The sequence below is a fragment of the Astyanax mexicanus genome, chromosome 1 (assembly GCF_023375975.1).
Source record: "Astyanax mexicanus isolate ESR-SI-001 chromosome 1, AstMex3_surface, whole genome shotgun sequence".
NCBI lineage: Eukaryota > Metazoa > Chordata > Actinopteri > Characiformes > Acestrorhamphidae > Astyanax > Astyanax mexicanus.
The window spans coordinates 36,045,001-36,184,470 of record NC_064408.1 but is presented as its reverse complement, the minus strand read 5'-3'; the positions used below and the strand labels follow the sequence as shown (position 1 = coordinate 36,184,470).

At 37.8% G+C, this 139,470-nt stretch overlaps 2 protein-coding genes across 2 annotated transcripts; one reads left to right on the top strand and one right to left on the bottom strand.

Annotated features, from left to right (window-relative positions):
* Window positions 1–10,760: 10,760 nt before the first annotated feature.
* On the top strand, window positions 10,761–36,457 carry gpr83 (G protein-coupled receptor 83). Its single transcript, XM_022685060.2, has 4 exons — window positions 10,761–11,201; window positions 17,464–17,589; window positions 17,833–17,966; window positions 35,649–36,457. Exons 1-4 carry the CDS (start codon window positions 10,872–10,874, stop codon window positions 36,124–36,126), a joined length of 1,068 nt encoding a protein of 355 aa, XP_022540781.2. The 5' UTR covers window positions 10,761–10,871; the 3' UTR covers window positions 36,127–36,457.
* A 16,332-nt stretch (window positions 36,458–52,789) lies between these two features.
* Window positions 52,790–131,680, bottom strand: arhgap20b (Rho GTPase activating protein 20b). Its single transcript, XM_049466778.1, has 15 exons — window positions 131,240–131,680; window positions 122,682–122,761; window positions 113,235–113,372; window positions 111,611–111,757; window positions 109,595–109,636; window positions 108,742–108,817; window positions 101,808–101,885; window positions 100,719–100,785; window positions 98,287–98,460; window positions 84,215–84,384; window positions 80,675–80,836; window positions 78,166–78,275; window positions 75,129–75,318; window positions 63,905–64,019; window positions 52,790–59,968 (listed from the first exon to the last, which is right to left on the bottom strand). Exons 1-15 carry the CDS (start codon window positions 131,300–131,302, stop codon window positions 57,738–57,740), a joined length of 3,843 nt encoding a protein of 1,280 aa, XP_049322735.1. The 5' UTR covers window positions 131,303–131,680; the 3' UTR covers window positions 52,790–57,737.
* Between the last annotated feature and the right edge of the window lie 7,790 nt (window positions 131,681–139,470).

The window sequence follows — 139,470 nt, the reverse complement described above, 5'->3', positions numbered from 1 at the left end:
CATAAAGTTATCTATTGATTCTGTTTTTTATTGATACGGGTTTGTTTGTCTTATAATTTTGGATACTAATTTTAATTGCAGGTATTCTGTTTAAATAACACTGAAGTACAATCTTACACAACAATATTAGATGACTCTCTTCCAGTGCCACTGAGGTACTTGGAGAAAGGTTCACAAACAATTTAATTAAATAATGTTTTCCACCCATACATGCTACTGCATACATAGGCAGCCATCTGGCACTCAAACCAATCAACCTCTGTAGGTCTTCAAAAAAGCTGAGAGACAGATTGAGAGGAAAAACATCAGTGCAACCTTGAAAACAGAGCATTCTGGCACGCCTCAGAGTAAACAGTAAGCTCATAATGCAGTTTCAATTAAGAATTTCAGAGTTTTTAATTGGTTGGTAGGAGAATAAGCGAACTTCAAACATAAACATACATCATTCATCTCCATTCATCCCTTCACCTGTGAGTGCTTTGAGCTCCTCCACATCCATGCAAAATAGCCTTGCATGCAAAATAAAGTGCTTGTGCACGTATTTATGTATGAACATCATCATAGATCTGCAAATTCACCATCTGTTCAAATGACTTCAAATTTGAATTTTATTTTTGCACAATTAAAACTCTCAGATAGAATAAGATTAAGCAAATAGCAGAACATACAGCACGAGTAAAGGCACAAAACCTTATATATATATATATATATATATATATATATATATATATATATATATATATATACGTATATATATATATATATATATATATATATATATATATATATACGTATATATATATATATATATATATATATATATATATATATACGTATATATATATATATATATATATATATATATATATATATATATACGTATATATATATATATATATATATATATATATATATATATATATACGTATATATATATGCTTATATACAGCCTCTACCCTAATAATACAGAAATCGCTTAATATTATAACATAGCTTAAACAAATAATATAAAAAATAAATATAACACACAAAAACAGTGAATGTAAGTATATACAATTAAAACAGTGACAATATATGTATAAAATTATCTTCATGACACCTTTATAATGTTTTATAGACATTTTTTGCCAAATGGTTAAAATCATACCTCAATGTTGTGTCTTATTGAAAATTCACCTCTACAAGAGAGAAATTAAGGAAGATGAAAATCTAAAGACTGAACATTTGAATATTTAATAATCTCTGAATTTGTAATAAAGTCATTTATCAAACCCTCGGAGATATTTCCATTTTTTTAATACATTTTATAAATAAAAACACATTTGAAAAAAATATTAATATTATAGATAATGAGGATCAACAAATACACAACAAACAAATAGTTTGTTTATTTCACAATACGCCCAAAACACTCTACATGACTTAAGCCGTTTCAAGCTGTACAAGGCGTATTTTGTTTATCTTCATGATACCAAACACACACTAACCTGCCGTAAAAAAAAAATCTGTGTAAATCTGCCGGAAAAAAAATCTGAGTTAATCTGCTGTTAACAAAAAAAAGTTGGCGGCTCGCCTATAAATCGCTAAAATAGGTCCCTAAAGGACTTACCCCATAGTTGGTGTTAACTGTAACAGACTGAGTGGTAGGTTGCAACAGTGGACAAATAGTCTTTTAATTAATTCGCACACTAAAAATTCCATAGATATCTATGTTAGTTAAAACAGATTTTCAACCTAAACATATTCAATTTCTGCATCCAAATAAATCTGATAAAAATAGAACAGCAAATATCAGACCCAGCAAACTCATCTACATTTTATTTCCATCTCATTTTTGTTACAACCATGGATCTAGGCATAAATCAAATGTGTCCTCAACCTTTAGCCTATCAGAGAAGCCACTGCAGTGGAGCCCAGGGACTAGTGAAGGTTAAGGGCTTTGCTTAATGGCCCAACAACGGCAGCTTGACAAATCCTGGTCGCTCGTAGTTGGAGAGCGTTTGTGAACAGCAGCTTTCATGTCTTGCCACAGAAGCTCAATGGGATTTAGGTCAGGACTTTGACTGGGCCATCCTAACACATAAAAATTCTTTAATCTAAACCATTCCACTGTAGCTCTGGCTAAATGTTGGTAAATGTTTTGCGTCATTGTCTTGCTGGAAGGTGAATCTCCTTTCCAGTTTTAGGTATTTTTGTTTTCCAGGATTGCCCTGTATTTAGCTCCATCCATCCTCACATCATGTTTCACAGTGTGGGTGGTGTGTTCAGGGTGATGAGCAACTTTTTTTTTACTTTTCTTCCACACATAGCGCTTAACCAAAAGGTTCAACTTTGGTCTCATCTGACCACAGCACCTTCTTTCACACATTTGCTGTGTCCCCTACATGGACTGTGGTAAAGTGCAAATAGCACTTCTTATGTCTTTCTTTTAACAATGTTTTTCTTTTTGCCACTTTTTTATAAAGAGCAGATTTGTTGAGAACATGACTTAAAGTATTCCTGTGGATAGATTCTCTCATCTGAGCTGTGTTTTTCTGCAGCTCCTCCAGAGTGACCATGGGCCTCTCAGCAGCTTCTCTGACCAGTGCTTTTCCTTGCTCGATCTGTCAGTTTGGGTGGACGGTCATGTCTTGGTAGGTTTTCTGTTGTAGAATACTTTTTCCATTTTTGAATGATGGATTGTACAGTGTTCCTTGGGATGCTCAAAGCTTGGGATATGCTTTTGTAACCTAACCCTGCTTTAAACTTTAAACTCTACAACTTCATCTCTGAACTGTCTTGAGAGTTCCTTTACATACAGCTGGACTTTATTAACTAATTAAGTGACTTCTGAAGGTTTCAGTGTAAAGGGTGCTGAATACTTTTTCACGTCACACTTTTTATATGACTAAAATTTTGAAAAACATGTATCATTTTCGTTCCACTTCATGATGATGAGATACTTTACTTAAAATCTCAATATTAAAATATAAATACAAAATACATTTTGTGTTTATAAGGTGACAAAATGCAAGCCACTGTATAGAGTTTTTATAAAATCAGTAAACAACACAGTACAACACTGTCACGTCCTGGCCTTGTCTCATGTCTCTGTGTGTTTTCCCCACGTGACCTGTGCTCCTCTGTGTCTCCTGTCTCAATAGTTTTCCACCAGGTGTCTCATTTGTAGCTCCGCCCCTTCCCCAGGTGTTTTCATTTCTAGAGTGTTTCCTGTTTGGTTAAATAGATCCCCTGTGCCACTTGTCCCTCGTCAGTCTTCGCACTAACCCCTGTTGTTTGTCTCTTCGTGTCTCTTTGTATTACAGCCTTAGCCCTAGCTCTAGTTCCCTGTTTATATCTTCTTGTTTATTTCTTGTTTCCTATAGTTCCCTGTTTATTTTACTTTTTTCTCCCCTTTGCCCTGTTTAGTTTATTTATTCTAGTCTAGTTTAATTCTTCCTTCTCTAGTTTAGCTTCTTGTTGTTTTCCATATATTTATATATATATATATATATATATATATATATATATATATATATATATATATATATATATATATATATATATATCCCTGCCCAGTTTAGTTTTGTATTTATTCAGTCCCTCGTTTGTTTCTTTGTTTATTTACTCCCTGTTTGTTTATATCATTAGTACTTCTTGTTTGTTTAGTTTATGTTCTCTAGTTTCTCTCGTTTGTTTTGGTTTACTTTATTATTCCGTGTTCTTTGTTATTTGTTTATCTTTGTTATTTATTTATATATATATATATATATATTTATTCAATTTCCCCTTTACCTGCACTTGTGTCCGTCTCCTCGTCTCCCTGCCTGGGTCATTACTGACAAACACAGCATTAGCAAGCTCATTTCAAACTAATATAAATGGCTTACCCAAATCATAGTATGGACCAAAAACAGTATGATAGTACAGAAATAACAGGCCAAACAGGTCGAAACATTAAATGCAGATTAAGTGAAATAATAAATCAGAAAGCAGACTGAGGTCTACAATCTGTTTAATCATTTCATTAAAAAAAAAAACAATAAAAAGACTGAACACTGCAGTTGTACCAGAATGACAAGTTTATGGAAATAAAAACTTTTTTGTAAAATTTTCTGACCGAGACAGAAATGAAATGCAGGAGAGCAGAGCCATTTCCACTTGACAACAGACGAGACCATCCTATAAGTAGTGAGGAGAAAGGAGTGGGAAATGAAACATCACATCTGAAAGCACAGGAGAGAGTATAAATCATGTTGCTATAAAGGCAGGTGAAAGAACTTTCATGAAAGCTTTCATTCATAACATGCAAAATACAAGCCTGCAACATGCTAATCTGCACCTACCTTTAGAAGTCATTTCTTCTAGTTTTCTGTAATGAAAAGTCTGTAATGATGCCCAACAATCAACATTGGGGAAAGGCTATACTTTGGCTGTGGGCTCTTGTGGCTTTAAAAAGGGTCTCTTTAGACGTTGTGCACGTGATGTCGGGGTTGGCAGTCACTGTGGTCACTCCCACTGAGCGGCAAAATCAACAGCCTGAGCGGCAGTGTTGGCATTCATTGTGAATGCAGTGAAAATGCAAAATGGAAAAGAGCTGTTTTGCGATCAAGGGTTCACACAGGTTCAGAAAAAAATCTAAGCAATCTTTTTACAGAGCGCTGAAAGCAAAAGAAGGGAGAAGCGAATGGATTGCTTCAGTTCACAGAACCAACTAGAATCCGTCTGTCACACCTCTGTTTTGTGCTTTTCCCTTTTTTCTGGTACTTTCTGGTGTTGTCCTCTGTTCTCCTCTTTTGGTTTCCTCCCCATGTAGTACTCTACTAGCACATGACACTGTTCTGTTATTGTCCTGTCTCTGCCCTAGCCCCACCCTGTCATAAGTGTTTCTACCTCCTGTCTTGTTTGTTACCCCACTCCCTTGTTACCAGTCCTAGGTGTTCCTCACCCTCATCATGGATTTAAGCCCCATTTGTTTCAGTGTTTCTCGTCGAGTCTTCTGTTTGCCTTGTTTGCTCCACATCTGTATTGTGTGCCTTGTATCATTTTGTATCATTGTAGTACTTGAAATCCTTGTAACCTTTGTAGCTTGCTTGTTTTTTTTTTAGATCCTAGAGTTATTCTTGCTATTCTTTTTGTTGTTGTTGTTGTCTTTGTTCTGGTCTGTTGTATTTAGCTATCCTAGTTTCACATTTGTTTTCTGTTTATGCTTTTAGTTCTCTAGTTTCGTTTTGTTAAATATTTCCTGAAATTATGTCTGTTCATTCATCCTTCTGTCTGAGACATAACCCCGCCTCAACAGCGCCTCTGGAAAAACAGAGGACAGGAGCAGAAAGTAAAAAAAAGGAAAAATCCAAGGCAGGCATGGGCTAGGGTGTGAAATCAGCCACTGAGACGTGTGTGATTTCAGGCTGTGCTTTGTATAGTGTTATTTTTTTTTAGATATAATTTTATTTCTATTTTTTCCCATTTTCTCCCCAATTCACACGGTCAATTACCCAACCCACTCATTAGGACTCCCCTTATAACTACACTGAAAAAAATAGTGTGCTTGATCTACTTAAAAAAAATCATATCAACTTTTTGCATCAGATAATTATGTAGATCAAGCAAGAGTAGTCATTGTATTTACTACTTAATGTTCTTCAGTAGGGCTAACATACTTTTTCAAATAGTTACAACTCAATTTTCTCAAGTAGGGATAACATACTTTTTCAGGTAGTGTCAACTTAAATTTCCCATGTAGTGTCAATGGACTGGTTTAAGTATTGTCAACTTTATTTTTTCTTATACTCTGCTGACTTAAAAAGTTGAGTTATCTGTTAAGACAAATAAACTAACAATTCATCTTTATTTTAACACTTTCAAGTTAATAAAACTTTAGTAATATTCACATAACTTATCATTTTAAGTTAACCACGGGTATTCTCAACATATTTAGTACATTACTGACAGTATAATAAAGAGAGAACTCTGTAGCTCAAAGTCAGCATACTGTGATCACTAGAAACACAGAATAAAGTTAATGTGCTCTTACAGCTCTACAACACTGAAACCTGCCAATCAACATGTATATTATAGTTACTGCACCCCCAGGATAAGGTAGCTTTGGGCAACAGACAACACAAAGATGGTAAGTATAGGAGAGGCCACACCCAATATGCAAATATATGGTACCTGGAGCCTATAGGAAAGCTGCATAAACCAACACAGTAGAAAAAGCATTGACACAGGTAGTGACTAAAACCCCAGTAAATACAACAAGACTTTTGTTTGTTGTGCAGGTGTACCTAAAAGGATTTGTTGGGATTACATAAATAAACTATATTAAGGAAAAAATACACAATGTCTTGTATTTTGAACAAATGTGGAGTAATTAAAAACTAGGTATATTCATGTAAAGGTAGATTTATTTTTTTTTGTTAATAACACAAATTTAATTATGTTACATTTACTAACGCTCAGATTTATTTTTTTCAGTGTATGCCCCAACACATTAAACCATTTGTACAATTTAACAAGCCAAAAGACAGACAGGCGACCATTCATTTCTTATGGCAGGGACCAGTTTTCATAATGAAAAACTTGGACAAGTTTTAAACACGCGCGTTGAGCTTGACACGCCCACAAGCTACAAACGCTGGGCGACACAAGCAACTCGTCGCTTTCCAGTGTGAACTCAGGGTTACAGTGTAAAAGGAACCCAAGGGATCAGGACTAAACAGCTGTGTGGCCTTAAGAAAAACACTTATCAGTGAGTCTAACTGGCAAAACAGCTTCAGTTTGCTAGGGAGCATAAAGATTGGACTGGGATTGGAAGGAAGTCATCTGTTCAGATTTAAGTCCAAATTTACCTTTTTCCAGTGTGAGCAGGTAATTCTATTAATAGATTTTTTTCTTCCCTGAAGTCAGGGGCATAAGATGACAATGGCAGGATGTAACAGGCTCGCATTGTGAAAGATTGCAGGGTTCAGGAAGCATGAGATCATCATTTTCACACATGGATTGGCCACCACAAAGTACAGTCCTTAATGGGGTTAAGAGAAGACTGCTAATCTCCCATCATTAAAACATCAAGATCTTAAATAAAATTAATGTGACTCTGAACAAAAATAAATAATGAAACATTGCAGAAGCTTCTGGAAAATATGCCACAGCAAAAGCATACTGGAATCAAAGCTAAAGACAACCCAACCAAATATTAGAGAGTGTGACATCTAGTGTATAACTGAATATATAAAAGAAGGTAGTCTGGGAGGAAGAACTACACACTAATGGTGAATGGGTGGGAGAGGGAAAGGAAAGGAGTTTTATTTCATTACACAAAAAGACTGACTGTGTGTTGTCAATCCAGCTCAGATTTTTGCTCATGTTCAGGATTGTTTATCAGCTTTAGATGTCGATGCTTGTAGTGTGTTTAGGCCTTATCCTGCAATGATCCAATAATTCCTAAGGAGGAAATGAAAGTGCTGTTCATAGATCTCAAGGGGAATATCCCACCCACGCTGTTTAGTGTAGTGATTAGTTCAATTTCTTTCATAGTAAACTGGCAAGAAAAAACTCTACTGCCTGTTGTAGTTTAATTAAATCAAACCAATACTTCACATATCAGCATATATTGTTTTTTCTTTTCTGATGCATTATTGTATTATTAATGTGTGCTAAATGGTGGGTGGGTTGACACAAACAGAGGCCAGCCTGAGAAAAGCCATCATTGTAAAACTGTCATAGCAGTTAGTCAGCCCCATCTTGATCTCACTAAAATTTATATTTTTAATTAACAATCTTAAATATTGTAAAATGAGCTGTTAAAAGATTTATTCCATGTAATATTAATATTTTAATATATTATTCATATTTAAAAAATATTTAGTGTATTTTTCTCCTTTTTTTATTTTATTTAGAAAAACATTTTGCACTAGCTCCTCTTCTGGAGTGTGGGCGTTAAAGAAAGAATAGCCTATGAGTCAGTTCTGCCTTTTCAGCCATATGTCAATCTATTGGTAAATTAGTGCACAAGTGCAAGAACACATCAATAAACCGATAAATCCACACAGACCAATAAAAAAGAGAGAAAATAGAACATGAGCCAATAATAAACACCATAAATGACCAGCAAATGGACACCACTGTATGTGTTTTTGTTGTAGTAGTAGTGTGTTTTTAAATCAAGTCAGTTTAAATCAACCTATATTTATATAGACTTTTTACAACCGATGTTGGCAAAAAGCACCTTTACAGAATTTTCAGAAAGCAACAAAACAGAAAAACTCTGGTGAGCAAGTCACCTTAATAATAATACATAAGTCTACTGTTTTAATTGGGAACACCAAAATAATAATCTATTTATTCTAATATTAGCAGGAGAAATGGAAAACATTATTGACTGATGGTGGCTGATAGTATTGTTAACAACAGTAATAACAATGTCAGACTAGACAGGTGGGAAATCCTTAACTTCTGTTAATCTGAATAGATTGCTAGATGCTAGTACGGCTAGCAACTAGATCTGTCACAGCCTAACTAAAAGGAGAGAGTCAAAAGGTAACAAAGACATGAGATCATTCTGAAAGGTTGGCATCCATTTCCATTACAGACTTAAATAATTGCATGCAAGCTATATTGCTTGTTTTGCTTAATCTTATTTATTCTTAACTTTATTTTTTATTTTAGTTTTTTTTTTCCTTCCATATTTTATTTTTTAATAGTTTTGTACTATTTCTTTTCTTTTAATTACTATTATTTATTTTCCTATTTTGTGTAGTTCATTTATTTATTTGTATTTTTATTGCATTATGTAAAAGTTTTTGTTTGATTTTAACTGTTTTTTGTTGTATTAATCTTATCTTCTTTTCATCTTAATTTCTTATCAATTGAACCTAGTTTTGGTATATTATTAGTAATATTACTATAATTTTATTTATTCTAATTCTATTATTTTTTAATCTATTTTTATATTTTATTTACTGTTATTTTAATATATCCTTGTCATGTTAATCCCTGTATTTGTAAATGCTCGGCTACATTGAAAATGAGGGTTGCCTTCAATTTACTTCTGAGTCAAAATAAAGGTTGATTAATTGATTGATTGATTGATTGGTTGTGAGATTGATTCCTTAACATTATCTAGAAAATATGAAAATGATCTTCCCCCTGCTGAAGTGGGAGGATTTATTCTAAATATATATTAATTTACTTACTTCACATTTTATTGTTAGAAGGTTTCATCATTATGAAGTCTAGCCTAGCTATGTATACCAGTACTTATTATTGATTGAGTTAGCTAGCTAGCTAGTTGGCAAGCTAATTGAAACAATTAAAGCAGTTGCTGTGAAGTTCAGGTATGCTGTGAGCAGTCTGTGAAAATGTCAAAAATAATCATACTTGGTTTTCCAGGCTTTCATTCAAGCTTTGTGGGTGCCCACCGATCAGTTACCGAGCTAGCTACTCTGCTAGCTGGCTAACCACTGAGCTGGGTAGCTACCTTTTAAATATTGTCACATCCTTGCCCTGTTCCCTGTTGCTTTCCTTCTGTGCTCCTGTTTCTCTGTGTTTGTTTACCTTTCCTCCTCCATGCCTGTCATTCTTCACATGGTCTTTTTTTGCTCTTTCACCTGTGCTCATTTGTAGCCCCCTTCGTTATCTTTCTGCAGGTGTTCCTTTCCTTTACCACCTGTGTGTATTTGAGCCCCTGTGTCCTCAGTGTTAGTTTGTAGGTTATTGTACAATGTTTATCTTTGTTCTAGATACATTAACATTTCTATTTGTACTAGTGTTTCTGTTTTTGGTTTATTCTTTGTTTGTTTTCATTATAAATAGATATTACTTGTATTGGCTTCTGCTCTCTGTGTGCTTCTCTGTCGCAGCCGTGACAAATATACTTGGTAAATTTATTTTTCATTGCAATTATTTGAAAATAATTTGTTTGGATTTTGACAGTCTTTACTTTCATTATTGTGTTTTTGTCGCTTCATCATGTCTGAATTTCACAGTTTTTATTTTGCATGGACAGTTGATGTTACTTAAAAGCATGACTTGAAGTCAAAACGTGCCATAATTTTGCAAATGCTTCATTGCATAATTATTTGTTTAATTCCGTATATATAGATATGTATCAGTAATGGCAGAATAATCTAATTCAAATAATTAACACTTTTGTTTTATTATATTCAAAGATAAATTGTTGAACATAAAGCTCTTATGTCTTAATGTCTGTTTGGAAATAATTCACATGCGGAGGTAAAACATAAAAAAATGAAACCTTTCTAAAACCATTCTTCAAATGTTCTGTTTTACAGGAATTTCCAACTTATGTGGTGTTCAGACAGAATTATATATTATACATACATTTTCCTTTACCAAACTACATAACACATGTTCTGTTTTTAAATATTTTCCATAGATTTACTAATAAATTATACATTTTAAAGGGTAAGATAAATTGAAAATTAGTACAGTAACTTAAATTTCTAACATTAAAACAGACATTTTTCAGGTAATGAAACTTCCAGTACATTTTTTTATGGAAGATTTTCTACAGTGGACCAATAAATCTACAATGGTTCAACTAATCAACAGACCGAAAAAAAAAACTATTGATTAAACAATATAGAGAATAACGGGCCAAATCGTCAATACTCCAGTGGTCCGCTGCCTTTCTAATGGGTCATCATTGCGCTCGCGTGCGCAGGCCACCCCACGAGACATTCCTCCACGATGTTTTGTGTTCAGTTCACCGCACGCGACCAATCCGCGTTTAGGAACGGCTCTCTTCTCAGGGAGAGAGAGCGCGCGCAGGAGAGAGAGAGAGGGAGAGAGGAAAGTGTCTTGGCGCGCGCGGAGACGCGCTCTGAGCAGATGTAGTGGAGCGCCGGTTTCGCGCGGGGCTGTGGATGGGCATGTCGGGGGTAGTCGGGATGTCCGGGATGAGTAACAGCTCTTTGGCGGCGCTCTCGCGGCTGCACGCGCTGAACCTGAGCGCGCTCTGGAACTTGTCCGCCGAAGCCGAGCCGCGGTACCGCGCGGACTCCGAGCGACCCGCCGTGAAAGCGCTGCTCGCGGCTGCTTACTCGATCATCATCATCATCTCACTGATCGGAAACACAGCCGTGTGCCACGTGGTGATGAAGACCAAGCGCATGAGATCCGTCACCAGCATCTTCATAGTGAACCTGGCCGTGGCGGACATCCTCATCACCATCCTCAACACACCCTTCACCCTGGTGAGTAGTGAGGACATGACCCTTACTTACCCTGAGGAAGAGTGATGGGATAGAGAGAGAGAGAGAGAGAGAGTATGATGATAGTGATATAACAGTGGAGAAAGTAGAGACAGTGGTTATGATTATGCTGAGGTGGTAAAAATAATAATAATGAAGTGAGATAAAGTAGTTTTGAGGATGATGGTTGTGATTATGGTGATTATCTAAGTGATGGTAGAGATGATGATCATATCGTGGGCATGGTAATGATTACAATATTGTTATTAACAGTAATGGAAATAGTGTCAGGTGTTGGGTGATGCTTTTAGGGATGATGATAGTAGTGATACGGATGGTGGTGATGATTGTGGAGGTCATCACAGTAATATTAGTATTGATGAGCTGGTTGCGATTAAAATGATAGTAGTTTAGATTGTAGTGATGGTTATGGTTTTAAAGTGATGGTAGGTGATAATCATATGGTGGTCATGATAATGATGATGATATTCATATAACAGTGACAGCAATTGTGACAGTGCTTATGATTATTAGGCTGATGCTCTTAGAGATTTTGGTGATCTAAGTGATGGTAGTGAAGGCAATTTTATGGTGATAATGATGGTGATATTTATATAACAGTGATTCAAATTTTGGCACTTGTTATGATTACTGGTGATGATCTTTGGAATGATATGGTTGTGGTGAGGATGATGGTGATGATTATGGAGGTGATCTCAGTAAAGGTGGTGATTGAAGTGATAGTGGTTGTGATTATGGTAATTATCCAAACTATGGTAATGATGATAATTATATGATGGTCATCATAATTATAATTTTGATTATATTGATGTAACAGTGACGCAATGAGAGACAGTGGTTATGATTATGGTGACTGGTTGTTATTATCTAATTGATGGTAGTGATAATAATCATGTGGTGGTGATAATTAATGTAGTGATGATGTTGTGGTAATGATATAACAGTGATAAAATTAGTTACAGTGCTTATGATTGTGGTGATGATAAAGATGGGATGGTGATGCTAGTGATGATAGTAGTGCTGAGGATGGTGGTGATGATTTTGGAGGTTATCTCAGTAAAGGTAGTATTGATAATGAGGTGTTGTAACGATTGCAGTGATAGTGACTATGGTGATTATCTAAGTAATGGTTGTATTAAAATCTTGTGGTGAAGATGATTATGATATTTATGATTTAACATTAGCTGTGCAATTAATATTGTTGTGATTTTAGGGACTATTAGGATGTGGTGTTGAAGATGGGTACGATTGAAGTGATGATGAAGATAAGTAATCATAATGCTGATAGTAGTGATATCCATATGGGTGGTGATTATGTAGGCATGATAATCACTTGGTGATGATTACGATGCCATTGATTTTACCAATATTTATGGAACTAATCATGCTGGTGATAAAGCTGGTAGTGAAGATGATACAACAGTAATGGAAGTGACTTTGGTAATGACATAGATAAAAGATGGTGATATCACAGTGATGGTAGTTAGGATGTTAGTAATAATGATTATGATATTAATGGTTATGACTATAATAATGATCTTAAAGATGGTGAAAATGATAGTGACCATGGTAGTGGCAATAAAATAGTCATGTAAGTAACTTTGATGGTGATGAAAGGATGATGCTGCTGATTAAGCTACAAAAGTGATGGTTGTGATGATGAAAAAAATAATCATAGTGGTGATGATGGCAGTGATGAAGATGATGAGATAATATTGATGGTAGGGATGGTGGTGATGATGATAATGATATAACCGACCAATGATGGTGGTGGTGACAAAATAGTGATGCAGGTGATGGTTGAGGTGGGCTGAGGATGATATTTTAATAGTGATGATAGTGATGTTGGTATAATGGGAAAATGATGAGAAGATGATGGTGCTGATGATGCTGTTACAATAGCGATAATGGTGGTGGTGATGACAATGGAGGTCATAATGGTATTGATGGTGGTAATTGTAGTGACTATGATGGTATTAAATGTGATCAAGAATGCAAAGTTGATAAAATGATGATGATGATTATCGTTATGGTGTTTCTGGTGGAGGTTTCTTCAGTGGAGCCATTTCTGATTTCATGATCATCAGTTCAATAAAGAAAAAAATATGTTCAGATGGGAAAAGTTTCAATTCTTTTGCTACAGCAACTAGATGTGTTGGAGGACTAAAACCAGTACATTTAACCCCAAGAAAAGTGAACATTCTATTCAGCAAAATATGTAAAATAAGGAAAGTAGAATAATGTTGATGAAAGTATTCTTCAGCCTGATCTGAAAGTTTCACCAAGATAACCCTCAAACAGGACACTGACCCCAGGCATTTCAGAGAAGACTATGGAATGGATAAAGCAGGATAACATTGAGTCCTGACCTCCAACCTATTGATAATATCTGGATTATGTTTAAAGGTAAGATCCATATCAGAAAGTCAATCTTCAAATATTCAAATCAGACAGATATTCTGTCAGAAGCTTGTTGATAGTTACGGAAAGCACCTGGTTAAGGTGTAAATTACTAGGGAATTTTGAAAACATATCAGGTGTGTTGTATGCATATTACTGAACAAGTGTTGATTTCAGTAAACTCCAAAAAGTAAAACCTGTTCATCAAATTAAATTGTTATATGTCAGAGACATGTATTGCCTCAAAAAAGGACCATACAAATATATTAGGGGTGTAACGATACAGAAAATTCATGCTTCGGTTCACAACTCTGTATAAACCCCACGGTTCGGTATGTTTTCGGTACGTTTTCGGTGCGGTTGGTGGAAAAAATAAAAAGGGTGGCATTCTGTATAGCCTCACCTTTATTAACTTCATAATAACAATGAAGCTTTATTATAATTTATGACAATTATGTTTGGAATTGTGTAAGGCGCGTATGCGTGTGAGAGAGAGAGAGAGAGAGAGAGAGAGAGCGCACACAAGAGAAAGAGGGCGCGCACATGTGTGTGAGAGAAAGAGAGAGAGGGTGCATCCCATGTATTCTGTGTGCATTTGCGCGTACCCAACTCTGACCCCTGTAAAGAATACAGGTACCGTTACACCACTAAAATATATACATTAGAAACATTTTAAAGAGCAAAATCTCTCAGTGTATTTTGAATTAGTGCTGCATGGTAGTTGTATATTGGTAGTTTATATAATGTTAATAAATATGCAGTATGTTTATCTCTAAATCAATGACCTAACATATCATGATAATAAAAATTGCGAATAAAAATTGTTACATTGTGCAAATATTATCTGCCTATGAAAGATACATCATGAAAAATAAGTAGTGCAAAACATTTATTTTGTAGCAAAGGAGTAGCATGAAGTGATTTGATATAGGCTTTACCTAACATTGCACATACATCAATGGCACTAATGTGCATCCACAGATTGCAGTTAAGACTCTGAAATAATGGATTGATAACAATTACTATTATTTTTTTATTCAATCAGAGAAATTATAGAATTGTAAGTTTTAATATAGTGTAAATTTTATTCCTATTCATGTGACCATGGTTGTAGTGCTGCATAAAGCATCTATAAAGTTTTAGTTAATCTTGGATGCGTTATGTTTTTGCAGATTGACTGTAAGTGCGAGCTCATTCAAATCTTTGTCTGATGACAATCGATAATCAGAAAAATTATAAAAATGAAAATCTGTGACTTTTTAAACTTTTTTTATTCATGTGATCTATTGTAGTTTTAGTGCTTCCTAAAATATTAACTTCCCTGCCCCCCTTCCCAACGTGCAGATTTTTTTTTTTCTGAAGTAGTTCGCTGGTGGTGAGAACGTGTTCTGGTCTTGATCCAACTATCAAATATACTTCTTTTTAATTGAGCTCAACTGCTGATAAGGTACAGTTTAATCTGATATATTAGCTAGATAATGTACTGCTATTAAAAATTATGTAATTATTTACATGCACTTATTGTCACCCCTTCTCTGAAGGGTTAGAAGGGCCTCACTGCACACCACTGGTAAACAGCATGAATCATCATTTGTTTGTAAGCAATTGAGCTAATTGAATTGAAATAAATTGGAAAAATGCGGTACAGAGAGAAGGGGTTAAGTCTTGTCTGACATTTTAATTTGCTGGTCTACCTTGTTTGTACCTCCTTTGAATTCCACTATTGTCTGAAATATGTTATATACACAGGTCCACCATGACATTTTAATATAGCATAGGTCCCTTTCTTTCCACCAAATAAGCTCTGGTTTGCCATTGAGGCATGAACTCCACACAACCTCTGAGGGTGTTCTGTGGTATCTGAAAAAAAAAAAAAAAACAGTTTTATAGCAGATCGTTTAGGTTTCTAGATGGTGACTTCATGGATCAGTGAGCCTTGAGCAGGTTGATGCTTCACCACTTATCCTTTCTTGGAGCTCTTTTAGCAGATAATGGCCACTGCATTCCTGGAAACACCCCACTGGGTAGGAGATGTTCTGACCCAGTAATTTTGCTATAACAGTTTGGCCCTTGTGAAAGTGGCTCAGACTCTGTGGCTTACCACTTCTTTTTCCTGATTCTAACATTCAAACTCAGAGACCCCGCTGTTTAATTGCTGCCTGGTATGTAAATCCCATCTTTTGACTGGTGCAACTATAACAAAACAATCAATGTTATTTGACTTTATCTGTGTATATCACACCTTGTATATCACCTGCCTTGCCTTGAGGAGAAGTTTAAAGCAGGGTTAGGTTGTAAAAACATATCCCAAGCTTTGAGCATCTCAATGAGCACTGTTCAATCCATCATCCAAAACATGGAAAAAGAATTTTACAATTGCAAACCTAACAAGACATGGTCGTCCACCCAAAATGGCAGATTGAGCAAATAGAAAACTGGTCAGAGAAGCAGCCAAGAAGCCCATGGTCACTCTGGAGGAGCTGCAGAAATCCACAGCTCAGGTGGGAAAATCTGACAACAGGTCAGATAAAAGTACAAATCTGGCCTTTATGGAAGAGTGGCAAGAAGAAAACCATTGTTGAAAGAAAGACATCAGTGACAGAAGTGTTGATTGCAGTTTGCTAAAAGCCATGTAGGGGATAAAGCAAACTTGTGGAAGAAGATACTGTGGTCAGAATTGATGGGAAAATGGATGGAGCTAAATACAGGGCAATCCTGGAAGCAAACCGGTTGGGTCCTGCAAAAGACTTGAAGGAGATACTGGGAAGGAGATTCACCTTCCAGCAAGACAATGACCCTAAACATTTAGCCAGAGCTAGATTGGAAAAAAATATATATTTATATATATTTATATATTTATACATTAAATATTTATGTGTTACAATGGTGTAGAGCTTAGATTCTCTGCCCGAACCTGACCTGAACCGAGGTCGGGCCGAGATTTCCCACCACATTCCTCGGGCCAGGTCAGGTCGGGCTCCAGGAAAGAGTCCGAGATGTAGGCATCTGTTTTTTAATTGTATTTTTAATTTATATAAAGCTCTGGTGTGATAATCACAATGTTGCTAAGTAAATCTCTCTCTCTCTCTCTCTCTCTCTCTCTCTCTTTCTCTCATTTGTTTCTTAGATTGTTTTCTCTGATAAAAACTCTAAAAAAGAAATTAAAACTTGGAACTGTATGAGAAAAAACAAACAAATAAAATTAAACTCTAATGAAAAATGTTATAATGACTTTGGGCTCTGGGCGCACGTGAACTCCCACTTGTCCGCGTTTGACCTGCAGCACTGTGTGTAGCTGTTCTTAAAAATCATTTTAATTAAATAATAGTTCTATGCTTCTATGTTACAGTGTTAGTTAACGTAACTCTGATCATATTTCGCTCATTCAAACAGCCAGGTTATGGGGCAGAACATGCACGGGCTCGGGCTGGGTCCGATCTAAGCTCTACAATGGTCCATTGAGCTCCTGTGGAGAGCCATGTGAAAATTGCTGTGTAAAGGCGCTCTCCATCCAACCGCACTGAGCTTCAGCTGTTTTTGTGTGAAGTAGAAAAATTCTTAAATTCTAGATATGCAAAGCTGCTAGAGACATACCCCAAATGACTTGCAGCTGTAATGGCTGCAAACTGATTATTGATTAAGTATGACGGGGGTGAATTCTTTTGCACATCACACTTTTCAGATTTTTATTTTATTCTAATGTTTAAAAAAACATGGATAATTTTGGTTCCACTTCACAATAATGTGCTACTTTGTGTCGGTCTGTGAAGCTACTGTGTTTGTGTGTAACCACTGAATTACATAATGTTCACAACAATGTGTGTGTGTGTGTGTTTTTCCGCAGGTACGATTTGTGTACAGCACATGGGTGTTTGGCAAGGCAATGTGCCACGTGAGCCGCTTTGCCCAGTACTGCTCGGTGCACGTGTCTGTGCTCACACTCGTCGCTATTGCCATAGACAGACACCAGGTGAGAGCACTCATGGTTAGGTAGACCCACACCTGACCCACAAAGCAGTCAAACTGACATTTATATATATATATAAAAAAAAAAACATTCACTCATACCAACGTGACGCACAGGAGCTTCATCAGATGCTACAAATGTAAAGAATTCACAAATGAAGCACTGATTAAATGAGTCACTCTGCATGTATATGCTGATTACAGAGCCTCTTTTGCTTGGTGATTGGTATGTATTTTTTCTCATCAGGTAGTGATGCACCCGATGAAGCAGAGGATGTCGTGGCTGCAGGGCGTGGTGTGGGTCGCAGTGATCTGGGTGATGGCGTCGTGTTTCTCTCTACCGCACGCCATCTACCAAACACTACTACGCTTCGAGTTTGGGTGAGAGCAACAGCCATTCAAATGCTTTGAATTTAATGAGGACAAAATAGCACACAAAACATCAGAAATGTCAAAAACGCTTGGAGAAACGTTAAAAAGTGCAAACGTGTGACATAATAATGGCTTGTATCACAGCTTTATTAGAACGTTTTTCACATAATGTTCCCAGATAGACGAATACTAACATTATGGGAACATTAAGGGTGCTTTCAAACCTGAGGTTCATGTGTTTGCTACATTGTATATTTTTGGTCCGCTTATTTTTGTTTTCACACTGCAGTTTCATCATCACTTACGTATCGATCCGTTTTCCTTAACTTGGCGCTGATGGTTTTAGAAGGACATGCGTCTGACGTTGCCGTGTTGACAATTCAGAGGGTGGTTCATTCGGTGGAAAGCCTTTCCAGAATAAGGATAAAATAAATGAACAGATTCATTTTGTCTCCATAGTAGTTCTGCTATTGTGGTTTTTATACCAGCAGCAGCAACTTCAGCACAGTACCCTAGGTTAGTTCAAATTCGCCAAACGAACGTGCTTGTCCTGAAGCAGCTGTATCCACGGCTCATTTTTCCTGCATTTTTCCTGTTATTTTGAGAGGAAACTAACTGCAGCCTGCAGGAAGGTGGAGTTGGATGTCCAGTGCGTCCAGCTCCGCCCACTTTGTCAGCATCATGTCTTAGCTCCGCCTCTGAACGGAAGTAAACTATGTACAGGGCAGTTAGCGGACTTTAAATATAATGTGCCGCGTCGTCCGGCTTAAATACTGTTATACACTACAAGCTTGCGAGACTGACGAGGCGTGGCGTGGACATGTTGTTGTTTTATTACAGTTTTGTTTACCTAACTTAGCATAGCTTTACAGGTCTCGCCACCCAGCAGTGAGACCTGCTGAATTAGAAGGTAAACATGGCAGCACACCTGTTCCTTACTAGTGTCACATAAAAAAACACCATTTAATCTGGTGTGCCTTATGTATAAAAATAGACTAGAAAATATGTTTACTGATAGTGTGCCTTAATCCAGTGTGCCTTAAAGTGCGAAAAATATGGTAAAAATTCTAACTCAAATAAAAGTGATTTTTAGTGATGTTACCAGAGCATTTTTGTAAAATTGCAAAATTGACAGATTTAACATTCTAAAAGCGATAACTGAAACAACTGAAACAAAGTTTTACTAACCAAGATTGTTAGCAGGGATTTAGCTTGGATGGAGGTGTATTCAAAAATGCTTAATTTGAGCTTGTGTAGAAATAATAAAAACAGTACTACGCTTTGGGTGAGAGTTTGGGTGAGAGCAACAAACATTGAAATTGCTTAAATATAATAAGGACAAAATAACACACAATACATCAAAAAAGTCAAAAATGTCAAGGATTTGATGTGGTAAAAAAATCAGGAATGCAAAGCTTTCTCGCTTATCTGTTTTTTTTTTTGCCTAATGAACAGAAATCCATAAAAAGCCTGTGATATTTTCTAAATGTATCAAACACGCTTGAAGAGGCTCCTCGCCTCTGAAGTGAAGCTCATTGCATCTGGATGGCATGTGTGAGTGGGTGACTGAGACAGAAATTGGCTTTTGATTTAATTCTCCTACTCTAGAGGTCTCTCTGTCTCAATCCAATCAGACCCTTTATTCATGAAGCTGTTTGGAGAAATCCAGAATCTAATTCTATCTACTCCAGGATGATCATGATAAATAAGAGTGGTCAGCATTTCTACTCTTATTTCTAATTTTTACTGCTGATTTATGTCTGTGTTAAAATTGACACACATTTACACTCGTTTTGATGAAGTGAAGAGAGAAAAAAATAATTCAGAGCATGCGTTGCTCTGATCACCTTGGTCTGATTTAAGGTGTTTCAGAATGGATCTGCTGGTTAGTTGGAGTGGTCTTGGAGAGTGCAAGGGGTCCCTATTATATCTAGTATTTAATTGAGCTAATTATCAGTTTAATGCACCCTTGAAGCTTTATTATTTAAGTTAGAAAAACCCTGCTGTCACCAGCAGAAGTGACAGGCAGCTGCTAGACTGCTTACGGACATTTAGAAGAGAGACCATATCACGTAATTTTTTTAACAATTATACAAGCAAATACTTTTGGCAATGTAGTGTCCAAGTCCAAAATGAATAATGATAAATGGATATAACTGAAAATTTTAAAAAGACGGAAAAATAAGAGACAATTTGTCCACAGCCACAGCCTTCCGCATGGCCAAAATAAAACTTGAGAGGGCCACAATTTTTTTTTTTTAAGGTTAGGATAAGTTTATAAACATTTTAAGCAGGACTGGTATGTTTCATTACTGAAAGGAACACATTTCAGCTATTAATAAAAAAAATGTGGTTTAGGGTTAAGTTCCGCTTTAAAATCAGTGCCCTGTTTTGTTTTTGTCTTAACTCCGCCCTAGCCCCACCCTGTCATCAGTGTCACCTGTAGTTTGTTTGTAACCCTGCCCCCTCATTATCAGCCCCAGGTTTTTCATTTCACTGTTTCTTGTCTGGTCTTTTGTGTGCTTCATGTGCTTTTTCATGCTTATTGTTTAAAATCGGTTGTTTTTTTGTTTTCTAAATTTAATAAACCCCATCTAGTTGTCTTAGTCTATTTTTCTTAGTCTTGTCTATGTATTTAGTTTTCTTAGTCTTGTTTATTTGGTTTTGTGTTATCCTTCTCGTGTTTGCTTTCTGTTTTTTCTTTTTGTTTACTCGTTTGTTTAATAAATGTTTAATCACCTGCTTTTATGTCCGCCTTCTTTTCCTTCAACTAGAGGTGGGCGATGAATCGATTTCATCGATTAATTTGAATTTACAGTTAAGGACGATGTGTTTTTATGAAGATTCTCTGAGTTTTCATTTTCACCACCGACACTCCTCTGTGGGCTCCTGTACTTTAGAGTGAGCTTAGCCCCTCCTCCCTCCCGCACATTTGTCAAATAGGGCATTATTTTATTTCTTTCTATTTGTTTTTAAGGGTGTGTTTATTTATTTATTTATTTTTTTAAGTTTGAGGGTGCATTGTGTCAGTACCTAAACTGTGTTGGAGAAAGCTTTCTAAAAGTTACTAGATCTTCTCACTGTTTACAATTGTTTTTTTGCTTGTCTCTGGTTGCACTTTAACCACAAATGGGAAATTCATTTAGGTGAAAACTAAATAGATAAAATAAGAACTAGTTTTTAAACATTTCTTTAGCATGTTTAGTAGTGATTTTTAGTAGGGGAAAAATTGATTTAAATCGAGAATCGAATTAAAAATAAAAAATCAATTTTTTTTTTTTTGAACTGAAATGAACACAAGCTTATGGATAACGGGAGTTATAAGAGTGTGTTATTAACGACAGAGTGTTTTCCGTAAAAAAAAAAGGTATTTTTAATGGGTTATTTAGTAAAAGCCATTTTTTCATTTAGGTTGTACAGTGGTGTGGAAGTGTTTGCCCCTTCATAATTTTATTTGTTGCATTTTTATTAAGCAAAGTACACCAAAAGATACTCAAAAGCTAGCCATGCCAATACCTAAAGAAATTCAGGAACAAATAATAGATCTATCAGTCTGAAAAACGTTATAAATTTATTTCTAAAGTTTTGGGACTCCAGCGAACCACAAAAAGAGCCATTATCCACAAATGGCACAAACATTGAATCAGAGTGGCCGGCCGACCAAAATTACCCCAAGAGTGCAGAGATGAGTCATCCAAGAGGTCACAAAAAAAAACAAATAACAACATCCAAAGAACTGCAGGCCTCACTTGCCTCAGTTAAGGACAGTGTTCATGAGTCCACCATAAGAATGGGAGAGTGCCAAGATGAAAACACCTGCTTAGCAATAAGAATGTTAAGGAAAACATACTGATGATCCCCAAGACTTTTGGAAAAAAATACTTTGTAGACTGACAAGACAAATAATTATGAAATATATATTTTATATATATTAAAAATATAAAGTTTGTATACTCTATGTATTTGTGTTTATACCCCATTAACTTTTATCAATAGTGCTCACCCGAGCAGTTCCCTTGGTTCCCCATCCTTCCATCATAGGTTGCAGTATGAATTAAGCCCTGCTCTGAGGTATCAAGTAACAGTGTAAGAGTGTAAGAAATGTTGGTTATCTATACTTTATTGAAGTACTTCATTTTCAGACGATTTTTTTACTTCTACTACTTACATTTACACACAATTATCTGAACTTTCTACTCCTTACATTTTAAAAATAGTTTTATTACTCTCATTTCATTTCAGCTTGTTTTTATATGACCGTTTCACGTTGTTTAAATAATTAGATTTAGGGAACAAACTCTTTTTTACACAGGGCTATGTAGGTTTTTTTTTTCTCCCTTAATAATGAAAACTCATTTCTTTGGTTTAAATGACAAGCATGCAAATCATAAAATCATAAAAGGGGGCAAACATTTTTTAACACCATTGCACATATATCAAACACACAACCCTTTCATCAATAACCTGCTGCTTTAAACCACACTGAGTCACCAATGCCTTCTTAGGGCTGATTCACTGCAGTTATATAGCCGACTATACAGAACTGCTTTAGGTATCATGATGGTGATTTTCAAGAGAGCCTACCTAAATAACACTATATTTATTGGGTAGGTGTGGGGATAAGTGGCAATATACCATCTATTACTGTGTGAGTCTATAACAGAATCCCCAATGATGAGCATTCTGGGAATTCAGAGAAGACCTAGAAAAGGCACTAATGAGAAAATGAAAAATGTGTGTGTGTGTGTGTGTGTGTGTGTGTGTGTGTGTGTGCAGGTTTTTAATCAATATATCTCGACATTCTCTTTTTCATTACCGTTATAACACTCTATCACTTTGCTCTGTCTCACGCTGTTACGTTGATTTCTTTTTTTTCCTCTCTCTCTCTTACTTGCTCCCTCACAACCCACTTAAGTGTTTTTTCATCTCTCTCTCTCTCTCTCTCTCTCTCTCTCTCTGTCACTCTGCTGTTCACTTATTCTCTATCTCTGCCCTTCTCTTCTCTTCTTCTTTTTATTACCTTTGCTTTATATTTTCTTCTACTTCTACTTTTCTTTATTTTCTCACTCCTTTCTCCTCCCTCCCTTTCTCTCTTTCTCTCTGCCTGTCACTGGGGGTTTATGATGGATGATGTAAACAGTGTGCTGTTTCCATTTTACTTTTCTAAGGGTGTTTGGGCTTGTGTTGGATTATATACTGTATGTATTTGTGTTTATACCTCATTAACTTTTATCAATTTGTGGTCATCCGAGCAGTTCCCTTAGTTCCCCATCCTTCCATCATGGGTTGCAGTATGAATTAAGCCCTGCTCTGAGGTATCAAGTAACAAAGTACAAATATTTTATCTTACTTAATGTAAGAAATGTTGGTTATCTATACTTTATTGAAGTACTCCGTTTTCAGACGATTTTTTACTTCTACTACTTACATTTACACACAATTATCTGAACTTTCTACTCCTTACATTTAAAAAAAATAGCTTTATTACTCTCATTTCATTTCAGCTTGTTTTTTTATGACCGTTTCTCGTTGTTTAAAATAACCTCTATCCAGATAAATCTCTCCATCCAGATAGAGTGAGTTTGATTGTCTTTGGATAAGAAGTATAAACGTATGTCATTCTGACACCCTATTGGGTTATGCACGGTTTATCCATCGCACCTGCACATCTCACAGCATCACGTTTCACACTCCAGCAAGAACATAGCAGACGTATGTAGTTTACTGTGAAGATGATCACTGCAAAGACTCAAGAGAACTTAAACCAAATGTGCAAACAAAGCTTCTTTAATATATTTGCCTTGTACTAAAGTGCATTAACATTTTAATATAACATATATAGTCAATATGGCTTTTGGGAAAATGAGTTTTGGGGAGGGGGTAGTGCACTATAGGTTCTTGTGGAGCAGTCCAGGTTTTTTCCTTAATATAATTTATTTCCCCTTACCTTATTTGGTACCACTTTAAAATAAGACTACCTTTATAAAGGGTTTATAAATGGTTTACAATTTGTTTATTAATGGTTACTATTAATGGTTAAAAATCGTTAATAATCAGTTATAACACATACGTAGAAAAAGCAACAATGACCTTTTGTTTGTCAAATAGTGAACCCACAGTCTTCTATATTGTTGTCCTTTCTACGTATGTGTAATAACTGATTATTAATGATTTTTAAGGCATTTACAACCTATTTAGTAACCATTAATAAACTCATTGTAAACCATTTATAAACCCTTTGTAAAGGTAGTCTTATTTTAAAGTGGTACCCATTATTTTTACTTTTATACTTTAAAACCAGTACTTTTACACTTGAGCTTGAGTTGATACCCTAGTATCTACACTCACTGGCCACTTTATAAGGTACCCCTGTCCAACTGCACATTAACACAAAGGTCGAATCAGCCAATCGCATGGCAGCAACTCAAGACGATCTGCTGCAGCTCAAACCGAGCATCAGAATGGAGAAGAAAGGTGATTTAAGTGACTTTGAACGTGGCATGGTTATTTGTATCTCAGTATTTTAGAAACTGCTGATCTACTGGGATTTTTTCCACACAACCATCTCTAGGGTTTACAGAGAATGATCTGAAAAAGAGAAAATATCCAGTGAGCAGATACAGTTCTGTGGGCGCAAATGCCTTGTTGATACCAGAGGTCAGAGGAGAATGGCCAGACTGGTTCTAGCTGATAAAACAGCAGCAGTAACTCAAATAAACACTCGTTAAAACCAAGGTCTGCAGAAGAGCATCTCTGAACCACAACACGATGAACCTTGAGGCGGATGATGAGCTACAGCAGCAGAAGATCACACCGGGTGCTGCTCCTGTTAACTAAGAACAGGAAGCTGAGGCTACAATTTACACAGGCTCACCAAAACTGGACAATAGAAGATTGTGGAAAAACGTTACCTGGTCTGATGAGTCTCTGATGATTTCTGCTGCAACATTCGGATGGTAGGGTCAGAATTTGGCATCAGCAACATGAAAGCTATGATGGATCCATCCTGCCGTGTTTCAGCGGTTCAGGCTGGTGGTGGTATTGCAATGGTGTGGGGGATATTTTCCTGGCGCACTTTGGGCCCATTGTTACCAACTGAGCATCGTGTCACATCAACACCACAGCCTACCTGAGTATTGCTGCTGACCGTGTCCATTCCTTTATGACCACAGTGTACTCATCTTCTGATGCTACTTCCAGCAGGATAATGCACCATGTCATAAAGATTGAATCATCTCAGACTGGTTTCTTGAACATGACAGTGAGTTCTGTACTGTACTGGAACGGCCTCCACAGTCACCAGATCTCAGTCCAATAGAGCAGTTTTGGGATTTGGTGGAACGGGAGATTCACATCATGGATGCTCAGCCGAAAAATCTGTAGCAACTGCGTGATGCAATCATGTCAATATGGACCAGACTCTCTGAAGAATGTTTTCAGTACCTTGTTGAATCTAAGCCACGAAGGATTAAGGCAGTTCTGAAGGCAAAAGGGGGTCCAACCTGGTACTAGCAAGGTGTACCTAATAAAGTGACCGGGGAGTGTATACTTCTACCTGAGTAATGAATGGGAATCATTTTCACACCTTTGGCCCTGCTTTGGCAGGTTAATCTTCTGCTAGATGTACATGAGCTGAATGGATGCAAAAACACTGAGTCATCCTCAGTGATGAACAAGACAGTGGTTGTGTTTAGAAAGAAGGAGAGAGCCTTGGCCTACTGGCTTGTTGAACGTTGACCTATGGTAAGCGGTTGCACTGATAATAAGGACAGTGCTTTTTGCTGTAGCCCTCTTACGCCCACTGATGTTATACACAGGTCAAGCCTAACAACGTCTTGTTTATTTAGACATGATTCATTTTTCATCTCCACTGATCATATAGGAGCACTCAGTAGTTATATAATTACAGACTGAAGTTTCTCCGTTTGTTCCTCTGCATACTTTATTACCCTACTTTCACCCTGTTTTTTAATGGTCAGGACCCTGCAGAGCAGCTATAATTATTTGGGATGTCGGTCATTCTCAGTGCTGCAGTGATACTAAGGACATGGTGGTGGTGGTGTGAAGTGTTAGTGTGTGTTGTGCTGGTAGCAGTGGATCAGAAACAGCAGTGCTGCTGGAGGTTTTAAACACCTTAGAGTTACTAATGGACTGATTAAAATTACTAATAAAATGATGTTGTTAGACTAGACTTGTTTTTTACAGCCACACTGTTTTACTTGCTTACACACTGCAGCAGGGTGTCGTGGTACCAGCTGAGACTATCTTAACCCTCTGGCATCTGATCATTCTAGAGGTGGTGTGGCTAAAAAAAAAAAAATCATGAATGGAACAGATGTATATTTGACAAATGGAATTTTTCTTTTTTTATTTATAATTTTTTGCTATAAAAATTAAGTTTGTTCGGATGTGAGGGCACCTATAAGGCACCACATTACATTTAATGCACTGATGTGGCAACCATAAGGAAACTCCCCCTCATTCTCACACAAGTTGCTATAGCTTTTATGGCACCGAATCCCATTTACTCTACTGGAAAGGGCATTTTTTTTGGAAAACTGTCACAAAGAGGTGGAATAGAAGGCACTTCATAGTGGCACCTTTTTTATTTGAAGGGCAGAAGGGCACCCATACAGTAGATGGACTCTTATTAAGACACATTATCAAATATTCTTGCTCTACAGGAACACCAGGCACTCTGTCTCTTTTTCCCACTATACAGGGCACTGTAGAGCATAAAGGCACTTAGGCTTAGCTGGTTGCCCTTCTTCCGTCCTTGAGTCCGCTAGTTCTGAAAAAAAGAAAAAACTAGAAGATGATCAGATCAACACAGACTGTGGGGGGAGTGAACAAAGTGTTTAAAAACTTCAGCAGCACTGCTGTGACTGATCCACTCATGTCATACTCACCATGCAAATTATACACCTGTGGTGGTTACTGTGGAGTTCTGACCATTGAAGGACAGGGTGAAAGCAGGATACAAAATATGTAAAGAATCCAAAGAACAGAAAAAGGACTGTAGTCTGTAATTTTAGAACTATTACAAAGTGCTCTTATGTACTCAGTGGAGCTGATAACTGGATAATGGGTGTAGAAACAAGAGGAGAGTCATAAAGTCCAATTTCAGTCCAACAAAATTGCTCTTGTGGTTTGGATAATAAACCTTAAATAATCTTGTAAAAGCCATTTAAAGTCATTTAGAAATCATAAACGCTGAATGTGGTTCTATGAATATGGAGAGTTTGGCTCAGAGGCTGATCTGCCCACACAGAGCATAGTTGACTGAAGAAGCACAAGTGTAGGAAGGTGAGGGTCAGAGTGGGTAGCAGAAAACCGTGTTCTGCTGCAGAGGTTTATGCTGTTTAAAGTTGCAGGAGAAGAGGTTGGAGTAAACAGAGCAGGGATTGAAATGGACATACCTATAAAATCAATCAAAATTCAAGACAAAAGTTAAACTTGCATGTAGGGCATGACCTTTCATATATATTATATATATATATATTTCCCTCAGGCCACCTTCTCTTAGCTACTGAGGTATATTTTTTTATAATGCTCGACTGTTTGAGCCCAGTGTTGTGGACTCTAAGAGCAAGTAACAGTTGTTTAGTATTTACCGCATAACGCATTATAAGGCGCAGTGAATGGTCTCCGCGAGGTAAATAAGCCCTACAAGCCAAGACAATAAGACCTGTTTTTTAAAAGAATAATAATAATAAAAAAATTAATAATAACAGCAAAATAAGTATGAAATTGGAAAATGACCAATTAACATGAACCCAAAATACAAATAAAAATATAGTCTAACATGTTTCAAAAGATAAAAAACAGAAAATTCAACACAACAGTAGGAGCAGCCGGCAGCGTGACGGTTCTAGCGAAATAATTAAAATGTAAATACACAAAAGAGCCCTGTGTGCCACATAAAATCGGTTCAATGTCAGTAAACATATCCAGATTTCATACATACATGGATTAAAGGAATTTAAAGGATTATAAGTGCATCTGTAAGTGCTGAATTCAGGGCTAGGTGGCCTCCAGCCACCAGAGGGGAGGCAACGGGTAGGTGTAAAAAACTTTTTTAACATTTTTAATGTACTGTTTGTGCATTTTCTCTAATTCTCAGGTTGATGTTTGGAATGTCAGGCTTCTGAGGGTTCTCTCAGTGAAGTGTGGAGCTACTCTGAGCCTTGTTAGTAATTTCTTTGAATGGGCAACGCTATGCCCCTATCGCTAACACTGTAATCCTGTTTGAAGCACCATCACAAAGTGCTGTATTTCAGAATGCTGGGGACAAACAGCGTGAGAGCAAATAGTGGGGCAGTCGACAAAAGTTTGTGCTTGTGATTATGTTTCACTACAACCTAAGTCCTTTTCACACTGGATTTTCCTGTGGAGTACTGGAGGTTACAGACGTGCTGACAGCAGTAAGAGAACAGGTAGGATGTGAGGATTTAGTTTTAGCCTCTGGAACAAGGGTGATGCTGCAAATTAGCCTATTATGTGCACCCTCAACATGTGTTGCTGTTTTCTGTAATACTGAGAAAAGAGCTGGCCTAGCTTCTCACATTCGCTAGTGCCACAAAAAAGGATTTCCAAAGTCTCCACAATTAACCATGTCCTGTAATTTTACTCCCAGATTCTCACGTTTTTAAGCAATCATGACTGATCTTTAGGTGTTGGGTGCCAGTACAGGAATCGTCCACTGTTTTCATTGTGAAGATATCATTAATAAGCAGCCCTGCAGCGGCTGCATGACTGCATTTGCATTCACAGATAAACTGGGGGTGGTTCTCAAGAGTGACAGCAGGCAGAGCGTCGAGGTGAGGAGTTCGCTCAGGCCTCACAGACTAATACCAGGCATGCATGATGATTGATGCTAATGTGGAAGGGGCAGAAGTTGGCAATCATGAGAATACTAATGGTAATGTTAGAGCTGCTGGATGTATCAGTAATGACAGATGATGGGCCTTATTCTCCAACTGGCCCTAATGATACATTTCTTATGAAAACCTACAGTTGGAAAATCTGGAGACTAGATAGGACAGATGAGTCTTAGGGGGGAAAAAAAGGATCATTGATGTCTTTATTGAGAACAACCATAAAAAACAGGAGTGTGCTATTGTGTTATTGACCTTAAAATAGCTAATTAGAGTCAAGTGTTGGTCTACCTGCTCTGTTGCTTGTTTAGAGGTGTGGATTAGAGATAATGTGACTGAAAAAAAAAAAACAACACTAAACAAGATTTACATAAAACTGGAACAGCTAAGATATCAGCCAGACTGCCCCAATTAGCCTGTTATGGTGGATGGATCTTTTCTGGCATGTTTGCCTGAGATATTGCTAGTGTTTCTGCCTTAGTTTTTTCTTGCTTTTTTATTTTTACGTGTGTAAAGTGCTTAAGCAGCCCGTGCAGTACAAAAAAAGCTGAATGTGCAGTTTTTTTTAAGTAACTAATTAAGATGATTAAGTTGAATGAAAAATGTGGTGGAAAGGGTCCTTTAATTTATGGCTATAATGGTAGAACAGTGATAGCAGTCTTATTATAACTTGAACTGTCCTCGTTTCTAATGAAAATATAGGACAGGGGTGTCCAAACTACGGCCTCTGGGCCATTTGCGACCCGTTTTCTTTTTTGGAGCGGCCCGCGAGGTATTTTAGAAATAGAATGAAAGTTGGCCCGCTGTTAAGCAGCTTTTTATAATGTGAGATTCAAAGTTTGAACGCTAGGTGTCAGAAACGGGCCAAAGAGTCTAAAAGTGGCGAGAGGGAAGTTTTAGCGCAGAAAAACGGGCCAAAGAGTCTAAAAGCGGAGAGGGTGCGCATTTCTAGCGCAGAAAAAAGGCCAAAGAGTCTAAAAGCAGAGAGAGTGAAGTTTTAGCGCTGAAAAACGGGCCAAAGAGTGTAAAAGCGGAGAGAGTGCACATTTCTAGTGCAGAAAAACGGGCCAAAGAGTCTAAAAGTTGCCGTAATTAAGGAGTTTAATATTAAGAGACATCATGAAATGAAACATCAATTTGAAAAATCTTAGTTTACACAACACTGTAAAAGATAGTTAAAGATTGTAAGTCAAGTAAAATAGTGTGTAAATGAAAATAATCAGGAAAAAAGTATTATTTAAAGTGGTATATTTCATTATTTGTTTTATTACAGAGTCTGTGGCCCGTGACTTCAAATATATTTCTCCTTCTGGCCCCCAGCAAAAAAAGTTTGGACACCCCTGATATAGGACATTTAAAAAGGTCACATTTAAGTTAAATGTTTCAGATCATCATCATTCATAAATATTTATAAATAAAAATGATAAGTAACATGAATATTTAAATATTAGTCAAAGACAACACAAGTAAACATAAAATGCAGGTTTTAAATGAAGATGTTCATTATTAAGGGATAAAAAAAATCCAAAGCTAAACCTAATAACTGGTTGGTCCACCCTTAGCAGCAGCAACTGCAATCAATCATTAGCAAAAACTTGTAATGAGTCTTTAATAACACTGTGGAGGAATTTTGGTCCACTCATCTTTACAGAATTGTTGTTATTCCGCCACATTGGAGGGTTTTTCGAGCATGAACGTCCTTTTTAAGGTCATGCCGCAGCATCTCTATAGGATTCTTTACTTTGACAAGGCCACTCCAAAGTCTTCACTTTGTTTTTCATCAGCCATTCAGAGGTGGACTTGCTGGTGTGTTTTGGATCATTGTCCTGCTGCAGAACCCAAGTTCGTTTCAGCTTTAGGTCACAAACAGATGGCCGGATATTCTCCTTCAGGACTTTTTGGTAAACAGCGGAATTCATGATTCCATGTCACAGCGAGTCTTCCAGATCCTCAAGCAGTAAAACAGCCCCAGACCATCACACTACCACCATGTTTTAATGTAGGTATAATGTTCTTTTTCTGAAATGAGGTGTTACTTTTACGCCAGATGTAACGGGACACACACCTTTTAAAGAGTTCAACTTTTGTCTCGTCAGTCCACAGAGTATTTTTCCAAAAGTCTTGGCGAACGTTAAGATGTTTTCTGACAAAATTGAGACGAGCCTTAGTGTTCTTTTTGCTTTTTGCAGTGGTTTTCGTCTTGGAGTCTTGAATGCTGACCTTAAGTGATTTCTAGATTGAGAACAGGTGTGGCAGTAATCAGGACTGGGTGTGGCTAGAGAAAATTAACTCCTGTGTGATTAAAGTTAAGTTATGTTTTAACTGGGGTGGCAAAGGCTTTTTCACACGGGGTCATGTAGGTTTGGATTTTTTTTCTCCTTTAATAACAAAAGCCTTAATTTAAAAACTGCATTTTGTGTTTACTTGTGTTGTCTTTGACTATTTATAAAATTTGTTTGATGATCTGAAACGTGATCTGAGTGTCAACCATGCAAACACTTTTTCACACCACTGTAAATACCAGTTCAAGAGTTCTTCACCATGAAAAGGTATAGAGATGGGAATCTATTTTGGGACTCTTATGCAGAAAATATTGCTCAGGAAAATGCCATCTTTGTTCTGGGCAGCTCCTTAACTATATTGCCAAAATGATCTGCTCGCCTGCCTTTTGTTTGGTGATATAAGGCTTGGATGCAGCTGGCATGGAAACCTATTTCATGAAACTCTACGCTCGACTGTTCTTGAGCAAATATAAAGGCCGCATGAAGTTTGGAGGTCTGTAGCGACGGACTCTGCAGGCTATTCACTTTTCTTCCATTTTGTACAATACTACTGAAAGTTCACTGTGGAATATTAAGTAGTAAGGAAATCATTCTATCATGGTATCATGCAGAAAATTCACTGAGTATGTGTAGGGGGGGGGGGAGTGTCTCAGAGTTTGGTAGCAGCTTTGCTGGAAAGCTTGAAGCTAAAGCCCGCCCACAACAAGAAATAGGAATTGAGGGTTTATATAGGGTGGAGAGTGGGCGGAGTAAGGACGTGGATCAATATCCCAAAATTAAGTTATACTCATAACTCCACTAACTGTAATGAGTAAATAAAATACACTTTTTACTAGCTGTTTTAAAGATCCAGCTACTTACATCATTGAAACAATGACTTTACTTATAGCTGATTTGAGTTATAAAAAGAGACTATGAGCATGTAATGTGAGCATGCTCAGTAGCACTCTTCAGTCTCCCACTCTTGTCAAGGCCACTCTGTAAGAATCTCAGTGTCTCTGTTGTCGTGCCTCATGATATCAAATCAACAGTAAATCATATCTGTACATACAGTGGAAAGACTAAACGTTGGTGAACCCTTTGAAATGTCATGCTTTCGTGCATAAATAAAATATTAATAATATGTAATAAAATATTATTTTAATCCAAGTCACATTACATTACATTTGGCAGTCGCTTTTGTCCAAAGCGACTTACAATAGCGAAGCACATAAAGTAACAGGTGTTGATAATGTTCATAAAATAATAAGCCCACAACATTATGATTAATTTATGTCCTCATTAAGAACAACCATAAAAGCATTGTATGTGAGCCAAGCCGTGTCATCAGTCTACAGTAAAGGGTAAAACAAACAATCTACAGTAGGAGACAATTCGTGTGACAGACAAGGATTCAGTTTCATTCATTTTAGCGGAAGGAAACCTTAAAACAAGCAGGGTGTCTATGACAGAACACCATGAAGAAAACCCCTGCTTACTAAAAGACCATAGCTGCATGCCTCAAGCTTCCACAATGGTACTGGCAAAATTTATTATGATCAGATCAGCACTAAGATTAAACTACTGCTGTTCTACATCTGAATTAAAAAGGCACTGCACATCACCATTAAAACAGTATATAGTATTGAGTGAACATCATGATTTAGGTCTTTTTGTATCATTGGTTCGACACAATCATGTCATCATTTTGAGGAAGTTTAATAGATTTATTTATTTCTTGATTTGTCTGGGAGTTTTCTGGAGAGCACAGTCCCTCACAGTGCAAAGGCATTGCAGTGCATTACATTAAAACCCTGGTGGCTCCATTTGCCCAGTGACTGTACAAACGTTCTTTTAAACTTTGGCTGATTAGCTAATTGTGGCACACTGGATACCATGACACACTGAGATCGAAAATATTGTATTCAGGGTGGCTCAGCAATGGGAATCTATTTTTAATAAAGGACAATACCCATTGATTTATCTTGTTCTTGGAGGAGCACTCACAGTGTAAAGATTTAGCCCTGACCCGCATGAGTAAGAGAATGCCAGTAAGAACCTTTTGGTAAAGATAGTTTTGTAAGAGAGTTTTGTAGAGTACTCCAGTCTCTTGGCTTAGATTAAAAATGGTGGAGATTCCTGACAGGAATGAATTGCTTTCAGTGCTTTCAGAGTTAGAAATGTCAGGATGTTGGCTGAAGACCACCCCAACTTATCTTAATAGCAGTAGAAAAGCACAGACAGCAGTACGTTGTCTCTTAAATGTGAAGCCTAAACAGGTCTTCTGCTGGTTTGTTGCAATATTAAATGTAGCTCCATAATTATCCATCTTTTTTTCACCTCTAATCTAATCAGTGTATCTTTTGCCATTTTCTTTCCTTTAAGAGCCAGGTGCTCTAGACTTTGGCGCATTGCTATTTTAACAGTGCAGTATTTCTGTGCTTCTCTTCTCAGCAGAGTAAACTGACCTACTTGTTCACACTTTAAAGGTGTGTGAGCAGGTAATTTATGGGGACAGTAATGTTACTTTACTTATTTATTCTGTTTATTGTTAACGTAGAAGTATGTGAGTTGTCAGGGTTCAAATCAGTCAGTGGCGCAACAGTAAGGTTATTTTTCCTAAACACACCTCACTTCCAGCCACGCCCTTTGGTGTAGATATACAGCGCTGAAAAAAAATAAGAGACCACTCAAACACGATAAGTTTCTTTGAACGTACCAAATTAAAAACCTCTGGAATATAATCAAAAGGAAGATGGATGATCTCAAGCCATCAAACCAAACTGAACTGCTTGCATGTTTGCACCAGGAGTAAAGGCATAAAGTTATCCAAAAGCAGTGTGTAAGACTGGTGGAGGAGAACATGTCATGAACAATGAAAACTGTGATTAAAACCAGGGTTATTCTACCTAATATTGATTTCTGAACTCTTAAATCTGTATGAATCTAAACTTGTTTTCTTTGCATTATTTGAGGTCTGAAAGCTCTGCATCTTTTTTGTTATTTCAGCCATTTCTCATTTTCTGCAAATAAATGCTCTAAATGACAATAATTTTGTTTGGAATTTGGGAGAAATGTTGTCTGTAGTTTATAGAATAAAACAACAAAGTTCATTTTACTCAAACATTAACCTATGAATAGCAAAATCAGAGAAACTGATTCAGAAACTGAAGTGGTCTCTTAATTTTCTCTTAATTAATTTTCCAAAGCTGTATTCAGAAGTTCCGCTGCTTTTTAAACAATGTTGGTGCAATTTGTTATCGAAAGTGTTGACGGGATGCAATGCAACGTGCCTTGTGCCCATAGCGTGTGTTTCCTGTGTATTGACATATTAAAAACAATATGCACATTTCTCCTCTCAATTTATTTTCTCCTTTTCTCTCTCTCTCTCTCTGCTCTGTCTTGGTCTCTCTTCTTCTGTTCACATGTTTTCCATACCTCCACACCATCCTGTTTTTTTTCTTTCAGCCCATCCTCATCCCTCACTCACTCTCTCTCTCTTTCTTTTTCTCTAGTGGCCCGTGCCTCTGTGTATTGAGGCAGTGTGTGTGTGTGTGTGTATTGATCTGTATGATCTTGATGTCAAAAAGTGAAAAAACACCAAAGGAGGAAATACAATGACAATATCTAGCTTTGCCAGACAAACCCCAGTGGTCATCAGCAGCAGGGAGGAGCATGCTGCTGTGAATATTGATTGAGGGGCTGCACATTCAGCAGCATGATGCCTGGCATGAGAATGAGCAATAATGTAATGTAACGAAGAAGGATATTGTGATTTATGATGCCAAACCCTTTTTTTTTCTTTTATACACTTCAGTGTTTTAAAATGAAGACAAAATTAAGATTAAGGTGAATTATTCATTTTATATTACATTTATAACCTTAACTGATCATAAAAGCTAGAATCTGTCCTAGATAACATACGCCCCAACTCATAACAGTGTTCTGTTTTTTTGTGAAAAAAGTGAACATTCATACATGCCAACATATATCTCCTCTGATTGGCTAACAGCACTGCAGCAGAGAACACATACCTGCCTTTCCCCACAGTCAATTTTACAGCTCTAAAACTTTTGCTACTATGCTACTAAACTCGTACCTCAGACTTGGTGATTCAGTGCTTGGGCACTTTCATTATGTCGAAGCCCCAGAGGCTGCTCTATATCAGAAAATCCCACGCAAACAGTGCCTGCTTTGACCAGGGTTTTATAGTGCTTCTCCAGTGTATATTTAGGGCGAGGCCATGAACTCACTGCTTGACCTACACTCCAGAGACTTGATCACTCCTGATCAACTCGTTTTTCTGAGGCTTTCTTTTACTAACTACTAACTACTAACTAACTTTACTAACTACTGCAATTCCAGTCCAACACCAAGAGGTTGAATAATGCTACACCAGTGCAACCATCATAAGTAAATCCCATTTATCAATGGACTTTGTCATCAATTTACTCTATGTGGGGGGATATTTAAGGGGGACATATTGAGGATATAAAAAAAATCTAAAACACATTTCTTCTCTCTGCCTCTCTCTCTCTCTCTCTCTCTCTCAGTGACAGAAAGGTGAGAATGGTTTGCCTGCCCAATTTCCCCCACCCGTCTGATCTCTTCTGGAAGTACCTGGACCTCACCACCTTCATCCTGCTTTTCGTGTTGCCCCTGGCGACAATCTCTGTGGCCTACATTGTTGTGGCGAAGAAGGTGTGGATGCGCAATGCCATCGGAGACGTGACACTGGCCCAGAGCATGGCCCACCGGCGGAGGAAGAAGATGACCATGAAGATGCTGATGGCAGTGGTGGTGGTGTTTGCCGTCTGTTGGTTCCCACTCAACTGTTACGTTGTGCTGCTGTCCAGCAAAGTCATCGAGGCCAATAACGGCCTCTACTTCACATTCCACTGGCTGGCCATGAGCTCCACCTGCTACAACCCCTTTATCTACTGCTGGCTCAACCACAGCTTCAGGGCCGAGCTTAGGTCCCTACCGTTTATCGGACGCAGGGGCAAAGTCACGGCCAACCCGGCACCCTGAGAGAAGCGCTGCCTGATTTACTTTTAACTCGTTATCTCTAACTGTGTTGGATTTGTCCAGCTGCACACATCACTCTTTGAACACTCTTTGTGCTGCTGTTGGCAACACACTACCTGAACAGCTGTGGCATTAGCTAGGCTAACACTGCTAGCATGCTGTATAGCTAGTAAGCTACTAAGCAAATTAGCTGATAATTCATGTCCACAAGAAGCTCTGTTGCTTACTAGCTACTAGCTAATAACATGCTAACATGCTCTTTAAGTTCTTCGGGCACCTCTAGCTGTTAAGCTAGCTACTTAATTAAGCTAGTTCTAGCTTGAGAACCACAAGAAGAAAGAAATAATCTTGTAGATGTTCTTTACAGAACGAACATAAGATACTGGTATCAGAAATATTTTTAGAGATGTGATTGGAATTACTTCACTGTTCCCAATTTTCTTTTTTTTTTTTTTTTGTCAATAACTCATTTTCTGCCTGTTCAATTTACTTCTATATCTGTACTACAAATGTATTTTGGGGGCATTCTTTAAAAAAAAAACCTTCAGATCTATTCACTGCACCTGTTTTCAGTGCAGTTCTGAAGGACCATCACTTCACTTTTTTGCTCTGTAATCACAATCAAAGGTTTAGTCACCCCTGATCAAACTCTAAGTATAATTACAGCAAGTGTCAATAAGATAACGCACATAAACACGCATCTGCGTGTTTTTTTTACACCTGCTAACAGGAGATTTTATAAGAATGTTGTGCAATGTTTTGAAAAACTCGCTAAATTCAAGTGGATTATAAATTAAAAGAGAAAAATAGAGAAATAATATTACTTGTAAATAACGTTAACTTGACTAAAACTACAACTTGTTTTGGTTGAGCTGCAACATTTAAGGTGGAATTTAAGGTGGTGAGAAGTGAGAAATAAGTGAGAATTGCTCATGCTAACTTGTTCACAATAATAATATGTACCACGCTATTAAATTATTAAATAAATTGCCAACTATTTAACTAATCGATATTAATCAGCTGTAATTACAGAAATAATAATATTTCAGGAATGTTGTGAAAACGTTTGCTATAATAATGGTTTGTATCAGAACATTATTAGAACGTTTCTCGCACAGCATTCCCAGCTAGACAAACACTAACGTTATGGAGATGTTAAAGGTCACATTCCCAAAATAAAAAATGAAAAAAAAAAAAAACATTGACAAGTAATGTTGCAACAATGTTACCAGAACATTACAAATCATTAAATAAAAACGTTCTAACATCCAGAAAACTTGAAAGATTGAACATTGTAATAATGTTCAATGATGGGTTGTAATTCTAAATAAATTCTAGTACACATAAATTATAGTACACAATTTCTGGTAACTGGAAAACAGTAGGAGACTGAAAAAAAAAATTCAAACATCCTTTTCACTATTTTTCCATCTTTTTCTTTAATATGTCTCTATTTTAATTTTTCAATTCAAAGAACTCTAAACAGTCCAGACCAGATAACTTGTCTAATGTCTGAGATCACCTAGACTGTGAAATCATCTGAGCATCTGAGAGCTTCTGATCTGTTCTAATAGAGAATAAACAGCTTCTTCAGTTTACCTTCTCAGTTTCAACATCATGAAGCGCAAATGCTAATAACCAAATGAACAATTTACAGTGCTGCTCATAGATACGTGTATGAGCTTGTTTACCTTTTACACGATGCAGTAAATATAAATAAATAACATGCCACCTTAAAAAAGGTAAAAGCGGGATTGTGCAATGGGGAGCTACAGCAAGCCTCTTATGAGATTAGCTAAAAAGAAGGGATTTTATACGAACCGGAGGACCGGAGAAAAGGTCAAATTTACTTTGTTTAAGCCAGTGCTTTGCAGGCTGTGTGTACACTTCAATTCAAGGCTCCGCAGCGTATTATCAGTTGAACTTATAGAAATGCTACACACATCATATCAGCAAGACTTTATCCAGCCCATATCTAACCACAGCAGTGTTATCGACATGTCATCAAATATCAGCAAACACTCCGGCTCAATATAGGACCTAAAATCCTCTCATTTCCTGATGTGACATCTCAGTGTTTACTCTTGGGAATAGCCCTGCGGTGTGTTTGTCCTGCTCTGTGGTTCTGTCCTCACCTCTATTTCGCCTTAAACAGCCACCATATTCTTAATACAACTTATTATTTAGGCCATTACTATTGTGTGGAAACAGCCATGTCCTCTGTCTTTGTCTAAAAAAACTGTGAAAATCTAAATTATTTTCAAAATTTTAAACACCCTCAGCTCAAAATGCTTTACAAAAATGGTTGGAGTAGTTTGGGAGGGGCACTGGGTGATGTATGGGTTTAGGGGCGGGGCAGGAGGGAGAGCTGATTGGGCTGAGCAGTGTGCCTCTGATAGCAGTGAGACGCAAATGGTTGGATGGCACCAAGGGGGCGGTATTATTGCATAGTGTCAACAAAATTACAAAAACACCATCATTTTCTAATTATTTTTGAGCCTGTGAAATTAAATAAATAAATCAAGTTTGTGCAGTAAGTGCGATTACATAAGGGCAGTTCTATTTTAAATCCATTAAGGTGGTGGAGAGAGGTTGAATAACAACAACAAAATACAAAAAAGTTATTGTTTAAATATTTATTGAATGAGCGCATGTTATACAAACATAAAAAGGCCCTAGATAATAAATGACCCTACTACCTTACAAATTAAAATGTTCTGTTTTATTTAAATACATGAACATTGTAGAAATCACTGGCATGCTGTACATTCTCACTGAATTAGTTAAACATCATTTTGAAAGACGCTGGGTTTGTAAGTTGTTTGTTGTTTGTTTTGTTCATCAATGGCAAGAGAAAATATTTTTTAAATAAATGGCACGAATGTGCTTAAATGAAGAATTTTGAGTATCCTGCAATCTCTTAAAATGAGAACATAGCTGGCCTTGTTTTCTCTGGGTATTTAGATGGCATTGCTTCCTCACACTGCACTTAGAAAAGACGTCTGTTAGTTGATGTACTGGAGTATTATAATCTTCACCCTACTAGAGTTGAGGGCATTACAAGAGATTTTAGTTACTGGCCTTTCAAATCAAGTAGAAAATTTGAAGAAAAAAGGGCTGTTAAATGAAGACTGAAAAATGCTATTTTGGCAGAAGGAATAAAGTAAGAACAAGTTTTATGTAGAGGAATGAGTCAAGACAAATAGGAGCCTCTGTTCATGCTGAAATTACTGACAGGCGCAGGGAATAATAGTGAATATATGCTTATAATGGCATCTGTCATTAGTCGGCAAAAGTCAATCAATCAAGTCCATTTGTTTTTAAATAGTGACAACATTTAAAGATTTAAAAATAATTTCAGCTTTAATTCTAAGTCTTCTACATACTACATCTAGTATTGCATTCAACATTTTACCATCTCTCCATTTTACCATCTCTCCATCACAGACAAAAAAGTAATTGTTTATGGTCAAAAAGTAATCCTTTATGGTCAATGACTGACTGGATTCAGACCCCACAATTATTTGTGCTTCTTTCTGCATTCAGTTTGGTCTTTAATAGCTGAGGAAACTGCCTCATTGGGTTGAAGTCAAGTGACTGACTCAATCCATTAAGAACATTCAGTTTATTTGCCTTAAGAAGCTCTTGGGTCAATTGTCATTGATCGTCATTGATGTCATTATCTGTTTGTACTGTAAAGCACCATCGATCCTACCAGTTTTGCAGCGTTTGACTAAATTTGAGCTGAAAGCACATTTCTTTACTTTTTTGAATACATAGACTTCTATCAGTAGTTACATTATTAAAACACCAGTGGCTCAGTTTTATTGGCAGCCTCCACCATGTTTGACAGATGAAGTGAAATACTGAATTCTGAACATTGTTTCCTTTCCTTGACTACGAATGTCATTTTTTTGTTGTCTTATATGGTCTTCGAGGTTAATAATGATGCTGAGCTCATCTTTGTGGCGATAGAGGTGGTGGTAAATTACCCAGCTGTACCTGTTCAGCAGAAAATCAGCCAATTCCATGGCTGCAGCCCACTGTTTGTGTGCAGTTGTCTATACAACTGGCAACACTGAGTGTGGAAATGGGACTGGGGGATTGGTGGTGGGCAGATTTAGAGGTCACATCCCACACAGATTTTCGTGATATACCACACACTTCAAATAAGAAAATACTGCTGATTATTTTCTTATTTGCTGATAAGAAAATATAATCATTAATGGTCCTTAATGTGTCAGATTGTTGCTATGACCACTACTTTTTGATCTCTCTCTCTCTCTCTGTAATTGGCTTATCAACACAAATGCTAATTGCAAAACACTCACAGTAAACTCCCAGTGTTTAATTAAATTACAATGAAATAATGGAGAAATAGGCTACCCTTGACAATTATACTGCTTATCAGCCAGTTTTCTAATTAGTTGAGCCTGTGAAAATGAAAGGGACTGTGTAAAAAAAATGGTGTTAATTCAAAAACAGATAATGCTTCTGTTTCTATAATAGAAGTTTGATAATGTTTCTAATTAGAAGTTTGTGCAGTAAATTCAATTAAATAAGGATAGTTCTATATTAACACCATTGAGGTGGTGTAGAGAGGCTGAATAACAAAAAAAATACAAAAAGGTCAGCGTTTTAATATTTATTGAATGATCGTTATATAAATATAAAAAGTCCCTACATATTACAATTTAAAATGTTATTTTATAAATACATGAACATTATAGAACTCACTAGCATGCTGTACTTTCTCATTAAATTATTTAAACAGCATTGTGTCTCATTTGATTTCTAAGAAATTGGGTTTGTAAGATTGTGATACTAAAACATTAAAATAAAAATAAATAAGTAAAGTAAAGAAAAAAGCTAATTGTATAGATTGTCTTACAAAGGTGCTCATACCTCAAGGAGTCAAACATTTACAATAGTAATGAAACCTCTCAATTCCAAACCTTATATTTGCTTTGAAGTCAACTGAGCGTCTGTGGTTGGAGAACCCAGCTCTCATTAGCTAAAAATCATACCCTCATTCAGTCATTCTGGCCCTTTTTACTGATGTGCTTTTTCCCATATAGTGCATTGATTTACTGACAAAAGAGAGAATGTATTTTCATTCAGTGAGTGTTTTAAACAACAGCAGACCCAACATCCTTTTAGCTGTGTTTCATTTTCCACAGCATGATCTCTCAGGCCCGTGTTTACCAGTGGCTTTTAGCTGATTTCCTGGACTTTACAAGGCGCATAATAAAAGGAGTGTATTATGCAGTCCTAGCAGAATGCATTAAACATTTGAAACGCTGTGATATTTCAAGTGGAAGCACTTTCAAAAAAAAAAACTACAGACAGAGCCATTCTCTTTATTTCTTTACTGTTGAAAACTGTGAAATAACACAGAGAATTATGCAGTCTTCTGTCTTGTATTCTTCAGTAGCCCCTGTTTGACTTAGTGCTGAGCTTTGCACACTGTTGGTGTTTTCCCAAGCAGCTTTTTAAGGAGCCACATGAGATGCTTTCTCCAGTAAGAGGAAAGGAAATAAGGGATTTTGAGGCATTTTTTATGGATCCATTCATTGTGAAGTCTTAAGAGAATGTAACAGGCAGATGCTGTGTTCAAATAATGCAAAAAAAGAAGAAAAAAAGTAAAAACTGAAACTAAATAAAGAGATGTCTATTGGACAGCATTTTTATATTTGGAGCATTTCTATTAATCCATTCTTCATAACATTCATAATGTTTGTTTGATTGTTTGTTGTTTAATCATTTATGACTAATATGAAGAAACAAACAATTCCTATTTTATATTTTAGACGTAATTTTGTATGTCAAAAATGGCAACTTTACAGAAGAACAAAAAACATAGTTTAATGATTGTTAGTGTAACACGGTCATTTTGGAGGGTGACTATTGATCCTTTGATCTTGAATTTTTTACACCATGTCAATAAAATGTAAAAACAACAAAGTTTGACATGCCAGAAATGATGACAATATTTTCTGTTTGGTCCATGCTTTGGTCCAGTACTGTAAATGTGGAATACATGGGATTATGTGCAACATCCAGAAGATGAATGCTTGGCTGTGTTGGGTCTCTAAACAGGAAAGAAGCTTCATTGACATATTTGAATATTTGTGTTTTTTTGGAAGCCTTATAATCGAGGACCGAACTGCACACTGGAATTTAAATAACTATGACCTGCTTTAATTTGAGAGTATTTATTAATTCCACCTTTTATTTTTAGACAGCAATGAGATGAGAGACCACTTTTGTGGGCAGAACCTTCTTTTTTGTGTGTTGCTGCTGTTGCCTCGATAAACACTTTAAATGTGTGTGTGTGTGTGTGTGTGTTCAGATCTGTGCCATGTCATTTTCAAATATTTAATGCTTATTCTGACACTGATAGTGTCAGTGCCAGTTGTGTGTTACATTTTTGAGGGTTTATTTTAAATATTTAAATATTGTTTTGGAGATGTTTTTGGTTCCATGGTGAAAATATGTTTTATATATGATGCATAAATATATTCTGAACCAATTTAGGCATATGATGTCATTTACTTGTTACACTGTGTTTTAATTTTAGTTTTTTGTCAATAAAGAAATGACAGTTTAAAGAGATTATAATAAAATAAATTGTATCAATCCAGTCTCCCATGAATTACTTTTACCTAAAAAAAAACATTATGTTTACTGAAAAGGGTTAACATGCACTATGTATTTTTTTATTTATTTAATTAATTAAAGTAGTCAATTTGATTTAGTGTTGTCTAGAGGACATGATTTTTTTTTAGACATTTAATGACTGTTAACAGATGCTACTTTTTCCATTGGCATAATTTAACAATAATAAATCACTGTCACTGTAATCCACTCTCAGCAGCATAGAAAATGTTAACTTGCTCTTACAGCCTTTAACACTGAGGTCAAGCAGTCAACCATTAAGCATAAAACGTACACCTATGCCTAGATCCAGGTTCACACTACACGATTTTAGCCCAGTTTTTCAGTCAAAAGACGCTGGCCGAGCCGTCGCCAACTGATCACGGACCAGTTGCAGAGGCCGGGCAATTTTTTGTCTCTAAGCTGATTGGTTGGCGAGCTGATTCTGAAGAGTTTAAAACAATAAAAAAAACTATATGTACTAAATCATTTGACATAGTTCAATATAAAACTGATCAGACATTTTTAATCTCGGATTTTGCTCAGTTGCTTCATATGAACCTATTTATATTGGACTTATTGCAAGTGGATATTTTCCTCTATAGAGATTCGCTGGCATAGCATCGCTAGTTCTCATGTGTGCTTGTGACAAAATTGTAACGAAAGGGAGCAGACGGGAGGTGGACGTAAAAGCGGGTAAGACAAGATTTATTAAATAACAAATAAACAAACAAACAAATAAGAAATAAACAAGGAAATATGAAAACATAAACAAACAGGGAAACAAACAAGAGCTACACTAAACAGAAAAAGACTAAACAGGGCTAGGGAATATATACAAGGATAAATACGTAAATATGTACAAAACAAGGAATAAACAAGGGAATAAACGTGATAAACGAGGAACAAGAAAAAAACGAGATGAGCGTGACGAAAACTGTGAACAAACTATAGAAACGTGGCAAGACAAACGACAGTGGAAGGTGCAAAGACCGACAGCAAACATAGACTAAAGGAACCTATAAATAGTAACATGAAACACTGAAGACCTGGGGAAGGGGCGGAGCTACAAATTAGACACACAGAACGGAAAACTACTGGAGAAACACACTAGAAAACGGGGAAAAACACAGGGAAACATAGCGAGGACGTGACAAAAATGTGTTTCTGCACACCCAGTATGTAAATTTATAGTTTTTATACTATAATTTTGGCCCTTGCTTAAGGTTCCCTCTATATATATATATATTAAAATAAAATGTTCACAACGTAACGTTAATGGAACATTCTAAAATTGATGTATGCCACATTCAATGTTCCTGTCAGTAACTTTGAGAGAAAGCTCTAAAATCTTTACACGCCTTTGTTCAAAGTTCCCCCAATGTTAGGAGAAAACTTTCCTTACTGTATTGTTGATAAAACATTCTAAAAATGTTGTATAGCCTTGATCAAAGTTCCGATAATGTTAGGAGAAATTGTCCCTGCAATAACATTGATGGAATGCTCTAAAAAATGACCAGCTCTTGTCCAAAATTGTCCCCAATAATAGGAAAAAACAATCCCTCAGTAACATTAATGAAACGTTCTAAAAATGGTGTATGCCCTCCTCCAGAGTTCCCCCAATGTTACAACCTTTTGTCTCATATTCATCTTTTATTGTTTTCAATCTATTGCAGATTAACCTCACTGTCCCAATACAATGCGCTGTGTGCCTTTATCGGCATGATTTGAACAATTTGACTGATTAGTTCATTTCATGAATTAGTTGGTAATTATGTCCCTTTTAAAAAGCTCCTTGAGAGCAGATGAATAGTGGAGATGCAATTTTGGTACAAGGCCAGTGCTACATTATAATACTTCAGGGTACTTTAAATACTTCATCTGCAGGAAGGCACAGTCCGTATTAAAGCATATAATTATTATGAATTTCCTATTTTTTTTTTCAATTATTTTCTTTATTCATTTTGTTAAAAAAAAAACTGTTGTATAAAAGTAATAGAACACTCGAGATTGTGTTAACGCAAAAAAAAAACATCAGTTAGAACTACATTTCCCTGAAAATACTATGACTTTATTATCTTAATATTACGACTTTAATCTCATTATATTACAACTTCAATTTTGTTATATTATGACTTTATTCTTGAAGTGAACTTTAAGTGGCCCGTTAATTACAGTCATGAATAAAGGAAATAAATAAAGGAATAAAGGAAAGAAACCTTGTACTGATGCAGAATGACTGTCTGTGTGTTACCGCAGTAAGCATTTGAGGTGGAACGGAAAATCAAAATCAAGTACAGTTTCTAGTCCGCTTTTTTAATATTTGTTTGGGTCATCAGATAAAAAACAGAAAATACAAGCTGTTATTTGTTTTTTAGATTATATTCAAAAGTGTAAAAACATATTTTTTTTTTTCCTATTTTGGATTCTCAATTGAAAATCAAAAGAATGAATAATGCACGGAGTGATGAGCCCCGTTTCTGTTACAACCCAGTCTACGGTAAGGATGTATCAGTACATGAGAGTGGGCTAAGATGGGAAGAGCATAGGCCAAAATAATAAACAAAAACAAACAAAGCTGCCAAGACATCCTTAAAAATGTAATGATGTTGATAACAATTTGATTTGCTGATTTTATAGGACTCAAATAATCTGCATTATGGACAATAGACATCTATTTAATTACATGAAATTGCAATTGCCCACTCTTTTTACACTTTGGCTTGGTTTTTCACAAAGATGGTATAGCTTCTCTGCGATGCTAGATATTCTATTCTCTGTTCTCTTCTAAATCTATCTAGAAATAACATACGACAGTTCCATGCATTATATATCCAGACTGAAACATTCATGTCTAGTATCCATGCACTTCAGCTATTCACTGTCTTTCAAGAGGACATATTATGCATATCTCACTTTTAGAATGCTTTTGTATTTCCAATTGAGTCTCCATTGCCCCTATAAACACTCCAAGCGTGAAAGAAAAAATTGCATTGGAATGGCCCTGCCAGCACACAAGTGGAAAATCAGGGGTTTTAACAGTATACTCTCCAGCAGAGTTGGAAAAAGTACTGAAAAATTGTAATTAAGTAAAAGTACAGTAAAAATCTTCTCAAGTAAAAGTAAAAAAGTATTGAATTTAAAATGTAAATTGAGTAAAAGTTACATACTTACTTTTAAGTATTTTATATAAAAAAAGTACAACAAATCATAAATTAATTATTATTAATTGATATATATAAAGTATTATTCCACATAATAATTTGGACCTTTCAGGCAGTATTTGTTCAGAACACCCCATAAAACATTTTCAAGAACAAGCGGCAAAGGTTTCTATGATCCATTGTTTTTTTCTTTACTGTTAAATAGTTATGGCCATATAAGTGACTATAAACCGTTTTTTTATAGTTTTACAATTCATTATTATTTTTTAACTTGCCATTGCTATGCTTTAACTGCTATTTACATGTTTTTCGTTAACATTCAAGCAGATTGTTTAATGTTTTCAACGAAAACTTAAGGAAATATCATTAAAAACATGAAATCATACAAAAAAAAAATGTTGGTCGGCGCAAGGGCATTGCCGTAAAGAAGCACATATCGATGGGTAGCATAACTCGACAGAACACCGGTTCCCCCGAGCCGTGCACAGAGACCCCAGGCTACACTGATTGACACAGCGTCTCTCCCACTAACTGTAATAAACACTGCTGGGAAAAGTTCAGCTGCGTTGCCTGAGGCATTTCTGTCACCACCAAGACTTTCAGAAAGGTATGTGACTTTCAAAAAGGTTTGTGGACGCAGGTTAAGCACGTAACATATCGCAGCTCCGCTAACTTGTTAGCTAACCTAGGCAGTTTGATATGTCTCCAGTTCCCAGACAGCACAGGTACGTCGCAGAGACGTTGTATTTAAATCAGTATATCATAAAAACATTGCGTTCCATTTTCGAACGTCGTATATATATCATCTGCGCATCGGACGGGCGATTTAAAAAGGGAACGTTATATTCATCGCCGTTGCATCGCTGCGACGTCAAAACAGTCTTAATAAAATAGCATGATTGACGTCAACTGCGCTTCGCTCTGTCCATTTGCGATTCATTCCCTATTCTACACACGCATACCCGGCCGAAGTATATCACGTGTCCTTGATGAGATAAAGCACAAACGTGCTTACTGCCGTCCGATTTAGCTGCATACAGCAGTGCTTCATTTTTTCATGCTCTAAATGCTAGTTTTCAGAGGAAATTATTTTTCTATTACTGTTTTAACCCATTGATGCGCAACATGAGTCAAAGGTAGCCAGGCTGCGTTTTAATTTTCATTTTATCTTTCCAAAAAATTATTTAATCATTTGGTATTCAAGGTATTCCTCAATTAATTTGTTTTTTTATCATGACACATGACACTGAAATTATTTTATTTTTTTCCTTTCCTTTTTCTTACTTTTTGTATCACTAAAGTCTCACTCTAATGCACAACATGGGTCAAAAATTACCCACATTCCTTTTTATATGTAACTTCATGTATGGCTGAGTGTTTCTATGATGTATCTTTAAAATAAATTAATTAAACCATTCACTACTTAATTATTCCATCTTACATCCTTATTTTTTTTCTTTCTTACTTTTGCATAAAAGCCTTTTTGTATCCCTACCTCTCTCATGCACACATGGGTCAAAAATAACCTGCATTCATTTTCTTAGTTAATTTGTGTATGGCTGTGCTTTTCATTAGCACATGTTTACTTTATGAGGAAACTTTTTATTTTTATTTTATTTTTCTTTCAGTTTAGACACACGAGTCAGAGTTAGACACAATCCACATTTATCATTTCACAGCTCAGCACAGCGATATCAGTACTGTTCTTCAGTTGTTGTAACATGATGACAGTAGTGAAATATAACTGTATATAACCTGTCAGAAAATTACAAGCAATTATTATTATTAATAGCTAGTTTGCATTCAGTGCCCTATCCTTTATGTTACAGTAGCCTAGTAGTTCTAGCAGCAGGGGGCCCTGAACAATGTCAAGTCTTACAACATTTCTTTTAGGATGAAGTCATTAAAAACTGACATGACAGTCTACATCTTTTTCTGTCAGCTTGATCCTATCTCTATCCCCGTCCTTTCAATGCTTGTCTGTCTGTAATTCCCTCTTTTTCCCATTTATTAAAAAAATAGGTAACACTTTATAATACTGTTCCATAGTTAATAGGTAACTAAGCAGGAACTAAGCAGTAACTAATTAATAGTGCTGCATTAACACCTAAATATTTTCTATTAACTACCAGGGAGTACTGAATAATTACTCAGTAGATCGTACTGAACTAATATTTACAGTCTTACAGTCATTCTTAGAGTCTTAGATGCCTTCTGGAGAACTTTCATCAATGTCTTCTATGCAATAATATTACGTTATAATGTTGTTTTTTTCTTCCAAAATTGATGGTTAAGCAGAGTAATACACACTGTAGTATTTTACTATATGTTGCTAATATTTGGAAGAAACTGAGGATAATAAGGTAATTAAGGTTACCACTACTACAAATGGTGTCACTTGCTTAATTCAAATATGCCTTCAATTAATATGCATTTAACTCAAATATGCCTGATTTAGATCTATAGTTCCCCAGGTGGGATGTTAGGGTTTTCAGTAATTAATGTTGATTTGAGCAGAAATTAATGAATAGCTATTATAAATGAGACATAATTAGTAAGTAGTTCTCTGGGAGATATGTAAGTCTCAGTAATTATTGTGGAGTTAATAGTGAACTACTATAATCATTAGTTCAGTACTATCTACTGAGTAATTATTTAGTACTCCCTGGTAGTTAATAGAAAATATTTAGGTGTTAATGCAGCACTATTAATTAGTTACTGCTTAGTTACTGCTTAGTTACCTATTAACTATGGAACAGTATTATAAAGTGTTACCAAAAAATGTATCTGTGCTTCACAGTTCTTCTTCTTCTCTTCGCCCTTAGAGGTTAAATCTGCAATCGCACCAGTTCTCAAGAATCATCGCCTTGACTCAGGATGATTTGCAAATTACAGATCAATCTTCAACCTCCGTTTTTCATTTTAAGCTGTTTTAAGGACTCAACTTCGAGCATTAATCTCAAGAAAAATCTCTGTGAGCCTTTTTTTTATCAGATTTCTGCTCTGTTAAGAACTGAAAACGACCCCCTGCATTCTGCTGATAAAGGACCATAACCATTCTTCACCTCCTTAAATCCAGAGCTCCAGGGCTCAGTGCTAGTGGGATTTAAAAAGTGGGTAAATTACATTTTACTATCTTAGCAGATCTTCAGAGTGAGTGTGGACATGATTAATGAAACATATGGCTAAAGGACAAAGCTACCAAAAACATAATAACCATAGATCATATTGTCCTAAAGCCGAGAGAGATAAGAAAGCAGCTGGCTTTCTAATCGCATCCAGCCTTCCAAATAGCTGCTTCAGCACATATATGGGGGAGTGTGTTCATGAGAGAGAGAGAGAGAGAGAGAGAGAGAGAGAGAGAAATGAATTCAATCATTTATATTATATTATGTATGTGAGTTCATTTCATGGACCCTTTACTTTAAAAGTAAAACTAGTAATTATATATATATATATTTTTAAAACACTATTAAAGATCCAAAACAAATGGTTCACTCCCCAGACCACCAAGCCCATATATAGGACCTCCCAGTACATATATCAGAACTAAGGGAAGCAAAAAATAAGCAAAAACACCCAAACCTCTCAATATATGTCTATATAATACATACTATATGTTGCTTTGGGGATTATTGGATATTTAGAATTTATTTAGAAATATATATATATATATATATATATATATATATATATATATATATATATATATATATTTTTTTTTTTTTTTTTTTTTTTTTTGGCAGTCAGGACACGAGACATTTTAAAAAGTTGATCGTAATTTACAACAACACACAAATTGTACAGTCATTAAAACCAGGGGTGGTTGATTATGTGGCTTTTAAATTGTTAGCTATAAAGGACAGTTTAAAATTAGGATTCCACATCATATTTCAGAAAACGTAAGCTTAAAGTGCCAAACATAAAAAAAAATCAGATACAAATAAATTATAAATAAAAAAAAATTATGTAGCATAATAATACAATGTCTACATTTGCAGTCCTTTTTAACAATTAACTCAATGCAGCAAGTAGTCATTTCATTAAATAGCGAATGCAACAGTGTTTTTGTCAAAGTAGACAGTGCCTCCTCCGTGTATCCTTCATTTTTTTGTTTCTTAATGCAGGTTGAATTTCTTGTTAAACTACACTGACTGTTTTGTAGAAATTTAACTTATCTACAACAAAAGGCACGCCTACCTTATTCCTTATAAGGTATTTAACCTTTAAACAATGTCTGAGCCTTAAAGTTCAGATACAGACTGAGTACAACACAAACTATAGCTGAGCAAAGTAAAGTAAAGCTAAGCTAACTGTAACAAAAAACTGTAAACTGTAATAAAAAATATTTTCTCAAACGAGCGCTGGATGTTAATCTACAAAGATTTCGCTCCTGAAAACTATTAATTTGGGTGAGTAAAGTGCTTGTTTATTTACAGTAAGCTTAGATTCCCGAATTTCTGCAGCACTATGGCTCGAGCATTAGCGGCTAACCGCTCCAGCAGTGCTAGCCGGGGTTAGCAGCAGGCTACAGGCCAATAATACTCATCTCTGAACAGGGAAATAGCGGTTAGCGGCCAATGCTAATACTACTCCAACCCCGGTGCTGGAGAACTAAACTGAAACTCCTGTATAACTCTGTACTTCAGTGAAGTGGCTTTACTGCTCCTTACAACCTGACTGGTAAAAATCATACATTTAAAGGCGCACTGACGAGTTTTGGGAAAATTAAAGGATTTTAAGTGTGCTTTATAGTACGAAAAATACGGTAATATTCTACTATAAAATCTATATAGCAAATAAATCCCATTAACTAAAATATCCATTAGTTTCAATTATTATTGCATTTTTATTTCATATTGACCTTTTTATTTCATAAATCATCCCTAAACAGTGAAAAAACATGATTAGAAGTTGTTCTAATTCAAATTAAATTAGTAAAAATTAGCTGTTACTTTGGCTCAATGGCTCTTCATGATTTATTCTGATGGACAACAGCTCTCAAATAGTGTTATGTGAAATAAAACATTTAAAAATACATGATGTCCATTTTAATGGATGCAGGGTCTGAAAAGGTTAAAGAGAATCCAAATTTTTCATGACATTCATATTCAGGATGAGTGTATTCAAACTTCTGACTTCAACTGTAATTACTCCTACCTCTCTCACATACAGCAGCAACCGTTTTAGATCATCACTGTTAGTTTACTATCATCAGTCACATGCTAACCTGTGAGAGTTTATTTCTTAGATTTATTTAAATCTGTTTTGAAGCAAATTTATTTATGTTTATTTATTGATGTCAGTAAAGCATTAAACACATCTGACATTAAATTACATATAACAAACTGAATTCACACAAAAAAGCTCTTTTATTATATAATGATCATTATAAAAGCATGAAATAATACACAATTCAGTCTACACACACATTACAAAACCAAAACGAACATTTTTTTTCCTTCTTTTTTTAATATTTCTTTCTTGAATGCATGTCTTCTGTGTCCTTGTTGCTTTAACAATTCAAGTTTTTGTCCATTGTCTATTTTTTAACCAGGTGAATAGAGACAGAAATAACATTTTAAAAAGGAAAGACCACACACACAACATAGAAACAAATATAAAATGGACATAAACATAAATTATATCTTGACAAAGTAATATTTCAGTGCTTTTTAATGCAATCATTTGATGTGTCATTTTTTTAGTGTATAATCAATTGCAATTTCCATCAAATATAAGAAAGACACTCTGTTAACACACTGAAGCCAATGGGCAGCGCCATAAACAAAATTCACTGACTCTATAACACAGTGTTACTGTATGCTGTAAATATTTTTATACTAATATTAATACAGAGCTGCCTTCAGAGCTTCAGTTAATAATTCAATCGAGATTATTGTTCTATTGACCACTGACTATAATGATTATTTGGGTTTATTGTAATTGCAAAATATGTTTGTGTGCAAAATAGAGGCATGTTAATTATATAGTGATCTCTCACCCGGAGGTGCACTGCCAAAAAGTAGCCTCTGAGAGCCTTGTTATAGGGGTATAGCTTATAAATATATAGACATGTCACGTCTGGTGCTGTTAGCTCCTCTGTCCCTTCCACACCCAGCTCTAACGGAGGTTCTCAGGTCAACAACTACATTACCCAGAATGCACCACCCGCTGACATCACGCACTCACCTGATCACGTGACACCTCACCTGCTTCCTCCAGGAAGCCCCGAATACTGATTACTGGCACTATAAAAGAGCACTCCACACAAACACCCACGCCGCGTATTGTAGGTTCTCCTCATTACAAAGCGTTACTTTATCTCATGTCTCTGTTTATCTTGTGTATGACCTTGCCTTTGTTTTCTCAACGCAGATTATTGCCTTTGCCTCTGATATTGGATTGCTTGTGTATTACCTGGACTGTGTTTTCACTACTGCCTCTTGGATTACCTCTGACATTGGATCTCTCGTGTATGAACTCTGGACTGTCTCTCGTTTATGGTATGGTTTTGTCTTCATTGCTCTGGTTATTGGTGATTACCCATTTTTCTGTATTGACTACGTCTTACATCTGTTTATTTTTTAATAAACACGTTTTTATCAGTATCTGCACGTCTGCATTCTGTGCTCACCATGACAAGACATAAATATATTTTTTGTTGTGTAAAGACCCAGTATCTAATCAAATCTCACCTGCAATAATTTACATATCGGACTGACATCTAAATAAATGCTGAAGGATGCAGCAGTATGTGATATGTTTTTTTTTATAATTTTTTTTAATGAGTATATAAGAACTGTACACAAGCCTCTATAATATCCAGATGTGTGTTTAGTCACTGTTTTTGTTTTTTTTTTGTTCAGGTAAGCATGTCGAAATTAAGATGATTGATGATACAAAACAGATGCAGATTAACTCCATGCCGAAGCCTATCAGCTGAGGAACTAAGGAATGTTCTCAGCATTTCTCAGCTGTTGCATCACTGACGCATCCTCTAAATGCAAAACAAGCAAAATATGAGTTTGAGCACACTTTCGTACCCAATGTAATTCTTCAGATTTTAGATTTACTATCACAGTAATCACTTTTCCAGTGTTTAACTTTATTGCATTCTTTCATTCTATTTTAATTTTTTTTTTCAACTTTGAATTTACTTCACGTTTCTGTTTACTTTTTAATATTTACAGTTTCTATAGTTTACATTGTAGTGTCTTAATTTTTTTAGTCTTCCCCTGAAATACTTTTTCTCCATTCATTCTTCAGCAAACCAAATATTTGTATGCATGCACGGAGAAGCTACCAGAGGTCAATCATATAGGCTGCAACTGAGGACTGCTGCATTTCTCAGCTGTTGCATCATTAAAGCATCCTCCAAACGTGGCCAAGAAAAGAGTCCTTCTCTTCTGAAGAACAGAAGGACACTCACTGCTTGTGTGTCCTTCAAGACCCCCACCCCCCGTTACATACAATACATAATTTGCACCACAAAACAGTTTTAAGGGCTGACATGGTGTGACTAGAGAATTTGTAATAAATGAATTTTCTTTTTAGGAGTTAAATGTGTTGCTGTGGCTTCGTCAGTAAATCCAGATGCAACTTGAGACACATCTCAAGGGTAGGTCAATAAATCCTATGTACCAGTACATATAATAATAACAGTGGAGGCCTTTTTTGGTGCTGGGTAGAATAAATTATATATAAATCGCTGACACTCCAACCAATGTCACAAACCATATGAGCAGGCTTGGATGCACATGTATGCCTACAAATATAGAACTACAGTCCCAGAACAAACCTTTTTTTATGTTAGTGTAGTCTTTGTAGGGATGCAGCTATTCTGTTGGAAAGGAGGTGTTGCACTATACATTGACAAAGGTGACATGCTATGTGATATATAAGAGTGTTTATACATCTGTATCAAAAAAGAAACAACAAATATTAATCATTACATATTTATAATGTAAAATTGTTCAGAAATAGCATCAAAAAATGAATATGTGACTTTCCTATATAAGTTGTCAGTGTGTAAAACTTAAATAATCATAAAAATATACAAAACTGACTCTTTTCTCAATCTTTCATTATCTGACAACCTGCTACTTATGAAGTTTTACTAATTATTAAATTAGTAAACTGATTGACTGATTGGTTTTATTGTTCTACATGTACACACCCACACATTAACCACTGAGTGACTGATTGTTCATTGTTCTACATGTGTACACACACATGCGTGCACACGCACACACACATACTAACTCACACAGACACTTACAAGAGACTTGACTTTGTCACTGTGTCCTTGACCTTGATTTCACTGTGTGTTTTCTACACACACAGACATACACAACCAGTCAATTCCATAGTATTGATGACCATGGTCCCTAATTCCAATGAAGTAGGGACGTTGTGTGACATAAACATAAATATAAACAGAATACAATGATTTGCAAATTCTTTTCATTCTATATTCAATTGAACACACTGCAAAGACAAGATATTTAATGTTCAAATGTTGAAATATTCACTAATTTTTAATTTGATGCTGCAACACGTTCCAAAGACGTTTGTAAAGAGGAGACAAAAAACTGGGAAAGTGGAGGAATACTCAAAAAACAACTGTTTAGAACATTTCACAGATTAACAAATTAATTGGAAACAGGGGAGTGTCATGATTGGGTATAAAGGGAGCATCCCTGAAAGGCTAAGTCGTTCACAAGCAAGGGTGGGGTGAGGTTCACCACTTTGACTGTTTGCTCACGCAGTGGTTCAACAGTTTAAGAACAACATTTCTCAACAAGCAATTGCAAGGAATTTAAGGAACTACAGTCCATAATATCATCAAAAGCTTCAGAGAATTTGGAGAAATCTCTGCAAGTAAAAGGCAAGGCAGAAAACCAACATTGAATGCCCGTGACTTTTGTCACTCCATCTACAAGTGCAAGTTAAAACTCTGACATGCAAAGAGAAAGGCAGATATCAACACCACCCAGAAATGATGCCGAGTTCTCTGAGCTTGAGATCATCTGAGATGGACTGATGCAAAGTGGAAAAGTGTCCTGAGGTTTTAAGGATTTTTAAGATTGTTATCAGCAAAAAAAGTTCAAAATCCAGCATCTCTGATGGCTTGGGGTGCGTTAGTGCCCATGGCATTAGTAACTTGCGCATCTGTAAAGGGACCGTTGATGCTGCCATCCAAGCAACATCTTTTTCAGAGACGTCCTGCTTATTTTAGCAAGACAATGCACTTGTTACGACAGCATGGCTTCATGGCACAAGTGAGTGGGTATTAGTCTGGCCTGCCTGCAGTTTAGACCTACTTCCCTTTAAAAATGTGTGCCGCATTATGAAGCGTAAAATGCGACAACGGAGACTCTGGACTGTTGAGCGACTGAAGTTGTACATCAAGCAAGAATGATGAATAATTCCACCTTTAGAGCTTCAACAATTTGTGTCCTCGGTTCGTAAACGCTTACTGAGTGTTGTTAAAAGGAAAAGTGATGTAACCCAGTGGTAAACAGGCCCCTGTCTCAACTTCTTTGGAGCGTGTTGCAGACATTAAATTCAAAATGAGTGAATATTTGAGAAAAACAGTAAAGTGTATCTGTTTGAACAATGGATATCTTGTTTTTGTAGTGTATTCATTTTAATATATAGATTGAAAAGAATTGGCAAATCATCGTATTCATCTTCATTGGAGTTGGGGTTATAGATGTTTCTAGCATAATGCTTAGAAATTTCCCTGTGTGGTGCTCCTAGTAGGGTCCTTCCCATCAACCCCATTAATTTATGCCACAACACGACTGCAGGGATCTATCTGCATTATGCAAAAGACACCATGCTAATTGGCAGCTTCCAGCTTCTATGCAATATTAATCACATTAGCATGTTTGCTCTGGCTACTTTTTTAAGTATACTGAGAAAGCTATTTGATAAAACGAGCTTTATCAGTATAAACGAGATATGTTCCTCAGGCAATGTAAATAAGGGATAGCTTATTAAAGGGCACACAATTAATTATGCAGCTTTTCTTACTTTCATTGTATGTTCCTCAGGCAATGTAAATAAGGGATAGCTTATTAAAGGGCACACAATTAATTATGCAGCTTTTCTTACTTTCATTGTTGTGTATGGAGCATAGCCCTAAACCACACCTCTGACATACTTGATATTTTAGGACGTTTTTATCACCTATAGTTTGTTTGCTCTGATCCAAATTGGCAGTTTTACAAAACCAGGTTTGCAAAAAAAAGTGTTCTGGAATAGTACATATTTCTGTGTAGCACAGGCAAAGATGACATTTTTATTCCTTATGCAAATTCTCCCCAATTTGAAAGACCAATTACCCAATTCGGGTTTATAGGATCAACCATACAGAGGTGTCAGGTTATGAAGTACAATTACTTCTTTATCTTACTTAAGCAAAATTTTGGTTATCTATACTTTACCGGAGGGTTAGCTTTTAGACTTTTTCTAATTCTACTCACATTTTTACACAATTATCTGAACCTTCTTATCCTTACATTTTAAAAAATAGCCTCATTATTCCTATTTAATTTCAGCTTGAGTTTATCTATCAGTTTATCTATCTCACCTGCACACGTCATGCCCACACTCCAGCAAAAACATAGCAGACGTATGCAGTCTGGTATGAAGATGATCATCAGCAGAAACTCACAAGAACACTGGCCAAAAATCCCAACTAAACTTCTTTAAAATATTTACATTTTACTAATATACATTCATTTTTAACGGGTATATATATGCAGCTGAAACAGGGAGCTTAGTGCATCCCAAATGCATTAACATTAACATTTTAATATATGTTAATATATGCTCCTGTATCACTAGTAATGTAATGGCCCGAATACTAGCACGTGCCATCCTCATCTTGCTATATTGCTTCTGTGCCAGACAGCTTTGACCAATCAGAGAAGATAACGTGCTAAGATGGTTTGTTGGGGCACATTTTGGTGCATTTAGGTTTGTGCCTGTCTGAAAACAAACCAAACCAAGGGGGAAAAACGCTAATTCGGACCAGGGAAACGAACTACAGGTGTGAAAATCCCCCTAAAAAGGCATGTCCTACTTCTTTTCAAATATAAAATTCAATATATGTCATGTTTAACAGGGTGTCTACTTATCAACAAAATCAGTATTAAATATTTAAAAACAACACACTACATACACTCTGAAGTTAAAACATATTTAAACATATTTGCATTTGGTTACTGCGAGCGTGCTATATGCTACTGTAGCGATTATTTTCAGCAAAGTCAAAGCAGCCCAAACCCAAGTCATATATTTAATGGGCCATCCTTCAGCATGCTTTTCTGAATATTCAGGAGCAGGAATGAGCCAAAATGTTCCAGATGAAGCAGAGAAAGCAAGTGCTGCTGCTAAGGCTCATCATCTGACAGCACAGATGCTCATGCCCTTGTTAATGGAAAATGAGACTACTTCTGACACTCCTGATTATGTATATTATCATCAGTATATCCTCACTTGAATCATCTACGTGCAAAGCTCCGCGTTAGTCACTGATTAGCCAGGAAGACTAGGTGCAATTTGCTAATTTACAATACCAATATTTAATATTTAAATTGATCAGTTTAATGCGCAAAATACACTCTTTAAAAAAGTTGCATCTAAACGGAAATGTTGGATTTAAAAAAAATGAAAGAATTTAGTTTAGTCTCAAGTTAACAGACCTACAGTGAACTAAATATAGGTTAGTGACCCAAGGATCAACTCGTGGCAGATTTGTTTCACTGTTTAGTGTCTGGGTCATGCAGAAGATTCATCGGAAAGCGCCTGGCCTGCGGCAGCACCCGGTTCAATATGGGAATGAGTGCTACTACCTGTTCTCTGCCACTGCAGTTTGCTGCTGAACAGCTGCCTGGTTTGGGCTTTGGGGGGTGTGTGCGCAGACATAGCAGATTCTGCGTTAGCTTGGGTAAGTGTCTGCGAATGACCAAAGTATGCCTTGACGGTGTTGCGGACGTTAGTTGGCAGACGAATGCGTATGGTGTGGCGGAAGGTCCCGGGACTTTTGCTGGGGACTTTGGAGGACTGGTCAGTGTGACCAGGAGACATGCTCATACTTTTGCTAATGTTGTTGTTGGTAATGTTGTTAACTCTGCTAATGCTAACGGTGTGGCCAAGGTTATCTGAAGCATTAATGGTGACTATATGTCCCACATCAGGATCGTTGGCGGAGAAATCTTGGGTGCACGGATTGTCACCAGCAGAGGCAGCACTGCTAAAGCCACTGCTAGCATCATCTTCCGTTTCCTTGCTAATGCAATCATCCCTGCATGCACAGCTCACATGTTCAGTCATATTTTCAACATCGTTACCACCACAGTCTGTGCTGGGTGCCTTTCCTAGCGATGTAGAATGCAGAACCAGTGGAACATTTTGCCTGTAAAACAAGGATTGTGGGATATTCACCTGGGCTACACTCTCTGCTTTACTTTCTGCCCCAGTGATGACCTCAGACTCATTGGCATCAGAAGAGACACCATGTGAAACCCCTAGTCCTCTGAGACCTTTGATGCGGGACTGTTTGAGCATCACTCTGCCCACAGTGGGGAAGAAAGTAATCTTCATTCTGTTCACCTTGCCTCGCACTGTGGGGAGTGTGTTAACGGCTGTTTGGCCCGTGTGTGTGTCAGAATTCGAGAGTGGTCGCTCCAGGCGAATATGAGCAACAGATGTCTCCCTTTGACTATGGCTGCAGGGGTTCATTTGTGTGGGTGTTTTTCGAGTGAGGGGGTCTTTATGTGTAAGTGTGTGTACAAGGCAGGGCTGTGTATCTGGAAGTATTTGCCCCAAGTCCCATTTCTCATTATCAGGCGTCTGCCGGCATGTCTTCTCCTGCGAGATTCCTTCATCAATGCCAGGTGCGCTTGTGTCACGAAGACTTTCAGGGTCATCACGACTTGGGCATGTCTCCATGGATCTTATATTACAGACACTTTGCTCCACACTGATCACAGTTTCAGATACAGGCAACTCACCTTCCAGGCCACTGGTGGGGCTTTCTAAACTAGAGTTCTTTTTGTTATCTTCTTTCTCTTCCTCTATCATCATTTTTCCACCCTCCTTTACCTTCATTAAACTATTTCCATCCATTTCTTTCGCCTTTGCAAAAAATCTCTCAGACCTTTTGTTTCCTTCCACCAGAGATGTATCCCCTCCCTCGTTTTCATCTGTACCATCATCCCTAAGTGTCAAACAATCTCTTGATCCATTTGTCTCTCCTCCAGAGTCGTAGTCTTCATCTCGTACTTCTGCTACTTCTTGCTCTTCATAAGTGAACGCCATCTTCCATAGCTTTCTTGGCATCTCTGGAGTCAGTGGGCGCAATTTCGCAGAAGCACCAAACAAAAAGGGGCGGGGCTGATTGTCACTAGGGCTAGGGCTAGGGATTGGCTCGGCGGAGCTAAATGAAACAGCACTGTCCAGTGAGCTGAGAGAAGAAGTGGTGGTGGTGGACGAAAGACTGGACATGCTCGCAAGTCTCTGGGCAGGATGGCGAAAGCGCGACGAGAACTGTGGCGACTTCCAGAAGGCGTAACAACGCCCCTTGCTTGTTCCACCTTTGCGAGCCTGCAAAAGAGGGCTGAACCCCATAGCATCCTGTGACCGAACTCTTTTACCGTCCGTAACGGAATTATCGCAGCTGGACTGGCGAAGAACAGGGATGTGAGGCAGGACTGGAGTTCCACAAGTTGCCTGGCACATAGAAGGCTCTGAAAGACATCGGCTTCTAGACAGAAGTTCCTCAATGGCAAGAGAACTGACTGATGTGCTGGATCGCGACGACTTCAAATTCAGAGCCCCACAGCTGTACGCCCCTTCTGCTGCCGCCATTGTGATCTTCAAAGGATGCACTTCTCTTTGAAGAGTGGTGAGAGGAAGGAAGAATTCGAGGTCTGGTGAGTGGAGAGGGGATGTAAGACCATCCAGATCAGTGTCCTCTGAGGAGGAGTGAAGGAGAAATGACGCATCAGCTAGAAGAAAGTAAAAAAAAGAAGGACACAGTATTGTCATTGTTCCAAAAAAGCCTTGTACAATAACATGATTGATTTCCATTGGAATAATGAGACATTATTCATTTATAGTGAGAATTTATTGTATGCCGTTTTGAACCATTTCTCTTGGCCCATCCATCATAAAAAAATACAATGTAAAAGAAAGCTGCTGTTAACAACTGATTTAGAATAATATGTTAGTTGGGTTGATAATGTGACAAAACTATACACTAATACACCAAATGTCACAGGACAAGACCTAGTATCATGTCCCACAGTGGTGGATCTAAGATTTTGGCCAAAAAATTTTCACCAATTGCTACATGTACAAACACTTAAATGTAATTTTAAAAAGCTTCCACTGTAAAAATATTGTATATTTAATTGCATTTAGAAATTTTGCCAGGCTTTGCCTCCTTTTTTGTTTTTGTGGATTTTCTGTAAATTGTCTGTGGATTTTGCTGATAAAGTCTTTTGCCTCTTCATTTCGTTTTCTTTCATATGTAAATACAATCTGCAATGTTATATTTTTGGGTAAAACGTTTGGCACAAGATTAACTCCATTAACTCCAGAGACAAAATACCCTCAAACACACATAGCATGTGAGAAAATCCAGCATATTATTAATTTTTAAAAACCTTTTAACTTTTTCACAAATACTGTCAGTTTTTTACTGTCACATCTCTTCTACGTGAGCTTTAATCATACTGTACATTCCTATTGGGCTCAGTAGTGCCACTAGTGTTTGGGCATGGAACTACAAATCAGGCAAAGGACAGATGAGTGAAAGAACAGAGGCCATTTAAGGAGCCAATCAGAATTCAGCTAGGGCCAATGCCCTTGTAGTCCCACCTCTCAACCACCAATGATGTGTCATGACTTTTGCCATGAAAGTCAAAAGTTTGTGTGTCCAAATTATGTAGTAAGCTAAAAGCGAAAAAAATTAAAAGAGATACTTCTTTTTCATTGGATAACAATGATGTGTACTAATTTCCTCAACGCTAATTGGCACAGAGCAGTGAGGAGTGAGCAGTACTCACACAGGTACTGTCATCAGGTCTGTCATCAATTCAGCAAGTAATCCAGCTCAGAAAAACTGCTAGCTAGTATTGAAGTCAACCTGCTCCAGACTTGCATTTTAAAAGCTTAAAATATATACTTAGTACACTTATTACTTATTACACTTATTAACATTGTATTATGCTTTGTTGAAATGTTTACAAATGTATTCTTGGTATTTGCCTTTGAAAATATTATTTAATTGATGAAATAATGATGAAATAGCTAAATGAATGAATGAAAAACTGTGATTTTCATTCTGCCTTTTCACTAATTAAAACACAGCCACCAAACACAGCAATTTAAGACTAAACAGAGTTTAAAAAGTGTTTGGGCTTGCTGCCTACACAAGGTTATTTTGCTGTATTCTGCTTAATATTCTGGATAACATGTTTTTTTACTCTGGGTCTCATGTGGGCCATTTTTTTATTTGCACCAGAAAATATTTATATCATTTGCTTTAACTATTATTTTTTTTATTCTTTGTGTTTGCTGGTTTTACACAAGAGAGCATCTTAATATGTGCCCCAGGGTCATGCTGGAACACACGCTTGAAAATATATTAGCTGAGCTTGTAAAAACTTGTATTTTTTATGAGATTTCCTTTTCACCAAAAGCTGTGGCTTTAGTGCAATTAAGTGTTCATCATTAACTGGTTGAAAAGGTACAATCTTTTCTGAAAGCTTTCTGACAGCCGCCCTACAGAGACACAATTTTCCTTCTGCTAGCATGAAACTAATTATAGATCATCCATCATTTCCATCATGTTCCTCCCAATGGAACTTGCAATGAATGCACTGGCACACCTCACATTCCTCACCAGTTTAATGCGGCATGGTGCACTGTGGACAAAGTTACGAATGCATGCAGTGGTAATTGGACCAGACAATATTACAAACTAGCTATTTCATTTACTCAGAAAAAACACCATTGAACCTACAGCATCTTTTGAACTATTGGCATGTTGATGATGAAAAGAGAGTAGAAAGTGGCAAATCTGAAATTGGATGTATACTGTTGGGACTGTAATTTATTTATTGCTCTGTGTGTGCTGCTCTGTGTGTATTTTAATGACATGCAATTAAACAAAAATGAACCACATAAACTAAAAGGATGGTAAAAGGCGTCTCGGATTTAATGAGAGGTTTTGAAGAGCCTCCAGGTTTATTGAAGTAAACAGGGTAAGTGTAATTTCTTCGCCCATTTTTGCTGCATTAATTAGCCTTGCTAGTGAGTAATATAGCTTATTACACAGCGTGCTCAGAGCTGTCCTCCCCTGCACTCGCAAACAGGGACTTGCAAAGCCCAGGGGCTTCTAGGCTAAAACTAGTTCAATTAGTTGGATTATAAAGATTTATAAATGTGACTTTCACAGTCTAAACTATACTAGCTAGCAGGTGTCCCTAATATGTCACTGCAACGTTTCTAATCTTCGTTATTTACTTAGTTAGTTAGCGTTAGTTAGCTAATATAGGTTAGCTAACTATATGCCTGGCTAGCTCACCGAGATATGTGATAGGTTTACACTCTGCTTTTGTGCGTGTGGTTTGACTAAAATATCAGACACAGATAATATCGTTGCCTGTTTTGTTATTTTGCAGGTTCTTTGAGAGAGTCAGATCCCAGTACAGTCTGCACAGCACTAGATATTATTATTATTCTCTACAGTCTCCCCCACAATCACTCCAAGTCTACCAGTGACGTCAGTTAGCATTTTTCTGGAATTCCTGTAGCAACAATTTTTCCGTCAAGTTTTCCGTCAGAATACTTATTTAAATGTATCTATTTTAAGTTTAATTAAATATGTTACTGTCATTTTAAATTAACATTTACATTTTTAGAAGTTAAAATAATGTGAAACCTTTAGGTGGCGCTTAGACTTTACATTTTTACATTAATGCTTAACATAAAAGTTTGTTACAATAGGCCACATTAGCTACAGATACATGTTAAATGTCTTCATGAAGTTTTTTATATACATATATATATATATAACTGCCCATATTTTCTTTGCTGCAAACATTTTTGGGATTAGTTTCTGAGATTCTGAAACCCTCAGTCTGAGTGGGCTGTTCTTTGTCTTGGAGCAGAGGAGACAGAGTGAGAGAAAGAGAGAGAGAGTAAGAGTGCACTGAGAGTGAAACTGTTGTAAAAAAAGTCGCTTGACTTGTTGCTAGCTGTTTTCCTGCAAATAACTGAACAAAGTTAGCTCTGGTCTGAAAAGCCAAGATGAACCAAAGGAGACTCCTCAGAGATGCAACACATCTCACTGCTTTAGGTAAGTCATTGTGGAACATAGTCTATAGCCTACATGTAGCCTACAGGTGTCATTAAGATGTAGCTGCTAATTTATAAACTAACATTTCATATTACTCCAATTGGGTTATAGAATTGGCTTTCAGTATGTGTTTTAAAGATATGGGCAGTGCATAAATTGAGTAGCCACTCCCATCTTAGTCATACATGTTAAGATATCTTACTTTATGCAAATCTGTCATAACTTTTACAGACATTTTGTACAAAAAATATGTTCATCCACCACCCCATATAAACCTCATTGCCAGCTTACACTCCACCAACAACCTGTCTGTGTCTTTAAATAGCTTTTTAAAAAAGTGCCAAAGTGAGAGCCAGTGAAGTCCCGGCGTTACGATAGCACATATAGACATATTGACATGGCTAAGTCATGCTGCACGGTGCACAGTTGACGGCCTATCTAGAGTTCGCTAAAATAGGGCCCAAAGTCTGTTTGCAACAGCAAGAAACTGAGTGTACAGTACAGTAAGATGATTGATAGTTTAGTTGTCTTCAGTTTCATACCACTGTTTTCTCAAAGCATCAATAAAAGTGCTGACCTGTGGGGTCATCCGTTTCCTGTGCTGCGTTCAACAGTGCAGCAAATGTGCTTTCCACTTCATCGCCAAAGATGGTGGGGGAGCTTTCTATCAGGAATCGGACGAGTGCAGCCACCTGGACAGAGACAGTGGAAAAATAGCAAAGAAAAACAAGTGTAAACATAAAACAAATCACCAGTGTCAGCACCCTGAGCACCGCTTGGGCAACAGGCCCAAACACTATCTTGTCTGAAGTATCATAGCAATAGGTTTAAACAATACTGTAACACATTTAGGATTGTATTTTAACATTTTTTTCAGTAGCTTAGCAAACTGTAGTACTTGTGCAGTCAGTCAGTTGTATATTGTGTTATAACTTAAAAAAAAAAAAAACAGGAACTATTGGATGAATGGTTAACTATTATTTGGATGCATGACTATCGTTTTCTTTCATCTATAGAACACAAATCTGTAGCCACGAGTCTCTCCTCTGTGTTTGCACTCTGTTACTGAACACTGTTACACTGTTATTTTTCAGGTCATCAAATTAAATAAATAAATAAGTAAATAAAGATTGAGGAAGCAAACAGAAACAACACTGGAAACAATCTCTTTTTATGTCATGTGTTGATAGTGTCCCTAAATCAGGTCAACTAGATAGGTTCCATTACTGACAGCAGGCACCCTACTGTAATAAAGAGCAAACACAGATTTTTTTTTTTTTTCTGTAGGAGACACCCTGAGTAAATCAAATCCATCTAAAGCTTAGCATGAAGCAGAATTTTGTTTTTATTTTTGCCAGCTTCTTATTAAACTTTTTTTTTTGTTCTATTCCACTAGTGAATAGTGGTACCAGGGTGTAACCACTGCATCTTTTAAAGTGTAACAACTAGGGTTGAGAATCTCTTGGCACACTACGATTAGATTTGATTACCAATCAGTGGTCTGCAATGCAATTATAAAACGATTATAGATGCATAATGATTTGTTTTCCTCACTGCACGATAAATCTTTGACACTATTTCCATTTACTTGAAAATGATCTCAATTCATCAAAAGATTAATACACAAATCTAGCATTAACAATCTAAGATTGTCTAGAATTTTTTAATTAATATTAAAACCAGCTATAAGGAATGCAGAAACCATAAACAGTACTAGTGTAATGTGTACAACAGAGCTGGCTGATCTGTGTTTGGTCTGCCTATGAATAAAACATTATGCAAATTATATAATAAAGCTTAGTTTTTAAGGTATTATAATATCTCTGGGTAGTTTTGATGAACGAGACTGACACTATGAATGGGACTGCTGCTTCAACTCCCGATCATGCAGCTCGCCATGGGCTACCGGAGCCCTGAGAGAGCACAAATGACCTTGCTCTCACTGGGTGGGTAGATGGCACTCTTTCCCCTCATCACTCCAAAGGGTGATGTCTGCAGCAAAAGGCGTCTGTGAGGTGATGTATCGGAACCGAGTCGCTGCGCTTTCCTCCAAGCAGGCTTGGTAATGCTTCATCAGCAGCAGAGTGAAAAGAAGCGGTGGCTGACATTACATGTATCGGAGGAGGCGTGTGCTTGTCTTCACTTTCCTTGTGTTGAGGCATCACTAGTGATGGGGATATACAGCTGACTAGCAGCTGAATGGGCAAGACAATTGGCCTGGCTAAATTGGGGAGAATAAATGGGAATAAATTGGAAACAAATCTTAAAAAAAAAAAAAACATTCATAAATGTTTATTCTATGTGTCAGAAATTCTCATTCTGAACAAGAGTCCATCTGTTATACACTTATATGAACATGGCATCTCACAGACATCATTAATTCATCATGCAGAATTAATTCTCCACAGAAATGCTCAAGTTTAACCACTGAAAGCAACTTTTCAATAAAATATCTATCGGGGGGAATGGAGGTTTGACCTGATCAGAGCTGTTGTATCTAGCTTTGTTCATTCTGGTTTGAAGCTGTGCATATTCCTGTGGCCTGTGTTATACCTGCCTGCATGTTTCCAGACCTCTGCCTGTGTTTGGAATAAGTCTGAAACAGTTTTTTTTACAGTGAGTGGTAGTGTAAGTGAGCAGGAGGAGATTGGTGGCAGCAGCACTGTTAAAGGAATCAAATCTTTACTAATCTTTTTAACTTCCATTAAAATGATCCATTTTTGTGTTTTTCTAGTGTCTATTACTAAGTTACTTTTTTGTAGGTGCAAGGTTGTATTCCAACTACGTTTAAGCTCTTCAAAGAGCTCTTACTCTCCTAACACCTCTAACAAACTACCTCATTTCATTCTGCCCCTCAATTCCTCTTCTATCCCACTGTTTCCCTTTGACCTTCTTTAGGCCCTGTGTTGTGAACTTCTATGTCCTCTATTGCTAAATGTACATGTAATGTAATGTAATGTAAACGGTGACACCATACAGCAAATGTATGTTGAGTAAACAAGGTTGTCGCTTCATAAAATCATATTAAATATTAAACACACCAATTAAGCATAAATCGCATATATACTCCTCTGCAGGAAGATTTACATAAGTAGACACTAATTTAATCACTCCACAAGTAAACACATGAATATATTAATAGCTTATTTTCGTTTGGATTGTACGATCTACAGTACTGAGCATTTCTATAGCAGTGTGACTTGTGTTCAGAATGCGTGCTCACGCTCACTCAGAAATTACTGCAGCGCATTCAGCATTAATGGCAGCACGGATCTATTTATCATCAATCAAACCTCACAAACATTTGCAGTGCGTTTTTACTGTCCAGCTGGCAGTAATGTATTACACTGGATTTAAGAGATTAACTTTGTTTGTTTTAATTTAGTGCATTGACAACGGCAACTCTTTGGTTGTGTGGTACGTGCTGGTTGCCACCCAACTAGCTCTTTGTCCAAGTATAGAAGGTTTTAAGGTCCAACAGACGTCAGTAAGGCCTTGTTAAAAACACCTCATACTGAATTCCACTGCATCTAACGACAGCACTGAGTCCCACTGAGTTCCATTATTCAGAAGTCCTGGGACTGAAGATTAAAAAGAGTTAGAGAATTCAGTTTAAAAAAAAAAAAGCTAGTTTCTCTCAGTAGAGAAATTGTGTTAGATAAAGTGCTTCCATCTGCACAATTATTACAATACAATAAATAGTAATTATAAAAACATAGCATTATGACAACCTACACATTTCTAAACCTATTATTGAATTTTTTTCAGCTCCACTGAGTATATAGAAGCACTTCAAAAAGTAGTCCTGTGTCTGTTCCTCTGAATACTTTATCATCCTGTTTTTCAACAGTCAGGACCCACCAGAAACACCACAGAGCCGCTATTATTTGGGTGGTTCAATTAACAGTGGTTCTCTGATTACCTTTTTGTCAATGTAAGGAAAAGGCTGTTTTTGCCTCATAAGCCAGGAGTCAGTCCCCATGTTTAAGGAACACAACCTGCGCTGCCATACTAAAGCATACAAAGCCCTGGAGTACGGAGCCCTGGAGGGGTCACAAGCCACAAAAAAGTTGAGGAGTAGATCTGTACTCATGGTTTAATAATCTGACGCAAGCTTGCCAAGGTCAGATAGACCCCCTCTGACCAAGTAAATCCGTTTTACAAAGGTTTCTGCCTCCAGACCAGTGTTAATTTTGATGAAAAGGTGATTTTGATTTAGTTTTAGTCTGTATAAAATGTATAATAGTTTTAGTCACATTTTAGTATTTTGGTTATTATTAGTTTTAGTCTATTTTTAGTCTACAAAACACCTTTTAGACTAGTTTATACATTTTAGATTTGTCTTGTTATTTAATGTTAATTAAAGGCTTTAATGTTAATTAAAGGCTTTAATTAAAGGATGTTATGTTGACAGAAAGTGCTGCTTCTCTTGTGTGTTTACTAATCTGTTACTCATTTGTGCTGGAGTTAACATTCATTTTTATGTAAAGTGGATTAACATGGCTAGTGTGCATTACCCACTAGATTAATAGAATGTAAAATGCAGTGAAAGATTGTATGAATTGTGTCTTTTGGCTCGAGGAAGAGGGACGTTTGTTGACAGCATAACCGAAGCACCTTAGCAAATGATCATAGATTCCACAGATCCCTTTAAGACATTAAACAGCTTTAACACCAAACCGGAGACATATCAAACTTGCTAACCTAGTTAGCTAAAGGAGCTGCGTTACATTCATTAACTGTTCTTACTATCTTGGTGGCGAGACATATGCCACAAAATATTTTTATTCAACATATTTCAAGTTTTGAAGTCTTAATGTTCTTTTTGCTCAGCAAGGGTTTTCATCCTGGCAAATTTTCGCCCAGTGTCTTTTGGTTTTTTTTTTACCTCTTGGATGAGTTGTCACCTCGCTCTTGGAGTAATTTTGGTCAGCCAGCCACTCATTGGAAGGTTCACCACTGTTCCATGTTTTTGCCCTTTGTGGATAATAGCTCTATATGTGGTTCGCTGGGCTCCCAAAATTTTAGAAATGGCTTTATAACATTTTCCAGACTGATGAATCCTAACTTCTGTCTTTCTCATTTGTCCCTGATTTTTTTTTAATATTAACATGTCTAGCTTTTGAGTATCATTTGGTCTATGATTTGGTCTACTGCTTTGTCAGGCAGGTCTTATTTAGGTAATTTCTTGAATGAGAACAGGTGTGGCAGTAATCAGGCCTGGTGTTGATAGAAAAAATTAATTTAGGTGTGATAAATCACAGTTAAGTTATGTAGGTTTGGATTTTTTTCCCTCCCTTACTAATAAAAACCCTTATTTAAAAACTGGATTTTGTGTTTACTTGTGTTGTCTGTGAATAATATTTTTTTTCATAATCTGAAACTTTTAAGAGTGACAAACATGCAAAAAATGAAATAATAAAGGGGCAAACACTTTTTCACACACTGTATATATATAGTAACCACAGCAACACTGCAGGTAACACCACAAACTGAGGCCCTCATTAGTCTTGAAAAGACTTATTATAAGCTTTATGTGAAGAGCAGAGCCTTGCCAAATTACACTGGAGCACCGGTGAAATCCCCACTGAGGCCAGTAGGAAAGATATTACACTCATATTAATAGCCTGCACAGAACCTTCAGAATAACTGGATTAGCGCTCTTATTGGATAAACTGATTGTCTGCTTCAGTTAGTTGTAGAGGCAGGTTGGCTTTCAGTTCTATAAGTGGAGTCCCGGCCAATGAGTGTCTAATAAAAGCTTCATTCCAGTGGTGGACCTAGATATTGGTGTGTGTATATATATATATATATATATATATATATATATATATATATATATATATAAATAATCAAAAAGTTCTCTCTCAGACTCTTCCGCGATTCAAACCAGCGACTATGAATTTTTTAACATAGAAAAACATAATGCAATTTTTTTTCATTTGTGGAACTTGACTCACACTGACTCACACACCATAGCTCCTAAAAATCTAATTTCTTTCAGCTTATCTATCTGTTTTCTGTTCCTTCTATCAGTTCTCCATTGTCCTTCTCCACGTAAGCGCTTATCAGTGACAGAGAGGTTAATCTGTGGTTATGTGTGGAACTTGAACAGACTTCGACACTTCTAGATGAACGTTATGTTAGGTAATGGTTAGGTAAAGGGTTCTTTGGGTGTTGTTGTGGGGACTTTCGTGACCTCTTGGATAAGTCGTTGCTGCGCTCATGAGGTAATTTTGATCGGCTGGCCACTCCTGGAATGTAACTTCTGTAGTATTCCCTAGCCGTTCAGCTCTGCTGTGGAATATATTCTCTTTAAAATCTACAGTTTGTGTGCTGATCAGAGTATGAGTTATCTCTGCTGCTGTGGCTTTTGTTTGGTCTGCATCTAATAATACAGAAAATCTAACAGGCACTGGATAAAAAAAATGCATGCAGCATTGAGGTGCATTATTAATATACGTGTTTTTTTTTTTTAAACTTGCTGTTTAACTCATACCTGTCAAGTCTCCCGTTTGGCCGGGAAACTACCGTATTTTACTCCTCTTTCCCGCCGTCCTCCCGTATTAGTATTTTCCCGTAAATTTCCCATATTATACTAAATAAAAAAAAATATAGGCCACAGGCGACAATGCACTGTGTGTCTCTTAACCAATCGTGTTGCCGGTTCAAGGAGAAAGTCACGCCTTTCAGGAGAAACAGCCAATCAGCTTGCTGGTTTTGCGGAGCGCAGTTTAGTGTGCGGGAAGCCCCGCCCCTCCCCTCGCTGTGAGTTCAGGCAGCTAGTCGGAGCAGCTGTCGTTAAAAAATAATCTGGATATACGGAGATTTTTCTAAAAGAAAGGTAACTAACCATGTAAACTGTGATGAGATTGTTTCTGATAGCTGGTTAAAAAGACTCTTCTCTGAATCAAAACATAAATTAAACCCATTGTGTGTTTAATAAAATCCAGCTTGTGACTCAGTTATCTTAACTTTAGAATTAGCTAGATAGATATTCAGGGTTTGAGAAAAATCTACATACATATAATGCCCTGCCCTGATGTGCCTGATCAGCCAATAACTATAATTTCCAAACTCTATTAGTTCAGGGCTAGTTTTAGGGTTTGTTAGAATTTGTTTAAATCTCAAGTATTGTGGTGTAATGTATTATTTAGAAGGGGTAGAAGAGATGGTTGAGCTGGAGAGAGAGAAAATGTGGAGAGGGCTGAAATTAACTGAACTGATCAGGAGTGGACTGAACGATAGAAAGTATTAATGAAAGATTATTAATTGTGTAGGCCCCTTAGGACTATTATTTACTTATGGAATATATCTGATCCATGTCCTTTTTGTAAATTTGTGCACCCTTCAATTTAAATTTTAAATCTATTAAATATATATATATATATATATATATATATATATATATATACATATTAATTTTTAGCCCTCGGTTGGGCTGTTGGGGCGGCGGAAAAAAATCCCTTATTTTTAAGTCCAAAACTTGACAGGTATGGTTTAACTTGCGTTTTTTACGGCGTAAATGTAGTATGATCTGATATGAAAAACACTTTGGGTTCGAGTTCATTGCTGTCTTGCACCTAGCCAGTCTAAACAGTCTATTTTGCAGGGTTTTAAACCTGATTGGATGGCAATGACAAACTGTTTTGAGACTGGTTTACCACCAGTCTCTCAAAATTAGTACATAACTACTTACAGCTTCTCTGAGCTCACAGTTAAACAGTTATTGATTTTAGAGTGGCATTATTTTATTTAATTTTTTTAGTACAAAAATTACTATAAGATAATCATGTGCCTCTTTTTGGCTAATATACAAAGGATTTTCATTCATTTAATTTTAAATATTAAGAAATATTATTAAACTAATATTAAAACTAGAATGCTGTTTTTTTTTTTTAGACTAGACACAGCAGTACATGTGCACACACGTACATTATACAAGCCCTGTGACACACACTGCTGTGATTTTTGATGAAAGGCCAGCTTCATCCCCCCTACCTATGTTAAATAAGGCAAAACCAGCAGGCTGTCTTCCGATGTGAGCAAGAGCACACTAGAAACATAATTCTCCTCCCCCACGTTCATTCACAATTTCTCTCTCTCTCTCTTTCTCTCTTTCTCTCTCTCCCCTCCTCCTCCTCCTTCAGGCTCTTTCCTCTTTCACTCCCGGGCAGCTCCTCTCGTTTTCTCTGTTCTCGCTGTGCACAGGAGAGGGTTTTTATTATCAGCAGTTATGATTTGTATGGATGAGCAATATGTACTGAACCGAACCTTTTGTGGTGTAAAGGTCAAGTTTGTCGACCCTCGCCTTTAAAGAGTGAGGGCACAGAGTAGTATGTACATGTAACCCATTATGTAGGTATATAATGACATAGTTAATTATATAATTATGTAATTGTGCACTTGCACATACATAACATGCCTTTACGAACCTGCTTTAATTTTTATGGTTGTAATGATATTTGAATTACAGTTTAAAAGCTTTATTTTTTTAGTAGATTAGTAGATGAGTTTGTTTACTTCACACAGGCATAAACATAAGCACACCAAAATACGCACCAATAAACCAGGCGAGCACATTGTTTCCTTTGATTGGTCAGAGCTGTGTGACGTGAAAGTAAATATAGAGAGAAGATTCTGCGTTCCAGCGTGTTTCAAACACAATGTTTTATAATGTTTTCTAATATATCAGATTAAACTGCAGTTAATTAAGAAGTATATTTGATAGCTGGGTCAAAACCGGACGCAGCAAATTACGCAGGAAATTTAACGTTGACAGCCCACTAAATACAACACAAATTATAATATATATATATATATATATATATATATATATATATATATATATATATATATATATATATATATATATACAGTGCCCTCCATAATTATTGGCACCCCTGGTTAAGATGTGTTCTTTAGCTTCTCATAAATTGAGCTTTGTTCAAAATAATATAGGACCACGATGGAAAAAAGAGTAAAATACAACCTTAAACTCAAGTGAATTTATTCAGTAGGAAAAAAATCCCACATTAAGAAATAATTATTTAACATCAAATCATGTGTGCCACAATTATTAGCACCCCTGATGTTAATACTTTGTACAACCCCCTTTTGCCAACAAAACAGCACCTAATCTTCTCCTGTAATGTTTCACAAGATGGGAGAATACAGAAAGAGGGATCTTTGACCATTCCTCTTTGCACATTCTCTCTAAATCATCCAACGACCTGGGTCCTCTCCTCTGCACTCTCCTCTTCAGCTCACCACACAGGTTTTCAATGGGGTTGAGGTCTGGGGACTGAGATGGCCATGGGAGGAGCTTGATTCTGTGTGCGGTGAACCATTTCTGTGTAGATTTGGCCACATGTTTAGGGTCATTATCTTGCTGAAAGACCCAGTGACGACCCATCTTCAGCTTTCGGGCAGAAGCCACCAGATTTTGTTTTAAAATGTCCTGGTATTTTAGAGCATTCATGATGCCATGCACCCTAACAAGGTTCCCAGGGCCTTTAGAAGAGAAACAGGCCCACAGCATCACTGATCCCCCGCCGTATTTCACAGTGGGCATGAGGTGCTTTTCTGCATACTCAGCTCTTGTGTTACGCCAGACCCACTTAGAGCATTTGTTGCCAAAAAGCTCTATCTTTGTTTCATCTGACCAAAGCACACGGTCCCAGTTGAAGTCCCAGTACCGCTTAGCAAACTCCAAACGTTTGCGTTTATGATTGTGAGTGAGAAATGGTTTCTTCCGTGCATGCCTCCCAAACAGCTTGTTGGCATGTAGATAGCGCCTGATGGTTGTTTTGGAGACTTTGTGACCCCAAGAAGCTACCATTTGTTGCAATTCTGTAACAGTGAGCTTTGGAGAACTTTTTATTTCTCTTATCATCCTCCTCACTGTGCGTGGTGGCAAAATAAACTTGCGTCCTCGTCCAGGCTTGTTTACCACTGTTCCAGTTGTTTTAAACTTCTTAATAATTCCTCTGACAGTAGATATGGACAGGTGTAGGCGAGTAGCGATTTTCTTGTAGCCATTGCCTGACTTGTGAAGGTCAACACACATCTGCCTCACTTGAATGGTATGTTCCTTTGTCTTTCCCATGTTGAAGATAAATGGCCTCTGTGTCACATCATATTTATACCCCAGGGAAACAGGAAGTTTTACTAATTAAATGTTCCTACATACTCTGATCAACTTCGTAAACTACTGTAGAAGTGCCAGAAATACTTTTATTAAATTTATTTCCTAAGAATTGTTAGGGGTGCCAATAATTGTGGAACAGGTGATTTTATGAAGAATAATTATTTCTTAGTCAGGGATTTTATTTCCCCCTTAAAATTTACTTGAGTTAAAGGTTGGACTTTACTCTTTTTTTCCCATCGTGGTTGTCACGAAATGACCCAGGCAGGGAGACGAGGAGTGCAGGTAGGAGCGAAACGAATAATTTAATAAATAAATAACAAAGATAAACAAAGAGACAGGCAACAAATAAACACGTAAACATAAAACAGGGAGATATATACAAGGAACTGGGGAATAAACTAAATAACGGAAAATAGATAAACATATAACCAAAAACCAAAACAAACGAGAGAAACTAAAGAACATAAACTAAACCAACTAGAGATAATAATGAGAAAATAAACAGGGAATATATATATACAAGAAGATAAACGTGAAACAAGGGACTAAGGCTAAGAAAACAAGGTAAACACTGAGCGAAGCTATAAAACACAGAAAGAGACAAAACGACATGGGAAGGTGCAAAGACCGACGGAGGACAAGGTGGCAGAGGAGGGCTATTTATAGTAACACAAACACACTAGAATTGGAAACACCTGGGGAAGGGGCGGAGCTACAAATGAGAAACACATGGAAAAGTACTGAGACAGAACACAGGGGCACAGGTCACGTGGGACACAAACAGACATGAGACAGGGCTAAGACGTGACAGTGGTCCTATATTATTTTGAACAAAACTCAATTTATGAGAAGCTAAAGAACACATCTTAACCAGGGGTGCCAATAATTATGGAGGGCACTGTATATATATATATATATTATATATAATTTGTGTTGTATTTAGTGGAACAGTTACTGGACGTCATTGTTGAAGGCTATAAGAGCAATTTAAGATTTTCTCTGATTTATGCTGTCGATCATTATTACTTTACAAATTTAAGGTCCAAATTTGGACCTTGACACCAGCTGCCAGTCCTGGGATGTATTCTTGCTGAAAGTTAAAGATGTATAAAATGTTATAGATTAGGTGAAATTCACTTCATTTATGTAAATGCATTGTTTTACTCAGGTCAGTGTTATTTAACCTGTAATTTAAGTGATTTAAGTTATTATAACTAAAGGGCCATGCGTTTTTCAAACTATTTGAGGTTTTACATTTAAAAAGTATCAAAAGTATAAAGATTTTCTTGGAAACAAGGTAAAGTTTACTAAATTAATTTAATTGATGACAAATGTTTCGTTTCCAGTGTGTGGAACACAATAGGGTCTTCAAGGTTTTACATATTGTGCCTTCTCAGATACTTTACAGCTCATCACAATTTTACAAAGTAGTTATATTACTTAATAATAATTGTGGCCTTTTCATAAAAAATGACAAACATTTATTACACTCTCTTAACACGATATTCTCAATGTGGTTCCACCAACATAAATAAGACATCCATTAAATACGAATTCTATGCAGTGTCCTCCTTTTGCTCTAAAACAGTAAAATTAATTTTTGTTGTTGATTTTTGGATAAAATAGGAAATTATGTATTAATGTGTATTACCTCCAGGTTGTTGTGACTCTCCTGTTCTGCGCTGCTAGGCGATGATCTCCACAGCATGTTAGGTGCGATGCATAACGCCAGGTTAGCTGCAGTCATCTGATTAACGTCCGCGTGTTTGTGAATAGAGTGGAGAATTCCGAACACGTAGCACAGCAGAGAGCGGCTCTCCTGAGGTAACTTCTCTAATACACTACACATACAAAAACAAAACAGAAGGTAAACAATGCATGCTCAGAAATAAACAAGCAGGAAACGCCAGCAGGAGGCGGATTCAACACAAATTGAGGCCCGTCTTACACCCGCTATTAAACATCCGTCCTGAGGTACAGCTGCTACCAACAGCAGGAAGTCAGTATATTTCAGGTTTTGTCTGATTGACTTAATTACCAGTTAAAGGTTTAGACAAACCTTAAATTCAAAATTGTATTGTAGATTAATATAAAGGATGAGAATAAATATATATATAATTATTTCGTAAACAAAACAGTGTTATACAATACAAAGCAGAATATATTTTATATTTACCTCTTGCTGACAGCTTTACACATTTCTGCATGTTCTCAGTCAGTTTTTATTGAGGTAGAGTCACCTGGTATGGCTCTTAGTTAACAGCTGTGCTGACCTCGCCAAGAATTAATTGCTTGAATTTTTCACCTCTTAATGTGTTTGAGAGCATCAGTTGTGTTGTACAGAAGTAGAGTTGCTATACAGTAAATAGCTCTATTTGAGTAACGTTCTAATCTGTTTAACACTTTTAAGTTACTATATGATTCCTTATGTGTTCTTTCATAGTCTGGATGACTTCAGCATTAACTAAAAAAATAAAAACACTAAATGACATTAAACCAGTGGTGTGCAGTGAGGCCATTCTAACCCTTCAGAGAAGGGGTGACGATAAGTGCATGTAAATAATTACATAATTTTTAATCAGGAAATATATATAATAGCTATTGTAATAGTATAGGAATTAATTTGATAAATTAACTAAAATAAAAAAACGGCAACTAATTCAAAGCATTGGTTTGCATTTTTTAGTTGCTACAGGACTCTTATCTGACTGACAGCGGTTTTAACCAATCAAAGCTTTTTAAAATGGCTTCTGCCCCCACGTGACAGTGTGCCCCTTCTGCTGATTTTGAGAAGGGTGTAGTAATGAAACTATTAGCAAAGTCAAAGGACAATCTAACCAATCCATGGCTGTCTAACCCCTTCTCCGGCATTTTCCGGCATTTATCTGACACTTCTCAGCGCTGTGCTGAAGGTGTTACGCGTTGCTTAGTGTAAAACCGATCGCATGCTGGATTAGTTTAATAGTTAGCTAACTATCATGGAATTGCGGCTGCAAATCGGACAGATATTGTGTCACATTATGTTAAAAAGCCTTGTTACTGCACACCACTGCATTAAACATTAAAAATATGTCCAAACTTGACTGGTACTGTACATCCATTCCTGCATTTCAGATTTGCAACACATTCAAACAAGTTGGAACGATAAAATGTAGGCCTAGTAATGAGGTAGATATTTTAGGTATTTTAAACAGATAATTATAATGTTTTGGTACAAAAGCTGTAACCACAAAAACCTTTGTGGAGCAAAGATGGGAAGAAGATGCAGGAGAAATAATGTTCTTTACATCAAACCTGGTGCTTAAAGCGCTCCTGTCTTTCCACGCTCAGCTCTGCATGCGATCTCCAGTCTCCTGACTACGATACCCAGGATGCACCACACACTGACACTCACGATCACATGACCCTGCACAGGCCCCTCCAGGAAGCAAATCCCTGGAATTCTAAACACCTGCTCACTGGTCTATATAAACCCCTCACTCCACTTCACCTGTGCTGAGTGTTGATGGATTATCCTCATACAATGCGTTTCCCCGTGCCTGTGTTTTCTCTTTTGTTACAGATCAACAAGACAATGCAAAACCACATGCTGCACACATTACAGAGGCATATTGGGTGTCGACAACAGAGAATGTGTGGAGAGTTTTAAAAGCAACCCCCTACTGTTGCACACCTAGAGATGTCTTTGAAGGAACAATGAGGCAAATTAGCCCCTGAAACACTTCATCACTTGGTATCCTCTGTGTCAAAAGCCCTTTATAAATGTTGTGAGAAGGAATGGCAACATTGAAAAATGTGGAAAAGCTTCACCGCCCCAACTTTGTTTGGAATGTGTTGCAGGTATAAAATGTAGGAATGGATGTATAATAATACATGAAATATTTTATTTTAACAATTTATCTGATTTGCGATGGTATTTTTAAGATATCGTGAATATAGAATTGGTGTTTTTCATATATACTGTGACATCATGGTCAAGGTAGAAGTCATTTTTTAAAATCCAATGTCAACATTGCACATTTTCCGTTTTAATCCCCTGAAAAAGATAAGCAGTGTGGATACAGCAGTAGAAACTGATGATATTTTTCAGTGAACATTACAGACACGATGAAGAATTTTGCACAGAACTGGGTGTTCTTCCAACTCACAACTAAAACCCAATGGATTTGGGTCTGAAGGTATGCATGTCATTGCTACACTGTGGGAAGCATATAGCACTTTTCTGGTGCCAATTTAACCGCCATTATGGACTGTGCCGTATATTAGATACAATTATAGCTGCCCCATAATCCATCTTCTGAACTGACACTTAAAACAATTATGTCATCTGATTCACAATTTTACTGCAGCAGCTCTGAAGAACTCCATATCAGCTCAACACTTTGTCTCACCTGCTCCCAGAAATGATATAATGAAGTATTGCTTTTTATTTGAAACAAAATCACCTCCAATTCAGTCTCTACAAGCTCTACCTGAGACGTTATCTAGATTTTGCTTAACTATTATTTTTTTACACTGCCAGAAAATCCCATGGAAGTTACAGAACAATGCACTGACCTCCTGCATAGAATGTGGGTGTGGCACTTTTAGCCAGATGCCATCGGTCACATGTGTGTGGTAATGCCTTTTTCCTAATGACGTATTCCTGGTGGGGTGTGTGCGTGTGTGTGTGTGTGTGTGTGTGTCACCTCTTGGCTAAGGCGTATCTGTCTTGCAGGTCGTCAGTGTCCATCACCTCCATCCAATCTTCATACAGTTCACACCCTAACACACTGCCTGGCAGCTTACGCAGAAACTCCTACACACAGACAGACTCATGTTTAAACATACTGTGTAATTATAGAGAGTCTCTATAGCAACATAGACAATCTGTTCCTCTATATTCCGGAACTAAAAATCACACAGCTGCCGACAGAACATGCTTCACTGCAACACAAACAGAAAATCAAAACACTGGTGAGACTTTTTTTTATATCCATATACATTTTAGGTATTCTCCTGCTAATGGTCGTATACAGACATGCTATTAGGTTTTACTATTATTATTATTATTATTATTATTATTATTATCATTTGTATTGCCATGTTGCAAGACAGTTCAACAAGTAATAAATGTGTGAAATATCTGTTACAATTTTAAAGTACTGATTACTTTAGCAATTTTTTTTATTCATTTATTTGAATTTACAGTTAATTACGGTGTGTTTTTAAGAAAAACAATTTCAGGGAAATGCGTGATTAGGGGAAAGCTGGAGCTTTTGTGAATTAGTTCAGTTTTGTAGCAACGGACGCCAGAGGTGGAAAAAGTACTGAAAAATTGTAATTAAGTAAAAGTACCTTTACTTTGCTAAAATTCTACTCAAGCAGAAGTAAAAGTACCCATCTAAAAATCTACTCAAGTAAAAGTAAAAGGTACTCAATTTAAAATGTACTTTGAGTAAAAGTTACATAGTTACTTTTAATTATTTGATGTAAAAACGTAAAAACAAATCATAAATTAAATAGTTTTTAATAAACTATTATTCCACATAATAATTTGGACCTTTCAGGCAGTATTTGTTCAGACCACCCCATAAAACGAGTGTCATGTGATCCATTTTTTTCTTTACTATTAAAAAGTTATGGTAATATAGGTGACTAAACTGTAATTGTATAGTTTTACACTTCATTATTATTTTTTAACTTGCCATTGCTGTGCTTTAACTGCTATTTACATGCTTTTTTAACATTTAAGCAGACTGTTTAGTGATAAAAGTACTTACACCACATGCGTTCGCAGGTTTGATGTGGAAGTTTTGAAAGCTGACAGCTCTGTCCGGCAGGGCACATTTTGTATTGCATGAGGACGTTATTGTCTCGTTATTCCACACGAGAGCATCCGTGCCAATTGTTTTTTTCCCCAAGCATTTTTTTACTCAGTAATTGGGAGTTTTCCAGTGTAGCAAAGTAAATTACTTGTGTCAGAATATACTTGAGTAAAAGTAAAATTACCTATTTTAAAAACTACTTTAAAAATGACAAATTACTCATAAACTCTACCCAATTACAGTAATGTGAGTAAATGTAATTCATTACTTTCCACCTCTGACGGACGCAGACCAAACAAGTCCTCTAAGATGTTTAAAAATGGTTGCTTTTAAAGGAAGCAGCGTGGCGGATTTATTTGAAGTTCTTCTCCACAGCCGCAGCAGTAGCAAAGCATCCAGAGTAAAGCAAGCAAACGCCCCAGACACATTTTACAAAGGTGTGCCAGCATGCAACACTAAAATCACATCATTTTCACAGCTTAATAACCCTAGACTGCCTCGAAACATCAGCAGAAAGCAAATATTTGGCTAAAAAGAAATTTTCCTTTAGAATTTTTTGATATAACTCAGAATCCATTGTTCCATCAATGAAGGCAAGCCGTCCTGGCCCAGATGCAGCAAAACAGACCCAAACCATGATACTACCACCACTTTTCTGAGGTCCTTAGAAATCTCCTATTGTTTGTGCCATGATACAGTTCCACAAACATGTGCTGTAATGAGCAGGCTTTGATAGATCCTATTCACACCTGATAGTCATCCCATTGATTGAAATCCCCTGACTCTAATTTCACCTTCAAACTACAGTTGCAAGAAAAAAGTATGTGAACCCTTTGGAATTACTTGGAATTCTGGCTTAACTGGTCTTTAAATGTGTTCTAATTTTCATCTAAATCAACAAAAGACAAACATAGTCTGCTTAAACTAATACGTTTATAATACTAATACGTTCATAATATGTTTGCATGGTTTTATTAAACACAACATGACAACATTCACAATGAGTGGGGAAAAATATGTGACTTAGATGACTTAGACTTAGACCTGAACGAAGATATTAGAGATGGATTGTGTGAATTTGGATTAACCTGGGCTAAGAGTAATTCTGCATCAAGTGTCATCTGAAACAAGAGGTCATTTGTATCTGTAACTGTGAATCTCAATTCTAAAAAAAAAAAATACTATAATAGGTTAAATGTGAATCTTAATTAAGTGTAAAAATGGATTTAGCGTGAACCCGGATCAAGCGTAAATTTGTGCTAGGCAAATATTTGCATCAAGGCGCATCTGCAGAAGGAACAATAAAGAGCAGGTCCAAATTATAGTAAGTGTGAATCTAAATCTGGATTAAGTGTGAATCTGAATTGAGTGTGAACAGGCTGGTTCTCACAGTAAGAAGGGATGCGGCTGTGAATACAGATTCTCCATGCAGCGGAACGTGATGTCCAGAGTTGAGTCGCTCCTTTAGGACCCTGCAGTTTTTGGCGTTCGCAGAACGGCGGAATACTCCAAGAGTTTTAGGACCCTCATGGTACAGCACACACAATAGATCCTGTGTACACACACACACACACACACAAACACACACATGCACACACATGCCATTATAACATGATATATCGTGCAACACACACATACTGTACACATAAAGGTTATGAACAAATTAAGAATATAAAATCAGGTACAGTAGAGAGCCTCATTTAAAAGGACCTGACTTTAACTGACCTTTATTGTGTAGCGAATGCTGCCGCGAGGAGAGAATGCAGTGTTACAGGCTGGTGAATGACAGCATCACTGCAGCCCGAATGAAAATAAACTGAATCTCATTAGCCTTTAAACCGAATTCATACTTCAGGACTGTCATATCCCACAAGCGTGAAAGCGTCAGTACGTGTGGCTTGCGCCTGTGTGCCTCCGCATGCAATCAGCAGTGAGTCACACCATGACCGCAACAAACCCATGTCAGCTTACGCTCTTAAAACCTTGGCAGTGACAACATGTTGGGATGGGTTTGAGCCGTGCGGTTCATAATAGTGTCATCAGTCTTTGACTGATGAAAAGTGGAATACATTTCATCATTCATTTTTATTTAGTCTGCATCATGAAAAATAGGTCACCAACAAATGTTTCTCGCCATAGCTTTCGTTAAGCCACGCGTACACGGTATGATTTTTTTTTCACACTGCACGTTTAAATCGTTTGTTGCGTACGAACAATGCATGCGATCAGTGTTGTGCGTGAACGAGTTCAAAAGAACGCGTTCATTGAACACGCTCATTTTTTCGTGAACGTTGAACCGAATGCAACACATTTTTTAATAAAGAACTTGAAGGTGAATTAGTTCACATTATGTGTCATGAACGGCAGACATCCCTGTAAATGAACGTTGGCTAGAGTGCGGAGCGCGAGGGCGAGAGAGAGAGAGAGAGAGAGACCAACGACGAGAGCACGGAGCACAAGGCTGAAGGCGAGTGAGAGAGAGAGAGAGAGAGAGAGAGAGAGAGAGAGAGAGAGACCAACAACGCGAGGGCGAGAGAGAGAGAGAGAGAGACCAACAACGAGAGTGCGAGGGCGAGAGAGAGAGAGAGAGAGAGAGAGAGAGAGAGAGAGACCGACGACGAGAGCGCGGAGCGCGAGGGCGAAAGAGAGAGAGAGATACAGAGAGATAAAGAGAGAGACACCAACGACGAGAGCGCGGAGCGCGAGGGAGACAGAGATACAGAGAGGTAGAGAGAGATAGAGAGAGAGAGAGAGACACCAACGACGAGAGCGCGGAGCGCGAGGGAGACAGAGAGATACAGAGAGGTAGAGAGAGATAGAGAGAGAGAGAGAGAGAGAGACACCAACGACGAGAGCGCGGAGCGCGAGGGCGAGAGAGAGAGAGAGATACAGAGAGAGAGAGAGAGAGAGAGAGAGAGAGAGACACCAACGACGAGAGCGGGGAGTGCGAGAGCGAAGGCGAGAGAGAGAGAGAGACCAACAACGAGAGCGTGGAGGGCGAGGGCGAGAGAGAGAGAGAGAGAGAGCGAGAGAGACCAACAACGAGAGCGCAGAGTGCGAGTGCGAGAGAGAGAGAGAGAGAGAGAGACCGACGACGAAAGCGCGGAGCGCGAGGGCGAGAGAGTGAGAGAAAGATACAGAGAGATACAGAGAGAGAGAGAGAGAGAGACCAATGACAAGAGTGAGAGAAAGCGCTGCAATTTAAACAAAATAGCTAGTGGAAGTGATGCACGGAGACAGACACTGATTCTCCTTATGAACATTTTCATCACCTGGTAAGAAACCCACAATTGCAGTGTCATGAGCAAATGTCTACAATGAGCAGTTTCAAAGATCGTATAGTGATTTCTAACTTGTAGTGTAAAAAAAAGTATTTATTTGCATATGAATAAAATAAACTGAACTTTGAACTAGTTCAGAATTAAAATTGTGAACTTTGAACGTGAACTGTTCACTTTGAACATGTATGAACTGAACTTGAACTAGTTCAGAAAAGCTGTGAACTGGCACAACACTGCATGCGATTCATATGCTGCGGCATAGGGGCTCATGCTGCACGTCAGACGCAGCCCATATGCAGAGCTCTTTCTGTGTACAAGCATTTGGATCAGCAGAACATATTGAGAAAGCGCATAGCTTTGCAAGATCCCCATATCAAGGGGCCATCATGCCAAACAAAAGGTGTATTTTTGGGTATATTTGCCGTGAATTTTGGTAAAACTGGTCGTGACATTAAGAGATTGGCTCGAAAGACAGCTCACACTGTGAGACAAGCAATCAAAAATTCTGGCATGACAGAGATCCCTCCTCGAGGCCGACTGCTCATTCGCAGCTCGTTTGCCCAGTTAATCGGACATCGCTTTCCCTCTCGAACTGCACGACAAACGGCGCAATGAAGCTAAAATTATGCCTGATCGGGAAATTTAGCAGCATCCGACCTGATCGGGCTAAAATTAACACTGGGCTGAAGGAAACACTTAGATAGGTGCTCAATAAAGCATAGTATCTAATGCTGGCAGACTTCTGTAAAGCTACTTTGAAGCTAAATTATTCATTAAGTTGAAAAAAAAATAGATCACTATAGAAAAACATTTGATTTAAGTAGAGAGCACATGATCAGAGGTTACAGGAAGAAGCTATAGGTACTTAATGGCTTTTTGTTTCTTAGAGAAGTGCAGCCAGATGGACATTTTCTGTTATTTTGTCGCTGTAGAAAGCACACAAGTGAACGGTGCGTCTATCTTTTCTCTGATTTTTTTCTCTCAATTTTTTTGTATTTTGTCTAATCCAATCTGTCCTCAAACCAGTGTTTTTTTTTCTCCAAACACACATTTCCCAATGGCAGCTACAGATAAGGCAAGATTTCCTTCTTGTGGCTTTTCCATTAAGATTACATGTGTGTAAGCAATGCTGCAATGCTGCAACACTGAAAAATTTGCTTGTTAATCTTTTTTTTCTCCACCTTTCCCCTGCCTTGATATAGCTATTGACCACATTTTATTTTTTATTTTATTTTAGACAGTTGTTAAAGGAAGTCATGACTGATGAGATTTTCTGCAAGGTTTGCATTCAGAGGATCTGAAAAGCTGACATTTCCTACTTTAAACTGTTGACATGCCTCAGGACTGGTTTACTAATCAATATTAGGATCAGTAAGGATCCGATTTTACATTTATCTATTATATTTCTTGTTATGAAGGAATATGAAACAGTAATTATATAACACTATATTAAAATATATAGTGTTATATTGTGGTTTATGTTTGCTTAACTACAGAGGCTGTGTTTGCTAGTCCTCACACAAGAAATTTACAAAATGTCTCAAACTTCTACAGCTGTGTTTAGACTGGTGCATTCCTCTGAAAGCATCAGTTATATCTTGTCAAATCAAAGATAATATCTAGTTATACAAAACTAGTGAGGTGCTCACCATAACTGGTCTGGGCAGATTTCCATCAGTGCAAACAGAAGTAAGTGGTTGACCAAACAGCTTGCTGGAGGCGGAGTCAGGCTGATTCTTCCCTTCTGATTGGCTGCTATATCCTCGTCTCAGAGCCCATCCAATGAGAGATTTTTTCCTCTTGTGCTTCAGAGAAGAACCTAAAGAACCAGAAAATTACCAATTATTATTATTATTATTTTTTATTAAACTATACACTTAATAAACTACAGTATGTGTAGAAATACAATTTTGAGTCAACCAAACATATAGTAGGAATAACTTGAAACATGAAAATGTCCTTCAAAGTTGCCACAAGTAACATTTTTTAACAGAATTCTTTTTTTTTTTTAATGAATAATTCTTGAGTATGTAAATGTGTTTTAATAATCTCTCAATATAGCTTTGTCCAGTTGTTAATTTGTGTATTCAGTGCAATACAATTATATTTAATTGAATTTATAACCCAAAATTCATGTTTTTGTTGGCATGGTTCCTTTTTACAGTACATAATTATGCATATGATACTAATATGCATGACCCTAATGTGGAATTGGTTTATGCAAGCTAAGTGAAGTGTGTAGATTTGTAGTTGTAGTTTATAACTAAATGAATTTTTTTCTCATCAATTTAATCTTTTTAGTCCCTAAAAAAATTAAGCAAAACATGCACACCAAACACATTAAGGGCCCTATCTTTCACCCTGTGCAGGAAGTGTCACTAGTCGTTTTAATAGCAACAGTGCATGTGAATAATTTGGAAAAAATTAAGAGACCACTTCAGTTTCTGAAGCAGTTTCTCTGATTTTGCTATTTATAGGTTTATCAAATGAACATTGTTGTTTTATTCTATAAACTACAGCCAACATTTCTCCCAAATTCCAAATAAAAATATTGTCATTTAGAGCATTTATTTGCAGGAAATGGGGAATTGGCTGAAATACCAATAAAGATGCAGAGCTTTCAGAGCTCAAATTATGCAAAGTTCATATTCATAAAGAGTTCAAAAATAAATATTAAGTGGAATAACCCTGGTTTTTAATCACATGCATCTTGGCATGTTCTCCTCCACCAGTCTTACACACTGCTTTTGGATAACTTTATGCCACTCCTGGTGCAAAAATCTAAGCAGTTCAGTTTGGTTTGATGTCTTGTGATCATCCATCTTCCTCTTGATTCTATTCCAGAGGTTTTCAATTTGGTAAAATCAAAGAAACACTTACTTTTTAAGTAGTTTTTTTTTTCTTTTAAGTAGTTAATTTTTTTTCCAGAGATGTATCTACGCTGATGGGCGTGGTGGTCTGGAAATGAGGTGTGTTCAGGTAAATTTCTGGTGTGTCAGGTGCGCCACTGACTGATTTGAACCCTGACAACACTCAACCCTCAGGCGTTCCTTGCTATCTTGGCCAAACATGTGTGCAGCGATGTAAACCCTACTTTTACATTAATAATAAACAGAATACAAAATAAAATAACATCGCTGTACCTGTAACAACATGAACACGCAATCAGTTTACTGTGTTGAGAAGTGCAGAAGTGCTGCGCCATTAAAATATTAATCCTCCAGAGCGCACCTGGCTCTTCAAGAGAATGGCAAGTGAGACACTGATTGCTTTATTTCACGTTACGCCCAAAACACACATGTTCATGCCTTTTGCATGCTTTGAGTCATGCAAGGTGTACTTTTCCTTTCGTTACGATAGCAAAAACAAAGACACACCCTAAATCACTGCTAAATTATATCTAGAATAAATAAAAGTGTTTTTTTCTTTACAACTGCCGTGTGCATGACACAGACAAGCCCTGGGAAATTATGAACTCATTATTTCAATCATTATTTTTAGTGAAGGTTGACCTGAACTCTTAACTGGCCTTCTTACTCTAAATGGTAAAAAGACCTGTGTTTATTCGTAGTGCTTCAGGTGAACGTACACAGCAGGCCTCATCATTTACTGACTGGGCCTATTTTAAACAGGACCATGCTGAGTGGCTCTCCTAGTATTCATTCTGTAATTCCCCTCAGTTTTCTTCTGCAACTCAAAAGGAGTCTTCAGATACATAATAAAGACCGTACTCCGCACTCTCAGGGCAGAAGATCAAAGAAATTAAAGAGCTCAGCCTGTCTAATAAGCCACATCATTACAGACCTCATCTTCTGAGAAGTGCAGGCACTCATGCTGAATTAACCAGCAGCAGCACTTCAGACTGCTTACATTACTTTCATCATCTGTTTTTTAAATATGGCTAAATTATAGAAACCATTTTAAAAGGTTCTTCTATTCGGCTAATTTCTAACTCATTATGAGTGAAATTTGACCCAATTATTTCCAAAATTGCCCCAGACACGAAAATATCCAAATCATGTATCATATACTCTTTTTCAAAAAAAAAAAGTCAAACAAATTGGTAAAAAAGGTAAGCTTTATGAAATAATGTATAGCATACCAATTTAACATTACATAAGCTATGCAGTCATGAAGTTGTTCAAGTCTCAGTGTAGTTATCACTATTTTGGGACAGAGTAAATAAAAAAAAAGCATACAATAAAATGTATTTAGCTCATCACCTTTTGTGAAAAATGAATATATTTACATATAAAATGTATGTTTAGTCTAAAAGCAGAATAAAGAAGTATATACAGCTCTGGAAAAAAAGAATAAGAGAGCACTTAAAAAATCTCTGGAATATAATTAAAAGGAAGATGGATGATCACAAGCCATCAAAACAAGCTGAACTGCTTAAAATGTTTGCAGCAGGAGTGGCATAAAACTATCCAAAAGCAGTGTGTAAGACTGGTGGAGGAGAACATGATGCCAAGATGCATGAAAACTGTGATTAATAACCAGGGTTATTCCACCAAATATTAATCTCTGAACTCTTAAAACTTTATGAATATGTTTTCTTTGCATTATTTGAGGTCTGAAAGCTCTGCATCTTTTTTGTATTTGGAATTTGGGAGGAATGTTGTTGTTGTTGTAGTTTATAGAATAAAACAACTATGTTCATTTGACTCAAACATAGCTTTAAATAGCAAAATCAGATATGCTTCTGTTTTTATTAGATCAAATACACAGTCTTTACATTTTTCTTTTTTTTCAGTGGAAAAAAGAAAAACGCATTTTAGCATTAATTTTAGCATTGGGTCTTAGTGCCCTTACTGCCCCCAAATTGCCCTTTTATTTAATTAATTGTATAAAATGCCTTTCCGAATGTCTCTGCACGGCCCTGGAGCTTGGAATTAACTTTGACAACTGACTGTTGTCTAGGTTTGTTTCAGACAGTGGCGCACCTGTGCTTTCCACTGACAAAATATCAACATGCCAGACCACACCTCACTTTCATACCACCACACACATCAGTGTAGATTTATTCCTAAACTCAAGCCGACTGTTAACGGGTGTAAAATGGACATTAGCATTGCAATGTGCCTTGCGCACGGTGCAAGATAGAGCCTTAATTCTTAAAGAGTGACATGCATATTCTATACAGTATTAATTCTCTCCAGTCTGAGCAGATGAGATAAAATTTGAATGTGAACAATCAACAGTGTGGGTAACAGTGGGGAATCCACAGTTCAACAAGAGATGGTTCCCACATTTCTGTAACTGGTCTATTAGAAAATGCAAATAACTTTTTAAATTGCAGGGAACACTGCCATCATCTATCAGTAATAAAGAGTAGCATGCACAAACAACACACACACACACACACACACACACACACACACACACACACACACACAAAGATACACTGAGGGAAATTGATAGTGTAAGAGTGAGAGACTAAGACTGAGCAGTGGACTTAATTCTGCTTGTCTGATGGAATATGATCACAAAAAACCCACTTTGTTTACATTTGTGTTAAATTTGGATGAGATCTCTTAATATTCTCAAAATATTGTTTGAGAGATCTGATTATAAATTAAGAGTGTTTACACCTGGCTTTTTTAATGCAGAAAAGTAGAACAGTGAGAACGTGATCCTATTCTGTTATTCTATTATTCTTTTCGATTTAACTACTATTATTAACTACTTAGTCAGATTCTAACAAATCATGAATGTTTTAGTCAAATTACAATTCCAGATATCTGAATTGATTCAGATCTGTTATCTATGTGAATACTATATACAAATACGAATACTATATATAATATCTATAAGTATGCACAGCAGATCCTGTATATTAGACAAGCCGATGCAATGTATTTCTCATGGGCCAAGTGTGCTAATTGAATTTGACGTAGGTCTTAACGACTCACAGAATCAGAAAAATTGTGACATTGAGGAGGTTAATTAGAAGCGTGGCATTGTAACAAAACTTATTATGGTAGGAGGATGTGTGTGAACACACATGCGCACACATATATGCACTGTTCACCACAGGTATCAAACGTAATGGCGAGAACTGTGAGTGTAATCAAACGTTTATGGGAAACCAAACGTTCCAGCGTGAAACTGGAGGAAATAATGAGCAGTTCCGGCCGGAGAGCCTAAAACGAGCTGTAATTATCAGCCAGCATTCAGTCTCTTACAACATTCAGGCAGGTCTGCTGACCAGAACCCCCAGCTGGTGACTCACTAAATTATAAAAGACAGGAAGGTGTCATGTGGTTTGGCCAGAACATAAAAAAGAGGCGGCTCTGACATTCATTTAGTGAACCTACAGAAAACCCACATACAGCGCTATTCTGGAAACAAATCCTCTACAGCCGAGAAATTCAATAGAGCATTTTTCCTTTTCATTCACTGGATTTTTACCTATGAACCTAAATGACTATGATTGTTCATATCTGCTTCAACACATATGGGAGATTCAATAAAAAAAAATATATATATATATAGAAAGTTGTGTATATATAACGCTTTTTACAACAAATGTTGTCATAAAGCAGCTTTACAGAGATACGTGTCCAAGCCTTTTATGAGTAAGCAGCATGGTGGCAAGGAAAAATACACAGAGCCCTATTTTAGCCATCTATAGCGCACTGGTCAATTGTGCTGTGCACAATTTAGGATTTAGGGGCGTGTCCTGTTTTTTTGGTATCATGAGGGCGCAAAAAAAAAAAGTCTTGCACAGCTTGAAACCTGCAAAAGGCCTGTACTAATTTTCTTACTTTATTATGAGTGTGTTTTGGGCATAGCGTGAAATAAACCAATCAGTGTGCCAATATTCATTCCCTTTAAGAGCCAGACGCATGAGCGTGGTACTGGGGGGAAATGTGGACCTGACTACCCAGGGCCCGAGTAGGCAGAGGGGCCCATGAAAATCCTGTTTTTTTTTTCCCGCTCACGTTCCTCGTGTACTGGCATGGATAGAGGCCCACTGACATTTCTTTATGCATCTCAGCAGAGGATACTGACCTGTGCTTTCATGCTATAAAGGTACACCAGCAGCTCATTTAGAGGAACAGCAATGTTATTTTAGTCTTTTTTCTGTTTATTGTATGTAAAATAGGCAAAAGCTGGGTTTGCAAAACTGATAATAGTTTCACTTTCAAAAACACCAAAACCTCAACCTATCTGTCACGCCTGGTGCTGAAAGCACTCCTGTTTCTCCCACACACACAGCTCTATAGGAGGTTCTCAGTTAAACAACTACACTACCCAGAACGCACCACCCGCTGACATCACACACACACCCGATCACGTGACACATCACCTGCTTCCTCCATGAAGCCCTGAATACTGATTACCTGGGCTGTGACCGAAATGGCTCCCTACTCCCTCATTAGTGTGCTGCTATTTAGGGAGACACTATGTAGTTCACTAATTAGTGATAAAACAGGAGTAAATTCGGACACTATGCGCCAGCGCTGGTCGCAAAAACACACACAGGTGGGTGAGAGAGGGGTTGAGCCATATTTAAAACTCAATAAACACACTGAACTGAGCTCTGAATTAAAGTTAGTGAAGCTCTGAGCTGATCATGAAGTAATTTCTCTGCCTGTATATTTACGCTTTTAAAAGATAATCCTCACATTATTGAACTTCATAAAGAAAACCTGAAATTAACAGCGTACACCGGCTCGCACTGTTGCCAGATGGATGTGGATGTGGGTGGTTTCATGCTAAATGTCGAGTTGTGTCTGAAATTGTCTGGAGGAAACGCTGTGATTTGACAGGTGAACAAAACTACCAAGTGTTAGAAGTTTGGAAATCGAACTCATCAGTGTTGTAGTTAGATATATAACCCTGCAGAGACAGAGCTTTTAGTCCTGCTGACGGAAATTTGAAGCTGTGTTAATGTTTGTTATTATATGTATTTCTTTCTTTCATTGCTTGCAAGATTATTTTATGTACTGTTTTTACGTTTTTGTTTCGTGTGTCCAATGATACAAGGCACAAAACAAATAATACAAACATGCAGATAAACTCATTTAAATATCGTTTTTTTGTATTTAGTGATATTTAAGTTAATTAAGTTATTTTAGTTAAGATCATGTTGAAATAAACCCTGTAATATTGTTCATTTGATGAACATCCTCTGTTTGGGTGGTTTTCTCAGTAGTTCGGCGGATTTGAAACACGTTTTACCCAGAGAATTGTTTTTTGTCTGAATCCCTCTGTAACAATCTGGCAACCCTAGTGGCTCGCTGTCCGCTCCGTTTCTTCGGCTGTCTGTTGCTTAGTAGCGAAACCCGCAAAGCATGTTGGGACACATTTAGCTCGTTTAGTAAGCAGCGCTGTTTACTATAAATCATGATGCATTATGGGAGTTTTTAGTGCCGTCAAAATTACGTTCGAATCCCCCCTTATGATTCGGACACTCAAAGAAAAATGGCTGAAATACTCAATAGTGCCCTAACTAGTAAATAGGGAGCCATTTTGGTCACAGCCCTGCAGTATAAAAGAACACTCCACGCACACACCTGTGCCGAGTATTGTTTGGTTTATCCACTTTACAAAGCGTTACTTTCTCTATTGTTGTTTTTCTCGTGTATGACCTTGCTTTTTGTTTCCTCGACGCTGATTTCTGCCTGTAACTCTGATTGTGGATTTACTGTGTTTGACCTGGACTGTTTAACATTTTCGATTTTTGGATTATCTCATATGCTGGCTTTCTCGTGTATTAACTCTGGACTGTCTCCCGTTTATGGTATGGTTTTGTCTACATAGCTACTGTTTTCTGGTGCTCTACTGTTTTTGTTTACGATTACCCCTGTACCAACCAGGCCAGTAAAAATGCATTTTATCTGTATCTGCGAGTGTCTGTATTCCATTCCCACTATGACACTATCCTTTATACTTGACAATATTTGATTCCATTTACAGGTCCTTCCTCACCTTAAGTTCATTTAACTGAACTGAGTTTTATCTGTAGCCTTTTTTTTGTATTTATATACAGAGGCAATGACACTCCACCATGCGTGCATGGTGCAAGCAGCATGGAGAGGCGGCGCTAAATCTGGAGTACAGCTTTACTGGCAGATCTATACGTGAGCCTACATACACTTCCTTACTAAGCAGCGTTCACACTATTACAGCAGCGGACTGATAAGGGCTGCCCTGAATTCAAGGCAGCAACACATTAACCAAAACCTTTGGGCTCAAAGTCCATGTCAATTGCTTAATTAGCTCCACCCAGTTCAGAATGCAGCTGCTAGAGAGATCATTAGTGCTGAGAAATTCAATCACATTAGTATCATCCTTGCATTTGTACACTTGTTACCCGTTAATATCAAATATTTCTTCTGACATATAAGTCTCTTAATGATCTGGCCCCAAAGTATCTTGAGGAAATTCTTACATTTTACAACCCATTACTTTTACATTCTACTCTCAACATGCTGGCCTATTATCATAAAACCCTCACATTAAAAAAAAGAAACAATGCAGGGAAAAGAGTGTTCTCTAACATAGACTGTGTATAGCTGGACAGAGCATCGTCTCTCAAAAGTGAAGCCACCACAGGTCGGGCGCCCCCTGCTGTTTGGTTGCAGAAAGCTGTGTAACCCCACCCATCCCCATAGGTTTCAATGGCAAAACAGACAACTTTCAATCACATTTTTTTATAATATACTGTAATTCTACCTCCATTATTTAAATGCAACAGCTAGTGTAACCTCTGCTTATATTCTCAAATTTTTATATCCCCACAGAATTAGTTTTTTAAAACATTATTCAGCTCTATTCAAAAAAGGTGTGGTTATTTTAAAAGGGCTGGTTATGGGCGGGACCAATAACAGACCGTCAGCTCCGCTCTGCAGCCTGTGACCTCGAGGCAGCCCTCAGGGGCGGGGTTATTTAAAGTAGTAGGCTGTCTTTCTACAGTCTTTCTCCCTACTCTGGTCTCTACTGCGCAGACTCGGGTATCAGGATTGTCAACATGGTGGAAGATTTTGGCTTAATTTTCATTGAATGAACGGGAATGGCGACACAGCGTCCATCTTTTTTTACTTCAATTTGCAGAAATACAAAAACAAACAGACTCTCACCCTGCACAAGGCGCATCGCAATGCTCATAGCTATCTTACACCCTGTCAACAGTCTATTTTCACGCCTTGTGTCCGTGTCATTTACATAGCAACAGTGCACGTGAATATATCTATAGCGATGGGCGCAGTGGTGGTCTGGAATTGAGGTGTGTTCAGGTAAATGAATAGAGTAGTGCTATCTTGGCAACGGAAAACACAGCGTGAACAAGCAGGTCAGTTTTGTCGGCTGAGAGGTGCAGAAGTGCTGCGTCATCCAAATATTAATGTGCCAAAATCAGAGCACACCTGACTCTTAAAGGGAATGGCAAGTAAAACGCTGATTGGTTTATTTCATGCTCTGCCCAAAACAAAACCGTGATTACCATGTTTTTCGCACTATAAGGCGCACTATCAATTAACGGCTATTTTCTGGTCTACTTTCATACACAAGGCGCATCGGATTAAGGTGCTTTATGCGACACTAGTAAGTAACAGGGGTGTCGCCATGTTTTCCTTCTAATTCAGTAAAGCTTAGCTAAGTTAAGTAAACAAAATAATTCCTGAAAACAAAAAAATTAAGTCAAACGAGCACTGGATGTTAATCTACACAGTTTTCTCTCCTGAAAACTGTTTATTTGTGCTTCCATTTATTTACAGTAGTTTTAGATTTCCAGTTTTCCAATAAGACTGGGTCCATACTTATTATTATTATTATTATTATTATTATTATTATTATCATAAAAAGCTAGTGCTTAGCGCGGTTAGCGGCTAATTCTACTGCTCCATTCTTATTGCTGGAAGACTAAACTGAAACTTCGTTATAACTCTGTACTTCAGCAGAGCGTCTTCACTGCTCCTTACAACCTGACCAGTAAAACTCATACATAAGGTGCTCTGTTGATTTTCAGGAATATAAAATAATTTTAAATGCGCCTTTTATTGCAAAAAATACAGTAATTAAGAATTGAGCCGGAGAAGGTATACTTTTCCCAACGTTGCGATAGCAAAAACATACTGACATGCCTAAAACGAAGCTGCGCCATGCACAGTTGACGGCTAGTCTGTAGATCTCTCAAACAGGGCCCTAAGTCTTTAAATTGAGACAAAAAAAAACTTTCTGTTCTTGATTGATTAAGGTGAAGTTTCTAGTCCATTAGTGGTTCCAGTTTTTGCATTCTGGGATCAGGGATCTGTCCTGTTCTTTTCTTTCTGTTCTCTCTCTATTTCTTTCCCATGTATTGAGATGCCAGTGCTGCCCGGCCTAGTTCTTCACTGCCCTGCTGAAATGCTGTTACTGCTCTCCACAGCTTTGCATGTAGCTGTCATATAGCCTGAATGGACTTTTACATTAACATTGAGCATTTGTCCTTCACTCACTCACACAATCTTTTCATAATTCATAACCTACTCTCATAAATGGTTTGCAATGTCTGCAGCAGTGCCTCGTTAGGTTGAATGAGGCCTTTAAGTGGTTAAATAACACAATTGTAATGTTGATTATTATTATTTTTTAATAATTTACACATTTCAGTTATTCATTCAGCTATTTTTATTGAAAAGAAATTTAAACATATCAGAGATTTGTTTTTTTTTTTGCTGTTAATATCTTTTTTTCGTTTTTTTGACAATTGCAAATCTCTGCATTGCAGAATATAAAAAAGGACTTTGGGGGTTGTTGTTGGGATGTAGGGGGTATTTTTGTACATAAATGTACAAAATATTAGGGAGTATGTTGTCATGGGGTGAGAGAACCACAGACCCACCCACCACCCCTCAGTAGTGCCAAGCTGAGTAAAGTGGACTAATTAGCCCAGCTGGGCACATTTAAAGGCCTCCTGGGACTGATTCAGGTTTTGCTAGCTAAAAGAACACTATTAAGCTGATATATATATATATATATATATATATATATACATATATATGATTCTACTATTCTACAAAGCCAAAGCAACAGCAATTTATTTCTATCTATAAATAAATAAATTGCTGTTGCCTTGGCTTTGTAGAATCATAGGTTCAAGTAAAAAATATAAGAAATGTAGTTTTACCTTGAGAATGTCATCCTGTTTTATTTTTAAGGGCTGCAGCATGTCCAGCATTTAAATACAGTATCACTTTATCTGGATGGTTCATTGTAGATGCCTCACAGATGCTCAGCTGATATTCAATCATCATTCACTAAAGGGAAAGTAAAGGATTCTATATGTAAAACAACATACAACTGACCCAAATGCTAATCTTAAGATTAGATACGATTTTAGGTTTGGTATAGAGCTGGATTTTAGGATTGATTAATGGTTGATGTTTGTGTAAGGGTACGGTTTTAGAGTTGATTAATGGTCATCAACCGTGTTTAATATTATCACAAGTCTTAACTTACAAACGATTTAAATATGAACACATTTTGCAGTTAATATGTGTTATATGGTTCTTACTTTAATATGTACAGTATTTTAAACACAGGTAGATTTTTAATGTCATTATATTAATAGTGATTTTATTTCCACTACTTTGTCATAATAAATACATATTTGGCAAGAATAATGTTCGCTATTGAATTAATTCTATCTAAAACAAAGGCAAATGTATAGAGGTGAAACTGTGATTCTTTGCTATACAAGTTTGTAGCAGAAAAGGGGGGAAAGAAGCTTAAAATCAGAGTTGAACACAAAATATATTTAACCCTTGTGTAGTGTTCATATTTTTGTTACTTGTTTACTATGTTATTTGTATTTAATTCAGCAAAATTAAGCAATTTTACATTAAAATGCTTTACACATGCTCGCTTCACCTAAATTGCAAGCAATATAAACAGCTTACATGGTTAATATTTGCCCTTTACCTTTCTTATGTTACATTTCTTTTAAAAAGTGCTACTTTTTTTTAGTTTTTTTATAAAATGTAAAAGAAAATGAATTAAACTCAAGATATGAGTAGAAAATTTGTTTAGTTTCAAATTTACAAATGAAGCAATGTTTATTAGCCCTTGGCCAAACATACAGTTGTGGTCAAAAGTTTACATACACTTGTAAAAAAACATAATGTTATGGCTGTCTTGAGTTTTCAATAAGTTCTACAACTCTTATTTTTCTGTGATAGAGTGATCGGAACACATACATGTTTGTCACAAAAAACAGTCATAAAATTTGGTTCTTTCATAAATTTATTATGGGTCTGCTGAAAATGTCACCAAATCTGCTGGGTCAAAAATATACATACAGCAACAAAATTTGTCAATTTTGGTGATGTAGCGAGTTGTGTCAATCAAATTAGCTTCATGTCATGGCCTCTTCACTTCTTGTAAGTGATTCTGATTGACTACAGCTGTTGACTTCTCATGAGCCCATTTAAATAGGGCTCATTTGACCCAGTGATTAGACTCAGCTACAAAAGCTACAATGGGAAAGTCAAAGGAACTCAGTGTGGATCTGAAAAAGCGAATTATTGACTTGAACAAGTCAGGGAAGTCACTTGGAGCCATTTCAAAGCAGCTACAGGTCCCAAGAGCAACTGTGCAGACAATTATACGCAAGTATAAAGTGCATGGAACAGTTGTGTCACTGCCACGATCAGGAAGAAAACGCAAGCTATCACATGCTGCCGAGAGGAGATTGGTCAGGATGGTCAAGAGTCAACCAAGAATCACCAAGAAGCAGGTCTGCAAGGATTTGGAAGCTGATGGAACACAGGTGTCAGTCTCCACAGTCAAGCGTGTTTTACATCGCCATGGACTGAGAGGCTGCCGTGCAAGAAAGAAGCCCTTGCTCCAGAAAAGGCACCTTAAGACTCGGCTGAAGTTTGCTGCTGATCACATGGACAAAGATAAAACCTTCTGGAGGAAAGTTCTCTGGTCAGACGAAACAAAAATTGAGCTGTTTGGCCACAACACCCAGCAATATGTTTGGAGGAGAAAAGGTGAGGCCTTTAATCCCAGGAACACCATGCCTACTGTCAAGCATGGTGGTGGTAGTATTATGCTCTGGGGATGTTTTGCTGCCAGTGGAACTGGTTCTTTGCAGAAAGTAAATGGGATAATGAAGAAGGAGGATTACCTCCAAATTCTGCAGGAAAACTTAAAACCATCAGCCCGAAGGTTGGGTCTTGGGCGCAGTTGGGTGTTCCAACAAGACAATGACCCAAAACACACATCAAAAGTGGTAAAGGAATGGCTAAACCAGGCTAGAATTAAGGTTTTAGAATGGCCTTCCCAAAGTCCTGACTTAAACCCCATTGAGAACATGTGGACAGTGCTAAAGAAACGGGTTCATGCAAGAAAACCATCACATTTAGCTGAACTGCACCAATTCTGTCAAGAAGAGTGGTCAAACATTCGACCTGAAGCTTGCCAGGAGCTTGTGGATGGCTACCAAAAGCGCCTAGTTGCCGTGAAAATGGCCAAGGGACATGTAACCAAATACTAATGTTGCTGTATGTATATTTTTGACCCAGCAGATTTGGTGACATTTTCAGCAGACCCATAATAAATTTATGAAAGAACCAAATTTTATGACTGTTTTTTGTGACAAACATGTATGTATTCCGATCACTCTATCACAGAAAAATAAGAGTTGTAGAACTTATTGAAAACTCAAGACAGCCATAACATTATGTTTTTTTACAAGTGTATGTAAACTTTTGACCACAACTGTACTGTATGTAATATAAATGTGTGTGTGGGGGGGGTGTACAGTGTGTGTTTATCGAAAATGTGTTTTGATATATGTTTTTCGCAAAAAATGAGCCAATGCCAATGAGTTTGAGTTAGAAAAAATATATTTTTAGTATCATTTGATGAAAAATTAAAACGGGTCTCACAGACCCGAACACCACACAAGGGTTAAAATATCAAGAAAAAACTGTGTGGCAGAAAAACAAAGTGTTTATGGGGACAAAAGTTGTGAGTCTCTGATAAATCACAGTATTGATATACGCATTATTTGTAACCTATTATGTAATATGTATTGTATGTAAACTCCACCAGAAGCATGATGGAAAATAATCTCAGAAAGAATCTAGCTGCAGTCTTGCAGTTAGTGATCCCCAGTCTTTGTAAAATCTTAGACTGTGACTAAAAAGTTTGTGACGAGTCTTTAGATGTGAGAGGGTGTGAGACTTCAGTCTGTTAAAAGTCTTTTCAAAGTCGTGTAGTGTACGGACAGCTTTATGGTTAAGTTGTATGTAATACACTTTCAGTTAAAGGTTAGTTTAGAGCATCTATATTGAGGCATCTACAATGAACTATCCAAGTAAAGTGTTAACATTATTAATATTAATTTCACTTAATATTTCTCATATTGTCTTCATATTTAGCTGAGGTAAAGGTTAAGCCGTCCACCCTGCTGTAGTAAAATACCAAGTTAATTAAAATTATTTTAGAAAATCTAAATATATCTTTGAAACAGAACAAAGTTACCATGAACATGTCAAATAACTGTAGGTCAACAGTTAGAGAGAGAGAGAGAGTGTGTGTGTACTGCAGGTAAACTCACCTGTGTGTGTGTGTGTGAGAGAGAGAGAGAGACAGAGAGAGAGAGAGAGAGAGAGAGAGAGAGAGTGTATGGGTATTGCAGGTAAACTCACCTATGTGTGTGTGTTAGTGTGTTTGTGTGTGTGTGTTTGAAAGAGTGTATGTGTATTGGAGGTAAACTCACCTGTGTGAGTGTGTGTTTGTAGTGCAGCTCTGTTCTTCAGTGTGAATCGTGGTGATTTGGGCTGTTTCTGCAGGTGGTCAGCACTCAGTCCATCAGAGGGCTGCTTGAGTGTGTGTGTGTGTCCATGAGCAGAGCGCAGTGTGTGCAGCAGGATACAGAAAGGCAGCTCGTGCCCTGAAACAGAAAAAATAACACGTTCACATAATGTGTGTCTTTAAATAAAACATTCACATAATGTGTGTCCTCATGCCCAAAGAGTGACATTACTCAGATCTTATGGAACTCCCCACATGACAGATACTATCACTATCGCACAGCAATCATATTGATGATCATAGGTGTGAAAAGTATTAATGTTCGTTATTTAGGTAGAAGTATAGATACTAGGATCTAAAGTACTTTTAAAATACTTAAAATATAAAAATACTTAAAATATAAAAGTAAAAGTAATGTAAGGGGAAAAATTCCACTAAGAATAAAAGCTTATAGTGCACTACCCAACCCCCCCCCCCTTCCCAAAACACAGTAAATACACTGCTCAAACAAATAAAGGGAATACTACAATAACACATCCTAGATCTCAATGAATAAAACATTCCAGGTGCAAATCTTTATTTATAACATAGTGGAATGCATTTAGAAGAAAAGAACATAAAAATGATCAACGTAAATCAAAATTACTATCCCATGGAGGTCTGGGTTTGGAATCATACTCAAAATCAAAGTGGAAAATCAAATGACAGGCTGATCCAACTTCAGTGAAAATTCCTCAAGCCAAGTTTAAATGAGGCTCAGTAGTGTGTGTGGCCTTCACGTGCCTGTATGACCTCCCTACAATGCCTGAGCATTCTCCTAATGAGGCGGTGCATCTCCTCCCAGTGCTGAAAGAACCCTTTTTAAAAATCACCAAGCTGAAAGAATTCTGCATGGAGGAGTGGGAAAACAAATTCTCCTAGTCAATATCAGAGACAGAGACAGGTAAATGGCTGCAGGAGTAGGTGGATTTGAGGTTATTTGAAGCACAGGGAGAAATACTATGCATTAAGGTGCATAAAGTTTTTTTTTTATTATACTACCTCTATTTTCTAATATTGTTGATTTAAAGTCACTGTCACTGTTTTGTCACTATCAGAACAAGCCATTGTGTTTCCATTGGAGGACGCCACGGAGGAAGCCACTGCAGTCCAAAGAAAAAATATATATACTGTGGACAGATGAAGCCAAAACTGAGTTGTTTGGAAGAAGAAAAAAAGCACAGCACACCATCATCATCCCACATCCCAACTGTGAAACATGGTGGAGGGGGCATCATGGTTTGAGGCCGCTTTGCCTTTGTTTTGCCTCAGGGCCTGGACGGATTGCCGTCATCAACAGAAAAATAAATTCCCAAATTGACCTAGACATTTTGCAGGAAAACTTAAGACCATCTGTCCGCCAACTGAAGCTGAACAGAGGATGAATGATGCAACAGGACAACGACCCAAAACATAGAAGCAAATCAACAACTGAATGTCTTCAACAGAAGAAAATACGCCTTCTTGAGAATCCTGACCTCAACCCAATTGAGATGCTATGTCCACATAACCTCAAGAGAGAGACTCACACCAGACATCCTAAGAATATTATAGCTGAACTGAAACAGTTTTGTAAAGAGGAATGATCCAAAATTCTTCCTGACTGTTGCGCAGATCTGATCTGCAACTACAGGAAATGTTTGGTTGAGGTTTTTGCTGCCAAAGGAGGGTCAACCAGTTACTAACCCAAATGGTTCACATACTTTTTCCACCCTGTACTGTGAATGTTAACATGTTGTGTTCAATAAAACCATGAAAACATATTTATTTTTTGTGTGATATTAGTTTAAGCGGACTGTGTTTGTCTATTGTTGTGACTTAGATGAAGATCAGAACACATTTAATGACCAATTTATGTAGAAATCCAAGTAATCCCAAAGGGGTTCAAATACTTTTTTTTTGCAACTGCACTGCAATTGCTATAGTGAACCAAGTATTCCTCTAGGAATGCTTTTTATCAGATGTAACATTGGTGTGAGACATTCAACTACAGTATAGGGCATCACAAAGGTCGGGGACTGATGTCAGACGATCGGTTCTGTCATTGCAACTCATCCCACAGTTTATGAACTCCATTTCTCTGAAATTGCAGCTACATTGAAGTGTTTGTAAGGGCTTTATACTCCTTCTAGCTCACAGTCAGCTTGGGAATAATGGCGCTAGGACCATATAAGGCCGTGCCAGGGGGTGGTGCTGGTAAGTGCTGCTCTTAGAGGCTGTATAGCTGTGTGTAATTGAACACCTTTGACGATATCTGTGGGTGTGAACTAAATGTATGCAGTGGGTTTATTCTATATTTTGCATGTGTTCGTGTGTGTGTGCGTGTGTGTGTGTGTGTGTGTGTGTGTGTGTCCATACCGATAAGCGGGTACATTTCCTCCTCCCCGTCGTGCCCCACACACAGCTGGTACTTTGAGGCCGTACCCTGTACACAGGAAGTGGTCATTATGCTTAGAAGAGAAGGACAGGAAGCAAGAATGAGGAGATATGAAACACAGGAAATGCCAAAACGAGGACGCAGTAAACACGCTGGCTGCCACCTGCTCCACTCCCAGCTCCAAACAAACAACCATGACATTGCTGTCTTCTCATTACACCCATAACAAACCAAGGCTCTTTATAAATTCTTTTATACTTAAGAAAAGCTCCTTTAAATGATTATTTAAATAACTACTTCTCAAAAGGGTTCAATGTCACAACGTAATTTGTAGCACTATTGACATGAGCCAAATAACTGATTTTTAACACTACAATTTAAAGACAGTTTGTACGTTTTTTTTTTTTTATTCTGAGTCTGTGTTTCTTTGGTTTAACACTGTGTGAATGGGTGGATGAAGATGAGTTTGCCATTGTGATATATCCATGTTCACAGTTGCTATCTGATTGTATCAGTGCCATTAGCAGTGCTGGGGTTGCTCAGGTAACCAAGAAAAGCTATTGGACCAATCAGAAATCTTGTTTATTAAAATTAATATATAGTATTTGCCCCCTTACAGATTTATTTTGTTTTTGCTTTTTTGTCAGAATTTATTTTCAGATGGAAAATGTTACAAAGTCATTTCTAAGGCTTTGGGATTTCAGCAAACCACAGTGAGAGCTATTATTCACAAACCAAGAAAACATAAAACAGTGGTGAACCTTAATTTTTTTTTTTTTTTAAACGTTTGTGTTTTATCAGTGAGTCAAATAAATATACTGGACATTATATAAGTGCTGTCCAACCCTCTTCATTTTACAGTGGTGAACCTTCCCACCAGCCAAATGAAATTACTCCAGAAGGGCATGAACAACCCATCCACAAGGTCACAAAAGACCCCAGAACAACATCTAAGGAACTGCATGCTTCACTCACCTCAATTATAGCTATAGCAAATATAAACTATGCAATATATTTATTATGGATTGAAGAATGGAAAACACTTCATAATTTGTGGTTGTTTCACTCACCGGAAGACTGTTGTGCTGTATAACACTCTGGACCACGCTGTCAGCTGTAGAATGCATGTCCACCATCACTGGGGTCATCTAGCAAGGACATGTTGAACAGTGTTTAAACAAACAAACAAACATAAATAATTCTAATTGTATTATGTCACCTACATAGCACCTATTTTGAAATGTGGCTCAGAAAATCTGTAAAGATAACCAAAAATCTGTTACTAAGAAAAACAAACCGTTGTTCTTTTGTTGACTAATTGGCCAGCCACCCTGGAGTCCAGACCTCCACATCACTGAATGTCTTTCACATTTGTACAGTAAAAAGCACAAAATGTTCAGAAGTTCTGAAATTTCTGCTAAAAACACTGAAAAAAATTCTTCTTAAGACTTATTTATAATCTTGAAAAAAGGTTAACTGTGGATGCACTGAGAAGTCCAATAAAAATAAAACTGTAATATTAGAAGTAGGCATTTTCTGTTTAAAGAGCCCCCTTAAAGTGAAAGTAAAAAGTTGTTTTTGTTGATTTTTTTTTTTAAAAAGCAGTGAGTCTCTGATAAGTAAAAATATATAAAATCTTAGAAAGTACATAATTAAACAGAATTTAAAGAATAAAAATTTAGTTGTCTATGTTCAGTGTGCAAATATTATGATGCACTTTCTCTCAACTCTGCTATGTGCTAAGCATACACACACATACACACACACACACACACACACACACACACACACACACACACACACACACACACATACCGAACTGGAGTGAAAGAAGCTACCTGAGAGAATCAGGTGAAAATAAATGAAATGATGGAACTTCATTGCCAGCGTGAGCAGATGCCCCGAAAACCCATACTAAGTTTTGAGTAGCTTTCCGCTTTTAGCTATTTAAATTAATCCACTCCCCTCCTCGGAGTGACTGTTTATTAAGGGGAGTGGTGTGGCTGGGTTCACTGGATAAATCTCTAGAACTGACCTTTGCTCTGTATGGTGTAAGCCAGGGGTTACGGTGCAACCCCTATTTAAGGTTTAAAACATCATCAAACCTCTTTTTTCTATTGTCGATTCAACGTTAAAATACAATAATATTTACACAAATGTTTTACTGTGGGTTAAACATGAAAACATCACATTTTGAAACGGTTTCAAAAAGTTTATTAATTTTTCGTTTTGTCCAGTATTTTTTCTACTGTCTCTAAAGTGCAGTTCGCTGCTTTAAGGAGAAGCTGGTGTAAACAATTATGCAATTAACTCATCCTTATTCATATAGCATACCTGACAGATAAGGAGTGAATCTGCTGCATAATAAAACAATGTTACTGCATAAAGAAATTAATGGAAATTTCAATAAATTGAATGAGTAAATTATGTCTTGTCATGTCATGGCTAGTTATTTGCAGGCTAATTGAAACGGATAAGCGTGTTTCTCTTGCGTGAAAGACCACGTTATCCCTTAGTTGTTCTAATGATTCTTTGCTTTTTCATGCAGCTGAGCTGTATCAGGGATGAAAAACACTGACAGCTTTCAAATCAGATCAGACAGCTGCCGGAGACAGAGGCAGGTGTTCCAGTAAAAGCAGGAGACAAAAGCATGCATATTATTTCACTGTCAGAAAACAGCATCTTCACAGGAGTAGAGGTTAAAATAAAGAAGTAGAACTAGTTCACTGCTGTAAGTAGTAAAATGCTGTATTCTGTAGTCTTGTATTATTTGACTTTTACTTCACTACATACAGTTAGGTCCAGAACTATTTGGACAGTGACACAATCTTTATGATATGGGATCTGCACGCCACCACACTGGATGTTTCAAGATGTTCTTTACAGTGTAGCAGTGGTCCAAACAGTTTGTGAGTGTTTTTAATTTGTTTTTGATTTATCGTGGTTATGATGATCCTGCAATAACAAGACAAAATGACAAGACGAAGTGACTATATTAACCACTCTTGTGCTGAGCACAGATGGAATGTGGCCTTCATCCATCCATCCATCCATCCATCCATCCATTGTCAGTACCCGCTTTACCCACCAGGGTCAGGTTTGGGGGGTCAGGAGAGTAATCAGGAGCCTATCCCAGCCAGCATCGGGTGGAAGGCAATATACACCCCGGACAAGCCACCAATCCATCGCAGAGCAAACAGACACAGACAAACACACAAACACATTCACTCACACACTCACACCTCGGCCCAATTTCAACCAATACCCAATTCGCCCGGACATGCCGTCTTTGGACTGTGGGAGGAAAACAGACTCTTGATGTGAGGCAACAGTGCTGCCCACTGTGCCACCATGTGTGGCCTTCATCTTCAACCCAATTATGCAGTGAACACACACATACCCTTCACTGGGCAATAATCGTTGTGACGCCTGGGGAGCAGTAAGGGGTAAGAGCCTTGCTCAAGGTCCCAACAGTGGCAGCTTGCCAAACCTGGGTATCGAACCCACAATCCTCCCATCAATAGCAGAATATCGAAACAATAACTGCTATTGCTGCATGTGACTGTCTTGTTATTGGGAAATAAAATGCCATGTTTTTTCAGTTTTTACATTTTTGTTTGACATTTAAACAAATCGATTTTTTTACAGATGTGCCTGGGTTAAATTTTTTTACAGACGTGCCTGGTTTTCATTTTTTTTACAAATGTGCCTGGGTTTATTTTTTACAGATGTGCATGAGTTTTTTTCCTTTTTTATAGATGTGCCTGGGTTAATTCTTTTTTTTACAGATGTGCCTGGGTTTGTTATTTTTTTACAGATGTGCCTAGAATCCATTTTTATTACAGATGTGCCTGGGTTTATTTTTTACAGATGTGCCTGGGTTTAATTTGTGCCCAGATGTGTCTGGGTTTGTTTATTTATTTACAGATGTGCCTGTTTTATTTTTTAACAGATGTGCCTGGGTTTTTTTAATTTTTTACAGATGTGCCTGGGTTTATTTTTTACAGATGTCCCTGGGTTTTTTTTTTTTTTTTCAGATGTGCCTGGGTTTCATTTTTTTACAGATGTGCCTGGATTTATTCTTTTTTATTTACAGATGTGCATGGGTTTGTTTATTTATTTACAGATGTGCCTGTGTTTGTTTATTTATTTAAAGATGTGCCTCCATTTGTTTATTTACAGGCGTGCCTGTTTTATTTATTTACAGATGTGCCTGTTTTATTTATTTACAGATGTGCCTGTTTTATTTATTTACAGATGTGCCTGGGTTTGTTTATTTATTTACAGATGTGCCTGTTTTATTTATTTACAGATGTGCCTGTTTTATTTATTTACAGATGTGCCTGGGTTTGTTTATTTATTTACAGATGTGCCTGGGTTTGTTTATTTATTTACAGATGTGCCTGGGTTTGTTTATTTATTTACAGATGTGCATGTGTTTGTTTATTTACAGATGTGCATTTGTTTGTTTATTTACAGATGTGCCTGGGTTTATTTATTTACAGATGTGCCTGTTTTATTTATTTACAGATGTGCCTGGGTTTATTTATTTACAGATGTGCCTGTTTTATTTATTTACAGATGTGCCTGGGTTTGTTTATTTATTTACAGATGTGCCTGGGTTTGTTTATTTATTTACAGATGTGCCTGGGTTTGTTTATTTATTTACAGATGTGCATGTGTTTGTTTATTTACAGATGTGCATTTGTTTGTTTATTTACAGATGTGCCTGGGTTTATTTATTTACAGATGTGCCTGTTTTATTTATTTACAGATGTGCCTGGGTTTATTTATTTACAGATGTGCCTGTTTTATTTATTTACAGATGTGCCTGGGTTTGTTTATTTATTTACAGATGTGCCTGGGTTTGTTTATTTATTTACAGATGTGCCTGGGTTTGTTTATTAATAGATGTGCATGTGTTTGTTTATTTACCGATGTGCCTGTTTTATTTATTTACAGATGTGCCTGGGTTTGTTTATTTATTTACAGATGTGCCTGGGTTTGTTTATTTATTTACAGATGTGCCTGGGTTTGTTTATTTATTTACAGATGTGCATGTGTTTGTTTATTTATAGATGTGCATGTGTTTGTTTATTTATAGATGTGCATGTGTTTGTTTGTTTACAGATGTGCCTGTGTTTATTTTATTTTATTTATTATGTTCTTTAGGTTTTATTACAGTTGTTCCTAATGAAAGGTTTTCTTACATATGTGTCTGGATTCACATTCCTTTACAGCCTGTTTGTTTATTTGATATTTTTAAAGATGTGTTTTGGGGAAATAAAATGCCTTGTTTTTTTTTCAGTTTTACCATTTTTTGACATTTAAACAATTGGATAAAAGGAAATTACATAACGTGACATAACTACACATCTGTGGGTTCATTCTAGAGCACAATATTGTACCAGTTTTATTTTCACACATAGCAACTAAGAGTCTCTACAACATGCCTGGTTCTGTATTTCAGGCTGAACTCACAGATCCTGCTTTGCTTCCTCCTAAGCCACTGGGATGTTATTGTTACTCCAGTGAATCCAATATTCTGAGACATGTCAAGGCACAGGTTTCTTGGCTACCAATCAGACTCTGCCTCCTCACTACTGCTGTCAAATTACTGGCTCCAGACATCATTACAGCATTCATGAAGACTGGAAGTACATAGGAGAGACCTGACACTCAAATAACACATAAGAAAAAGTTCAGGAAAGCCGCTGCACATGGGAGTGCTTATCAAAGCGCTGCTGAATATAGAAAAGACACCTTTTCCTACTGCTTCTCTGAACACCAATCACAGCCCACCAGCTAGCTGCACAATCCGAGCTTTTAGATTTCTTCTTATCCAGCACAAAGCCTCTGAATAAAGAGCAACCCATCTTCAATACACAATTTTACACACTGTAATACATACTTGTGCAGAGCACAGATGGATTGTGGCCTTCATCTTCAATCCAATCATGCAGTGAACGCACACACACATACACACTTGTGCCCGGACAATTCATTGGACACCTATCGCTGCCCACCTGCTAGCTGCACAACAGTACCCTTTACACTTCTTCTCATCCAGCTAAAAGCTTCGGAATAAAGAGCAACCGGTCTTCAATACACAATTTTACACACTGTAAGACTGACAGTGTTAAATTAATTTTACACTTTATTAAATTTAATTTTGTCCTAGATAACATATAGTCCCACTTGCTACAGTGTAAGAAAAATAATATTTCGAGTTAATTCAACAATATAACACTGTATATATACACGTATATATACATAACACTGAACAGTGCTAATGCATTCATGTCTTCACTGTATAATATTTTTTTTTGGTTGTCTTACACATTTGCCTGGGATGAGGTTTTTACAGAATACAGAATACAGATAAATATTTTTCACAGATGTGCCCGAGTTATTTTACAGATGTGTCTAGGTTTTTTGTATATAATTTTTTTTTCGCCTCGTTTTTTTTTTTTTTTTTTTTTTAACAGATTTATTTTTTTACAGATGTGCCTGGGTTTATTTATTTCAGATGTGCCTGGGTTTATTTATTTCAGATGTGCCTGGGTTTATTTGCTTTATTATTTTATTTAAGGTTTTATTGCAGTTGTTACTAATTGGAAGGTTTTCCATTTTCTGACAGCCTGGCTTTAGGTTAAATTACAGATGTGCCTGTATTTAGATTTTCTTTCAGATATGGCTTTACTGTATGGTGACCAAACGTCCGTATTTCCCGGGACATGTCCGTATTTCACGTCCTGTCCCGGGCGTCCTGGGTTTTTTTTTCAAAAAGTGAGGAAATGTCCTGGTTTTTAAATTACCTTCATTGGACCAGAGAGCAGTAGACATCGTGACTGTCCCCCTTCCGGTGCTGTCTCACAGTAAGAGCACACACACAACATTTGGTTTACCCAAATAAAAATATGGTCACCCTACTTTACGGCTTACGTTTTAATACAGCTGTGCCTAGATTTAGGATTTCTTACAAATGTGCTGGGATTTAGGTTTTTACAGATGATACACATCGTCACAATATGCAAATGTTTGTGACAAATTTTTTTTTTAGATTTTATTACAGATGTATCTGTGTTTAGATTGTATAACTAATGTGGTGGGCTCATGTTTTCTTACAGATGTGCCTGGGTTTAGGTTTTATTACAGATGTGTCCACAGTAGGGATTTCTAACAGATGTGCCTGGGGGAGCATGTTTGGTATTACAGTTGCTGTATAGTGCAATTCCTGCTCTCCCTTTGGAAGCTGCTTGATCCTCACCTCATATTGACACTGTGTTTACAGAATAGCCCAGTGATCCCAGAATCATCACTGTAACACATATTAAGTGTTATTGAGTAATAAAATAATCTGTGTAACTTTTAACATGAACATGAGGATTAACATTCTGTTGTCATTATTATATGATTATAGTAATATATATATAGTAAAATATTTATTTCTCAGGATTATAGAGTGGAAACCATCCCCCCTTTCCTACAGATGCAAAGCCTGGTGGGAGGCTTTGCTATAGATTTTCCTGGGAGGGAGTCTCCAAAGAAGCTTAAAGCCTGACAAAACCTCGATGTGCCTGAAACAGCTTGAGAAAATACAAAGCTGCGTGAAAGCAAAGGGAGGCTTGTTTGTTCACCGGACAGCTCAAAAGAAATTAAAGCTCCTAATCATAATTACAATGCACTGCCTGACTCTTTCTCTCTCTCTCTCTCTCTCTCTCTCTCTCTCTCTTTCTCTCTCTCTTTACCAGGTCTGCATCTTAAGGTTATATATAAGGCAGTATTCTTGATGGCTCGTTGAATGAACCAAAAATGGTTGAAAATGTATTGAGGATGTAGTCGTTTACACTTAATTATAGTAATATAATATAATACTACATTAATGATGGCTTTACTACTATTGGAAAAATAAACAAAGCAAAATAAATAAATGAATAAATGAAACATCTCTAAATAGGTGTGCCTTTCGTGTGGCTGTTCGTGTGGCATATTGCTACTCACTGCTGTGTCGTCGAATAGGTGAACATTCAGCAGGATCCTGTTTGGAATTAAACTCTGCCTGGCCTTCCCGCTGTGCCTGAAGTCAAAGAAAATACACAAATGTCTGACTCTTTTTTTGCCTTATTCACATCATGCAACAATATGAGCAGAAATGCTTACACTTGTTACTTCTGTATCTACTGTAACTGTAGATTAACTCTTTTTAGTAACATAAATCTGTTACACTTATTTTGTTACAGAAAAAGATTCAATACAACACCTGGAAAGGCAGTTTGCTGAAGTGACAACATTCTACAAACCCAAACAAAGTCAAATATAGGAAGACACCACCATTGCAGGTATATGACAGGACGTAGCAATTTGGCTTTATCTGTAATTTCTCTAAAGAAAACACTTACTTTACTTTTAATAGTTACAGAATTCTTTTTGTTTTTGTGTGTTTTTTTCTAGTTATTATGATGAAAGTGTGAATGTGCTGTGTGTAAATGCAACAATAGGGAGTTTAAAAACACAACCTGTTACAATACTGCTTTACTGCACACAAAGGCTTTGTAAATTTACATATTTTTATTTTCTATTATTTTTTTCAGTTTTTCAATTTACTTTTACTATTTAAAAATATTTTCTTCCAATATTTAACCGCTTTTTTTTAGTTTTTAGTTGGTTTCTTTTCATTAAAGGCACTGGCAGTTGACTACAATTTTTTGTACACTGGATTTTGTACCATTTCCAGTTATTGACCAAACCTGAAGATTTTAAATGAGAAAATAAAGAGAAAGAAATGGGTAAGATCTGAAACTTTTGACATTAGTCATTAGTACATATACATACTTCTATTAGTTGTTTTTCTTACCAATGTAAAGCGCGGAACCATTTCTCCTTTATTTCTGAAGAGCTGGAAAAAGATAAGTGGTGAGAACGTTTAAGAAACACTTGAAGTAAAGAGTGATCAAAACACATGCTAAATTGAAATCACCTCCCACACTCCAGCAGCTGTTATGTCTTTCTCATTTTCTTTTTTCCTTATTCATGAATGAAAGCGTGTGAATCTTGCTCATTAAACGCCTAAGTGGCTTTTGCTGATTGCTGAGGTGTAAGGTCACGTCCAGGCCAATCAGCATGCTAATACTGACGTACTGTAGTGACGCCTCCACATGGTCAATAGCGAGATCCAGCGGCTGGCGGCACAAGAAAGGAGACGCGTGTTTCTTAGTAGGAGTGTGTTAGCTGGGGGAAATTCATTTATTGGAAGACTGGGAAGTGCATTACTTATTTAATATGTCCAGCAGGGTGCCTGGAGAAGAGTTAATTCAGGCTTCGTGGTTTTCCAAAACGGCATCGCCATTTTATTTGAAAGCTCTTGGTCTCCCCAGGAGGCGAAAGCAGAATTGATCTGCCAAACCATTTCTCTCCTGCTGGCAGGCTGGCTGGCTTTACAGCAAGCCTTCTATTTTCATCCATCTCCTGCTCTTCAGAGCCAATTGAGTGGCTGGCTCTGAAATCTTGCCACTCTACCAGGGTCTGACAACCCACACTCACTCTTCACCTTATTAGAAAAACCCACCTGCTTGATTCAATACAGTATACAGTACAGTATTCATTCGCCTTCAACTTCTTTCCATATTTTGTCTCCTTACAAGCACAAACCTAAATGCGTTTTGTTGAGATTTTCAGTGGTAGACCAACAAAAAATAGCGCATAATTGTGAAGCTGAAACAAATAAAAATCTGAAAAGTGTTTAAGTCCCCTTTACTCTAAAACAGTACCCTAAACAATATGCCAGCTGTAATAGAGTCCAGCTGTGTGTATTTTAATCTCAGTATAAATATAAGCACCTGTTCTGTAAATTCCTCAGTGGTTAGTGGTTAGAGAACACTAGTGAACAAACAGCATCACGAAGACCAAGGAGGAACCCAGCAGACAGGTCAGTGATAAAATAATATTCTACGACTGAAAACCAACCAAGACATGGTCATCCACTCAAACTGACAGGTCGAGCAAGGAGAGCACTGGTCAGAGATGCAGCCCATGGTCACTCTGGAGGAGCTGCAGAAATCCACAGCTCAGGTGGGAGAATCTGTAGACAGGACAACTATATGTCGTGCACTCCACAAATCTGACCTTAGTGGTAAAGTGGCAAGAAGAAAACCATTGTTGAAAGAAAGACATACGCCATGGAGAGGACAGAGCAAGCTTGTGGAAGAAGGCGCTGTCCTCAGATAAGACCAAAGTTATCATTTTGGCCTAAATGCAAAGTGCTATGTGTGGCAGAAAAGTAACACTGTTCATCACCCTGAACACACCATCCCTACTGTCAAGTCAAGTCAAGTAGTTTTATTGTCAATACTGCATATGTACAGGACATACAGAGAATTGAGAATTGAAATTACGTTACTCTCCTTCCCAATTTTACAGCAAGTACAGATAATAGATATAATAAAAGAGAATGGGAGACACTATGTGTACAATACAGCAGGGAAACAAATAGACATACATGAGACAAAAACAAGGTGCAGTGGTGTGGGGGAGGAATAGATATATAAATATAAGTAAATAAGTAAAAATATATATTTTTACTTATATATATATATATATATATATATATTTTTTTTTTTTTTTTTTGGACAGCGTATCATAGTTTCACATTCAAATGCTTAATGATTGCATGATAGTATTTTATGAAGCATATTTTGGGTTATAACAATATGAATTTTATTCATGTCTCACACCTGTGCTTTTTAATCTTCAAGTTAATGAATGTGTTCGGCAAATCAGAAAATCCACAATACAACTCATTTACACAGAGGTGCACAAACCTTCGCACACAGCTTGTGTTTATTTATTTTACTTTAAAAAATACTGAATGTACCTCAAAGTCACAATATAATTGGTGGTTGGCCAGCCAATCACAAACGAGTTCTTGGCACTGAGTTTCCTGCTGGTCACATGGTGGATACAGGAAGAGAGCCAGATATCACAGAGGCTCACATGAGCCTTCAGCTTCAGATACAGCGACCTGTGCAAACAAACACGCAAACATGTCAACACGCTCACATACACACGCATGACTCATATGACTCATACATACAGTACCAGTCAAAAGTTTGGACACACTTCTTCTCATTCACTGTGTTTTCTTTCTTTTTATGATTTTTTTTTGTTGTAAATTTTATATTGAAGTCATTAAAGCTATACAGAAACACATGTGGAATTACTCTGTAAACAAAAAGTGTTAAACAAACCAGAAAATGTTTTATATGTTAGATTCTTCTAAGTAGCACATTTAGCTTTGAGGACAGATCTGAACACTCTTGGTATTTTAATCTTTGTTCCAATATCTTTAATATTAATCTACAATGTAGAAAATAAATTAAATAAAGAAATAAAGAGTGCATCCAAACTTTTTTTTTTCCTGGTACTGTACATAAACACAGACATTTTAAAAATAGAATACCCTTTTTTCTGTTTTAACATAATTAATTATGAGTACATTAGAGCTTCATTTGGAACATGTATATATCTAAAGAAATAAAACAGGAAAAAATACTTTTAATTACAAAGGACGTTGTGAAATATTTAAGTAAATCCACCAAGGAATGGTTCAAAGAAAAAATGGCTGTGCAGCAAGAAATCCCTCAAACATCTCACAGCTGAAAGAGTTCTGCATGGAGGAGTGTGAAATAATTTCCCCCAGTTGATGAGAAAAAGTCTATTTAAGATTATTATATCCTCAAAAGGGAAAAAATAAGCTATTAATAAATTGGGTGGGCTATCTTTTCCTCATAAAAAATGTACATTTTTGTCAATTACATTGTACAGCTAAGGCAAAAAAAAATATATATATATATATTATATTATATATTATTATATATTATATATTATATTTCAGTTTTATTTGATTAGTTATATAAGCTTCATCTGTCAATAATGGTCAAATGAAGCTTAAATGTCCACATAATAAATATTATAATATGTTCAAAAAGACAAATATTAGATATGTATATACATATATAATAATACATATACATAATTAATAATTAAATAATACATAACATAAAACCTGTGACAAAAAAAAATTAATGTCCTAGGATAGAAAACTGTAATTTTCTCAACTGTGATGAATTTGACACATTATATTTACATATAAAAAATCTACATACATCCAGCCCAGCCTTGCAATCAGAGCAATGCTACTGTCAGTATCCACGCAGGAGGTTGAGATTGTATGGGCCTGGCTAAAAGCTAACCCAGTTAACTGACTACAATATCTTCAGCTGGCTAACACAAAGTGTACTGCTTTCCAATAATACTTGGAAAAAAATCCAAAAACACAATTAACACTAGACTAGACCTGGTGATGTAGATCAGCCAATAAAAGTGGAGCTGTGTGTTTAATTTTGAGCCAACATAACATGATATTAATGAGCGTGTAAAATCAACACAACAACAAACGTTACACAAAAAATGTACACATACACATAAAACAGGCTTACTTTGTTTTAGCGATTATAAGAGAGTCCGTAAAAAGCAGGAGGAGTCTCTCTTGTGTCTCCAAACCAACTGTGAGGTGGGCGTGGTCTTCCATTAGAAGCACTGCATTCTGGGAAATGTGGTCTGGCCCACACCCATCACTGTGGGAAAACCAAAATTTCTGTTAATAGATAACAGTATCAGCACTAAGGTGTGTACAATATACTAACCAGCAGGTGTCTTTGCATGTGTATATCTATCTATCTATCTATCTATCTATCTATCTATCTATCTATATATATATATATATATATATATATATATATATATATATATATATATATATATATGCATATATACAATCTCAGTCTTCCTCTTTCTCTCTCTCTCTCTTGTTCATATATATATATATATAGAGAGAGAGAGAGAGAGAGAGAGAGAGAAAGAGAAAGACTGAGAGGTAGTGAGTGTTAGTTATAAGATTTAATCCATATTCCATAAAAAACTAAATGTAATCTGGTTACCTTTAAATTTGACAATAGCAATGCAAAATGTATTATGCAAAATGTGCTTTCATACAGCAGAGGTTCATTACTGGTATCATTTTGCTGAATTAAAAATAATATATATAGTATTTCTTTTATTCACTAAAAGCATTTGAATGTGTGCAGTGGAAAAGGCCTTCCTAATTCTCCTTTTAATGTGCTTTATAACTGCCGGTAATCAGAGTGCTTTAAATTGCTTAAAGAAAGCTCGGGTCCAGGAACAAAAAGAAATTCACTGAACATCATTTTCACATTTTCTCTCTCCCTCTTGCTCACTCTCTCCCTCTATTTCCTTCTTGCTCTTCTCACTCCTGGCATGAATGACGCAGGTTATGTGCTTTCTCTCCAGTCGTGTGTGTGTGTGTGTGTGTGTGTGTGTGTGTGCGTTTCTGCACCACATTCCTGCCCATATAAGGCTGAGTGTAACTGGTAGCACCAAATCAGACAAATGTAAACAGGCTCTGTGAGTATGTGTATAATCTAATACATTACTGTCTATTGAAGGCAGAAAAAAGGAGCAGAAAGTGTGCATGTGTCTGTGTGTGTGTGTGTGTGTGTGCTGTAAACGCTGTATTAGCTGGGTTTAGTTCATAGCTGAGTGAGTTTATCTTAATGATTTTGTTATGTTGATGGTTGGAGTGATAAGGTAAGTAGAGGAGAGGAAAAGAGAGACGATTTGAGCTGTAAACATATGCAGAAGAGTTTACAGTTGTGTAATGGGGTGATACTGACATATTGTAGTGCATAATGCAAGTCTTAAAGGGATAGTCCAGTAAAAATAATATGTCTATGTACGCATTTTGGTCACATTTGGTGTTAAGCCCTATCTGGACGGGATGAGTTTCTCAGGGGGACGTCTGTGAAAAATATTTCACACTTCTACTCAGTGATAAAACTCTTGCATTCGGAGTGAAATTGAAAAAACAGTAGGACCAGTGAGGTTTTTTGGCTCTCGGTCACGACATCGCGTTCAGTAGCTCCTCCATTTCCACTCCATGTTGTGTTTACATGGATCTTTGTGCACAGCAAACTCCCTGAGAGTTAATATCAACTGGCCATGGAAAGCACTCTATTACAGAGTTAAGGTAACGTTTTTCTGGGAGTTGGTTTTTTAACTCTGTTCAGGAGTTTAATCTGAACTGTTTTGGGAGTTTAAATATTTATCCCATCTAGAGTCAAATACAGCACTCAGCCAGAGTTCATTTTAACATAAACTCCTTAACAGTGTTAACAAATAAAGCACAAATGTGTGTTATTAAACTAATATTATTATAAAAAAAACATTGTATATCAAAAACCCTGGAACATTTAGAAGAAAATGGCAACAAAAATGTATTTCTGCATTGCAGTTCGCAGTGCATTGCCAGCACTTTATCACACTTATTAGTGCAGAAGATGATCATTTGCTTTTATAGCCAACAACACATCGGACAGGCAAACAACCATTATATACATATATTAGAATACCCCATGGAAGGAGCCCTGGTAGACAAGACTACACGTCTAGGGTAGACAATGATTGGGGGACACGCCCCTTAATAGAGTTCAGTCACGCTCCTCAATACCTTTGATTAAACTCTGAAATAAACTCTACACCACCAAAGAGTTCCCCTCCACTCAACTTGTAGTTTAACTTGAAGAATAAACTCACACAGTTTAACACTTTCACACATTTTTGTTTAACTCCAGATTTTCAAACTTCAGAAATTTGCTGTGTGGAATCGCGCACCCAAGGTGTAGTTGCGGTGCGTAGCAGTGGACAAATGTAGCTTTTGTATTAAACATAACATGAGGAAACTCAGAGATGTGCGTCTGGACGGGACTAAAATGAACAGAGGACCACGAAGTTCAGCAAAAACAGTAGGTAATTCAGCCTGTAATTTTCTCAAAGAACGTCTGGAAAAAAAATACATGGTTGTTCCGGACAGGAATAAAATCACAGAGGACCCCCCATAAAAGGGAAAATTACCCCAGGACCCCCTGAGAAAGTAATCCCATCTGGAGAGGGCTTTAGTGAACATTTCTCCTTTGCTGAGATAAACTATCCACCAGTCACAGGTGTGGCATATCAAGATGCTGATTAGACACAGGTTACTGATTATTACACAGGTGTATATCTTGGGCTGGCCGCAATAAAAGGCCGACTGCAGGAATGTCCACCAGAGCTGGTTTCTGTGAATTAAATGTTGAATTTAAAATTACCTTCTTCTTTTTTCTACCTTTTTCATTTTATGAGTTTCACTCAAAAAAAACATGTTCAATCATATATTTCAACTTTGAAAAAAACATTGTATTGTCCTTTTCTCAATACTAAATGTTTGGGTGTTTGCAACAGCCATTTCAGTTTGATATATCTAATAACTGATGAACACAGTGATATTTCAGGATTGAAATGAGGTTTATTGTACTAACAGAAAATGTGCAATATGCATTAAACCAAAATTTGACCGGTGCAAAAGTATGGGCACCCTTATCAATTTATTGATTTGAATACTCCTAACTACTTTTCACTGACTTACTGAAGCACAAAATTGGTTTGGTAACCTCATTGAGTTTTGAACTCCATAGCCAGGTGTATCCAATCATGAAAAAAGGTATTTAAGGAGGCCAACAATACAGCGCATTTTGCACAAGGACAAGCTGTATGGGAGAGTGATGCGAAAGAAGCCATTTCTGCAAGCACGCCACAAAGCATACAAAAGCACACCTCAGGTGACTCTGTTTGTGGCGTGCTTGCAGAAATGGCTTCTTTCGCATCACTCTCCCATACAGCTTCTCCTTGTGCAAAGTGCGCTGTATTGTTGACGGATGCACAGTGACACCATCTGCAGCAAGATGATGCTGCAGCTCTTTGGAAGTGGTCTGTGGATTGTCCTTGACTGTTCTCACCATTCTTCTTCTCTGCCTTTCTGATATTTTTCTTGGCCTGCCATTTCTGGGCTTAACAAGAACTGTCCCTGTGGTCTTCCATTTCCTTACTATGTTCCTCACAGTGGAAACTGACAGGTTAAATCTCTGAGACAACTTTTTGTATCCTTCCCCTGAACAACTATGTTGAACAATCTTTGTTTTTAGATCATTTGAGAGTTGTTTTGATGAGCCCATGATGCCACTCTTCAGAGGAGATTCAAATAGGAGAACAACTTGCAATTGGCCACCTTAAATACCTTTTCTCATGATTGGATACACCTGGCTATGAAGTTCAAAGCTCAATGAGGTTACCAAACCAATTTTGTGCTTCAGTAAGTCAGTAAAAAGTAGTTAGGAGTATTCAAATCAATAAAATGATAAGGGTGCCCATACTTTTGCACCGGTCAAATTTTGGTTTAATGCATATTGCTCATTTTCTGTTAGTACAATAAACCTCATTATAATCCTGAAATATTACTGTGTCCATCAGTTATTAGATATATCAAACTGAAATGGCTGTTACACACACCCAAATATTTAGAACTAAAAATTATTAAGATTAATAGGGGTGCCCAAACTTTTTCATATGACTGTGTATATATATATATATATATATTCAATTCAGACACATCAGACATCTCAGCTTAACTATATATAACTATAGAACTTAACTATATATATAAGCTGAGATGTCTGGTGTCTCTGAATTGAAGTTCACTCTTATAGTCTTAGGCTGAAACTACAATTGACAAAGCTCGTTAACCAGTCTGTCCAAGCTTGTCTAAGCAGGTAAACCAACTAAAGCAGAATGACCAAACTGTAATTTTCTGTAAGATACAAAAAAAAGATTTCTGGCGTCTTGCTACTATAAAATAACCTTTTTTTTGCAGTTTTTATCCATCAAAAAACAGAGAAGTGGGCTTCAAGTGGTCCAGCAGACTGAGGCGCTGCCACTATTATCCTCGGATCGGCGGTTAGAATCCCGGATCATGCTGCTTTGCCATCAGCAAATCCGAGAGAGCACAACTAGCCTTGATCTCTCTGGGTGGGTAGATAGCTCTTTCTCTCCACATCACTAGTGTGATGTTTGTTCAGCACATGTATCTGGAATACAAGAGTTGGGTCCCTGCAGTTTCCTTCAAGCACATCAACTACATCCGCGGCAGTTTGCAAAAAAGTGTGTGTCTGGATTCACATGTATTGGAAAGTCATGTCCTCATCTTCCCCCTCCAATTGTTAGGGGCACTACTAGAGATAGGGGGAGTCTTATGTGTGGTTATGAAAATTAGCCTTTTAAATGGGATGTTAAAGTATCAACTCAAGCTTTTTTACTCGCGTAAGAGTGTAAAAATACTGCTTTCAAAACTACATAAAGTATAAAAGTAAAAATCAAATAAGGGGAAAGAGAACAAAAGCTTATGCTGCATCACAGGAGCCTATAGTGAACAACCCCCTCCTATATGACTATTATATTATGATAAATGTTAGTGTACATAAATTTGTAGTCAGCCTTCCCCACCCCCCACCACAGATCAGCTGCCCAGCATCCAGTTTTGCAACATGCCTCGGACTAGCTCCCCACTCTCCACTATCAATCACATCCACATTTACATGATTTTCCATTGCTGGTGTTGCTAGACACCTGAATACATAAGACCTGTGTGGCGGTATAAAGACTTTTTTAAAATTCATTATTTGTGAGTCTTGGTCCTCCCGAGGTTTCTTCCTCCTCCAGCTCTGAAGGAGTTTTTCCTTGCCTCCGTGCTCATTAAGGCGTTCTGTTTTCTGAATGTTTTATGTTGTGAAAAGTGCTAAAAAATAAATTTGATTTGATTTGATTAGTTCGTTAATCAATAACAAAGAGTAATTATTTTTTAAAGCTGTAACAGGATTACTTTACTGATTATTAACCTCAAAACTCACAATTTACTCACTACTTTACTCTCTAGAACAATAATTTCAATACTAAAGTGGAGCGGGCGACTCAGACTTCTGCGAATGCTGTCAGCATTTATAATGGATGTTTTCACTCCTGCAAAATTCCATGAATTTTGATTCACCTGGTATCTCTATGGAATCTCGTAGATCATAGTATCATATTAATGTCTGTGGAGATGTACCTCCTTCAAAATGTTTCAAATATCATGTTTCAAATATTCAGAAGTACACAACCAAACTGCATGGTAAGTATCAGTATGTGTGCTCTGTGATTACGCCACAGCACTTGCAGTCCAGCGAGTATAAAAGTAGCTTAAGTTTGTGCACCACTTTTAAATAATGTATAATAATGTGCTGTTTTTTTTTAAATCTAAATAAGAGAACAAATCCTGCATTAAAAAAAAAACCCTTGCAGAAAATGATTTCTTAATATGGTCATGTAGGCACAACTACTTTTTTTTTTTGGACAATCTTTAGACAAAAGCAAAGCTGGAATAATATAAAAAAAACATTAATTTACCCGATTTATTCTTCATGTGAACACATATACTTCAATAATTGCAGACTCAGTGTTACTTGTACAACATTACATCAGATCTCTGAAAATCTCTTTTTATATCCAAAGACATAATAACATTTTATTGTTTTATTGTATCTCTAAAAGTGATCTGTATGTAACTGAATTTGAATAAATCTCAAATATCGAACATCGAATATCGAATTGCAACATTGTATATCAGAATCTAATCGAAAAATCATATGAGATACCCATCCCTGTTGCCAAACCTTAAGCATAGATCTGTTTTTTTTTTCAACACAGTGATAAATAATAATGAGACAGTTCACACACTGAACTAAAATTTAGATTTTATATTCCTTTTTGACCAAATGGAGTTACCGTATTTTTCGGACTATAAGGCGCACCGTATTATAAGACGCACTATCAAAGAACGCCTATTTTCTGCTATTTTTCCATACATAGGGCGCATCGCATTATAAGGCGCGTTAAGTGACACTAGAAAGGGTGCCTATATCAAAGTGAACAGGGGTGGCGCCATGTTTCCCTTCCCCCACCGGGGGTGGTCGCTTGCCGGTGGAGTGTCTCCGTATACAAATCTAGCTCTTTCAAAGTCAAACGAGTGCTGGATATTAATCTACACAGATTCCTCTCCTGAAAACTGTTTATTTGGGTGAGTAACGTGCTTCAGTTTATTTACAGTAAGCTTAGATTTCCAGATGTCCACTAAGGCTTGCTGCACCAGCGTTAGCATAGCTATCCGCTAGCACGCTAGCTAGTCACCTAAACTAGTAAAGTTAACCCAAACTTAAACGACAGCGTTACACTGAGTAATCCTGCGTGTTCTGGTAAGACAGTGAGATATTAGCTAGCGATTCGTCCCCCGTAGCTTGTTTTAACACAGTAAACAAGCAGATTACAGGCTGATAAAACTCACCTCTGAGAGAGTTAGCGCTTAGCATCTAGCTAATGCTAGCCAGGCAAAGCAGCACAGACTTACTGGCCGATAATTCACCTCTGAACGGTGAACGCTTAGCGATTAGCATCTAACTCTAATAATACTGCTCCAGCAGTATTAAAAGTGCTAAATTTAGAAAATACTGATCTCTGAACAGTGAAAAAGCTAGCTAGCTAAGCGGTTAGCATCTAGCTAATGCTATTGCTGCTCCAGCCTCGGAGCGGCACGGCTCTGCACGGAGTGTGTGTTTACTGCTCCTTACACCTGACGGGTAAAATTTAGATAATACTGATCTCTGAACAGTGAATAAGCTAGCTAATGCTATTTGCTGCTCCAGCCTCGGAGCTGCACGGCTCTGGACTCTGTATAGCACTGAAACTCTGTATAACGCTGCACGGAGTGTGTGTTTACTGCTCCTTACAACCTGACGAGTAAAATTTAGATAATACTGATCTCAGTGAATAAGCTAGCTAGCTTAGCGGTTAGCATCTAGCTAATGCTATTGCTGCTCAGCCTCGGAGCTGCACGGCTCTGGACTCTGTATAGCACTGAAACTCTCTATAACGCTGCACGGAGTGTGTGTTTACTGCTCCTTACAACCTGACGAGTAAAATCCATACAAAAGGCGCACCGTATTATAAGACGCACTGTCAATTTTTGTGAAAATTAAAAGTTTTTAAGTGCGCCTTATAGTCCGAAAAATACGGTAAATACAGTAAAATACAGTGCCTGGGCAAAAAAAGGTCACCACCTGGATTTAACTTGGAAGTAACCAGTAAGAACTTCCACCTCCAACTTCCACTGGGTGTCAGAACAGCAGAGTCACTCCTAAACATCATCAAGCTTTGTGTATCTCTTGATCTTTGTCTCTACAAACTAGCTCTGGATATTTTAAAGTAAACAACAAAGCACTGTTATAAGTTGCTCTGGATATGGGCGTCTGCTAAATACCTAAATGTAAATGTAAGAGCCTGCCATTGGATAATTACTGCGTGGGTGATTATGTTTTAGCTGGCATCACATTATTTAACTCTAACTCATGCAGTGAGTATCTTCTCATCTGTTTAACATTCGAATTGGACAGTTCTTCACGCCTGACACTCTGGCTGAAACTCCACCCTCTTTGACTAGGTCTGCCTAACAACAGAGCGATCTATATGCTGATTGGCTTAACGAGAGTACATTATAATATGCAGCCGATGGACTGGCAACCATGAGAAATACCATGTGTGGCTGAGAAAGCGTGAGACTTGAGAACACTGTATAAGACTGTCCAGTGCATTAGTGGGGAAACATCATGTGGTTGATAAAATCTTAAAGGATGGTGATTGGCTGTCGTGTAACGTGTAAAATCAAATCATGTAAAAACAATACTAGAACTCAGGGGTATATTTAATAGTGAAAGTAAGAACATTTCCATAGTAGCAAATGTGAAGGAAACTTAAGGAATTGGGACTAAACAGCTGTGTAGCCTTAAGCCTTAACCATGTAACTGCTTTAATTTGTATATAGCATAAAGTTTAGACTTTGGACCAATGGAAAAAGGTCATGTTTTCTAAAGAGTCCAGATTTACACTGTTCCTGAGTGATGCCCCCATTATGCATAATGCCTACTGTACAATCCTCTGGGGTTGCTGCAGTTGGTCAGGTCTAGGTTCAGCAACAGTATGAAAGAATGCTGACTTCCTGAATATACTGAATATAGACCAGATTATTCCGTCAATGGATTTTTTCTTCCCTGATGATCACGGGCATATTCCAAGATGACAGTGTCATGATTCATGGGGCTGGAATTGTGAAAGAGTGCAGGGTTAATTTAAAATAGCACTATTTTCAATCGAGACATTTATAATTTTACCTCACCAGCAGAACTGCCACAACTAGATCCAATTTGTCTAAACAAACACAAAGAACACATAAACACACACACACATAACCCCTACCAACAACATAAAACCCTCTAGTAGGCCCAAACAAAGAACAATCATGGCAACAGGGCATGCTGGGATCTCCCCTGAGATAAGACTCCATACATTCTTGTCAGGTGTTTTTTTTTTACTGATTTGTATGCACTAAACATACAAGTGTTGTAACCAAACAATCACAAATAGCACCACCTCTGATTTCTAACACTATTGATTTTACTGTGAAAGCCTGTAGTTAGTGCCATTCTAACCGGTGGGGCTGCGCTTCTATTAGAATCTTCACATTTCAGACACCAATGTTCTGGCGGCTTGACAACATTTGTGCATTTTCAATCCCTTAAGTTTCACTCCTGTAGTGCGAGCGTATCAGTGAACACATCTGTCCATCAGAGGAAAGTGATATTAATTTTTTTTCTGACAGAGATCAAACTAGTCATCAGAGGAGAGAAAGGAGGGAAAGAAAAAGAGAATCAGGGAGGAAATGGAAAAAGAGATTGAGGCAATAGTTAGAAACAGTGTGGGTTATAATAGAATGTCATTAACACCTAGGTAAATGAATGTTTCACTCTAGGAAAGTGCCATTAATCAATTAATCCATTCACAACACATTCCCGGAGCTGTATGGTTACCAGAACTATTATAATGTAGCATAATTACAGTGTGTTAACTGTACGTACCTGCTGTGATATCTGTTCCTGCTGAATGCTTTAATAACAGTTTGTCTGGTGTGTGTCCTGTGCACTGTAGTCTTCATCATCTACAAAACACACAAAAAGCAAAATTAGTGTGCATTATACAACAGTTAGTGCTGACCTCACAATCTGATTGGGTGAGAAGTGTTCTAATTGTGCTGATATTTGTGATAACAGTACGGCATTCTCACATAGAGGCTGTGACCGAAATGGCTCCCTATTTACTAGTTAGGGCACTATTGAGTATTTCAGCCATTTTTCTTTGAGTGTCTGAATCATAAGGGGGGATTCGAACGTGATTTTGAGGGCACTAAAAACTCCCATAATGCATCATGATTTATAGTAAACATCGCTGCTTACTAAACGAGCTAAATATGTCCCAACATGCTTTGCGGGTTTCGCTACTAAGCAACAGACAGACGAAGAAACGGAGCGGACAGCGAGCCACTAGGGTTGCCAGATTGTTACAGAGGGATTCAGACAAAAAACAATTCTCTGGGTAAAACGTGTTTCAAATCCGCCGAAATACTGAGAAAACCACCCAAACAGAGGATGTTCATCAAATGAACAATATTACAGGGTTTATTTCAACGTGATCTTACGCTGTTAATTTCAGGTTTTCTTTATGAAGTTCAATATTGTGAGGATTATCTTTTAAAAGCGTAAATATACAGGCAGAGAAATTACTTCATGATCAGCTCAGAGCTTCACTAACTTTAATTCAGAGCTCAGTTCAGTGTGTTTATTGAGTTTTAAATATGGCTCAACCCGCTCTCTCACCTGTGTGTGTTTCTGTGACCAGCGCTGGCGCATAGTGTCCAAATTCACTCCTGTTTTATCACTAATTAGTGAACTACATAGTGTCTCCCTAAATAGCGCAACACTAATGAGGGAGTAGGGAGCCATTTCGGTCACAGCCTAAATCTGTATCACTCAACTAACGCAACAACTGTATCACTCAACTACACACAAGACTTTTTAGTATCATCACCTCCAGCACCACCAGCAGCAGCAGCAGCATTAGCTTAGCACAGACTAGCGCCCAGCCACGGCACGCTCGCCCGCGGCGCTGGTTTGTCTTTTGTGGAAAAAAGGGAAAAAAAACATGTCACCTCGGCTGCAGTCTGATAGCCGGAATGGAAACCAACCAGGCTTAGATAAGCTAGGCTAATGCTAAGCTAAAGCAAGCTACACTACCCTAACCACAGTCCTGCAGGCACAGCTAGCCTCACAGCTAGCTAACCAACAACACCCACCAAACAGGCCGAAAGGCTTGCAAATGCGCAACTTTCACATGAAGACGACTTCACAGTTTCAACGTTATTTCATGGTCCTAACATTTACTAACCCCCTTAATCCCCAATTTTCATTTTAAGCTAACATTCGTGTTGTTAGCCTGTATAAACCATATGCAGTTTTGTAGATACAGTTCTGTTACAGTTCACTTGTTGTGGAACTACATTTTGGCAGAAGACACAGTCAGTATTAAAACATATTTTTAATCAATTTTTTTTCTTTATTCATCTTGTAAAAAACCTTTTGTACAAAAGCAATAAAACACTCGAGGTTGTGTGTTATTGCGAATAACATCTCAGCTGATTTGCAGTAGATCAACACATGCGTGATGTTATTCGTGATAAAACACTCCTTCTCGTGTTCTATCACTTAATTCAAATAGCAAAATCATGAATTTAACGTCATACATACTGTGGCGTGGAAGAGGAAGGAAGACCCGTGAGGGTGCCCACCCTCTCTGCATAACCCCTCCCAAGGGAGATGCCCCACCCCTGTCATCCTCGCACACAGGAGAACAGAAACATGCCTGCAGGCAGCCACACACACAACCCAGAGCCGCCACATAGCCCCCCTCCCAAGGGTCAGCCGTCCTGCCGACCCCACCAACCCAACGCAAACCCCGTGTACAACAGAACTTTTTTTTTACAATCAGTCTGGAGGGGCCGGGCATGGCACCGCCTGCCAGCGGCTCCGAAGAGCCAGAGTTCAGGTCAGGCACGAGTGCAAGGCCGGCAGGCTCCGCACCACCGTCCACAGTGTCCGACAGTCTCGGCCTATAGGGGGCCAGCCTATCATAGTGCGTCTGCCCCACCGGATCTTATACACCACCTCCCCCAGCCTGGACAGCACCAAGCACGGACCCACCCAGGCCGACTGGAGCTTCGGGCACAGTCCCTTCTTCCGCTGAGGGTTATATAGCCAAACCCTCGCCCCCACCGCCAACGGGTCCCCAAAGCAGCGCGTGTCGTATGCACGCTTCTGCTTTTGTCCGGCAGCAGACTGGTTGGCACGCGCTAGACGGTGTGCTAATTCCAGCGAAGACATAAGGTCCGAGACAAAAGTGGGCGTGTCCGAAGCGTACCCGCCCCCTTCAGGAGGCACCCCAAAAGCCAGGGAGACCGGCGTCCTCAGTTCGCGCCCGAACATAAGCAGAGCCGGCGTGAATCCCGTCGTCTCCTGCACAGCGGAGCGACAGGCCAGCAGCACTACCGGCAGGTGCCTGTCCCAGTCACGCTGGTTCTTGTCCGACACCATGGCCAACTGCGCCGCCAGCGTGCGGTTAAAACGTTCCACCAGTCCGTCACTCTGCGGATGAAGGGGTGTCGTCCTGGTCTTATGGATTCCCAGGATGCGGCAGACCTCCGCCATGACCTCCGACTCAAAATTTCTCCCCTGGTCGCTGTGCAGTTCTTCCGGAACCCCGAATCTGCAAAAGAACTCCCACACCAGGATATCCGCAGTAGTGACCGCCCCTTGGTGCGGCACCGCGTAGGCCTCTGGCCACTTCGTGAAATAGTCCATCGCCACCAGAACAAAGCGATTTCCAGAGGCCGTCACCGGAAAGGGGCCCAGCACGTCCACGGCCACCCGCTCCATCGTGCTGCCGCACTGGTAAGGGTGAAGTGGGGCGCGGGGCGCCCTCGAGGGGCCCTTCTTGGCAGCGCACACGTCACAGCAGTGCACGAAGAGTTCCACGTCGGTTCTACACCCAGGCCAATAGAAGCGTTGCCTCAGGCGCTTCAGAGTCTTGGTGACACCAAGGTGCCCAGCCCCAGGTGACCCATGAACTCCCCGTAGGACCGATCCCCTAAGCGCCCGCGGTACCACCACCTGAAAAACGCGCCGCCCGTTAGCCGGACCCTCCCAAGGTATGGCACAGCACGCCGTCGGACAAACTAAAACTAGCCCAGTTGGAGCGCAACGCCTTAGCAATCGGGCCCAGCGGCACCACCTCCCCCCACGACGGTGTGACTTTCGCACTGAGCGCGTGAACTGCCCACGATAATTCGCGATCCGCCCGTTGCACATCGCGGAGCTGCTCTACGGACACCTGAGCCACCCCGACAGCGCCAGTAACATCCCCGGAGATTGCAGCGCAGCGTGCGGTCTCAGCAGATTTCTCCTCAGCACGAGCACAATGTTTGCAGTCGGCGGCCACACACGGCCGGCGCGACAAAGCATCCGCGTTACTGTGGCCACAGCCCGGGCGGTGCACAACCTCAAAACGAAACTCCTGGAGTCTAGATAACCAGCGCGCGAGTTGGCCCTCGGGCTCGCGGAAACGCATGAGCCACTGTAGCGAGGCGTGGTCAGTGCGCAGCAGAAAGGGCACCCCATACACGTACGCTCGGAAATGTTTAAGGCTTTCGACCACCACGAGTAGTTCCCGGCGCGTTACGCAATAGTTGCGCTCCGCCTTGTCCAGGCGGCGGCTATAGTACGCTATTACGCGCTCGGAGCCGTCCTGAACCTGCGACAGGACAGCTCCGAGGCCGTGGTCGCTCGCATCAGTATCCACAATGAAACTCTCAGACACCTTCGGATACACTAGAATCGGAGCATTGCGCAGGCGGCTTTTTAGCTCCTCGAATGCCCGCTCCGCCTCGTCAGACCAGCGGAATTTCACACTAGGCTTAGTCAGAGCATGAAGCGGCGCTGCCACGTCCGCGAACCCCCTAATAAACCGCCTGTAATACGAGGCCAGCCCCACAAAGCTGTGAACCATTTTTGCGTCTCGCGGTATGGGCCGGTCACGGACCGCCTCCGTCTTTTTGGGATCGGTTTCCACGCCAGCACAGCTCACTACGTGGCCCAGGAAGCTCACGCGCTGCCTTAGCAGATTACACTTTGCCGGATTGAGTTTCAGGTTAGCCGTCTGAATCGCGCCGAGCACCATTTCAAGGTGAGACAGTGCGGAGTCGAAGTCGGTTCCGTGCGCCAAGACATCATCCAAATAAACGACGCAGCACGACCGCGGAACCCCGCATAAAACACGCTCCACAAGACAATGAAAAAAGTAGCCGGCGAGTTACACAATCCGAACGGAAGCACCGTGAAATGCCATAGGGCTGAGCCGAGCGAGAAAGCGGTTTTCTCCCTATCCCCCGCCGCGAGGGGCACCTGCCAATATCCGCTCCTCAGGTCTAAAGAGCTGAACCAGGCTGAGCCAGACAGCTGGTCCAGCGTATCGTCGATCCTGGGGAGCGGGTAGGAGTCAACTTTTGTGACAGCGTTAAGTTGCCGATAATCCACGCAAAAGCGCCAATTTCCATCCTTCTTTTTCGCAAGGACCACCGGGGCCGACCACGGGCTGCTCGAAGGCTCAATAATGCCCGTACTCGCCATCTCGCGGACTAACTGCTCCGCCGCTACCCGCTTTGCTAACGCCAGACGGTGCGGCCTCAGCCTGATGGGCTGGGCGTCACCCGTGTTTATCGAATGAACCGCAAGGCTAGTTTTAGTACACTCGCGCTCAGACACAGCGAAAGTCGTGCGAAAACGGCCGATCAGTTCGCGCAAACTGAGTTTTTGGGGACCAGATAAACCCACACAACTGCGCTCCAGCATCTCCTCTATCGGATCTACACTCAACCCCGCATCCAGCGGACCCTCTACCGTATCACGCACCGAATCACACACATTCCCTCCCACCAGTTCACTTACCCCTAACTCGTGGCGTATCGCTACGGGGAGTCCAGTCACCAGCACCGAGCCCCGTGCACAGTCAATAATAGCTCCGACGCATGAGAGCAGGTCCTTGCCCAGAATGCACGGGTCGTTGATGCGTCCTACCCAGAACTGTTGTTGAAAGGGCCCCTTGCCGACATCAATCGTCAACTCCGTTAATCCTAGGAGACCTATAGGATCCCCGGTGACTGAAGAGAGAGTGATGCGCTGGCTGTTGTCAGTCACAAACTCGGCCGCTACCTCCGTCGCTAGCTCGGGCTGTATCAGTGAGACTGACGAGCCTGTGTCCACCAGCGCGTTCATCGTCACTCCATTCAATGTGCATTTCACGAAATAGCCGCTGAGTCCGGCAGTTCCGGAATCAGATCCCGAGGGTAAGCATAGCGTTCCTGGGGCCATCGTAAACCTCACTGGGTGGTCCCGGCTCCGTTTCCCGGCCGGCTGCAGTGCGCTCGCTTGTGGCCACGCCCCCCGCAGCACCAGCACTGCAGTTGGGCATCAGACCGGCTCCGACCCCACCTCTGCGAATCACGGACAACCGGCGACGCCCCCCACGGTCCAGGATGGCTTGAGAGGATGAGTTCGGACCGCTCCGCCACCTCCACCGCGGACTCCAGGGTCTGCGGGTCTTCCAGCCTCACATGTTTGCGCAGCTCGCTCGGCTCGAGGGCGCGCAGAAAGTGATCCAACGCGAGCCTCCTCTGGGCCGCTCGCGGAAACGTTGGGTAAGCTTGGCGGGTTAGCAGGGCCATCTCCGATGCTAGCACGCCCAGTGTCTCTCCCTGCTGTCGGCGTCTGTCCGCCACTAGCATTTTGGCGGCCGCCTCCGACGGTTGGCGGCTGAAACGTGTTCTCAGCGCCCGTGTCAGTTCAGGCAGCTCGCAGCGGCACTCAGCGGGGAGCTCGATCAGTACCCTCAGCGTGTCGCCCCGCAGCGCCAGGCAGAGATTGGCTGCCGCCTCGGCGTCCGTCCAGCCCACACCGCCCGCCACGATCTCAAGCTGAGCTTCAAAGGCTGTCCAGTCAGTGCTGCCGTCGTAGGGGGTAAGGCGGGGTCACTTCTGACACCAAATGTGGCTTGGAAGAGGAAGGAAGACCCGGGAGACTCATGCTTAATGCTCAACAGCTCCTTTATTGAACCAGCTTGCCACTCACTTACGGTCTTTAACAAGACTAGGAGAGCTAAAACCAACAACCCACAGAGCTCAAATAGCCCAAAGGCCACCAACCCAGCTGTGTGTCTCCCAGATGGCAGATCCAGAGTGGTGCCCACCCTCTCTGCATAACCCCTCCCAAGGGAGATGCCCCACCCCTGTCATCCTCGCACACAGGAGAACAGAAACATGCCTGCAGGCAGCCACACACACAACCCAGAGCCACCACAATACTAATAACATGAATAAATGAAGCTCTAATAACATTAATATCCAGAATGAATCTCTAATAACATTAATATTCAAAGATAAGTTTTAATAAAAAATATATACAGTGAGGTTTAATGTGCAGTTAACAGCAACTGATTTAAATCACTTTAAACAGCTTAAATAGTTTGAGCTTAAATAACACACTGAGTACAAACAACGCACTTGTTAAATAAATAAAGCGAACTCTGTTTACTCTGTTTAAGTTGACATTAATCAAACAACAGTATTTAAATTTGGACCTTGAATCGAATATTCAAGACTCTAAGTGGCAAATCAAATACATCAACTGTTCCTGTAACTTCCAGCAAGAACAAATTCAGGAGAGGAAACTGGATTCAGCGTCCAGAATTAAAAACCTATATAGAGTGGAGAACCAGAGCTGCACAGCTTACTGACACAAAACTTAAATCTGTAAAGTAATACGTATTGATAGCCTTATTTTAGCTAAGTGCATGAGCAGCCACTGCAGCATTCAGCAGCAGAGAAGGGGTTAACTCTCACTGCCTTCAACACTGAGGCAGTGTAGTTGTGCCACATTATGTATAAAAAGATAACAAATACGGGAAATATATCCTGGGGGGAGTGACTATATATATATATATATATATCTACAGATTTACAGAGACTGGTCGTCGCTTGCCTTTGTGTGTCAATCAGGCAACTCACATAAGCTTCATGTCTGGGAAGGAGCGGATAGGTAGAAAACTCTACACAGTGTTTGGAAATTTAATTCCTGTAGCCATTTCACACACTCACTCACATACTCACAGTAGAGCCACATGAACCTTTAACTGAGATGTTTCAGAGCCACACTCAAAACAGAGGGCTGTAAGAATCACTGGAGAGATGGCGATACAACCAACTAAAGAAACCCACAAATGTATTAAAAGTATGTTCCTTGTTGAAAATATCAAAACCAATATATTACAATAGTTTAATGTTTAGTTTCAATGTTTTATGGCCATTTCCTTTATAACAGGCATAAAACAATCGCTAGTAGTTTATCCCAGTAGCTAGCTAGCTAACTTTTCCATTCTACCTTAAATGGTGTAACAGGTGGCAAAGGCTGCAGCATTTAAGGTGGAATGGAAAAAATTAAATTAAATAAAAGCTAATTTTGCCTCATTTCTGAGAACATAAAATGCCTTAAAGCCTTAAACTAGTTAACCAGCAGCTAGGTTACTAAACTTTAGCGCTCCACAGCTATTAGTATATCTGTTTTGGGTGCTTGAATGATTGTCTCAAGTTTTAGGAGGAGGATTTTACCCCTTCCCCTTGTAACTCTGTTACAGTCGAAAACGAGAAGTAGGGGTACAAAAGAGAAATGGGATTTTGTCACTAAAGAGGGCACTATAAGGCATGGAGTCACAAGGCAAGAATGTGGCTAGCTGTTTTTTAGCAGAAAGTTACTGCTGTTTAATTCAGTAGTGACAAAAGCTACAGAATTTTCTTAGCTCTGACTAAACATGCTAGCTAGTTAAAATTAATCCAGGACTAACATGCTAGTCACCAGCTAACATGAGACTGCATGACAGTTGCATACTACATACTACTATTAAAAGGTATTTACTGTTTAATGTTTATTAAAAAATAATAATTTCTTTTCCTCCCTTTTTTACTTTATATATGTTGCAACTAATGCTGCAATAAAAAACGGCGGTCCTGCATTCGCCTACTATAATTAATTGCAATTAACTGCTGCATTGGTAATCAGCTATTTTTTTTCTAATATCGTTTCTAATAAAATGTGAGTAGACGCACTAACATGCTAGTCACAAGCAAATGTTAGCTATATATATATTGTTATAAATGGTTTTAAGAAAGTCTCTCACATATTACTTACAGTATGACCCCACAGATGAGGCAATCTGTGGCCTGATCAGATTTATATTAGGAAAAACTAAAAATCAGTGAAATAAGAAAAATTATCCATATTTTTCCTGATAACAGATTAGTTGTAGATACTAGTATCTACTCTTTCACTGAAAAAGGTTTTACAACTTTATTTACATTTTTCTGTCAAAATGATCAGTCTTTCCTGAAGAAGTATAGTGTCACACCCCCTCCCTCCAACACACAAACACACACACACACACACACACTCCCTCTCTTTTTCTCCAGTCATTTAGTCCTTACCTTTCGGCAGATTTCATAATCCTGTAGTGGAGTGTGAAGTTTAGCACCCTGCTGTGGGGTCATTTTTTACCTTCTGTCAACAGATCCATATCGGTCTGACCTCCAGAAAACCACTTCAGTGGAAAGTTTGACCTCCGCTATTGATTGTTTTTCCTTCTTATCCCAAGGCCCAGAAAATTTCAGCTTCAGCAAATCAGAGAATCCAGGGGAAAAAATCCTTCTTAATTTTGATGAACTTGATTAGAAACCCTCAAATCGAAGGAGGGAGCCTGATGTGGAATTCTCATGCTGTGCTGCTCCTACTTCAGCAGCATATCAACTTTATTTCTCCATCCCAGACCAAATGCAATAGCCTTTCCCTGAGCTTCAGCTTCATTATCTAACAGACAGTGTTCCTCACCCACTGTCTCTATCTCTCTCTCTCTCTCTCTCTCTCTCTCTCTCTCTCTCTCTCTCTCTCTCTCTCCTTTTCCTCTCTTTCTTTTCCTTCTCCCTCCCCCTTCATGCCGGAGTCCTTTTCTTAATCTGTTATCCGTCCCCTTCCTGTCCACCTTCTTCCTTTTTGGAGCCTTGCTGGAATATAAAACCACACACATCTTGTAAGTAAAGCTTGAGGGAAGAATAAAATACAGCACAGTGAAGGATGTTGACACTTTGATTTGTTAAGTTATGTTAAGTTGAAACAAGTCAAAATGTTTGGTCATAATTGAAAAATGAAAAGGTTAAAGAGTTAAAGGAACAGGTCAGTTACATAAAGTTGCCAACAATAAATACAAATATTTATTTCATTAGCATTATACCTACAACATTTTGATCATTTGTTCAGCAGGCATTCAATCAGTATGATCCATACCATCATACTGTTTTATTTAAATCTCCCTCTCACTCACTGACTAAATAAGGGAAACACTCAAAGTTCGTCATCAGTACACCTCACACTGAATAATGCTGCCACCAACAGGATGAAAGAGACAGCACCAAAACCTGTTCAAGAACTTTCAGTTACTTTCATCTGTTTTATGATAGTTATAATATTGGGTGTTATGTTCTTGTATATGTTATTGACCACTGGTTATCAAACTTTTAAAGCAAAGTACCAAATCAAAATGTTTATGTACTACTACTGGGGATCATTTACCCACTTTGCAATCTGCAAATTATTGATTTTAGTTTCTTTAAAATGCAGCATGTCTACAGAGACATGTCAGAAAGTGTATAATGTGTTTGCTGTGGGCTGTGTTTAGTACTGTATAGTGTATTCAGTAGTGTATAGTGTATTTGCTACAGGCGGTATTCAGTAGTGTATAGTGTATTCAGTAGTGTATAGTGTATTCAGTAGTGTATAGTGTATTTGCTACAGGCTGTATTCTGTAGTGTATAGTGTACTCAGTAGTGTATAGTGTATTTGCTACAGGCTGTATTCTGTAGTGTATAGTGTACTCAGTAGTGTATAGTTTATTTGCTACAGGCTGTATTCAGTAGTGTATAGTGTATTCAGTAGTGTATAGTGTATTTGCTACAGGCTGTATTCAGTAGTGTATAGTGTATTCAGTAGTGTATAGCGTATTCAGTAGTGTATAGTGTATTTGCTACAGGCTGTATTCAGTAGTGTATAGTGTATTTGCTACAGGCTGTATTCAGTAGTGTATAGTGTATTCAGTAGTGTATAGTGTATTTGCTACAGGCTGTATTCAGTAGTGTATAGTGTACTCAGTAGTGTATAGTGTATTCAGTAGTGTATAGTGTATTTGCTACAGGCTGTATTCAGTAGTGTATAGTGTATTTGCTACAGGCTGTATTCATTAGTGTATAGTGTATTCAGTAGTGTATAGTGTATTTGCTACAGGCTGTATTCTGTAGTGTATAGTGTATTCAGTAGTGTATAGTGTATTTGCTACAGGCTGTATTCAGTAGTGTATAGTGTATTTGCTACAGGCTGTATTGAGTAGTGTTTCGTGTATTACAGGCTGTATTCAGTAGTGTATAGTGTATTTGCTACAGGTGGTATTCAGTAGTGTATAGTGTACTCAGTAGTGTATAGTGTATTCAGTAGTGTATAGTGTATTTGCTACAGGCTGTATTGAGTAGTGTTTCGTGTATTACAGGCTGTATTCAGTAGTGTATAGTGTATTTGCTACAGGTGGTATTCAGTAGTGTATAGTGTACTCAGTAGTGTATAGTGTATTCAGTAGTGTATAGTGTATTTGCTACAGGCTGTATTCTGTAGTGTATAGTGTACTCAGTAGTGTATAGTGTATTTGCTACAGGCTGTATTAAGTAGTGTATAGTGTATTCAGTAGTTTATAGTGTATTTGCTACAGGCTGTATTCAGTAGTGTATAGTGTATTCAGTAGTGTATAGTGTATTTGCTACAGGCTGTATTCAGTAGTGTATAGTGTATTCAGTAGTGTATAGTGTATTTGCTACAGGCTGTATTCAGTAGTGTATCGTGTATTACAGGCTGTATTCAGTAGTGTATAGTGTATTTGCTACAGGCGGTATTCTGTAGTGTATAGTGTACTCAGTAGTGTATAGTGTATTTGCTACAGGCTGTATTAATTAGTGTATAGTGTATTCAGTAGTGTATAGTGTATTTGCTACAGGCTGTTTTCAGTAGTGTATAGTGTATTCAGTAGTGTATAGTGTATTCAGTAGTGTATAGTGTATTCAGTAGTGTATAGTGTATTTGCTACAGGCTGTATTAATTAGTGTATAGTGTATTCAGTAGTGTATAGTGTATTTGCTACAGGCTGTTTTCAGTAGTGTATGTAACATAATTTAGACTGACTGAATTCAGTTCCTGGGTGATGTCAAAGAGAAATGCAAGACCCATTTATGATCATCAACTCAAGAACATGCAGTCTGCCTTCTACCTTGATTTTCTGTCTCAGCTCAATCAATCTTTTTACAGCACTTCCTTTGTTTAGCCAGCACACTTTGTAGAACAAGACAACACTATATATATATATATATATATATATATATATATATATATATATATATATATATATATATATATATATATATATATATATATATGCTGCATCAATGTGCTGAACAGTTCCAGTTCCACACCGGTGGAAAAGCATTATGACATAACACTGTAATATTTTAAGCATTTACTGCAGAGTGTATGTGTATAAATAATGCAGTGCAACTCGATCATAGGATCTAATATAAGCTCTTCCTCCAGCTTCCTCCAGCTTTCTCACTGCCCATTGACCATTTTTTCTCCCTTTCACTGAGGGGGCACCGTCTGTCGCTCTTCCTACCAGTTCATCCCAGGGCAAGCCAGCACGATCGATGACATCACACAGCTGCTGGAATATATCATAAGAGATATATTAGATATAACGAAAGTAGCCTCTCGATCACCTCAATTAGTCGTTTATTCCACTAATGAATATAGCCAGTTGAGCAGTATCATAATGCACTACTGAATATGCACTGAATCCTCACACTTTGGTGCACAGCTGATCATAAATATCATCAGATAACTCACTGATCAGCTACAGTATTCTCAGTGAGACCTCTACAGTTTCTGAATAAACTCGCCTTTTCTGGATGAAGGATATGAGCAGCCTGAAGCATGTACACTGTAAACCCAGAAGTTGTTTGAACTCAAACAAATTAAGTCTGTTTTACATAAAATTGGATATTTCTAAACAATACTCAACTATTTTGAGTTAGTTGAACATTCTTGGGCACATACACATTCAAACTGAGATCTCTGAGTTGAATCAACTTATAATAACTGAGTTTAGTCTGTTGCCATTAACAGCTTCTTTTCCATTGGCTTCTGTCACAATCGATTTGCATACTGGGTGTGTCCCCCAGTTTGTAGCACTCACCATCAGTGTGTAGTGATTCCCCCTGGGCTACCTTAGGTAAACTTGTAGATCATATATTACGATTAAATGCTTGGTCTCTGTGTTGTAGCTGTAGAACAAGCATCATTTACTGAGCTGCAGTGACTCTGTGTTCTCACTGTGCTCTCAGTTCTTTTAATTCGTTACTATTTTCTTTCATCTACTTTTCTAAGAGTATTTTAAAAAATTTTGAATGAAACCGGAAAGAAGACTAAATACAAGTTCAGGAAAATATGAATTTTAAATATATATGTATATGTATTTGTTAAGTTCATTGTACTTTAAAATTATATTACATGAACTTAAAATTTATTAGGTAATCGGTTACAACAAAAGTTTTGAGTTTAGTCAACTTATCGGGTTTTACAGTGTACAATAAGCATATGTTGAGTAAAAACAACTCTAGGTAATCATTGCAATAAACTTAAACAAATAAGTGTGCAAAAGTTACATTAATTTACAATGTTAAGTTTCAGCTACACCACATTTTGAGTGTCAAGTACTTTTGGTTTGTCTGTTGAACTTAAAAATTAAAGTTTGTTTAACTCCATACAGTAATTACAAATTACTAAAAAAAATGAGTTTTCAAAACTTAATTCATTTGAGGCAACGAATTACCTCAAATGATTTGAGTAGACTTAACTTATTAGGGTTTACAGTGTAGTGCTTCAGAAACTGACTCGCTGTAAAGAGTTTCCTGCTTTGGCGATGCGATCTCTCACTACATAGCATTTCTCAACTGCAGCATCACTTTCTCTTTTCCCTCATACAGTACAGTAAATACAGTAATACAGTAGTTTTGCTGCACTGTAAGCCCGGCTAAGTTGAATTTACTTAAAAAATTTGAGGAAACCAGTTGCCTTAAAAAAGTTAAGTAATGAGTAATGAAAACTTAAGTTAGCACAACTTAGAACATCAAGTTATTAGAACTAAAAGGGGAAGTCGATTTAACTTTTTCATTTTTGTTGTACTGTAAGACCGGATAAGTTGAGTTTACTTAACTTTTTTAAGGCAGCTGGTTTGCTCAATATGCTCAATGAAAACTTGCGTTAACATAAATTAAAACATTAAGTTATTACAACTGAGAGGGGAACTTGATTTATTTCTAAGGTAGCACAGGGGGAATCACTACACACTGATGGTGAGAGTCAGAAACTGTTGGACACACCCAGTATGCAAATAGATTAGACAGAAGCCAATGGAAAAGAAGGTGTTAATGGCAACAGACTAAACTCATTTATTATAAGTTGGTTCAACTCAAAGATCTCAGTTTGAATGTATTTGTGCCCAGAAATGTTCAACTAACTCAAAATAGTTGAGTATTGTTTAGAAATATCCAATTTTAAATTTGAAGAAACTGGATGCCTTAAGATTTTTAAGTAATGAATACCAAAAACTTGAGTTAATTTACTTTTAACTTAAAGATGACGATTGTTAAACTCTACACAGTATCATAAATTACAAAAAAAAAAAATGCTTTGAAGCTTAATTCATTTGAGGCAATACATTACCTTAAATGATTTGAGTAGACTTAGGGTTCACAGCTTAATCTGAGATCTTTGAGATGAATCAACTTATAATAACTAAGTTTAGTCTGTTGCCATTGGCAGCTTCTTTTCCATTGACTTCCATTGACTTCCAGCACAATCTCTTTGCATACTGGGTGTGTCCAACAGTTTCTAACACTATCACTTGTAAAGTGATGCCTCCCAGGCTAACCTAAGGACAGGCAAACAAAAGTACAGTCTGGTAAATTAAGCTGATTTATATTTAGTCTTTAATTTAGATAGCAAAACACAGATTTAAAACAAACACATAATGTGTCTACAAAAATAATACTTGTTCTTACAGCCTACAGCATAGAGCTCAAGCAGTTAATCACAATGTAACACTAAAGGTTTACCCAAGTTAATCTGGGGGGAATCACTTCCCACTGATGGTGAGTGTTAGAAACTGGGGGACACACCCAGTATGCAAAGAGATTGTACTAGAAGTGCTATCAATTGCAACAGACTAAACTCCGTAATTATAAGTTGATCCCACTCCAAAATCTCAAATTAAACTGCACTGAAAAAAAGATACTTTGGACCAACCTAAAAAAATACGCTAATTTGTTACACCTAAATATATTCGTTTTTTTCGACTTATATTTATGATTAAGTTCGAATCTAACATTTTGATTTAAAATCAATCAATACATTATTTAACCCAAGTACCAAAAAGTTCTTTAAAACAAAGATAAAAGATGATTTATAACAAATATCCTTTTTACACTATTTTTTAATCTGGAATAACGAATTCTTTTCTGTTACAGCAATGTATAATTTTTCCTTTGAATAAACTAATTAAACAATTTAAACTCTGTTAATTAATTTTATAAACTTTCTGTAATTTCCTTTTCAGACAAAATGCATTATTTATTTATATATTTACTGTCATAACAAGCATAACACCTACTAAATTATGTTAGAATCATTCTAAGGCAACTTAGCATCTTTAGTAACAGCTGAAGCAGGGCAACCTTTTAAAGTTTGAAATCGGGCTTTTGTGCCTTAAGTAAACGTAATATATTCGTGCAATATAATTGTGCATCTAAACAACTTGCTCTTGCAACCTACAACACAGTATACAAGGTTTTAACTATTACATAACACTACCCACAGTAGCTAAGAGAAGATACCCTGAAGGGAACAACTTCACAATGATGGTGAGGGAGGTCACGCCCTTTACATGTGATAGTGGTGACGGGAACCAATGGGAAGAGTGTGAGACTGACTGACAGAAAAACTCCAGAAGGAGTGATCTGATGTGATGATGTCATAACATCTGAAATGAAGTAAAAAATATTATTTTTTGTTTTGTTTTAATAGGGAATGGATTTGCTTTTAGGCAAACTGAGAAAAACAGGTTAAACCAGTACAACTTAAATCATTTAAGGTAATTTATTGCCTCAAATGAATTAAGTTTCAAAACTTTTTTTGTTGTAATTTATAATACTGTGTAGAGTTTAACAAACGTTCATCAGGTTCAACAGGCAAACCACATGTACTTTTAACTTAACTTTTTAATTTAAAGTAACTATTGTACACCCAGTTTATCTTACTTGTTTAAGTTTATTGCCATGATAATATTAAGTTTTTGTAGTTTTTTTAATAGCCAAAAACTCTAAATTAAATGGGCTCAAAGTTAAACTGAATTTATACAGACTTATTTATACAGAGCAAGCGACAGAGAGCGACAGGCAGCAGCGCGACGCTACATGGCGCAAATCCTGGGGGGTTAAGGGACGCAAGAGAGTTGAAGAGAACTCGACTTTTTGCAGATGAGCAGAAATGTGCGGCTGCATCTACCAATCAGAAAAAGATTCGGCTATGTCCGGCCTAACATCGCTGCTTTGATTTTCGGTTCCTACTGAAGATTTGTTCCACTTGGAACAAATGGAGAAGAGGTGCACGAACAGGACGGACAAATGGTTTTAAGAAGTTTTCAGTAGATGGATGGATGGATGGATGGATGGATGGATGGATGGATGGATGGATGGATGGATGGATGGATGGATGCGTGAATGGATGGATGGGTGGATGGATGGATGGATGGATGGATGGATGGATGGATGGGTGGGTGGATGGATGGATGGGTGGGTGGATGGATGGATGCATGGATAGATGGATGGATGGGTGGATGGGTGGATGGATGCGTGGATGGATGGATTTTTTAGATGTACACGTATAAACTGGGTTTCGAACATTTTAGTGCTTATATTTCCTGACAATATAATATAGGTTTTACTTGTCATCATGAATAAATGTTTTAACACATAAATAAGGAGATGCATAGATGATGCTTTTAAGCCCATGATGTGCATTTCAAATAGTGTGAAACATTTGTATGAGTGCAGAAATTGTGCAGACCAACTGGACCCTTGTTATCTGTACGCCTCAAGCTACGTTCCCCACAGGCTGCTTCTCTTGGGATTTATGGATGTGTTATATAATAATCAACTGCTTGATCTCAGTGTTGAAGGCTATAAAAGCAAGTTACTGTGTTTTATGTTGCTCAGTGTGATTATAGGCTGACATCACTAAAGGGTCAAAACAGCCACAACCTTTGGAACATAGTTACAGATTTTAAATTCAACGACATTTTGGTTTCATTTTCGATGAAACAGTTGGGGACAGAGCCGTAGCGTCCATGCTTTATACATTCACGGCTCTAGACCCTAATACAGACGTTGCAGTTATTTCGGTTTTGGTCGATTCCTGATGTTAATGGAGCTTCAGGTCTCCTGTCAGTTAATATGTATGTAAACAAACTTAAAGTTTTAATTTAAAGTAACTATTGTACACACGGTTTATCTTGTTT

Bases quoted from the DNA above. Each gene is read 5' to 3' on its own strand.
- gpr83 (XM_022685060.2), top strand. From the start codon at position 10,872: ATGGGCATGTCGGGGGTAGTCGGGATGTCCGGGATGAGTAACAGCTCT. The intron at 17,590-17,832 runs GTGAGAGCACTC...TTTTCTCATCAG, and splicing joins TTGCCATAGACAGACACCAG to GTAGTGATGCACCCGATGAA. The intron at 17,967-35,648 runs GTGAGAGCAACA...TCTCTCTCTCAG, and splicing joins CTACTACGCTTCGAGTTTGG to TGACAGAAAGGTGAGAATGG.
- arhgap20b (XM_049466778.1), bottom strand. From the start codon at position 131,302: ATGACCCCACAGCAGGGTGCTAAACTTCACACTCCACTACAGGATTAT. The intron at 122,762-131,239 runs GTAAGGACTAAA...TGTGTTTTGTAG, and splicing joins ATTATGAAATCTGCCGAAAG to ATGATGAAGACTACAGTGCA. The intron at 84,385-98,286 runs GTGAGTTTACCT...CTGGTTCTTTAG, and splicing joins ACAAACACACACTCACACAG to GTTCTTCTCTGAAGCACAAG.